At 39.8% G+C, this 122,898-nt stretch overlaps 2 protein-coding genes across 3 annotated transcripts in view; both read right to left on the bottom strand.

Annotated features, from left to right (window-relative positions):
- Positions 1–21,845, bottom strand: part of epas1b (endothelial PAS domain protein 1b) — a 48,611-nt gene extending 26,766 nt beyond the window's left edge. Inside the window, exons 1-2 of one of the 2 annotated variants that reach the window (XM_082557494.1) lie at positions 21,587–21,845; positions 21,421–21,490 (exon numbers count right to left, since the gene is read on the bottom strand). In XM_082557494.1, coding sequence (XP_082413620.1) covers positions 21,421–21,446 — 26 coding nt within the window. In that variant the 5' untranslated portion in view covers positions 21,447–21,490; positions 21,587–21,845. Of the gene's footprint in view, positions 1–21,420 lie in introns of both variants that reach the window. The other variant, XM_082557493.1, reaches the window with a different exon arrangement.
- A 2,230-nt stretch (positions 21,846–24,075) lies between these two features.
- LOC309720497 (protein kinase C epsilon type-like) lies at positions 24,076–120,639 on the bottom strand. The gene is made up of 15 exons (XM_082557496.1): positions 119,506–120,639; positions 78,038–78,101; positions 69,368–69,536; positions 67,640–67,674; positions 67,461–67,549; positions 67,217–67,346; positions 66,938–67,080; positions 66,521–66,617; positions 66,164–66,432; positions 65,889–66,062; positions 46,398–46,552; positions 31,453–31,591; positions 31,019–31,207; positions 29,091–29,237; positions 24,076–28,808 (listed from the first exon to the last, which is right to left on the bottom strand). The coding sequence occupies exons 1-15, from the start codon at positions 119,851–119,853 to the stop codon at positions 28,662–28,664; spliced, it is 2,295 nt and encodes a 764-aa protein (XP_082413622.1). The 5' UTR covers positions 119,854–120,639; the 3' UTR covers positions 24,076–28,661.
- Positions 120,640–122,898: the final 2,259 nt, after the last annotated feature.

Genomic DNA, 122,898 nt, shown 5'->3' on the forward strand with positions numbered 1-122,898 from the left:
AATAATTATATTTCAGGTTCTTCTGTATCATTCAGCAGTTAATCTTCCATGAATGCACTCACTGTCTGGGGTCTTTAAAATTTCCTACTCGACCTTGCTGCGGGCACACCACAGCATAAAGAAACCAATCTCATAAATCCCCATGTGATTCGACAAGCACCAAATGTGCCCGTTTCAAAGGGGGTTCGCTCACAAGTTCGAATACAATGCATCATTCAGTATAAATACAAAGAAGTGGTTGGTTTATAAAGCTTTTCTGCAGCCCTGAGGTACAATAATTGCTCTTTTGTTTTTTTCCCCCTGAAAAACTAGGACTTACATATTTCCACATCAGAAACAAACTGGGCCATGTTGAAATATCAGCAATATCAGAAATTCACATCAATGATACAACAAATAGAGCTGCAGAAATGTTATTGCGCTGCCTTTGTTTTTGCAACCCAACACACATGAATTCACTTTTTTGATAAAGTTACGCAAACATATTCAGTATTCAAAAATTGCTTGACTTGCTTCTTAAAGGACTACGATTGAACCTGAATTTCACTTTGTGTGAGCTTGACACCAGTTATTGATCATCATACACAGAAACATACACCTCAGCAGCTCCTGCTTTTGGTATCGCTTCAAAGCCTATCAGTGTCTGTCAGTACAGAAGGGGACGTCCCTGTTTGAGATGCAGAAAGCCAGTTCAGTTCAGCAGTTGGCAGTCAGGCTGGTTTAAGTTGCAGAAACAGTTTCCGTGTAATGGAAAGAAATAACTTGTATAACGAGTAAAGACACTGCAAGGCAGAACTACAGAAGGAACACAAAAAAGATGTATTTAGAGATAAGAAAACAATAACTTCTTATGACGCGACACCATTTCCTTCACTTCCTGCATGAAGAGATCAGTCACCAGGTCACTAACACAAACACTGTATATCTATGAAAAACACACATATGTACTCGCTGAAACAGCACACTTCAAAAATGATCAAAAGATCCTTTTATGAGAAAAGTGAAATGTGGAAAAAAATGCATTAAACTTGTTATAAAAGATGTTCATCCTGGCTTCTGATTTGAATACTCACTAAAATTCAGTCCCTAACCAACTAAAGACTGGCTTTTCTCAACCTTTTCCTCTTGATGTTAAAAGAACAATTACAATATCTTAAAAATAACCATCCCACTGGTAACTCATTCACCTCCTGTGTCCACTTTCATGCATATTTTTGTTCAACTTTCTCATTCGTATTTGGATTTAGTGAAACCTATTGAGCAAAATTCAATTTGAACTTTGCCAACAGGAGGATTATACAGCGTGTTTGGAGTCTGTGTTCCATGCGAGGAAAATGGGTTTTAATAGATGTAAATTGGTCTTTAAAAATAAAATTTAAATTGGAAACCTGGTTAAAGACGTGTAGGCAGGTGATTATTTTAATTTCCTCTGGTTAATGCATTTGTTGTTTGAGGGAGAGAGCTTTTGCTCACAGCACCGAGGTTCCAAGATAAAAGCGTTTACTTCAACAATCAAATTGCAATCTGAAAATCTTTTCATGGCGGTCAAGCTATAGCAAAAATGCCGCCAACAAAGCCTACACAAGAGCGGGCCAAATTATGTCAGCAAGCAGAACTCTGGGTAATTTTCCATGGATATGGTTTCTTTTTTTTGGCTCCAGGCTCTGAAAAAGAAATGCATCAGATTTGGACGTGAAAGCTCAAATAGGCAAACAGTCCTAGTTTAATCGCTGATCCAAGACATCAGCACAACAATCCATATTAGGACATCACACGTGGAGTTTGGCTTTATCTGGGCTCCCTCGTATGCTCAAATTCAACTCTTAGTCACTGGATACCGTCTGCACAACATGGGACTGGTAAGGTTGCGCAACAGGGTTCAGATTTATATGAAAAAGCTGCAAAGCAACAGCAGCAGGGGAAGAAACTGACAGAAGAATGCTGCCGGATGGAATAAGAAAACTGTGGTAACATCATAATAGCAGACTCATCATGCTCCATTTAAATCCACTGAATCACCTCTGCTGAAATACCTGGACAGGAACAGCATGATTATGCAACAGGTGTGACTATAAATAAGACAGTGACCAAATATGTGTTTTTTTTGCAGTTACTGCAGTTTCTCACTCAACCACCTGGGGATTACTCCAAAAGAGACAATTGTCATAGACTTTCATATTATTTAGAGTCTGTTACAAAAATCAGTTTTCATCTGTATAGCTGTTCAGAATTACTTGGAGGACTTTTTTGTTTTTCTAATTTATTCGTTAAAACATTTTTAAGGCTTAAAAGTTATACTCTCTTTTGCTAGTTTATTGTAGTTTATTGTATAAATACCCATCTATAAAGTCTTGGCTCCAGTTCTGGTGGTGTAGTACTTTATTTGGGCATTAAAAAGCAGGTATCTGCACCTTAAGTTCATAAAAGTGTATTAGCTTGGCTCTGGGATATCAATTCTCAGGTAAAACAGCATTTAATTCATTTTTTTAAGTAACAAAATTCACTTTAAAATTTCTTGAGTAACAAGACAAACATTTTTACAATCTCCATCCTAAAATGCAGAAAAGAAAAAACTAAAATAAAAGTTCCGATACAATTAAGTGGGACCTTTCTCATACAGATTTAAATTGAGCATTTTGTTCTTTAACAAGAGCCAAAAACAGGTTAAGTTAAAAAAAAAAAAAAAAAAAAAAAAGTGCTGTGAACAAAAAGCTTTTTTACCCTCAGATCTGTGAGCAGCCTCTACGGAAAAGATAACTTTACAAACCACAACAGGCGAGGTGAAGCTCTGCTGAACTTCACATGCCCTCTGTCAGTGGTGACACGATGTGGTTTATCAGACTTGATCACATCTGTGGCAGAACTGCAACATGCAGGGCCAGAAAGAAAATGTAACAGTGCAGAAGAAACAAATATTTTGGCACCAAGGTTAAAAGGTAAAGAAGCCAGATGCCTTCACACCGTAAAAGATCTCTTCTGAAGCGGAGACTTACAACCCACTGAGATAAGAGAATAAAGTGCCAAATTAAACACCTGATGAAATACTGAACCAAGTGAGACGACTATAGAAGTGTTTTCTTGCTATGACAAGGTCGAACAACAGAAAACGTCCTGCATGCCCATATAGAAAGTGTACATTGAACCATTCAACCGTTGTGCATACCGATGCTTTATACAACACAGCAGCTAAATGCCAGGAAAAATGGCAGTCGTGTGTGTTCTGGACGCGTTTACATTATTCCATACAGCGGAAAGTACATATAAGAGGACATTTTATCACCACTTGGATCAGATTTACAGTCTCGGTGAAGGAACTCTGATGGGGGTGGGATCACTGCTGTTTTAGGACACTGTGGGGCTTAAAGTGTTTTTACTGACTCTTGTAGATTTCAATATATTACTGGTTTCCAATATTCAGCTTACACTTTATTTAAGATACTTTAGATGACTCTTGGTGAAAAACACTTGCTACCTTTGCATGTGTATTGAGTGGTTTTCACATTTCCATGAGCCCTGGCTCGATGACACATATCCCTTTACCTCAGGAAGGGCATCCAGGGTAAAAAAAATTATTTAAAAAAAAAAAAAAAAAAATCTGCCAAATCAAAGATGTGGAGTTGCTCACCGTCATGACCCTTTGTGATTAAGTGTACTGCCAAAAGTGGCTTTTGTTGTGCTGCAATGAAGGGATACTTCAGAAAAACTCAGTTATGATAATACTCAACAGGTGCTGAATGTGTTCATGACCTTCCCACTGGAGACTACAAGACATAAATGCTTGTGCATTAACATAAGATCGCTATGATGTACATTTATCAATTTATGTAAATAAATGTTCTGAAAATATATATCCAAAATCAAAGTAGAAATAAAAAGGGTAAATTGGCATTTTATTTTCTATTATCAGAATTATTTTGTCACAACATCGTTGCTATGGAGAGCAAAAACTGCCAAAAGTAAATAATCATAAATTATTTTATTTTTTGTAACTTAACTAAAACAAATTCTAGAAAGTTTATAACATAAATTTATAGTATTTCTGATTTGATGTGCACTTCTGTTAAATGACCATAATGTTAATTCCTTATATCTGTTTATGCTCCAGAGACAAATCCCCTCCTTTTAACAGACAAGATTTTTAAAAACATTTTTTTTTTTTTTTAAACAAAAACAGGACCAAATCATCTCTTTTACTTAAACATAAAGCAAGAGCGTTTTCAGTGGTTCGCATTACAAAATTAAACTTTTCCCTGCAGCCAAAATCTGGAGTCCACAAAACGCACAAACTAGAAAATCCAACATGCAAACACACATTAAGGACAAGATAGCATACAATTAACAGGAAAGGCAGAGCACAGAAGCACCATTATCTTATCTCATCGAGTGTTATGTCCCATCAGTGCGTCTCCCTGCTCGTCTCTGAGGTTTAAACTCATTAACCCCGACTGTCAGTCACTCAAAGTCTCATTACTGATGAGCCAGCAGACAGCTTCCACTCAATCAAGCCAACTGAGAGAGCAAACTTCAACTAGCTCCTTGATGTGTGAATGTGTGTTCTTTTGTCTTTGTGTGTGTGTGTGTGTGTGTGTGTGTGTGTGTGTGTGTGTGTGTATAGTGTGCCACTCTTTGATTGTCCAGGGCCATTGTTGCTGAAGATCCCAGCAGACTATTTCAGTACAGAAAACAATGGGAGTCACAGCGCTTCACCAGGGCATTGCAGCCTTCCGATGTACTCACTGACCCCTCGCTCATATTCACAAACGTGCACGCAAACACACGCACCCACCTGCGCGTGCATGTGCATACCAGAGGTTAGAGGTCAGGTGCATCTACTCAAGTAAAACTTTAAAAAATTTCCAGTATTTTTCTTCTTCCTACCTTCTCTTTCCTTCATTCCTCAAATCGTTCCCACAACGATTTACTGCAGAAAATGTGTTCACTTTGACCTGCAGTAAAAGATAAATCTGGTCTGACAGATTTATTTCATCTTGTGCTTCAGTGACTCAAATCAAACAAAACCAATGCTGGTAATCAAGTAATGCCGTTTCTAGAAGAAAAGAGTCTTGTCAGATACCTCATATTCAATTATTTTCCACTTACGTTTATTATATATGTATATGTTTTTTTTTTTTTTTACCTTCCCTTATGTCATTCTTTGAATATATTTAGGCAGTAAAACTACGTGACTACGTTTGCAATCATGGCTCGGGTTAAAGCACAATGCATTTATGACAGTATTGACACAAATGCATCACATCCATTTCAGACCATAAAGCACTCCTACTGAACTCTATAAATGCTTACAAAGTGTTTTACAATGTGGCGTCTGAGTCCTGAGCGAATTGTTGTTCCAGTAGTAAAAATACATCAAGTGGAATGTCTCGTCTTAAGAGAGAGGGCCATATTGGACAATTTGCCAACCAAATTTACTCAATACTATCTCAAGTTCTTGTGTGGAATTGCCTCACTTGAGTGAGACAGGAAGTTTCCTCTTCTGAAGCCTGATTTCTGGACATTGAAAGTTACTGCGCAAACTTGAAGTGGCTTAGATATTGACCCAGATTGGTAAATGGAGGTAAATGGAGTCTTTCCTGTTTGCTCCATCTCTTTTTAGGGTTAACCCCAGCTCTTAGACTTTGCACCCTACTCATGCAGGACTCCTGATCTGATACATTTATTTAAAAAGAAAGTCTTCGGCCTACAGTACCTGCTCAGACTTGCCTTTGCATTGCTGCATTTTGTATGTTTTGTCTTGTTTTGATACAGTTTGAGATGCTGCATAAAAAAGGAAAAAAGATAGTTGGTAGTTGCTGCTCGATACAGACGCATATTTGAGAAGACAGTCTGGCTGCAGAGGGTACCGAGTTCATGCAATCAAGCCATGTGGAAAATTCTGTACGATCAGCCAGTCGCTGCCCTCCTCAGACTCTCAGCTCATCCCGAAAAGTTGGATCAAACATGAAAAACACATTAAAAGGGCTACTAAAGGACATTATACCGTTTGCGCCACCCTCTCAGCTCCTACTGGCAGGGCCTCATCTTTTAACCTTGGGCTACGCACACTAAAGCAAACAAGCCAAAGGTTAAACATACCACAAACCAACATACCACAAGTTTCTGCCACTTCAGAATGACACACTAAACTCGCAACCACAATATATAGGTACACATACATGTACAGCAAGGTGACCTCCAGCAAGCTGACAATGATGATCCGTCAGTGCTGCAGTCATAAATACTATTTTGAAAGCTGAAACACACCTAAAAGAAAAACCCAAAACAGCACACTCACTCACCTCAGGCCAAAACATGAATCTGTTTGTTAAAGCTTCTGAAATGAAAACATCCCACAAGTTTCAGCTCCAACTTCTATTCTTGCCATAAAATGATGTAAAACGCGGAGATAACATTCTTTGTTCTGCTCCGATTCATTGGCACATCCAAAAGCTGCTTTTAAAAAGGCCTACGAGAGTTGCAACCAAAGCTGAGAGGGGGGAGATGCGGGTCACCAGCTATTTTAATCATCAAGAACTCACGCAAACGTGGTATGAGTAGCTCCAAAAGGATTTCTGTTTGTGTTGCGTTTGTGATGGAACAGATGATTTGGTTTCGTCTGTTTCTCCTCTCTAAGAGGGCGACGTGGTGTGAGATCTGGGTATTAAAACAAGTAGAAAACACATATCTGGCATTCTGAAACCTCTGCGAGAGAAGTGAGACTGTCACTCTAAACCACAGCCAGTCACATGCTCAGGTACATGCAAAAGGTACACGAACACGAGAGGCAGAGAGCAACATCAGCCTGACTCACACTGAATGTAGAGCCCTGAATGTGACAATACTAATTGTGGTTGAAAGGCTGAAGATGGAAATAGTACTTTAGCAGCAGATACCACTCAGAGATACTCAGTCCCTGGAAAAGCCAACCTTCATACTGAAGTATTTTCATACCTGCAAGGCCATCAACTTTCCTTTGTTTGCTTGCAGTAGTTGTGACTTAACTGGAAGTTGTGGTCAAGTCGGCGCCACTGAAGCAGACGTCATTTTATGCAACTCGTCAGCCTCGCACACTCACCAGTACTCTGTGTTGTGTTCAGATGCAACACTTGCTGGGAAGCTTTCGGCGCCAATTATCTTTGTCACATTGTCATTCCGAATACCAGTTGAGCCAATTCTTTTAAATCCGTCTCAGCATATTTTCTGTTTCACTCACATTGCAAAATAATGACGTCAAACTCGTTGCAGAGCAGGGGAGCGTTTTCACATGCAGGCCGCTTATCCTACTCTGTTTGCACATTGTTCATACACAGATAAGAAAGCAGCTTCTTCAATTTACCCTCCTCCCCTCGACACACAAAACAGCAGAAGAAGTCATTACTTTAACTGACAGCAGCGTAACACTAATCAAAACAGTGGAGGAAATAAAATTAATCACAGTGAAATAAGAATAGTAGAATACAAATCACGTCTATTTTGATTTGTGAAATTAACTTGTGTATTTTTAAAATGACTTTTAATGGTTTTTAAAAAAAAAAAAAAAAAAATCTATAAATCATTTGGCTCTGGCAGTAATTTGTCATCCAACAGATCCACACTTGCTTTTATTGAATAGACTTCAAATGACCAAATTTGCTGCTCTAATTATGTGTAAGTCATGTTTATAACTTTCACTTGGCTCTCAAATCGTTTTACAAGCATCAATCAGAATTATGAGCCGACAGGCAGCTTCGGAATCGAACAATGCAGCAGAGCCAGATGTTTTTCAACCTGAAGCGTTGCTACTTGGAAAGCAAACCTGAAATCTGAATGTGGTACAACAGTCCACACCCTCGGTCCTCATTCATTATTTTTCTCCCCCTTACCCGCAAGCTTTTTTCAATCACTTTTGGTACTCTCGCTGCGATAAACTTGCCATTGGACGCCTGCAGCCTGGAGCGTAAGGAGGAACATGTGCACGCACACTCACATGTTGCCCAGTCGCGAGATTATTTTCAGGCCTAATCGGAACAAAAACAAAGAGGGCAGAGCTGCTGTCGCTGCTGCTCTCGGACATATTGTGTCTGTTCCCCTCTCTGCTGGCAGTAATGAGGCCGTTAATACAGTTTTCCCCTGCAGCCCTCTCTGTCTGCACAGCACAAAGCTTCATCTGTTCAGATCTGCATTCAAACATGAACAGATAGAGAGCGTGGTGTTCAGGGTGATCTGACACTGCATCATATCTCATGCACTAACGTATGACAATCTTATGTAGATTCATGTACAGTAATAAGCATAACAATCTCTCTCTCACACACACACACACACACACACACGTTAACATTTAATTGAATCTGTCCAATTCTTATTTTTAGGTGCTTAAAGATTTATTTTTGTATCTTTGGAAGGAGGTTTTAAGGTTTCCTGCGACAGAGATTTGATTTAAAGGATCATTTCAGCAAATGTGAAGCGCCAAGTGAAATTAAGCTTTAAAAAAAAAAAAAAAAACTCCTTTTTTTAATTAAAAAAAAATTTAAGGCAAATCTTCCATTTAAGAATGGAAAACTTTCATCTCGTTACACATTTATTTCTTAATTTTTACTTACACAGAACATCAATGCCCATTCTTTGGACATAATGTAATGGTGTGTTATTACAACAAGGCCGAGGTTTCCATCACTTAAAAGATGCAAACAGATACAGCTGGAATTAAACGCATCAACAGCAGGCGAAAAGAATTCCACAAAAGCCTTTAATCTGAGTAAGCCGAGTTTAAAAGACACGAGCTCATTGCAGGTTTATGATTCATGACTTATGTAAAGACACAACAACAAAAATAAAAAAGGTGGATAAGGGAAAGGGGAGGCAAGAGGAGGAGAGACCCGAGGCGGCCGCCGGTCATAGTGGCAGAGGAACTGAACTTCAGGTAAGAAGTTATGATCTGCTGTCTGTGTCAGATATAAACCAAGTTTAGTTGTAGTTTGTTTAAGTTGTGCTGACTTTTTACAGGCGCTTAGAATAACTGGTACTGCGTACTAGCTAGCATGACGGAGTTTATATACTGCTGGGCGGGTGCTATGAAGTTACTGATAGTAAATTTTATTTTATGCTTAAGGTTAGTTTCTCAAACTCCTCAAAATCTTAACAAATTGTGCCAATCCTTACATGTTGCACCAGGCTGATTTATCATCAAAAGTGGAGAAGTCTGTGACAGAGGAGACAGAAGAGCAAGAGAGAGATGGAGCAAGAGAGAGAAATAAAAGAGCAGGAGAGAGAGATGGAGATGGAGAGATGACTTTATGTCATCCATGAGGGATGCATTTGGCATATGTTTCACATATTATAGCCCAACAAGTTACTTATAGCAATTTAAATACGAGCAATCAGTTTTTGGCAAATACCGGCTATTTTTGTGTTTCTTTTTATCGCTGTGTAACTGAGTTCAATTGAAAGCCTGCATGCGCTAGTACCTCTTGCCACGAGTTCCCAGAATCCTTTGCGGTTTTACCCCTAATGACGTCACATTTTTGGTGGGCCGGTCTCTGGTCAAAATGCCCGGGCCGATTTTTTGTCCCAGTCCAGCCCTGCATATTGGTACCATTTAACCTCCCAAATCTTTACTTAAACTGAAATATACATACATATAAATATATTCCTGCTGTCTGGGAGATGTGTCTTTCTGTTGACACCAGAAACTACAACATGCAGGTGCTGTTAACTGAAGAGACACTAATCTACGAGTTTGTTATTCAAGTTCTGGATTGAATCTTCAGGTTGTTCAACAAGCAGCCCCATAAACACACGAACACAAATGCCCAGAAAACAGGTCCTGACTCCTGCTGTGATAACAAGCCAAAAGGTGCTTATAGGAAACAGATCCTGTAACCAGAGCAGGTGTCAGGCTGTGTTAGTGCGAGCAAGAGTGTGCACGTGAGTTTGTGTGCGCATGTGAGTGTGCTTCATGGACCATTTGCTCTTTTGCCCAGTAACTAAAACTGTTCTAATCAGTTTGTTGTCATTTCCATCACTCTCGCCGAGTACAGATCGACAGATTTCGTTGACTCTGAGGCTTGAACTTTTGTACCATTCCTTCACCTCTTCTTTAAAGATCAGTACAGCTGTATGAAGATCGCTATCAATTCCACTAAAACTAGATGAAGTGTGAACTAGATGAAGTCTTGTTGTGCGCAGCTTTGCTGAAAAGTACGCCGTTTACATGTCTGTCTTTGGTCTGAATTTAAAATAAAAAAAGAAAAAGAAAAAAAAATTTATATAATTAATATACACACACACACACACACACACACACACACACACACACACACACACAGTAAGCAAGGAAAGGTGTGTGTCTTCCTGTAGTTGTGGCGCCTCGCCGAACAAACACAGAGCAACAATACAGTACTGGCTAATCTGTGATCCTAAGGAACATCAAGTTCTGGAAACACAGCCAAACAGGCATTTGTCTGTGTGTGCATGCGCACACACACAGACACACACACAGGCGAACAAACAGCTATCCCAGACAGGGGCCCCGACTTCGCCTCAATCAAGGGAAGAACGATGCAGGAGATTGCTGATGATTCCGATAGTCCATGAAAGAGAGCAGCGCGCACACACACACACACACACACACACACACTCACTCTGGCACAAACAAACCCGCCCACAGCACGCTGATGGTTGGGATAGACTGGCTGATTGAAAGAAGCACAGAGGGGATGGAGAAAGGGAAAAGGCGAAAGAGAGGGAGGCCACAGGTGGTGTGAGGGAGGTCAGCTGACCAGACTAGAAACCCCGCTGAGAATACCAAATGAGCTGAATGGCACAAATCTAAACATTTAGATAGAGAAGGCAAACTAAAAGTAAAAAGATTTACATGGTGAGTTCAAAATCATTTATTTCAGCTCATCAGAGAAAGTTAAAAAAAAAAAGTTTTAAATTTTAAAATGAATGGGTTATTTTGTTGCTGTCTTTTTTATTATCATTGTCATTGTTACTGTATCCAGATTCTCCAAGACCTAATTTATGTTTTAATTAGTGTTCTATATAATCACAATAACTATGTCAACAATGTCATTTTACACAGTGAATTGTACTATTTTACAGTAAGAAACTGCTGTTGTACATGAGAGTAAGTGCACTGTTAAAGTTTCCTGTACTTTATTGGAATTTAAGTGTTATTATATAAATAAATATTAAAAAAAAATCAGTACTGTTGGGGGGAAAAAACAGCACCCTTAGTCATGATGAACAAAGTTTTTCCCCATGTGATCTGAATTATTGCCCCCTGATGAGATAACAGCCGACCTGAAGTGATTAACTGCTACAGGAGTCTTGTTCATGGCTCTGTAGAACCAACACATTTACAACAACAGCAATCAATAACCTAAACACTTAAATCAGTAGAGCACTAAAAAGTTTGGGACGCGGTCCATTTTCTTATTATAACTACAGATGAAAAGGGATGAGCTGACTGCTGACTCAGTTAATGTGGTGGGGCAGATACAGATGGCACCTGAGAGAAGCTTTGGTGGGTAAATCTGTAGTATTTGTGGTTTAAGGGTCTCGCATGGAAAAACTGAAGAAAATCCAGTTCCTAGCAATGATAAAACTGTTTCATTACTCAAAGTTTCTGAAGAAAGATAAAGAGATGATTAAAAAGAGAACGTAAGGAGAAAACAGACTGTCTTTACTTTGCATGTTTTTAAACGCAAACCCAATGAACAGAGGACTGACTACAGCGGGATTACAGCGACAGGATTACAGGAGGAATGTGAGTGTGTTACTGGTTTTCACTTTATTATTGCTTTCACTCAAGTTTCTGACATAGTTGTCAAGTCAAGGTTACTCGACTTCAAAAGCTGCGAAACTCATTTTGGGGCATTTTTAAGTGTTTGCAAATGTTTTTCTGGCAGAAAAAAAATGCACCAGGTGAAGGTCAAAAACAAGCCCTGATTTACTGTTCCGTCCTGGTTATCGGCTCTTGACCTCCGGTCCCGTTTTGCAAATTCACCTTGAACAGTAAAAGTGTCGAGAGAGCTGAAAAGGACATTCAAGGAAAAAGCTTTTAACACACAGGAGGGGGAAACAAAAGGGAACAGTAATCTCTTTCAACACAAAAACTTTTCAAATGACAAAAGTGAAATAATGACAACTGTTGTTCTGGAGAGATATACAAGTTTCCTGAATTTTTTATTTATTTATTTTTTTTAAAACAGCATAAACTCCACTGTGAAATTAAAAAAAAATATATACAATCTTACAGAGCACTACAAAGTGACTTTTGCTAAAGTGCATTGTATTCCAGACTAAGAGGACGGTGTCTGGACTTCTAAATTTGTGAATGCGCTCTAAAGCTCCAGAACAGTGAAGCACGAGGGAGCATGTGGAGGCTTTTTCTGTGTTTGCTTTTAATGAGTGCATGAGGTGTGATCAAAAAATCCCCATAAAAAGAAATAATCTAATCTGATTTCTATTAGGCCGATCTCCCTATGAGGCCATCTCTTTGTGCACATACGTTCTGTTCTGACATGCAAATCTGCACAATGGATGTGGGTGGTGACTGAAGACCGTTTTTCCACTGCACCTGCTCACATACAATGATACACCAAATCTTAGACACCTGTGGACATGGCAGTAGAACTCTATATTGATGTCCTGATCCTGGAAGATGATTGGTGCATAAACTGGTTAATGTGGAAATGTGGGATAAGAGTCTTAACTGGAGATATAGCTCTCATCAGCACTGATGACCCCCCCAACATGAAACTCGGGTCACTTTACAGGGTGAGGTTTTCCTCTAAGAGCAAGTTTGAGGTGAAATTGTAGATGCATACGTACAAGTCTTCAACATGAACACTTGAATACATATAAATGTAAAAGTTTATGCAGCTGCACTGTGTTTAAGGAGCATGAATCCAGTCTTTATGCAGTGCAGTTAAAATGACTCTTCTGTTGAAGTTAAGGGAACTTTATCATTGGTTACAATAACAGAAACAAGGCTGCGGATATGGAATGATTGCGGTCAAGCAGATGTTTCGGTGTGAAATAGAACAACAGCGGTCCCTTTTTAAAATTCCCTGTTTTGCTGACATTTCCTTCCACCCTGACTTCTTGCTACATGGACTTTTTACTTGTGTTTTTTGTGGGAAATGCAAATATGTTTACAATAAAACTCCACAGGGCATCTTTAAAGTTAAGGAAAATGTGGCTACAGTTAGTTACGATGAGTTTCAGAAATTGGTAAATAAAGCGAAATCCCTTCTGCACACAACTTTCTATGTCCAGCTTCTGACTTTGAAGAGCAAACATTTCACAGTCACTCTTGAGGTGAAACGGGAAGTCTACAGGGAGATGGAGCTCAGCCAGGTGACATACAGGGGATCGTGGATCTCAGCCAATTTGGTAGCAGAGGAAAAGGAAGAAGGGGAGCTGGCGGACGGGAAAAAGGAAATGGCAAGGAGACACAGTTCTGAAAAAGAGGAGAATGTGGCGAAGCAGAAGAGGCAAAGAACAGAGGTGTGGTGGGGAGGCCGTGGCAACAACAACAAAGTGAGCGGGGTAAACAGCGCTGTCGGGTGTCCAGAATAAATGTGAGACAATGTGATACGAGCGAAAAGCAAAAAAGAAAGAGGTTAAAGACAGGAGGAGGTAGCGTAGGCGGGTGAGAATGAATGAGATAAAAATAACAATGGAAAGATATAGAGAGGTTTCCCAGACCGACTTCTCGCCTCCCCTGCTGTTTCCCCCTCACTGCGCAAGGGTCTGATGGCCAAATGGGACGCTGGACTGTACGTACGGCTGACCAGGGCCCTCAGCAGTTAGCAGGGTCTCAGGTTTACCAGTTTGTTTATTGCACACACTCACTTTTGAGCTCTTTTTGCCATTGAAAACAGAAACATTCTTTCTTTATTTAATGCTTGATATTTACAGCTCGTTGGTGCACTCACTCACAGACTGCATCTCTAGCTGAAGAAACTTACAGTTTAATTACAGAAAGAAGTGCAATCTAATTTGTTTAAACACTCAGAGTGTTTGTGAAAAATTCCCCAACACTAAAAACCTGCAGATAAGATAGTTGATCGTTTTATGTCTAATTATGGTTGATGAGTTTTCTCATTTAACTAATGGTTATGATAGCCAAAAACAACCACCGTTCCAACAGTCTGAGTACTTATAAAGAAAAGAAACTCATTTTTAATCATTTAAAAAAATAAATAAAAAACAGCCAGTTCCCTTTTACCAAGGCTGTGTCATGCTGATTGTTCCAACGAGGGAACAACACCGTTTTTTTTTTTTTTAAAGCTGTCCAGTGAATTCACAGCAGGTGAGTGCTCATCATTGTCCTCCTTTACTCAGGCAGCTCCCTCTGCTAAACCAAACCAGCGCGCTTCCAGTAGTGAGAACACGTCTGACACAAACCATCCCCTGCGGCGTGATACATGTGAGAAAGAGAAACCTTCAGATAATTCAGAACTGATTCTCCCAGCATTTTCCATGGCTCATGTGTAAAAACAGCTTGTGTCAATAAGATCATGTTCAGTAAAAAGCAACAAAGTAAAACAAGCACTCTGTTCACAGGCATTCCCACTCAATTCACAGCACTGTATAGAAAAAATGAAATAAATCCACACCTGTTGCTGGAAAGTAACAATCACTGACATGCACTTTTATTAACTTGTAAATTCTGTCCTTCCTGCTCTGTAAGTGCTCTCAGCGCTGATGTGTTAAATAGCTGTTGGCCAGCCGCCTCTTTCTGAATCCACACATGCTTCTAAAGCTTCAAGTCCACCGCTGTCCGTAAGCAGCAGCAGGAGAAGCAGCGGGCTCGCTTAAAACCGTTCACCCAGAAAGAATCACTCACGGTAAACCACACGAGTCACACAGCTGGCAAATGTAGCGTAGCTGTGTCTGTATCACTTTGCTACTTAATAACCCCAAGCCTCTCTCTCTCCCCACTCAATCTTTCACTCGCTCTACCTCGCTTTAGTCTCTCTTTTTGTTTGGCCTCTATTGTTTCGGTCCTCATCTTCCTCTCAAATTGTTTACCCAGAGTAAAACACTGAACAAGAGCTTGACAAACACAAACAGTGGACTCTCAAAATAAATGGACACATTCCTAACCACAGAGACTCAAAAACTGACAAACAGACTGAAGTGTCTTCTAATGTTGCTGCTGGTACCAAGCTTTTGTTTGTTTATTGAGATTCTAACTGAAAATAACTCACAATGGCAGAGCCAGCGAGCAGCTCATACTGTAGCACCCCCCTCCCCTCCACCCCCTTAAGGGAAGCAATAAATTCTGCCCATACTTGATATTGAAGACAAAGTTCAGTCGAGGTCTGGGAATCATTGCGAGTTGTTAAGAGGCGCTTCTTGTAAGTCATCAAACCAAAATTGTAACATTAGTATTATTTAAGGTCACGTTTCCAGCTTTGTCACACTCCGGGAAAACCGTTTTGGGAAATCCCAACACAACTTAAAAAGAACCAAAAAAAAGAAAAAAACCCAAAAAACAAAACAAAACCGATTAACTGTTCAGCAACTGTTAGTAATCTTTTATGCAATGCGTTCTTGTTTGGCCTCACATTTTGGTTACGTTGCTCATAACGCACATCCAAGGTGTCAGCTGGACAAAAGAAAAGTCGACAGCCTCTGGAGCTCAAAGTAAAGGCAAAAACTGCAGTTTGCCTAGCTGCCACTTGAGGCCCTTAAACCTAGTGCTGAAACTATAAATCCAAATGTCTTCATAAACTTTGCATTTACACGAGTTCCAAACTTTTTCTTAGGAAAGGTAAAGCTTTCCTTCTTTAGACTGGGCAGTAAGGAAGATAGATTTTAGACATATTGTTCCCAATATGAATTCTTTTAAAGAACTGTGAGGATTTAGAGTTTCAAACCTCACTAAAGCACTCTACTTGAGTTAATGTACTTAATCACTTCCCATCTCTGAATACAACAAACAAGCTCCAATTTTAAGCATTTGGGCTTCACCCTCTCCGTCTTTCCTTTCACTCCTCTGTCTTGCAGCGGGCAGGTTGCACGCCTTCTGTAAGTGGCGTGATGTTTGGGTCGGGAGGCCGGGTTTGCCCGAGGTTAGCACACAAAAGAGGCACGAAGGCTCTGTGCCAACCAAGCCCTCGGCCCACTGTGGAGCACTGCGAGGATGGGAGGCACTGAGTTGACGGGCTTCTGTAATCTGACGCAACGCCACAGCTGCTCCTTCTGCACTTTACTCATTGGTCTTTAAATGCCTCATTGATTTACGCTCATCTATAATCACCTTTGCATCCACTTGATTATTCTTGATTATTTCTGTCCTCCCTTTTGTGTGCTCTCTGTCTTATCTTTGGCAACTTGCTCACCTCCCTCACCCTCCCCTCTCCTTCCCGTGGATGAGCATAAGAAAGCAGGACACAAAGATGTAACAACAGCAAGAATATGTTGCCAAACTGGTGTGTTTAGGAGATCATTAAAACCACAAATCAGGCTTTTAAACTACTCGCTCCACAGCACCAACACCACTCAGGATAAGGTTCAACATGACCAATATGATGAATGTGAGCAGTTCTAGCTTAAAAGCACTGCAGCACTGACAGCTCAAACAAGCTGCCAGAATTATTCAGCAAGCATTAACACTGCCTGATGTCAGATCACCAAAAGGTGAGTCCAGCCCACTGCATCAAAACTGCATTTTACACTTTTCATTATATATTACTCTAATAATCAAGTTGCAGGTTATACTTGGAGCAAATCATAAAACTGTTGCTTGTTAATTTCGTCCAAACCAGAAGTTTTTCAGCCTCCTGACAGGAAAAAACAAACACGACCTGTGGCTGCTGTGACGATCTGCTTCTTTGATTTACGATAAGTTGTTTAAATGACACTTGTTTTTACAAAGTCATTTGAGCCGGCCCATATATTTTATAAATGGATGGTTCATTAAATGTCAATGTTTTCCATATGTACCTCTTAAAACAAACAAAGGGAAAATTTGGAGGCATTTCTTTTTAAGTTATTACAGTTCAACTGGTCTGAGGTTTAAACTGGGCTACATGCGGTCCATAAAATAAAGTGATTCTAGCTCAGCATATATTCCCTCAAAAAGAAAAACTTTTCAGACATTTTCCCGTTGAGTCTTTGGAGTGAGTGAAAGGTTACAGACAGACAGCTTAGTATGTACCATCTCCTATAAAATAGTCATTAAGAGAAACTAAACTCAAAGTCATTAAAGGTCTTAAATTCATTCAGCTATGTTTTGGTGTGGAGATTAGAAGAAAAAGAACCCCACAGCTGTCATATAAACACCTCAAAGACACCATAAAATGTGGTTCTTGTTAAGATGACTTAACATGCACATGGCTACTAGTTATTTTTCCTCCTAGAATTAAAACCAAATCATCTCATCAATAAATGCAAAAGTTTTATACCTAGAAACTGCTATGATAAGGTTCTTAATATATTTTTTTAACATCCACAATTTAAATTGGCCCATTTTGTTATTGCTAGAATATACAGCTACACCCCCAACAACTATGATAACGGTAAAATGTCCTCCAAAGAGACAGAAAATACACCCGAATGGCTCAATCTCTCAGCAGTCATGTAATGTATATCTGCCTGGCAGCTGCCCTGGACTCTGACCTTTGAGCATTGTTTCCAATGGGATCACATGCTGAAAGAAGCGAGAGGAGTTCCTCACAAGCCCACAACTTATTTCTGGTATCAGTAGACCAACATGTAAAAAAAAAAAAAAAAGGAGAAAAGAAAAGAAGCTATTCAATGTATTCAGTAGCGTGACAAACACTGCTGGTGTGTTACGGAGTCAGGTTGTGGTAACGGCTTTCTGAAGTTGTTACAAACCAAAGTAAACATACAAGTGTACACTATGTCAACCACTGTTATACATAACAAGAAAAATACTAGTAATGTAACATTACTTGTGAATCCAGTTGAGCAATGTAAACACTCGGGTCTAAGAAATGAATAAAAGAAAGCTACAAAGCAATACAGTGAAGATTTTTTTGGCTTAAATGATGGAGAACATTTTGAACTTATTGCCGATTATAGTAGTCACACTAACATAACAGGAAAAGTTCACGATGTGAACGTGGCGCAGACATAAGAATATAACAGATCAGGTGACTTGGACTTACAGCGTTGTAATAATCGTCATCGCAACTCAACAAGTAACAAAATCCAAATTATTGTCGCAAGAAAATTATGTTTATATTATTGATAACACAAAATATGAGATGCAATTCAAAAATAAGAGAGAGCTTTACTTTCCCACTGATGTACGGCCGACACCCTTGCAGTCATTGTTATTTTGGGAATTTCAGCTTGCCTGGAGGACATTTTGGGGTTTTGGGAGCACTGCTGGCTGCTTATACAAACTCAGGAAGTGTTTCTTTGCTCCAAATCAGAAAGGTGTGGTAACTCTACCAGCAACTAATATCATCAAGACTCAGAAAAGATTGCAGTGACAGTTCAAATCAGCGTTGACTCAGTGGATGACAAGACACAAAGCTGGCCTTACGCACACAGACTTTATCAGATGTTTTTCACCCAGTTCAAGGCTCTTGTAACATTTTCGGGCTCCTCTTTTCGGGCTCTTGTGAAAAGGTACTCCTGAGAGGCTATCCTGAATTTATTTGTGCCTTTAGTTTGAACTTTTTTTTTTTTCTTATTAACCGATTTATCTGATTACGTTTTTTCTGTTTTTCTAAGAACTTGTGCGACTGCTTTAACTTGCCGAAACTCGTAATGGCAATGTAGAAAAACCTAAAAAGTACCCCGTTTCCTCCAATTTTGCTTTACTGCATTCTCAGTTTTGCTTCAAGGGGGAATGCATTTTCTCTCTGACAAAACATCTTCCAAGCAAAAAAAAAAAAAAGGCAAAGCCCGCATAAGGTGGAAGCTTGATCCAAAAGATCCAAGATAGTACATGTAGGAGACAAGAGGGTTCAACTACAGTGTGAAATCACTACTTTTCCCCCTCATCAAGTCTGTTTGCTGATTTGTGCATTTTCTTTTTTAACTTTCAGTTACCCATCAAATTTTTGAATATTTGCCTTTAAAGTTCCAACTGCAGAAACATAAATGATTAATCAGTTATTAAAAAACACTTATTATTTTCTCCATTTGCAGATATCTGACAGTTCATTTTTCCTTCTTCCATGAACATGTTGGGCTTTTACAAAACAATAAGCAAAAAAAACAATCAAATACGTTCCAGCTGTAGCTTTAAAATAGACACGCACACCAACATATAAAGAAAAATCAGTGACTCTGTGATGAAAATCTTCTGAAATCTTTTTGTGTATCAGGATACAGAAAATATGTACCTGCCGGACAAGAAGTCAGTTCATCACATCCACATGATTATTATTAATAAAACCAGTGAGAGACACCGGATCTCAAATAAACACTGGCAGCTGTCATGAATCAAAACTTATCAAACCAATTATGACTTCCAGGCAGCAGCAGTGACAACATACTACTGTGTGACACAAAGACAAACACACACAGAGCACACCAGCGAGAGGACAAACACCAGTGAACTCTCACACACTTACACACACACACACACGCTTTTCATGTGCAGCCTGACAGAGACACACTTGCAGAGATCCTTTTCCCTAAAATGGCCGATAGGTCTTCAGTGGGAGCACAGAGGCGTTGACCAGTCAGAGGAAATGCCCTATACTCATCTCACTTTCCATCTCCCCAAGTCATTTTCTCCCTCTTTCTCTGAATGTTTTCACCCCTGGCACAGTTATCCTGCCTTAGTCCCCTGCTTTGTTCACCTTTACGCTTGATCTGACAGACAAGAGTCAGAGAAAAGAGTCCGAGGTGCACAGGACATACAAGCAGGTGTCAAGCGAAAACAGCTGCACTGGTTGAAATCAGTTTTCTTCTCCAGGTAGTGTGAAAGATTAATTTGCAGAAAATCTCTGGGAATCTCTTAATTAAATATTAAGTTGAGCATCGTTTCACGCTCTCACCAGGAATCAACCAGGAAACCTAATTTAGAATTTCCCACAGGTAAGATGTTAAAGCTAACTGGCCTGTTGTGACCACACAAACCAAGACAGGCTGAGACGAGTAAAGCATTATTACTAAGCCTGAGGCTTCATGGCTACTGATGAACAATTAACAACCAGAAAAAAGGGAATAAAGCCAGGAAAACTGAAGAAACCTGAAATATTACAATACATAATTAGAGCCAAATTATAAACAACTTCACTGGTCAGATCAATGCTGGGATACACTGACCTAGATAAAACATGCACAATTATCTCCTGTTTGACTAGTTACAGGACAAGATTATCATGCTGTGTGATATGACTAAGTTAAGAAAAAAAAAGATGTCACAGCTCTATGAATGCTGCCAGTCATGCCGCCAAATATCAGTTTTTGAGATTTTGGCTAAACATCAGGTGGTTAGAGCAAGAGCAAGGTACTGCAATATATCTGCAGGTCTAGAACTTTCCTGATCAGGCAGTCTGATATCTGCTGTAATGACTGATTATCCTTTACTGATCTCCAGAAAGTGCTGCCTTACTTAAAAAAGAAAAAAAAGAAAAAAAAAAAGTGTGGCGTCTTTTTTTCTTCTTCTTGTTACCACTTGTTCAAAAGTCCATGTAGATCTTGTTAATATTTATACATTCATAATGACATGCACCTTTCTATAGTAAGCTGCTACTTCGCATGCAAGTTGAGCCTTCTCTGTGTCTGCTCTGCATCCTGTGTGCAGGATCAAAGTGTTTTATGTGGGTTTAATTATGCAAGAAAAATTTTCTTCATATGAAACTTCATAACTTCCATTTAAAAAGATTACAAGTGTTGTGCATAGAGGTATTTACACACATCCTTTTTTTTAAAGTTAATGGTTTGTTTACAGGACCACTTAATGTGGAAATTAGTCAGTAGTGGGGTTTAACCTTAGAATGAGCGAGAAGCAGATCAGAAATTGTATTAAATTTCAAATTTGAATATATTTAGAAAGTATTTTAAAGTCCTTTAAAGTTCATTCGGGGTTTTAAAATATGCACAATTCAATGTGACTGCGGCTTCTCGCAGTGAAACCCAAATCAGCTCATTTCCAAAACAAACGCTCGGTTCAGTTACAGGCTAAACCGGCCACTTGCCTTCCAGCCCCGGTGCATCAGAATTAATGCAATGCTAAGATTAAAGCTGTGTGAAACCACCGCCTGTCGCTGCCTTCCAAACAAGCAGAGAGCGCAAAGCTAGGCCAAGTCACATGCAGCACTGCAGCAACAGGTCCCTCTCTGTGCCACAGCAGCCAACTGTCAGGCAATTTCTGCACTAAATAAACAGCCTCTGTTATTAAATCCGCGAATTAATAAAGTCACATCCAAGCGGAAGGCAATTAAAACCGCAGAGAGGCTGAAGGAGAGGAGTGAATCCAGTATCTCTTACCTCTTTTTCTCCTTTTCGGCTGTCATATTTTCGCAATGCTGTTTCCACGACAGTCTTGAGTAAAGTCCAACTTTAGAGTTAAAACAAAATTATATTTAAAAAAAGCAGGTTTAAGACCGAAGTGCGCAGGTCACAAGGAGCCCGCTGACAGATGAAGTCATTAAACCTGTGAAGCGTTCAGTTAGTCCCGGCTGGCGGTGATTGAGCTGGGGGATTGGGGCCGTACAGTCTCAGAACACTGCCGAGGATTGTACAACCTCTCACCCGCTGAGAAAAGACTCCACACAGGCTGAACGCTGAGCTGCTGCTGCTGACAGAAGCCGCCCGCAGGTCCGCTTGTCAAAACTTTTCTTCGCTTGCTGATATGCAAACTCCCAGAGCTGCTCTGCCTCTGACCTGAGGCTCAGCTGAAGCTCAGTCCCGAACAGCTGATTGGCTGGAAATGCCACCGGGAGACCACCCCGCCCCTTTATTCAGCCCCGCCCCTCCCACTGTGGCCGCTGAGCTCCTTACCTGTTTTGTGCAGGTTGATCTTGTTCCTACAGGTGAGGACGTTATAAAGCTCCAGTGCGGACAATCTGTAGATAAAGTCGCTTTTTGGCCTAAAAACTAGCCTACAGTAACCAGACTAGAAGTATAATGTAGTCACCTCTCACTTTAATGTAAGCTTATGAAGCTTTACATGAAACCATGATTACGACTGTTCTGAGAATTTATCTTTATGCCATAAACACACAGGATCAGATTGTCTCAAAAGTGAGTTTTAACTCTTTAACAGTGTATCCTAGTTCTGCTCCTTTAAAGGCACAGTTTAACTACTCGTGCGACCTTTCTAGGAGAAACTAAACTTTTACTGGAGGAAATGCTGTGTCAACTTAGACTAAGAAGTTTAAAAAACAGTCTTAAGTTTGCCAGAGTTTGCCCATCATTTATAGTTCATGTATTAAACTTAGGAAATCCTAATCAGGTAACGCTCAACCTCCAAGTTCAGTAAAATTATGTCTTACTTGAAAGTGAATTGACATTTTGAGACCCTTGGTCAGTAAATTCAGATTTTGAGTCAGGTAACTCATTTTTTTTGACCATTTCTGCTTTTCTAGTGGTGAAAAGCCTCCACAGAGTGGGATGATTTTCTTTATTTAACAACTGGATGCATCTGGATACTGGAATCAGGGCGACGGCCGCGGTGATTATTCCACCGTCTCCACGCTCGCTCAAAAAACACGACGACACTCAAAATGCTATTGTTGAAACTTTAAAATGTGGAATTCAAAACCAGTGAGTGATGTCATGGTCATAGTCTGCATGTCATAGGTGTGTCATGACTATGATACATCTACAATCTGTTGTTTGAAACACACTAATGTCACCATTGCACAATACAACCAAAATCTATAGTGTTGTAGTTTGTAGTACTGTAAGTACTGTTACACAACCTGTTAAATTACTTTTGAGTTACTTTGGCGGTTAGTTTTAATACAGACGCCAACGACAATTTCCAGTTTCCAAATTTATATACGTTTATTTACACACACACACACACACACACACACACACACACACATATATATATATACACATTCCATGGTTCCAACTTCCAACCATGGAATTCTTGACATTTTCAGTGTCTTGCGTCAGATTAAAATGCCGCGGCATGAAACGTCAGCCTAACGTCATTGAATGACCTGTGGTCTTAGTTAACTTGAAAAGTATAAAATGTACTAAATGTTTTTACTAGAGTTTTAAGTTGGATTAAGTAGGACAGGAGTCAGTCCCGAGGCCCGTGCACGAGAAGCAGCCTCGCGTGTCGTCTTCTCTTTGCCTTTCTTATCACTGATCTGCTGTCAGTCTTCACAGCAGTGTTTCCATCGGCGACGCTCCAGAACGTTCAAAAAATGTCAAAAACATGGAAAGTATATTCATCCAAACTCATTTCTTCCACTCATTCTTTAATAGAATAATGAAAACAGCCTGCTGCCCTGCTTTTAGCCTCAGTTAAAATGGAAATCTTGTTCTGGGTTTTACGTAAAACTTAGATTTTCTATATTGAATCTCTTATCATGAAAATTTTTACCATTAAAGTCCATACAAGTTCACCATTTGCACTTTTCTGGCGGTTGCCGTTTGGGAGTCATTTACTGGCATTGTCCGCTGAACTAGAAAACAGATTTCTATCTATGCTGCAGGTTGTCAGGTGTAGATGTAACACAACTGTATCAATTTGTGTTTATGTGTAAGCACCTGCAGAACAGACCAAGAGTTGGCTTTAAATATTCACTTTTTCTAATTATGATATGTAAGGTGTACAACTAAAAACCAAAGTAGACAGCAATAAACAGCCTGCGTCACAGCTATTGTTGCTATTCTCAGCGAAACATCAAAGATGAGCTGTCGTTTTAAGAGCAGGTTGCACCGCATTGTTCAGAAACACATGCTTTGTGTGTTTAACATTGTCCTCCTGAGTCAACATCTCAAATATTTCAGATGGAAAAGATACACATACAGTAGCTTCTGCTTTTTGCTCACTGTGATGTAATATGGGGAGCAAATTATAAAACATATTTTCATCTGTTTTTTTTGACACATCTGAAATCAGTGCAAAGTGAGCATTAAAAATCATAGGAGCTGAAATGATACACCAAACAAACAGCCGTCTCTCTTTGACATCATGATATTTAATTCATTTCAAAAAAATTAAAATACACCTTCACATCCTTTTAAAATACAGTACATTTGGCACGTAGCGCAAAAGGGCGAAAAGAAAAAATCAACATAAACACACATGAAGGGCATGGAAATAATTCATCAATGAACAAAATGTACAGACAGAGCTTCACAAATACAGGGACTGTGAACAAACCGCATAAACATACAGTAACACTCTGCGGGAAGATGAACGTTTGACACTGTATGCATCATAATACTGTATCCACTGTTTGAAATCAACATCGTGCCTCCTTGTTTTACATTTATCTCCAACCGCCTCCATCGCTGATGTGACAACGAGTGAAGATGAGCTTCCTACATGAAGGATGTTTTTGTTGGAAATGGCATTTGGCATTTAACATGGAGGACTAGGCATCCCTTTCTAGTTGTAGTGGGACAAATAGTTTGACTTTTTTTTTTTTCAAATGAAAGACTAAAGCAACAGGAGACACGAGAGAAGAAGAAAAGTTGGACAACGTTAATCGATAGATCCGCTGTATTTACAGTAACGCATCTTCAGCTCTTTAAACTGCTGCTACAGCATGGGTTTTACTGCTACATGAACGGTGCTGCTTGTTGTGCTATTCTTGGACTTTAATGAAAGCTCATTTAAATGTTATCTGCATGTGAATAAAATTAGATCACAACTCCCACAAATTACCACATATGTAACTGTTTTAGCACGATTTGAAACCAGTTTCGCAGTAACGGTCTTATGTTGTCATCTTTTGGCTGATATTAGCCAATCACAGCTGTATGTTGTCAGATTTCTTTCTTTTACACAATAAAAAGAAAAAGCATAAAAGATGCTTGATGACATTTATAAATGCTGTCATCACACAGTTTGTTCAGCTTTAACTGACTGGCGCTGGTACCGGTCCAAAAAATGCAGTATCACCCTTGAAATGTTTGAGCACTTCGTAAGCAGAGGCTTTATGGGAATGGATGGGGAATCATTTTGGAAATTGAACATTTATTCTATGCCGTTAACATCCCTGACACCCTGCCTTCTTCCTCTACTCTGTGCTACCTTAAAGGGACCAAAAGTAGCTTCTGAGATACTTCTGAAATGTGCTGCTACATGTCTGGTGGAAGTATTGTGCTCAGTGGACACAAGCAGCTCTGGTGTATTACCGGGACCAGTCTTGCTCCAATCATAATGCTTTTTTACACACAGCACTCAAAATCTTCAGATCTGAGAATGGCGTGTCTGAAAAACACTCATCGTGTATCCCTGTAATTTCAGGGTGATATCTTGAGGTTAGGCAGCTAAAACGTGGAGATGAATCGGATTTTAATTGTAACTGCATTTTCTTTCTGTTTGTTTCAACAAATACAAAAACATGATAATCAGCTGTTATTGATTTTAAGTTGTTATTTTGTGAGTTGTAAATTAAATGCAACCCATCAGTGCCAGTGCAGTAGTTTTGTCCTTGTCTAATTCAAAATCAAAGTCTTTGGCCAGCATCATCCATCCAATTCAGGGTCAAGGCGAGCTGGAGCCTATCCCAGCTGCCATAGGATGAAATTGGCATTTTGGACAGGGCTAACACGTAGACATCCACACCTACGGCCAATTTAGAATCACCAGTTCACCTAACATCTACTATCTGCATGTCTTTGGACGGTTGGAAGAAGTACCTGGAGCGAACCCATGCAGATGCAGGAAGAACATGCAAACTCCACCCAGAAAAGCCATAGCCAGATGGTGGATTTGAACCTGGGACCTTCCTGCTCTGAGGCTGTCTGCCCCATGATCTGTCAAGAAGATCTAACATGTTCCAGATATTTTAACAGATTACCTGCAACTGCTTCTGCCCCCAGATAACCAAGGATTTCTCAGCACAGAACCGGGATGTTGTCTCCCTTGTGGCTACCGTGTTGGTCTATGTCCTCTCCTACTGGAGCTGTTGTTGCCTCTTCGTGATGGGGTGTCACACATATGGGTGGAGGCTGCCCCTGTCAGACAGGCTTTAAGGTAACAGCCCAGCATCCCTCACACCGTTCGATTAATTTTGTCATTTATTTGTTTTGTAAGAATCATTCTAAGTAAGAATTAAAACTACAAATGACCAAACTAAATGGTCACCATGACGAGTTAAGAAAGGTGTTGATGTCCACAACCTGCATGGGACAGGTTAAGAATACCAACTCCTGTGACCTCCAAGCACTCCAGTGTTGCACATTTCCTTAAAATTGAATTTGAAGTTTGCACATTTACTCACATAGCAGCTCAACATGAAACGTGCACTTGTGTTTGAGCATCAAGGAGAGTTTAGATTTGCTCCAACTAGTGGTGCATGAGCCCATCGCGGTACAGAGACTACTTCCTGTTTAGCTATTTGGGAACTGTGACCATTATTTACACAGTTCTTTCTGAAAAAGTACAAGGAAATTAAAGAGCACATACGCTTTAGGTATTAGTCTATTAAATAGGCTCCCAGTAAACTTACGGTCATGTTTGTGTTTATTAGTGCCCTTATCATCATAATTTCTGTTAAATATGCCCTCAGGGGCACTTATTGATATGTTTACATAAATGATTATTTTTTATAGGATCTGAAGGCAGATTTCAAAGCTTCAATCTACTTTAAAGTGTAGCCATTGTTTTTCTTATAATAGCACGCTACTTTCTGCGCTGGCTGCTCTTGACAATATTAATTTTTGGCAAATATCTTTCATCAGTGTGTGGCAATTACATATGAATGTGAGAGAAATGGTGCTGAAATGCTTATTTGATGGTTTCTGAGAGAACGTGGTGAATACTTGTCACTTCTCTCTGTGAGCTGAACCTACTGTACTTCTCTTCAAATGCAGGAACAACGGAAGAAAAAAGAGCAAAAAAGATAGAAAACCCCCCAAAACTCCTATTTCAGAGTATTGCACATGGAGTTTTCTTTAACATTTCTGGATTCTTTTCAGCTCCCTATAAAGGTATCAACCTGCAACATGGAGCAAAATCGGTCCAATTTCTTCCTTATTTGAAGCTTATTTTACTTCCATGTTTAGGCCGTACAAGAGAGGGGAGGAAGAGGAGGGTCTGATCACGTGAGTTTCACTGAAATCTACAACATGAAATTTAAAGATTTCTAAAAACACAAAAAGAACAAGACAATCCAGTAAAAACTACTCAACAAAAACCAAAAGAAATGTATCAAATTAAAAAAAAAAAGTACAACTTGATGGGAAAACGGGCTCTCCTCGTATGTACACACACACACACACACACACACACACACACACACACACACACACACTGCAGAGCAAATACATTCAGTTGAACACATTCTCCTCTGTGTACGATCCTCGACTTTCCTGTGGAATCACGGGGGTTTGGTTTGTCATGTTAGAGACAGTAGGTCCAGTACATTCACTGGTAACACAGTTACTGTACACACACGCGCGCACACAAGGCATTTCAAGGATAAACTGGTCAAAAAGGTGTTTAAGGAGCTGACCCAGGAAGATTTCGCTCCACAAGGTGCATCGAGAGAGTCAGTAACAAGCACTTCAGCTAAAATGAATCGTGTTTTTAAAGGGCACCTCGGACGTTTCCGATTCAGCTTGTTCCAGCTTGTTATTTGGCTTTACTAGACTAGTGTCTCCGTGTCAAGTATCGTGTTATATGCAAAACAGCTTGTTAACACTGTAAGCAAACCTCATCCCCATAATGGACACTCCCAGTAGTAAGCTACAGTAGTACCATTTGTTTTTGTTTGTATTTTTTAACGAGGAACTGGAATGTCGATGTTGAGAAGCTAAAAGAAAGTTAGTAACGGAGCACAGCAGAACTACTGACATAATGCTAAACTCAAATTTAAAATGCCAAAGTGTCACTCCAGTGATGCCTCTTCTCGAGTTATTATTTAAGGTAATGACGCACTGACGAATACTGAGACTAAACTTTTAACGTCAGAAAAATCTCTGATTTCTCACACCTCCTTTCCACACTTCTTTCCATAACGAATAAAACAGTTTTCAAGATATTTCTTGTTTAAATACAATCATTGGTTCAATGATTTTTTTTTTCATTTACATACACGTAGGAAGGAAAAACACTGTTTAAACACTGAGACACAGGACGCAGCACATCATGTAAAGAAACGACTCTCTCTCTAGAAGAGGTGTGCAACAACACATGCATGCACACTTGTACACACATGATCTTATTTCTCTCTCACTCTCACACACAGAGAACATGACCTTGCCTTTGTATCTACTTCAGTTTGGTTTTGTCCGCCGCGCTGCCTGCTTTTACAACACATCCGAACCAGCCGAAGGAGCATCGGGTCATTTCTTACAGTAACTGACCTGAACTTGCATGCTGCTTGAGGTCCATGGGATATGCACAAATGGACAAACGACAAGAGCACAGAAACCATAATGAGTAATATAAATGGTCTAGTATATTTCCTGGAGTGGTCAGAACCTGGAACAGCTCAGGAGGCCGTGTTTCTTTAAATACGGTGTCTTTGAAAGTTTTTCAGGTGTGGTGTGGTGTTTGTGGTTAATGTTACACATCGGCATGTACGTGTCTAGGCTTTGGTCTCATCGCCAAAATAGGAGAATCCTTTGAACTCGTCTTGGTTGATCTGCTTGATGATGCTCTCTTCAACAGGCGTCAGAACGGGTTCCTCACGGGTGAAGTCCTGGTCAAAGTTATTGACGTCCCTTTTGGTTTTCTGGAAGGAAAGGAAGAAGAGATAAGGTCTTCTTTTGGTGGATTTAGCCTTTGGACATGAAGTAACTGGGTGTGCAGCAGTGTCAGCAGTCTTCAACAAGTAAGATCAGTGTTTGGTCATTCAAAGAAATTGCATTTTTGCAACAAAGGCTTAACTTTAACTTCTTCTCTCTACCTTTGAACAGAATAGTAATAATCTTCACATTTTTGCATCATCCTCTGCAAACAGTCTACAGATGCTTTCCCCCACAGTTGCTTAGTTACTTAGCGTGTGTGTACTCACGATGCGAGGTTTGAACGGTGGTCTGATCTTCCTCTGCTCCAGCAGCGTCCAGTCAATCTCTCTAAAGAACGGGTGGAGTTTAATGGCCTCCTCCAGACCCTGAGCCATCACGCAGCCCAGACGCTTGTTAGGGCTCTTAGTCATAAACTGACAAGTGCCAGAGAGAAAGAGGAGAAACAAAGACGAAAAGAAAAAGAGTGAGAACATTTTAAAGGATATGATTTAAAGAGGGAGATTCACTGCTGAACAAGAATGTCTTTGTGAAGGAAAGAAAAAACTAAGACAGGGTTTTAAGTCTGTTTCACTATTCATTTCTATTTCATTTCCTGATTCTAGTCTTGTAAGAAGCAATTAACAGGTATCATTTTCAGAGATCTCAGACTGAGTCAGAGGAAGATTCGCACAATAAGGCCAAAAACACCAAACATCTAAAAAAGACAAAGTTTTGTTTCAGAACAGAAAGTAAAATTAAAAATCTTTCATTTTTTTCTGACTCTTCAGGGTCTTGCTGCTGCTCCCCAGAACACACTACCAAATATAAATTACCACTGATGGAAATAATCTTCTTCTAATATTGTGTTCCTACCTGAAATTAATTTTTGGCATTAAAGTTTGCTCTTTTTCTAATGCAATCTTTTACGTATAAAGGCAAAAAAAGGGCTCAGGATGGGTTCAGATCCAAAGGTTTCTAAAACAGCATGTGAAGAATCACCATATTTTCAAGCAGAAAAGGGGAAATTCTGGGACTATTAGTTGCTTATTCGTATAAACGATACATAAGAGCCATTGCTTTTTATTAAAATGCCTTCAGGATATTTCGCATGTATGTTAATTAAAAACTAGTGGGGCAGTAGCGCACAAGCTGTTCATGTGACTTGAAGTCCTTCAGCTGGATGACATGTCCAATCAGAGCCCATAGCACCGGTCAAGTGACCGGTCAGAGTCCAAGACACTGTCCAACATAAACACACACTTTCCCACAAGGCTTTGCAGTCAAACTGTACCCACAGCCAAGGTAAACGCAAAGCTTGTGATGGAAAAACTGGATGAACAAATACACAAATGGACAAGTGGTGCTGCACACACAACCAGTAACACACAGAGACAAAAGTAATAGAGAGGGAATTATCTTATGTTGCTTTAGTGGAGGAACAGGAAACATGGATCAACAAATGACACTGAGAAAAAAGCAGCATCCTCACTCACATGTGAAAAAGAGACAAAAGCAGGGAAACACGAGGACAATTGTGATACACTCTACTTGAATCCTTTATAAAGTGAAAGTTTTAGTGCTAAAACAAACAAACAAAAAGTAAGAATTATATAAGATATACACAAGATCTAATTATATATCTTATGTAGCATAAGGAAAAACACAAGAAAAATCATGAAAGACTCAGAAGACAGTAGTAAAAAGGGTGATTTGATTATGTTCATTTGTGTTCTTACTAAATATCCAAAAATGTCACCACTGGAATTATCATGATATGTGGAAACCATTTCTTTCTGTCTTTGTGGAATCTAAAATTGGTTCAGAATCTTCAGAATAATCCCCAAAGTCTGGACGCCGCATTATCCACATAGCAGACTGCGTAAGTCAGGAGTGTCCAACTCCAGGCCTCGAGGGCCGGTGTCCTGCAGGTTTTAGATCTCACCCTGGGTCAACATACCTGAATCAAATGATCAGTTCATTACCAGGCTTCTGGAGAACTTCAAGACATGTTGAAGAGGTAATTTAGTCATTTAAATCAGCTGTGTTGGATCAAGGACACATCTAAAACCTGCAGCACACCGACTCTCGAAGCCTGGAGTTGGACACCCTTGGTGTAGGTGAACTGTTTCTATTTAATCTGTACGAAACTACTTAAATAACTCATTTGCTGGATGTCGACAACAGCGCAAACAACACAGTGCCACAACTAACTGACCGCTCTTAGAATGGACACGGCCTCCTTGCTGAGCCAGACCGGATAGAGCACGTCATCGTGGAGGATGGACTCAAACAGGTCGTCTTCGTTATCGGCCTCAAACGGTGGCTGTCCTGCCATCATCTCGTACATCAGCACCCCTAGCGCCCACCAGTCCACTGAAGGACCATAATCCAGCTCCTGGAGGATCTAAAAAAAACAAACAGAAATACTCCTCTCAAGCCCAAATTGCTTTTATATACAGTTTATGAAGACGAGCATTGGTCCCCCTATTTAGTCTATCTTAATAAACTGTCAGGGATGGCGTGCTTGGTTATAAAAATACCTGTCTAATCACAGCTTAGTGTTTAATACTCAAGTGACAAACTCAAGTGTTAAGAAGATGTTATGTCTGTTGCTCTGTTTATGCATTGTTTGAGTGTTTCTGGGGTTACCTCAGGTGCTATGTAGTCCGGTGTCCCACAGAAGGTGGTGGTGGTGACTCCATTGAGAATTCCTTCCTTGCACATCCCAAAGTCTGCCAGCTTACAGTGACCCTCAGCATCCAACAGTATATTGTCCAGCTTCAAGTCTCTGCAGAGCGGAGAGGTTGTACGGATAAATAATGACAGACATCTGTGTTGTATAGCTACAGCGTGTTTCCATATTCAGAAAGATGAGTCAAATATAGGCATAGTAAAAGCTTTTCAGGAACAGGGGAAGAAAATATTTGTTTGCAATGACTCGGAAAGCAAACATGTTAGTTAAAGCTACAGTTATATCATGCACTTTATTTCACACAAGAGTATATATTTGAGAAATCAAAGATATAGCCACAGTTTTATAGTCACAAGAAAAAATAATACAGGGAACGGCAGGAGGACGGGGGGCAAAGAGAGAAAGTTAAGGGTTGAACAGGAGAAGCACGTAAAGGCAAAAGAGAGAAAATGAGAGTCACAGAGATAAGAGCAGCAGTGTTGAAAGATGACAAGGTTGGTCATGAATGCAGCCGCTCTGGGCTTGATGGTTGATCGCTACAAAAATGTCAACATGTCCTCGATGCAGCCACTGCAGCCATTCAGCCCGAGGTGTTTTCATAAATACAGTCGCCCTGACAAGCCAAAAAGGAGACGGAGCGTGCGTGCTTCAGGTCGAGAGCTTATGCAAGTGTTCTGTTTTTGTAAGCTCCAAAAATAAAAAAGGGAGTTGCACAATCCCGTGCTGTTGAAAAGTTTGTTCTTTTCTGTCACACCGTGTTTTTGTCTGACGGAGCGTTAAAAAAAAAACCCTACGAAAAATTCAGATATGCTAAAAATGTCTATCTGTCCATTATATTTCATAACTACACTTATATAATTTTTTGTCATGTGATGTATTTCGCAGTCATCTAACAGGTCCGAGCAGTTAGGAGATGCATCTGGATCTCGTGCAAAGTTAAGCCGCGAATGCTATGCTAATGGGAAAACTAGCGTGACATGTTAGATGCAGCAAAGCCTGACAGCTGGGTTTGACCACGTTTTTGCATAACAGTTACACTTGGAGTCAGGCTCAGGTCACAAAAAATACTGAACGTTTTCGTGCTTTTTTCAAGTTGGAGTGATTTTCAATTGAGGAGGGGAATGTAGTGCACGAGAAGATGATGTTTAATGTTGCGCTGTTTTCACATTCATTCGGTGATTAAAGAACATTCAGCTTCGCCTGCCAAGAAATCAATTTTTTTGTGCTTTTTGTTGTTGATGAATGTTTGCTTTCATTTCTCTGAAATCCACTGGAAACCCTAAACTCTCATCAATCCGAGCTGAGCTGCCCAGAACAACCATGGTTTTGTCCCGCTGAAGAGCTGGACGCTGTGCCTTGCCAAAAGGCACACTGGCACAGCAAAGAGCAGCACTTGTTCTGTACTTTCCCAGATGAAAAATTACAACTGCGACCCCCCCGGCTGCCTGTTTGCATATCTCACCCCAAGGCGACTCCCTGCACATTAATTCTGCGCTGCCTGTGGAAAGGTACAAAAATCACATATGAATTTAATGCATTTTTGATTGAATTTAAAGGCACGCTGACGTTAATCTTTGTATTACACATCACCTCGGTGCAGGAAATTCAATATTAAGTGGCTGCAGGTGTTCAGCAGCACTAATGGAATGATATTTATTAATGTGAAAATGCTTTGTGGGCTCAGAAGTGGGTGTAAACAAGAGCTAATAATCTATGTTGCAAACCAGAAAACAGACAAAATTTATATAATCTTTGTGAGTATAGTTATGTCTTTAATTAATATACTGTAGATTAAGAATCCGTTTTCATCATCAAACTTAGATTCTCTGCACAAATCTTCACTGCTATTATCACAAGTGATGAAGTCTTTCTGTTAATAATTGGTAGGATTATGGTGTTATGACAGTCAATGGATGCACGGCAGCCTGGATCGGAATGAAAAAATAAAAAAGGTCTCTGGGCTTTGAACCAACTTCTTTATTAAGATTAACGATCAGTACAGCCTATAAATGTATTAGTTTTTTATTTGCAGGAACAACTTTCAATAGAGATTTCACATTAACATGTCTTTATTACTTTACTAATAAATGCTATGGTTTGCTCGTTTCATTCGTACAGTGTGCTCCTTAATATCAAGTCTGAAAAACATGTTCGTTGTGTTCAAACAACACAATAATCAAAACCATAAAGCATTATTAACTTATGTCATAAAGATTCAGGATCAAAGGTTGCAGTATCAGAGTCTAACATTCAGTTAATGCTTAAGTACGATGGCTTGTATTTCAGTCTTTTATTAAGTCCAATGAAAGCAAATGATAAAATGTATCATCAGTAGATGGTCAGGGTGTACGAGATATACAAATCTAATTGTTTGAGTTTCGCAGCTTCAAAGTCGATTGAATCAAACGGTGCGGAAGGTGGGGAGGGGGTCAGTGCATGCAAGGTAGTAAAAAAAAGAATAAAGCCAAGACAGAAGTGCAAAACACTACAGCTACTCAAACGGACACTTCAGGGTAGCTTGCAGAGATTGTGTTTAATGTCTCCAATCTCCAAAGCTCCGTATTGAAGCAAATATAAACGTGTTTGCAGACATTTAAGTTGCATTGCGACTTAAAGGTATACATCTTTAGAAATAAGGTTGCTCCATATCACACTGCCCAATGACAGAAATACAAAGCAGGACCAACATGTAAGCCGCCAATGATGATTCAATAAAAAGGGAAGATAAAAAGGGATCTACATGAAGGTTCAATATTAACGTTTTTGTATTCAGGTACCTCCGTCTGTTTGATAATATGCATTCAGTGCACTGGATCCAAAAATCAACATCTATGATATTATCCCTTTGCAAACTCTGAGGTCAATAAACAAAATTCTTACTTTAGGCAGCAGGTGAGCTTTTACTCAAATGTTCAAATACAAACTATTATTTATTATATTTATTTATTTATTCATTTCTAATGAATAAAGCATTACGAAAAACTGAAATTTTACTTCATAGAATCTCCTGGGATGGAATTTTGTAGAAGATTGTATCTTATTGTATCCAAATCAGTATCAAGTCATTTTCTTTCTGCAGGGAATTCACAGCTGTAGTTTCTTTTAGAGGAGCTGCAATAATGCTCAAAAAGTTGTGCCAATAAACAGGAGCTGCTCTGCTCACACTGTCAGGGGCTCTATTTGGAGTTCACACACACACACACTCACGCATGCACGCACACACACACACACACACACACACACACACACACACACACACACACACACACACACGGCAATCAGGCCCAATTGAGAGCATTTCCTGTGTTTCATGGTAATCTTGAGTGATTTTTCCATTACGTCCCCAGCGGCAGGGCCTATGCTCTATGACAGCTAACCCTTCTCTCCCAACTCTCTTACCCCCATCCTTCCATCCCTCCATCTCCTCATCTGTGTGACTATATGTTCCAAACACACATCTGGTCAAACATACAAACACACACAGACTGTTGCCACTGTATATTTTCTCTTTGTGGAATCACTGCATGAGAGGCACATCAGGCTGGGAGGATATTAAAGGCCATAAACTTGAGGATTAATTTGAAAAACTATAATATTGATGTCAGTGAGTGTGAATATTAGGTTTTGCAACTATACTTTAAATAAGCAACCATGCCATATGTGACAGAGTAGCACTCAAATACTTAAGTTAGATATTAAGGATGGAGTTTTATTACTTTTAAGCAGAATTTAAAACTTGCAAATTCTTCATAAGAAAAAAAAACCCCTTATCTAATTACCTATTATAAAAGAAAACAACTTACCTAATTTCAGTTACTACTACTGCTTATTTTTTTGGATTCCTCTCAGATTGTCATATCTTTACTACTTGTTTTTGTGCATGTGCAATAATCGCTACTAGTAAAAGATCTGGGTCTTGAGGTTTGACCCAGACACCCAACAGCAGAGTTCAAAACAAGATTTTGTGATGACCAAGTGTTGCATCAGGACAGGAATGTGATCAATTGGGAGACAACAATATAATCGTCACTCAAATTGAAGACAAGCTGTTTTGACACAGATAAAAAGGCACATGTGCAGGAGAGCATGTGCAAATGTAAGAGGGTGCACCGAACAAGTGGAATGAGTGGTCCGAGTAGGAATTTGACTGTGGTGTGGAAAGAGTCTAGAACTATAGAAAAAGATGATCCAGAAAGAGCAATGTTATTACATCTTGTGGATGGTGTTCCTTTTTAGCATCAGGGCAAGCAATTTCGATCAAATGCTACACTGTAAACGACTGAGTAGCATTAGTTGTTTTGACGTATTCATATTCACGTTCCTAAGTTAATAGCATATTAATTATTAATTAACTTAATAAACTTCATTTATTGCATTTAATAATTAATAGATTTATTATCCCATTGTCTTTTATTTGGATGTAATGTTTCCCAGATTTCCTCTAACTTCCCTACTGTGATACTGTCCAAAAGAGGCACATTTGTTTGTCAATTTCATTTAAGCAAGGGGTCTAGAACTCCAGGCCTCGAGGGCCAGTGTCCTGCAGATTTTAGATCTCACCCTGGGTCAACACACCTGAATCAAATTATTAGTTCGTTACCAGGCCTCTGGAAAACTTCAAGACACGTTGAGGAGCTAATTTAGCCATTTAAATCAGCTGTGTTGGATCAAGGACACATCTAAAACCTGCAGGACACCGGCCCTTGAGGTTTGGAGTTCGAGACCGCTGATTTAAGCTATCCAGATAGAAGATAGCAATAGCTATCTGCTATTCTACAGGACAGATTTAACAAGTGTTGGATACATTCCTGAGAAATTTTGGTCCATACTGGCGTGATAGCATCACACAGAGGTTGCTGCAGATTTGTCGGCTGCACATCCACAATGTGAATCTCTCATTCCACCACATTCCAAACATGCTATTGGATGGAGATCTGGTGACTATGGAGGCCATTTGACTACAGTGAACTCATTGTTATGTTCAAGAAATGATTTGTGAGATTATTGAGCTTTGAAACATGTGATCTACTGGAAACAACCATAAGAAGATGGGTACACTGTGGTCATGAAGGGATGGAAACTGTCCGCAACAATACTCAAGTATGCTCAGTTGGTGCTAAAGGGCCAAGAAGATATCCCTCACCCCATTACACTACACAAGGCACAGTTCATCCGCGCTTTCATGTTCTTCACACCAAATTCTGACCCCACCGCCCCAATGTGGCAACACAACATAAGAGACACATCAGACTAAAATTTTATTTTCTACAATTTCGGCGTGAACTGTAGCCTCAGCTTCCTGTTATTAAATGACAGGCGAGGCATCTGGTGTGGTCTTCTGCTGCAGCAGCTCATCTGCTTCAAGAATCAATGTGTTGTGCTTACAGAAATGTTTTTCTGCACACCTTAGTTGTAACTAACGCTCATTTGAGCTACTGTTGCCTTCCTGTCATCTTGAAACAGTCTGGCCTCTTTCCTCTGACCTCTGGCATAAACAAGACATTTTTGCCAGAGAAGTGCCGCTCACTGTCGCTATTTTCGCTTATTTGGAACATTCTCTGTAAACTCCAGAGATGGTTGCGTGGGAAAATCCCAGTAGATCAGCAGTTTCTGAAATAGCCAGAACAGCCCGTCTGGTACCAAAACTACGGCACGTTCGCTTAAGTCATCTTTCTTCCTCATTGTGATGCTCGGTTTAAACTTCAGCAGTTTATCGTGATCATGTCTACATGCTTAAATGCACTGAGTTGCTGCCATGTGATTGTCCACTCAGATACTGGCATTAATTCAATTCAATTAATTTTTTGCAAATGGTGCAAAAGTTACTTTATATTGTAAGTTAAAGACCCTAACTAAACTATTAAAAAGGAACCTCAACTACATCTGACTCGTATAAGCAAGCACTTTGGCGACAGCGGGAAGGAAAACTCCCTTTTAACAGGAAGAAACCTCCAGAAGAACCAGGCACGGGGAGGGCAGGCATCTGCCATGACTAGTTGGGAGATTAGAAGGAGACAGGAAAAAAGGCTACACCTCTTCAACTGCATTAACAAGCAGCTGAAGAGGTGTCTCTAACAAAATGTACAATACTAAAATAGGATATAACTAATATTACTAACCATATAACTAGCAGCAATCACAGAACTGATTCAACTATAATACAGGTTAAAATGAACAAAATGGCTGAACTCGAAAGACAGACTATCTCATTGAATAGTGGTATTGTAAAGCGCTTTGGGTGCCTTGAAAAGCGCTATATAAATCCAATCCATTATTATCATTATTATTATTATTATCATTATTATCATTATTATTATTATTATTATTATTATCATTATTATCATTATTATTATTATTATTATTATTATTATTATTATTATTATTATTATTATCATTAGGTCAGGCATTCAATCCTAATAACATTATGCTGACTGTGACTCAAAAGACTGTGAGGTGCGACATCTAGGTCTTTGTTCCCACTATTGTATGATGCCGTGTGATGGTGTTTTACTAAAGACTGCGGTGTATATTCATAGGTTTACTTTACACAGATACATATCTACTCTTAAACCAGTCTCAACCTGCTCTGACAACAGTATCACCTCTAAACATTACCTTTCATTTGGTCACATAACAAAGTTGAAAAGAAGGGAGCTTGAGCTGCAGTCTAAAAATATTTCTTTACGAGGAGTGCGGGTTGTTGGTGGTGGTGATGGGAGCATAGATGAGAGGCTTATGGGAGAAAAGACGAGATGGTGAGGAGAGGGAGGGAGCAGAGGAAGAGAGCCGGGACGTAATGTTCCCAAAACACTTGTTGTTCATCTTCCTCTGTTCAATAAAGTGGGTCAGGGACAAGAGAGAGTGAGAGGAATAGGTGGCGAGAAAGACACAGTGGTAGCTTAGTCAACTCAGCCATCATGAATTAACACGCATGTGTGCGCATCCTTGCCAACCTCTGACAGAGTAATATTCACTATCAAAACAGCATGACTGAGAAAACACTGTTGAAAGACTGAACCATTAATCTCAATGTTCGCGAACGCCAAGTGGAGTCAGTTTGACCTGGGAATGGGAATGAATTCTTTCTGGAGGTGAGCCAGGAACTTAAAAAAATTTTCTCCATTATGGTGCATTTCAATATGCTCATGCTCTAAACTCAGTGGAAAATTACCTTCTATGATACATGAAACTGAGCTGGAGCAGTCAACAAAGCCTTGGAAGCCCTTTCTCCCCAAAAATGCAGAATTCAGATACAGAGCAACAATCCTGCTAACTAAAGCAAGTATTATTCTGACAACCTACTTAAAAATGTCCAAACATGGACATAAATCTTATTGTCAAGTGATGCTCTACAGCGATTAGTATACTAGAAAAAAAAAAAGGTGCATCTTTTAGAAGTATTTCTGTTTTTACAAGATTATACCCCATTCATGAGGTGGACTTCGGGTGGAGTTTCACTTTAATGCGTGATTATGAGGCCAAAAGCAACAAAAACTAAACGCGGGACAATAAAGCTTAGAGCTCTTGGTTAGGACTTTGATGACTGATTTGGATACCATTGTGCCAACCAAAAGAAACACAGACATGTTCACACAGTTGAAATTGTATGATTAGACCCTCCCCCTTCATTAATAAAACCATTGTAACACAAGCTGTGTGAAACAATGAGTCCTGTTCGAGCAGGCACCAACAGGACGGGACATTTGTTTGTCTGAGATCATGTATCCAAAACAACCACGTAACAAAACAGAATTATGAAAAACTGTAGATCTGTATTTGACATCCTCTGTTTGTAAATTATGTAAATATGTTACACAAGTGTTTTTTATAAAAGTTTTTTATCCTTCTTCTTTTTTATGTAATAGCTTGTTGCTCTTTCTTCATATTTAGTTTTCCACTATGTTTAACAGTTCTGCTCTTTGCCCTTGTTCTGACGGTATTTCTACATATTCTGAATTTGATGTTCAACCAACCATAACGTACTATTTCAGGCATTCACTCTGTAGCTGCTACTCAATTTAACAGCTATATGTTTCATAAGTAACTAGTTTAGTTTGTTTACCCATTATAGTCAGCTTTACATTTTGAATACTGTTAGTAATAAAAACTGTAACTTAGATATCTTTTTAACAATACCAAGTCGTTGGCATAGTTTTGGCAAAACACTTTAATTAACATTCATATTAATTAATATTGATATTTTAATATTTTAGCTTACTGAGAAAAACATATATCAACTGTTGTATCTATTATATGTAGCTAGCAATGTAACTTTCCAAAGCATGAAGTACTGGTAACTATTTAAAAACTTTTAGACCATTATTGTGTGCTTTAATTATTTAACCATTGTCAGCATTTTTTCTTTACAATGTTTGCAACCTAAGGTTGCTTCACACACGAGCACGTGCGCGCGCGCGCACACGCGCACACACACACACACACACACACACACACACACACACACACACACACAGAGCAAAAGGTCAAAGGCTTCAGTGAATAGGTGACATAATCCATTTAATCCATTACTGGTTAAACTTGTTCAAATATACACAATTATTCTCCGTGTACCCCTGGTTGGGAAACACAGCTGTAACTGGCTTATCTTTAGCACCCAGCAGGTACTGTTATATTTTTTGTTGTATTTCAATGTAAAAAAAGACTGCATAAGAGATGGATGTAGCTTCCAGGTTTTAAAAAGGGATGTTAGTGTTCAAGTGCCTTACATTAGCTTTTTTTTTTTAATGGCTATAAAAAGACTTTCAGTCCTGAGTCGAACACACACTTTCCTGGTGAGTTGAGGTTCTCAGTCACTGGGTTACAATCAATTTTTTTAAGTTTTCTTCATATCATGTCTTAGAGATGCTTATTTGTGGTATGCTTATTGCTTATTGGCTAATGATTTATTTCTTGTTCTTTTTTATCCTATTCTTTCATTTGAAATGAATATTTTTCCTTCAAAGCACATCTGATTTTACATTTTCAACTAAAATCTTCTATATTTAGTTTTATTAATGCTTTACTGACACATAAAATACTGTAAATATAAACTAAATAACACGTCAGACACTAAGATTTGTTAGGATTTCAAGGGAAAAAAGTTTTATTTCAGTAGATGCACTAAAAGTGACAAAAAAGTTTTCTGTTCTATTGCTCCTTTGACTCAGTCATATTTCATCCTGTCTGTCTGAAGAGCAAAACAAAGAAAACATACCTGGCAATATTGTGATCAGCTAAAACAAAATGAGACTTTATTAAACCCTCTGGCAGAAATGAGCTGTTGGAGCAACAAAAAAACAGGATTCATACAAAGTAAGCATGTTTAAAGCAGTTTCCTGCAACCATTATTATCCTGCACATATTCATCTGATAGTTATGACTTTTTGAGTAATTTTTAGAGGGGTGTTGAAGAAGAACTTCCCCAAAAAACACATGCTTGGTAGGTTTCTGGAAATGAAACCAAAAGACTGAAAGGGCAGATAACAAGAATTTTAGGTGGGTGATTGCAGGAAGAATGTGCATTGTGCAAATGGAGTTTACCATCATCTCTGGCGTGAACTGACCTTTAATTTCTGGGCAAACGAGCAAATTCCCAGCCGTGTTCTGCTCACACTGTGTTTTTGTGTGTTTGTGCATGAGGATTTCATCCCATCACTTTGTATTCATGGCTTTGAAGGGCAGACACATGGACAATAAAAAGTCACAACAGTAAACGTGCACATACACACAACCAGCAGCCCCGGGATAAGCTGCAACCAAAACAGCCACATCTCATGTTAATGCAGTATTTGTTATTGTAATAACTGATATATCATTTTAACAGAGGCATTTTTTTATTTTAGGGACATGTTTTGGAACAACTCAGAGACATTTCCAAAACAGTGGTGGTTCTTTTTGCTCTTAAAAATAGGCCCAATGTTTAATGCCAAGACTGGAACCAGTTAATTAGACTATTAAAGGCTTAGAGTTTTTGGAGGTTCTCACATCATAACCAGCCAGGGTACCTGCTTATTTGTGAACAACTGCTGTATTTATCAGGTATCATTAACAATATCAAAAAGTTTGGGTTCAATGAGAAGTTTTTTTAGAGTAAGCTGAAAGTGCATCACCAGGCTGCTATTTTAGTTTAGACTGGCATTAGCTCATGTTCATCCCTTTGATAGGCTTAGAAGTTACGGTAACTTTGTAGAGCTGCACCGATTACTGGATAGTCACTGGTCTCATTGACTGTTAATTTACATAAAACTGTTGTGTCTGCTCTGACATGATGCTTACAGGTTTAAATACTTTCACGTCGTGAGAAAGAAGGTTTTCACAGGACTCTATGCAGTCCTTTGAAAAGTCGTCGTGGAGGACTTTTGGCCCACTCTTCTTTGCAACAGTTAACCAACATTTGCAGCCATTCATTTATATACAGCTCACTTAAGGTCGACCCACAATATTTCAGTCGGGTTGAGGTCTGGACTTTGACTGGGCCACAGGGACAACTTTTCTTTTTTGGCCATTCTGTTATAAATTTGCTGCTGTGCTTGGGACCATTGTTGTGTTGCTTGAGCCAATTTGAGCCAAGCATTTAGCTATCAGCCAGATAATCTCACATTTGACTCTAGAACACTCTGGAGTTTGGAGTGCATGGTCAACTTAATTGCAAGGTCCCCAGGTCCTGTGGCTAGAAAGCGAGCCCAAATCATCACCCGAGGTGTCGACACGAGGTGTTTATCCTGATATGCTGTGTTGAGTTTTCGGCTGAAGTAGTGCTAAGGCTTATGGCCAACCATCTCCGCTTGAAGAGAGATATTTGGCACCCCTTTCAAACAAGCCATAGTTGTTCAGTCTTTTTCTAATTGTGTGGTCAGCTTTAGTATTCAGTATGCTGACTGAGGCCTGTAGAGTCTGATATGTGGCTTTTAGGTTCAGAATGAGGATTAAATGGTCTGATCTTCTGGTGAATCTGCTTGTACATCAATCCCTGTAAAGACTGTGGCCTCCTACAGCAGCCTACAGTTATCTATCCTCTTCTATGGAAGCAGTAAGGCTTTACTCAGTTTTTCACAGACCTACATGGAAAACTATAATTTTTACACAACTTCCTTAACCCGTAGGTATTGGTTCAGAATAACAAGGTAAAATGCAATTATTTGGTAAATTTTACAAATTATCCTGATTGCTAATGTCACCGTATTGTCCTAAGTTTGATAAGCAAACAACTACCAAGACTGAAAGTATAGTTTTCCTCGCAAATCTCACATCTGTCCTTTTTCCTGTCAACTACCAAGCATTTTTTTTTTGTTAGTTGGCAAACAGCTTTTTTTTTACATTTCGTCCAATCTTCTCGCCCACTCCAAAAATAGCACACTCTTAACAGTGCCGTTGCACTGTGTGATCTAAATGTGTCGAGGGGTCAAAAATAGTAGCATTCAGTTCTGAAATGTTTGTGCTGGCAGAATTCATACAAACTCTTTTATCAGTAAATGGGTGTTTAAGATTTTTAAGAACCCGCAGCCAGCCTGTAAACAAGACAAGTAAAAGTAGCCAGTGTACTTATCTTTTCTTGAGACTTTTTTTGAGAATAGACAAAACAATGAAACAGTTTTCATTGTTCTGCTCAGTTTGTAGAGTTCATCACATAGCAAAACAGGGTGAATCTGAAACTGAATAGAAACTTACTACTATCCCAGTACTCTTTGGCCGACCTTGGCAGGGTGGAATAATCAGGGCTATGTAATTCTTTTCAGATAGGTCAAAGCTGTTGTGGTATTCTTTCTCTATCATTGACAGGAACAACCTAAGACCTTGACAGTCTCCACACTGTGAAGGTTTTGACAGTCTGCCTGATTTCACATAGCCTTCTAGGGTTCAATTTTGACCACTTTTGCATACATCTTCCATGTATGCAAAACCTTCCACTCAACTCTGACCCGTCAGAATTTAACATTTTTAAATATTATTTGTTTTTCTCTTGCTGCACTGATCTTTTCTGCTGTGGAACAATCAACTTTTAAGATAACAGTGAGAAAAAAAAACTCGTTTGGCTTATAGATGAAATATGAATATCAGAGATGTGCCTCAATCTTTAAATTAAATTAACTGACAAGAAACTGGCCTGAGATGTTTGAAGCAAACATGTCAGAATTTTGTCATCATCAAGTTAGAGACATTTTATTTCTAATGATAAAAGTATTTATGAATTCTTAATGAAAAGTACATGTAAATATGTTTAGAAAGTGGGAGTATTGAAAGTTGCAGGACATTTTCTTAAAAAAGATCAAGTATATGGACATGATATTTTCAAATATGGGCTTAGACAAGGATGACATGTGGAAATGTTTAAAAAAGGAAGGGGCACATGGAGGCTGCTGTGCTTCAGGAGGTAAAATTATGGGTCGTGTAAGACTGGAAGGTCAATAGTGAATGACGCTTGTAGTATACAGATATATATATTTATTCTTTCTGGATTCTTACAGTGAGTGTATTTTCTAACATACAACAGAACATTTCAACAGTTTTTTTTTTCACGGCACCATTCAAAGAGACCTGGTTGTTAGTCTAGATTCAGGCTGGACAGACTGCTGTGAGGAAACATCAGGTTTCAACTAAGGAAAATGTTTTATATCAACAAGCCTGTAGGTATAGATGTGTGCTTGTTTATGTGTTTTAAATATTTTGCTGTTGGGAGGATCATACAGGTGTCAGGGAATTGGAAACTTAAAGCCATAAACAAAAATTCTCTCTGCTAACATGCCACAGATGGTACGACATAAACACATGCAAACTCATGCACAGGTTGCATGATGAGAGACTCTAAACAGCAAATTAAAGTTCACATTCATCCGGGAAAACAGCAGAGAGAACAACATGCTTTTCTTCCATCAGTGATATTTTTGGATCAAACAACCAAAATCGTCTCTGAGTCTCCATCCATCACAATGGTGTTATGATTCAAGTTGTGTGGATTTTTTAGGACCAATTGTGTGTTTCTTATTGGTTGACAATGATATTATGACTGAATGGATCCATGCAGACAGAAAATACCTGGAGCAAAAGGACAGTGAGGTAATCTCAGCACACGTATGAACGCAGAGCACTTCCAGGGTCATGACCAAACACAAGAACACTCTGTGAGTACTCGACAACAAGCAACACTGTGTTAAAATGAGCTGTTCCTCTCTCAGTCGGTGTTCTGAAGGATCCAAACCAACCTGACATCAGTGCTACTCAACATGCCTGGATGAAGTTTAACTACACTCACATATTTGGCTTAATTGTTCTACACCTACTGTAAATCAGCTGATGAAGCTTGAGGATGTTTTTTCTTAAAGGGTGTCCATCCTCCACAGAACCAACTAGCAGTGGTATAGAAACCCAAACATTCACTTGCCATCACCGGGTAAAGTATTCGTTAGCAACACGAAGTGAGGCAAATGACTGAAGCAGCTATCAGTAGGAAAACCACTGATTTACATGTGACTGAGAAATAAATCCATTAGAGAGTTATCTACCTAAATGATTGTGCACTAGTTACCAACTGTCAGCTACAAAGCAACCCCCACTGAGTGAATCACTTTCTATCTTAATAGGTCTTTGTGTTGGAAAATTAAGATTTTCTGTGGTTGTTTGCAAAGCTAACAATGTGCAGCCCAAGACTGATGATGCCTGAACTAAACTTGAGTTTAGCTTGAACGGAAAGAAGTTAGAAAAAAACAATCAAACACTGGTCAAACATAGCTGGTGAATATAACTGAGACTACCAAAAATCAGTTATTTAAATTTTTCCCTGTCCTAGAGTTTCCATATTTTTATATTTTTTTAGGTTTTTGCAATGCAAACATCTTGGTATTTAACAAATAGTTACCAAGATTTTGAGTTTGAAGAGAATCACGGCTTTACTATTATTCTCAAAGACACCAAAGTGTTTTTTTTTTCATCCACCCAGTATTTACTCAGAAAATACATTCAGAACAGATAATATATTAGATAGACTTACTGGAACACACTTCTACATACAGGGGTGGATGCAGCTACCAGCATCGCCATCACTGGCTGATAAATCATGCAATAAATGACTCTACAATAAATAAATTGTCGTTGCTAAAGTGTTTAGAAAATGTTCAGGACAAACTGTATAAAGTTTGCAGTTGTTGATTCTCCATTCATTCTCTGACTTTAAGCATTACAAACTGCTGCACTGCAGTGCTGATGTACCAACTTTGGACAAATGCTAGTGCCTTAGCCAAGGGCAATGACAAAATAATAATAGAAAGGTAAACCAGATTAAGCATGGCGACAGCATGCAAACTGCACAGAAGAGATGTTATGCAGCATTTTTGTCAAAATTAAATGGTTACCTAGCACCGTATAGCAAAATTTGAAAAGGACTGGTTCTTGCCCCAAAGCCACTATCAATAAACAGATAAAACTACATTTGGAACAGAGGAAAAATATTACTTTAACAAGATTTTATGTTTTTTAATTACTGTGCTGCATATGTATCAAAGCAAAGCAATAGTTGTAAAGTATTTGGTCATTTGTGTTTTCCACCTTGGAAACTCAAAAGTACATATTTAAAGGTTCTTAAATATATTTTCAAACCTACCACTCCACCTTTTATGGTTCGTGCATTCAGAAACTTTCAAACCAGCAGAATGATGTGCAGCCACTGAGCAGTTTGACAACAAAGTTCACAAATTACGTGCTCAGTGATTCTGTGAATCACCCACCCCTGAATGACTGTCCAAACAATGGAAACATGTTATGTGTTGTTAGAACATGGGCGCTCTGACACCTACTCAGACCAATGTACATTTCAGGAAAGGAAGGCTTTGCTGCAGTTTTCTTCATTCTTTGATTTTTTTCAGAAATTCTCTTACGTCTCCTGTTAATCGAACAAGCACATCACGGTTACCTGTAAATGACTCCGTGTCGGTGCAGGAACATCAGGGCAGATGTGACCTCGGCGGCGTAAAAACGAGATCGTGCCTCATCGAACTTCCTCGATCGCTGGATCTGAAACATCAGGTCTCCTCCATTAACATATTCCATCACAAAGAACAAGCGGTCCTGCGGGAAGACAGTGAAAAAGAACTTTATTCAGTAAGTGTGTAAATATTTCAATTCGAAAATGGCAAAAATATCAACATAACTCACTGATGTTGGTAATTTTGTGAATGAAACATGGCAATAACAGAGCAGCACTTCCTCTTTTAAGATTCTTGATTTTAAGCTAGTGCTCTTACATTTATCCATTAACAATAAATAATTTAAACTCATAAATCATATACAGTCACTAAAACAAAATACATTGTATACACTTGCTTTTGAATATTTTCAAAACTTTAGATTAATTGAGTTTTGGAAACTACGCAGAAATCGTTTACAGTTAACTGTTAAATCTTCTGTTACATATTTTTTGGAAACTTAAAAGGAACCTATTATTCTTTTCTTTATATTCTGTCTAATGAAAATCATTACACTGGCGGATGTTCATTTTAAATATGTTTCAAACGTTTCAAATAATGAGGTCGCTGTATGTACGAAGAACCGCTGTAAGCCAAAAGTTCCATTTTCAAACCGTTTTTCTGCTCTTGATTCTATATGATATCCTGGAGCCTCTCATATGATCATCACAGGTACACAGCTCTGGCTGAGCACAGCAGCCCCGCCCACCAGCTGTTCAAACATTCTGTTTTTCACAATTTTTTCACATCACATCTGCCTAAATCAAGACATTAGAAGAAAACAATAAATGGAACACGAACTGTTTATTAATCAGAGAGAAAATCTTAGTTGTAAATTTAACCCATTTTTAAAAACACAAGACACTTTGGATTTTGTCTCAAATTTCCCTGAGTAGAGAAAGAAAAACAATACAGATTGCTATGTGACAACCACTAATTGTCCCTACTTCCATAGAACCCCTTCCTGTGATACACACACATACAGAGGCGAAAAACAACACACACACTGCTGTAGACCACGCCCTCTGAGCCCTATTCTCTTGGTAATGAAAATGGGCTCCGTGGGGAAACAAACGGCCTCCTTCCTGAATTCCAGCTCGCTTTCTTCATATAGGAAATAAGAGAGAGAGAGAGTATGTGCAGTGAGGGTGCTGTGATATAAACAGCTGGGTATATAAGAAACAAGGAGGAGCCCGTCAGAGCCATTGTGTGAGGCCTCAGGGTTCACATCGTTAGCTGTTAAGGTGACACAGAGCTACAGATCTGAAGCTTCTGTGTTTCCACCACATTAAAGGAGACCCCCGGCTGTGAGGCGTATATAGGATTTGTAAAGAGCGACAAAGACTGAATCTGAGACACAGGAAGTATGTAAACAGAATATGTGCACGTGGAAAGGTAAAAAAAAAACCAAAACCAATTTATCCTGTAAACTCTGTAGAACAAAGACAAAAGCATTTCTATGTGTGTGTTTCATTATATTGAGAGCAAACAAAGTTCTGTTTCTTGCATGTACCTAAAATTGTGGAGCTAGCTGCACAAACAACCGCAGTTTCCTCTCCAATGCAATTAGCTGTGAATGGGTTTAAGCATGACAATGATTGTGCATGTTCTACCCTTTGTTATTTAAAAAAGACAACAGCAAAGAAGAAGTAGAAATTTTATGATTGTCTCACACCCACTGAGTTCTCCTTATTAGCATTGGAACAGTGATTAAGCACGAACATTGAACATCTTTGGCTTTATACAGCACCTGCTCCATTAACTCATCAGATGCACGTCAAACCTGTCGCCATCTGGATATTTGGGGCATGTTTACCTAAAAAACTGTCTGTATGTTTGGCCATAATGAGTGTTCACAACTGGCCACAGGATACATTAATTCTTAGTCATTGTCTATGTTGCCTGCCTTGCAACACATCTTGAGAGCTTTGGACTGCACTTTAAGAGACAGAGTGTTGAGTTGCTGATCCTGAACTAGTGAAAAATTTTGAAGGTAGTCATCACACTAAAAGAAAGACACATCTTGATTTGTTGTTTCGAACATTTCAAAAAGCTGGAACATTTTTCTAATACCTTAAAAAAGCAGTTGGTCTTGGTTTATAGTCTCGGAATAGACAGCGAATGTGACACAATCGACCTGTCAGGTGCAACTCAGTCTTTGCAGGTTTGTAAGCGACTGTAAATGTCTAATGGGCTAAAGTAAACAAATACATAAGGACAACAGACATTTATGAGAGCATCATTAAGCCAGAGAATTGAAAAAGTTTATGGCATAAAAAAGCCTCTTGTTTCTTAAATCTAAAATTAGAGACTAAACAAGTTTTCTGTTTTTTTGACCACTTTGCCCCAGTTTTCCCAACCCACTTTACAGATGAGGACATAATTATTAGCCTCCAAATATGATTTTTTTTAAGTATTTCCCAAGCGATGTTAAATAGAGCACAGCTTTTCCAAACATCCTGGTTTTATTTTGGATGCTTACATTTGCACAGAAGCAAAATGAATCTGAGAAAAATCGAAAACTACCAGCGTCAAAATGATTAGGCCCTGTGATACTAATAGACAGTTATGTTGTAGTGCAATCATTTGTTGTAGTCTCACATCCTTCTCTCCCGAGTACTCCCAGACTATTTTGCTCTGGCGAATCTTTCAAACTTCTCTAGATTTGCTGGTCTTCCTGCATAGACCTTGATCTTCAGTTCACCTCAAAAATTTCACTGGGATTCAAGTCGGGGCGTCATGCAGGCCAGTCAGTAACCTTCCTATTGGTCTTTTGGAGGCAGATCTTCACCATAATCTTTCTCCAGGTTGTGCTTCACCTTCAGCCTGGTTTGAGGGTGTTTCTTCTGCAGAAGTGAAATTTCTTAGTAAGTGAAAAATTTTGAAGGTAGGCTGTTCTGGGGTCTTTAGATACTTTCTCACTTTGACTTCTTACCTCTGCCAGGCTTGTTCTGTACTGTGTGGCTCTCTTTGAATTTCTCAATGATTCTTCCCACTTGAATTTTAGACACTTGGAAACACTGTGGTAACTTCAATTCAATTCAAAATGTTGGAAATTTATAAAACAGTGCACAGATTTATTTCTCTTCTGATAGCAATATTAACCAGATATGGCAATTCCATTTTAACCATTGCAGCTCAAACAAAACAACAGTCACCAACTGTATGCTTCCTTTCTACCGATATGCATTAACCTTCCTCTGGTTCCCCTTTTTTAAAATAAAAAATACAAATAATTTATATTTCAAGTGCTAAGCTTCCCAAGGGTGAGGGTCGTTGCTAGATGGAGAAACTACAGAGCTTGAAAGACTTGATTGTTCTTTAATGAGAGTCGCTGAATCTAGACGATGAGGAAGTCCAATTTTGTTCGGATGCAAAAATTGTACATTAGCAGGTATTTTGCAGATGACTGCGAACTTTTCTTCTTCTCATATACAGATACTTCATAAGACCATTTTAACCCTTTCATGCATGAATTATGACAACCTCAATCAGGATTTTTTTTCTTAAGTATTTTTATTCATCTTCAGGCATGAAAAAAAGATTTTTGAACTTCATTTTTTTAAACATGAGTTTTTTTTACATATCTGAATTATGAATTTGGTATGGAGGGACACATCACTGTCCAATGTACTGGTTGATGTGCAAGTATACCATCAACACTGGCACAAATGCAAGAAAACAGCCTTTGAATAGCCACTGTAGTGACCACTATGCGTGAAAGAGTTAATGTGCTATCATTATTTCCAGTAGGCAGGTTAGTATAACAGATACGATGGAACTCCTTTGACTTCAAAACAGTTTGCAGTTGTGTAGCAACTATATGAAGGCTACAAGAGCTAAAATGTTACACTCTATATGAAATATGTCAACGCTGACCATATCTAAGGGTATGATAAGGGTACCAGATGTTGGTAAATATTATGGTCTGCTGACCTGCTGAGATTGCGGTTTAAATGATTAAATTGGATATAGACTTAATTAAACAGCATTTGAAAATCATGTCTTCTTAGCTTACCAACCTCTGTCCCTATGTAGATGTTATACCTTATTTTGTGTTGTGTTGTGTAGCACTGCCTAACAAGTCTAAAACTGATTGTAAGCAGGTACAAAGTCCATTAAAATGTGATGCAAAAGGGTCCTGACTAGCAGTGGGTGTATGTTACTATACTAATACACTTTTAAATCCTTTTTAACTGCCATGAAATCAGGATTGCTACTGAGCTTTAGGGACCTTCCACAATGAAGTGTTATACTGTCTGTAGAGTATTGTTGCTTTTCTTTAGTTGGATCGGAACTGATTAAAAAAATTAATTTGGCCATTCACCAAAACATGTCACATTCATGCCATGTATATTTAACCCTTGTGTGGTGTTCGTATTTTTGTTACTCAGCCAGTGTTCATGGGTCTGGTGGACCCGCTAGAGTTTTGGCTTTCCAAATTAACACTATCAAACAATTTTATGTTAAATTACTCAACAGATGTTTACTTCATCCCAATTACAAGACATATGAACAGCAAACATGGTTAATTTTTTCCCTTTACCTTTGTTAGATCACATTTATGAATTAATGTGCTTCTCGTTTTTCTTTTATATAAAATGTTATAAATAAATCAGTTATAATCAAGTGGAGTGAGTGGAAAGACACAACACATTTACACGTGAAAAAATAATTAATTGTTTAATTTTTCTTTTGAAAAAAACTGAACACGGGTCTCACAGACCCGAACACCATACAAGGGTTAAAGCCAACCTTGGGCTCTTTTCTCCCCTCTGTTATCAGTTTAAAGAGGCCTCAAAATTTCGTGTTACATAAGTGGCCGATAGTCCACCTCAGAGAGAATTTCTTCCCTCCCTCCACTCCTCCTGAAAGCGACTTTAAACAGGATGTTGAAATAGTTTGTTTAAATGTACCCAAAGTCCCAGCTGGTCCCACCCAATCAAACATGAATAAACATTTCCTGACTGTAATTACAAATGTACAGATACTGGCTTCCCATTTCTGACACACGGGCGCGCACACATAGACACACACACACACACACACACAGAGAGACAAAGTCAGGGCATATTTTAGAGGCACACGGCCAGACGATTCACTACATTCTACATAATGCTGACAATAACGTCTTGATGGTTATCCGACTATTTTGTGTGTGTGTTTCTAAAGTTTGTGTGTATGAGCCCTCTTGGTGCCAGCCTGCTGTTAAACAAATCTTAACTTGAATCTCATTGCATCTTATACAAGCCCAAACCATTACCTCATACTGTCTGTACTGTGACCACACAGTCAATCACACACACACACACACACACACACACACACACATATATATTAGTGCTGTCAGCGTTAATCTCGTTAAAATGACGTTACACCATAACCGCATTAACGCAACAAATCTCCGATAACGAGTTACCGCGGATCGCCCCGTGCGTGGGGCTGCATGGCGTCAACGCGTTAATGAGCTAACCGCGCTTATACGGCTTTAAAAAGGATAATGAACACCACTGAGATTTATTTTATCAACTTTTCTTCTGACGATGTTGTCTGTGTTGAGCGCTCAGTGGATATGCGTTCAACTACTCTGCCTAGGCTGCACTGTCGAGCGCAGATCCACTGAGCACAGCGCAAGCTAGTGAGAAAGAAGCTAAGCTCTTTGCAACATGGCAGCTGCCTCAACGCTACCCGAAATTGAACCTCCCCCACCCTCATTCAGATCTGGCCTTTGGAACTATTTTGGTTTTCATGTGAAGCATGACCCTGATGGACAAAAGTAAAACAGTATGTCAGCTGTGCCACGCAATGCTCAATTACATGGGTGGGAGCTAGTGTGTTAGCGCAGTTAGCTCGTTAACGTGCTGGCCGTCCAGCCCCATGCACGGGGCGATCCGCGGTAGCTCGTTAACGGAGATTTGCCGTGTTGTGGCGTTAACGTCATTTCAACAAGATTTACGCTGACAGCACTAGTGGGAATATATATATATATATATACACGCCGGTTCGAGCCCCGGCTTGGACAGTCTCGGTCGTTGTGTCCTTGGGCAAGACACTTCACCCGTTGCCTACTGGTGGTGGTCAGAGGGCCCGGTGGCGCCAGTGTCCGGCAGCCTCGCCTCTGTCAGTGCGCCCCAGGGTGGCTGTGGCTACAATGTAGCTTGCCATCACCAGTGTGTGAATGTGTGTGTGAATGGGTGGATGACTGGATATGTAAAGCGCTTTGGGGTCCTTAGGGACTAGTAAAGCGCTATATAAATACAGGCCATTTACCATATATATACACACACACATACATACATATATTTGTTTATTAACTTGCAATAATTTTGATGTGCTCACATTGCCCTTAAAACTGAGATCTAATTATAGAAATGTTAGATAAGATGAGTTCATCTGCTGAATTACTTTCCACCACTCCAGTTGTTGAAATGTTAGCTGTAACGCACTGCTTCTCCTCTCCTGAAAATATGAACGGCTGACATGAAGCTAAAATAAACACTTTCATCAAAGTCAGTCAAAAACGGGGAACAAAAAAACAACAAGTGGGGTTTGAACTTTTGTCCATGCACGAACAAAAAAACTCAATTGCTGCCCTATTTTCCTCGGAACATTATGAGCCATTACCGTTTGGCTGCTGGTCATTACCACACAGAGGCAACCAGTAAAGATTCACTTGGTGATTTCTTTCAACAGAATCTGGGTCCTGAGTTTGTTTTGTGGTAATCAGAGTTTTCGTAATGCTATATGGTAACTTTGAGAAGTGACTTTCACTGCAGATGTGACAATTAGTCTTCAGAAAAACTTTGATTCATCCTTTTATTTTTATTTTTATTTTATTTATGTGTTTTTCGCAGATGTTGACTTGAAGAGAAGAGCTGGACTTTTCCTTTTTTTTCTCCTTGCAAAAGGAAATAATTGTAATTGGAGGACAGAGCGTACTCTGTGTGTGTGGCCACTGAACCTGTTTTTGCTTTCAAAAATTCTGCATTCTAATCAGTTAAACATATTAAACCCTAATGTGTTTAGTAGAAAAATCATTCCTGCATTCTTGGCTTTGCCTTGAGTCTGTATAATCTTCAATTTAATTTGTTCCTCATATTTATCAATCACTGCATGTATAAACACACAACAGCAGTAATACAGGGCAATGCAAAATGCAGTAAGGGTTTCATACATATTTGTTTTACGCAAATGGAAGTTAAAGTTGAGAAATGTTGATCATTTTAGATGTCTGTTGTATTCCAAATGTCCTTCTACTATCCAATGTTATTAAAAGCTACCAATAGCAGAAATTAAATATAGTGAGATGTACATTTAATAAGCTGCGGCTTAAGGTGGATATATTAATACAATTTTCTGGCTCTGGCACAAAAATACAACATCCAGAAATCAGTAATTGACTCAATCATACGAACAAATGTTGGCAGCAATTTAGAGTTTTGGAAGCAGCCTATAGATGATGTGTCTCTATGGACAGACCGTAGACTGTATATAAAAGATGGTCATAGTCATCCACTAGTTTGGCATTTCAGCCACAACTATGTCAGTGTTTCCAACACATGCTATATATATATATAAAACAGAGCCATAAAATACATACTTTGCTCATTTTAAAAGTGTGGACATTGCATAGTTTGTATGGTACTGTGTGATGTATGGTATTGCTCTTAAAAAAAGCTTATATATTCCAGGCTCAAACTGAGAAACAGAGAGACATGCACTAAAGCATAGCTCGATTTATTTTCTATTTTCCACTAATTGGACCATAATTTTTTAATTTTTATTTTTTTTTTTTAGAAAAACCTGAGATACTATATCAAAAAAGTAATTTTCTTACAGAATTTCTTAGAATCTGACTTTTTCTCCACCTGCTGGCCATTAGAAAGAATGCAAGTTTAAGCCACTTTAGTTTTTGGCACAGATATGTAAAAAATTATGTCAATAACTATATTAAAAAAAACATGTCATCATAAACTAAAGACAAACTTTATAACAAAAAAAATCTTTTATAAGATTTAACATCAAAATTGATTTATATTAATCCTTTCTGACCTGCCACCTCTACCACTGTTGGGTTTAGGTAAGTAAACATCAAGTCTGAGGTCTAAGGAATGCATTATGTAAGGGTTTCAAGTATAAAATTACATGTTTGTCTATGCCTGAACTGCAACCCAAGAACAGCAAACATACCTCTACTAATGACTGTAGTTTTGTAAAGAACAACTCTGCACTGCTCAAGGCTGACACATATTTGGCCGGGCAACCTCAATGTTGTGCCTGTGTGTGTTTATTGTTCTCACACACTAAATTCACCCTCACTGTAGTTCTCTGACAGAAGTTAAATACTTGGTGTGGGCTGCTGGTTCTCCCACAGAATATCGTCTTACTCCTTGTTCCCATAATAAATAAATAAATGAATGAATGACAAGTGTAGAAATGTTTAGCTTATTTTAGAGTTTAGAAATGTGTTAACATAGAATGTAGAATTATTGTAGAGACACTGACACTGCCCTCAATGTAATAAAGGCCTGACTGTGTCATGAAGTTAGGAGTAGATTGTAGAAGACCCCTCCCCCAGTTGAACTGTGAAAGGTCTCAACATTTGTAACTGGATAACTGTGGTCTGGAAGGGAGATGGGTTTTTATGACCTCTAGGGAGTCACCTACACCCACAGTCTTTTAACTGTCACGGACACTCACTCACGAGCACTCACATAGACACAGACACAGAGTTTGCAGCACACCGTGGGGGGGTTTTATGATGGGGACGCCTCTATAAAGCTGGCTGTAACTAACAAAGGGGTGAAGATTTTGCAGAGGGGCACCAGCCTGGCAAGTCTTCCCTTCTAGAAGATGCATGCTTAAATGAGGATAAATGAAGATGAGTAAAGATGAGTAAAGATGAATAAAGTTTTGTGAAAATGACTACTGAGTCCGGTGCCGTCTCTGGTCGAGGAATAAAAAGAACAGGGGTAAAACTGATTTGTTTTTCATTGGTCAAAAGGGAAAAAAAGGAGGTAAGTAGTTGACTGTGATTCATTTAATGAGAAACAGACTTCCAGGAATGTCAGGTGACTATAAAAGGTCGATCAGGTGAACTGTGTACCGTGTGTGTTTTGTGTGATTTTGAACTGGACAAAGAGGTAGATGATTCTGTGAGTGAAGGTTTTTTCTGTCTCTAAGCAACAAAAAAGTGCTGTGAGGACAATGTTCATCCATACATGTGTGAGCACTCCCTGCACATCTTCAATGTGTGGACAGAGTGAGAACGTGTCAGCAGCACATCAGGAGGAAGAGAGGAGGATGGAGGGAACAAGTGGCATAATAAGGATGTTAGGATAACTGGAAAACAGAAGAGAGTGGGACAGATGAAGCCAAATATGTACTTTGATGGGTCGGCACAATAGTGCAAAAGTTCGCCTCACGGCGAGAAGGTTCACCTGTTGGTTCTCCTGTTTCCTCCTGTTTTTTCTTGGTTTTCTTGAACGCTCAAAGATATTAAACTGTATTTATGGCTCCCTCTGCCTTCTCTAGGAGTAGGATTATGGGAATTTAACCAACGCAAAAGCTGAGGACACAAACCTGTGTGCAGGCCTGTACAAGCAAAAAGTGTGTTGCCCAACAACCATGGGGATGGATGCTACATTAAGGCCAAATTCTGACTGGCTGCAAAGTGAAATTAACCCAAGTACACATCAAAAATCATCTCAAGTTACTTTATGTACTAAAGTAATCATCGTACAACATCAGAGCGTCCCAGTGATGCGAAGACTCCCAATCAGGAAGAACAGCTACAACAGAGGAAGGGATTACCAGCAACATGACGAGAAGAAAACACAAAAAGTCAATCACATTAGGTGACGGTCTGGTGCAGAGGTCCTGAGATAAGGTTTTCTCAACTTCAAAGCGAGCAACTAAAGCAACTACCAATGAGAGTTAAGAACACTGTTGACAGACATATGGCAGGGTAGTATATACATTGGAGGGTTACCTAGGAAACCGGAGCCTGGACTGTGCTTTAGTGACCAACCAACAACTACATCTCTGTGTGAACGGCCCTTTAGGAGAGGCAGCCATCTGTTGCAACCAGTCAGAGAGTGAGGGGCAAAAAAATACAGAAAACAGTAGTACCAAGAAACCAAAAAGGGCAAACAGTATGAAACATAAACTGAGGAAGAGACAGAACATGATATTTAATGAAAAAAAATCTACTTTAACTACATTAGTCCACTACGACAAAAAACCCTATGATGGGCTGGTGAGGCTGAACCCTTCTGCCCAGCTAGGCTAGGCCGCAGCTGCCTTCCACCCTAGTCAGATAAGTAGTTAAAAAATGGATGGGTGAAGATGTGATTGTAATAACAGCACTGTCAATGTTACCAGTGCTTTCCTCTTTTCATTTGAAAATGTGCAAAAATTGTGCCAGTAAAATCTGTTGTGCGAAGAAAGGAGCAGCATGACACTGCTGACATCGGGTTAATGGTTGTGTCAGAGATGCTTTTTTAACCCCACTGCAACTCTCAAAAAGCCCACTGCAGTCTTCAAAAAGCTCTTTGGGGAAAAGAGGACAGGACAAAATGCTCTCATTTTAAAGGTTGCACAAGAAGTGCAAGAACACACACACGCACGCACACACACACACATCCAAATAATTTGTACTGATGAGGTGATAAACACAGAGCTGGCATCAGGTTGCTGGTTGTTACTACTGATCCGTCTATTGAAAAGCTAATTTGCCCAGAAGAAACGCTCAGAAGACATCTTCTATTCACATAATAGTGTCACAGTGACTTGTAAAGGGTCTAACTATCACCCAGCTCTCTTGAACACCACTGAAGATTTGTCATAATGATAAGAAGTAGACTATTCCTGGAAGGGAAGGCTGTCTGGGTGGATATGTTTGAAGTTTTTTTTGTGAGTGTGTGAGTGTTTACATTCAGTCTAAGGTGAAGAGATGGGGTCAGTTCAAGGGTGTCAAAACAGGCCTTGCAACTTACATTTGTATTGTGTAACATCAGGTGCTGGTCTTAGTTTATATTTAATATCTAAATCTAAATGCAAATTATGGTCTAGTTCACCATCTACATCTCACATGAGATTAAAGACTGCAAACACATCTTTAGCTTAGCTTAGTTGCAAGAAAGGTTCAAATTTCACAATAAAATAAGTTTGCTATTACCACAAATAGCTACTAGGTTTGTATTTAGATATTATGACTGTTTACTGTCCACATAAAAGCACATGTAGATGTAGATATTGCACCCCCAACCTCATGCACACAAAGTTATTTGCAGGTCAGGTCACTGCTAAACCACAGGTAGGTTTAGGGTTAGGCTGCATTTTAGCAAAACAAGCATAACTTTCAAAAGCAAAAAGATCTTATCTTTCAATCAAAGTCTCTGAGGTACAGTTTGGCCTTGCAATTCTTCAATTACTAAATTATGTATAAATTCCATATAAAGGGGAAGATATGACCCCAGCCATAACCCTGACACAAAGCCTGTGATGAAGTTAATGTGAATAATGTCCTGTGTTACCTGAGCCACAGGGGGCAGTGTTCATGTGAACTGTGCACAACACTGCTGCTGAAGAGTTTAAGAAAAGTGTCGGCAGTGACAAAAAGGGCATCCGCTGTGTCGTGACAGGTTAAAGTCCTCAAAAGCAGAGCTTATAAGCATGAATTAGTAAGTCTAGTACATCCTAAGTAGTGGTAGTAGGAGTGCTAATGAGCTCGATGCTCAGCTGAGACATAGTGTCACACATAAATGACCAAAACAAGGTTGCAAGATTGATATCTATCAAACTGATTTATCCATTATTACTGCTAAAACAAAGGTGGTCACTTTACATACAATAGGACAAAAAATTGATAAATACAAATAATTTTTATGTCGCCACATGTGAATGTCAATAGTTGCAGATATAACAGATGTTAAAAACTAAGACACATGGGTTGAGTTTGACTGATTTTCATCTCTGCTCTCAGTCTTCTAAACCTCAGTCTGTGTCTGCTATTCTCTGGCTGTCTTCATCTCTATCCGTCCTTCCATCGTTCTGTGTCAGTCCATCTGTCGCTCTCTGTCCTAAGCACCGAACAACAAAGGTTCATTAATGTACCTGCCTGGTTTCTGGCCATCCCTGCTTCCTCTGATCTTTCCCTCTTAGAGTTCATTAAAAAACACTCACTCTCCACTGCAATCTAACCGGGTCTTTGCATCACAGCTACTTTTTTTCCCCTTTAAACCAATCTGTTTCAACGTCTGCTTCTCTTTATGTAATCTTTCCTTCACTTTGGCAAAAAGAAAACAACAACACAAATACCACCAGCCATCTTGTTATCACAAATACTGAAAAAAGACTTTTTCACGTCTTCCCCTCATCATCTCTAGTTTGCTCTCCTCGCCATCTGCATTTCCTCGTCCTCTCCTTCTCTGACTTCACTTTTCAGCCTCACAGTGTATCGAGCAGAACGAGGCCTTGGCGCTACTGTTGTATAATGTTATTTACATTTCTCAGCGGTAATTAGGCCGATAGGGGAACGGTTGTGATCCCACAGTCGATTAAGAAGAACGAGGAGGGCGGGGCGGTTGTAGGTAGAACATAGGTCACACAAAGTACAAAGACTTTTTTAGGCATAGTGATGTCACCATGAACTCAGTGCCTCCATCAGGTTTTGGGATATCTTATAATGTAGTCAGAAGTTTAAAATTAAATTGAATAAAAATGCATAATATAAAAATCGACCGCAATAATTATCAAAATCGATTTATACAAATAATATAATAAAATAACTTAAACAATTAGTAAAATAACAAAAATAAATAATCCAAATGATAGTTTTCTCAAATTTTTGAATTACTCACATTTATATAAAATGAATCAATACAAGCACTAAATAAAAAAAATCCTATAAATATTATAAATCAAAGAAAATGGATGGACGGAGGTTTTTACAGTTATCACTTTAGAAAAAAAATAATATTTCAAATTAGCACAATCTCTCTTAGACAGACAGACACACAAACACTTGCATAACCACGTTCCATGTATTCACCACCAAAGATTTGTGCACGGCACAACATGTCTGGACAGGCTTGTGTACCGGAGGCCTGCAGGTAGGGGCCACTGAAGCGTCCCGTCCTTAGACCTCACCGAGTTAAAGGGACAGACCTGGTTACTGAGGTGAGATAAGAGTTTTTTTGGGGTTCTTTAAAAAAAATCATAATTATTATTTTAAAGTGGAGTAATGTTTCTAGCTTTGTATAACCTACAAGTAATTAGTAGGTTATATTAAAAGTAGCATCTGCAAAACCAAGGGATGGTTGTCATTTGGACAAGGGTGGACTGGAGATGAGTCAGGGCCTCAAGTTGAGGACTTCAAATATCTCAGGAACTTGTTAGAAGTCGGGAAGAGAGAAGATGGACTGAAGGCAGCGTCTTCAGTGCAAACAGTGTATCAGTGCGCTGTGGTGAAGAGAGAACTGACCATAAAGGGGAAGCTGTTGATTTACTGGTAGATCAATGTTCCTTCCCTCGCCTATGGCCATGAGTTTTGGGTACTGATCAAAAAAAATAAGATTGTGGATACAGGTGGTGAAGCTTTCTCCAAGAAAAAGGTTGAGAAGCTTGTGATTGGGGAAGGTTCAGAGGGAAGCTGCTATGTCTTTGCATAGTAAGAAGCCAGTTGACGTGGCTCAGGCCTTTGATTAACACACCTCCTGAACACATCCTTAGTGAGGCTGGAGGAGGTGGCTGAGTAGAGCGAGGTCTAGGCGCCTCGCCTTAAACTCCATAGTGGAAAACAGACGGATGGTGAAAACACCACAAGGAACAGAAATCCTTCTGCAGACACTTAAAAAGAATGGCAGAATAAATCTCTTGGATTAAATTCTTCAGTTTAAATCAGTGCCACATTGTATCGTCACGGTCAGACTAGCAAACTGAGTCGATACAGATCAGCCCAGTGAAAGGCTGAGTGGAACTGGCGTTTTGCAAGAGGCGAAGAGTGACACCGCTGCTGTGTCTGTGTCATTGTAGATGCAGGATGTAAATGTGGGTTTGTTTACAGAGCATTCAGTGCGTGTTCTAAGAAGAGTGAGGTGGGAGGGTGAGGGGAAGTAGATGGGGTCAGTTGGGTGAGGCAGGTGATGAAGGTGGGGGTTCCACAACATATGGAATACACATCACTGATAAGGATCAAAGCTGTTACATAAGAATCGCAGTCCCTTTGTCTCAATCAAGAACACAGTTTCAATAACCGCTGGTGGGTGTGTGTGTGTGCGTGTGTGTGTGCGTGCATCCGAGGATGAATCTGATAAGAAAAAAATAGGAAGAACAAAATAAAGACGAAATAATGCAAGACACAAATACGCAATGCAGTCTCGTCTCTATGACGTTTTCTATCGTTCTCTCCGTCTCTGTCGACTCCACACACGTTTGTGTTCGCTTTGGAGGAAAATAACAGGAATAAATAAATTGAACAGGAAACACCATCAATTAGTGTAAGACTTTCCAGAGCATTCAGAGAAAATAAATACAGATGCAGCTTGCAAAATATCTTCTATGCCTCCTCCCTGACATATCTGGCTCCCACTGGTCCCCTGTAGAATTCCAAATTTTTCACTGCATATCTTGCAATGTATGTTCAAACATGAGAAGTAGAAGCAGAAGCAGGTGAAATAATCTCTTTACCGGTGTGTCATAATTCTCTTCCTTTCAAACATTTTTTTAATTGTCTACTTCTTCTAGATTTTTAAATATAAAGAAGGTGATTATGGTGACACTCCCCCTTTCAAAACATTAAAAAAAGGTCATGCAGCCCCCTGAAATGTCTTAAAAATAGTATTATATGGATCACTGGCAGCAGCAAACACACCTTGAGAAGCTACTCAATTGATGGTCTGTTGACACAGAAAAGGAAAAGAACAAAGAAGCGCTGTTTTATCAAAGAAAGTTATTCCCAAAAGTGAGGTCATGTTGCTTTAAATGAGAAGGTTAAGGATTCTTTCACACTTCTGACTTTTTACTTTGATGTTAACCTAACTTTGAGGCACGAAACCTCCCCTGAACTTCGGTCCAGTGACGACAGCTGGACCAGATCACAAAACTTAAAGATGGTTGGTTTCAATTCTAGAGTGGAAACTTAACTGAAACTCTGAAAAATGTTGATTCTTTCCAGATCTCTTCAGAGATGATGACAGAAAGAATGGAAGAAAAACGATACCACGTGAAGATAAGGAAACTATTTCAGCAAACCAATCCCTAAAACAATGTAGAGCAAGAGAATAAATCCATGCATTTATTATTTATACATCCACTTTTGCAGATAGGAAGCTACCTGCTGAACTGACAACAGTCTATGTCAGAGGCACAACCTTCTATAAACTGAGGATTCCACATAAGTAAAGTTCAGTGGTGTGGTATGATTGAAATATGAAATATAACAAACTGAGAAAAACTCACATGCAGTAGAATCTGACCATTAGTGTGAATTATGTGTATAATGTATATAATGTATATCATTTTGACCCTGTGTGGATTAGAGAAAATTCTAAATATTATCAAAGTTGTGCACCCGATTGTTTTATAAAACCATAAAAGTTAAATGCTATAGAATCATTCCACCCTGCAAAAATTACATACCCCCAAAAAAATCATAGAAAGCCTAAAATTACCATGACATCTATGGCCGTGACAAGTGTCTGTGAACTTGTGACCAGAGCTATACAGACAACACACATATGCAGTATGTGTATATTCCATTTCCTGTCAAAACATCATTTCCTGGAACATAAGCTGAATTCTCAGAAGTAGGCTTTGTTAGTACCTGTAAGAACTGCACAGCAAGTCTTCTAAAATAAATGCCTCATTTACAGCAGACCTATAGTGTACAGTGCATGTAGTGAATATATAGTGTAACTTTTTTAAAGACTGTTTTAACGACTGAAGTGTTATCTCATACAACCGATTCCTGTCTATCTACATGAACACGAAATGGCTATTTTTCACTTTTAAGACACAAAGGTCAGTAATGGATCAAATTATTTTGCCGATCACACCAGACACCAAAGTGTGAGAGATATGCATCATAGGCTTTTACGCTTTTACGGCTCCTGTGTGACCAGGCTGAACTCTGGATGCTGGTGGAAGAACTGGGATGGGACAGAGTCAGCAGGCTGTCTTTTCTCACATGTTGGACATGATGGGAAATTCTCTGCATCAGATGCATCCTCACTACTCAAAAGACTCTGTTTGTTTCAAACAAGGGTCTGAACCAGCAACGTCAAACATGCGGACCTAAGAACAAAAGTGCACTGGATGGCTTTTTGAAAAGTGTGAATAAAAGCAGAAAAGTCATTAATAACTCCAATTTTATAACTAAGTGCGCTGGTAGTATTGATGTGGGGTCACTAGTGTTGCTAAATAGCAGTGAAAATACATGCACATTAAAAAAAAACAACTTCCAAATGTGAAGTTGCATGGGTCATAAATAAGCAGCACAGCAACTTTTGTAGATGTACTGTGATCCATAAATTTTAATGTGCATGTATTGGCACTTTTTCAGAGTAGAAAAATAGAGATTTTTAAAGTAGTGTTTATCTTTCATCTGTTTGGTAAAACGATGGTTCATTAAAGGTGAACAATGGTTGGTCTAGACCATTTGAGGTCAAATTGAGCCAACTACAATGACTTTGACACCCTTGGTGTTAACTTTAAATGGTCTGGTAGAGCGTGCAGGAGGCAGAACACATGGCGTTCACTCACTCAGTGTAAATTCACTGGACAGCTGCCTCGGCTTTTCACACATGGGCATGATTAGATATTAAATTGTAATTCGCAGTAAAGAGGGATGGCAAAGAATTTATAAATCCAGCAGAACATTTGCATTCTCGTACTCAGCTCCACCAGGTTGTGAAAGTGCACACATGAAGGCACATTGACACTGATGAGTGGTTTTAGCTATTTCAGGAAAGAGCTGAAGAGATGCTGTATTTGTAATAAAAAAATAAAGGTTTCAGCTTTTTTTCTTTTAAATAACAAAACCTCTCCAACTTTCATGCTTACCTCGCTGACTGTGTGTGCAGCTTGTGTAAAGCACCTGAACCTCTTCAGGTTCAAGCTGATCAGAAAGAAGTTTGCACCTCAGCGGATTATGTGTCCTGCTCTCTTCTGCATTTTAGAAAGGACACACCTGGAAGTAGCTTTATCATAAATACACACGCTCTCACACATGTGCATGTACAAAGCCACTATATGGTTCCCGACAGGAACATTTATGTAACGCACAATAGACAAAACATACAGAGGTCTGAAAGGACTGCCCATGTAGGGGCGTCCCACCCACAGCTGCCCTTTGTGTGTCTGTCTGTCACAGCCAACTTAAAGTATTGATGGATAAAGATGCTAAAAGTGGAGATGATGAAAGCAGAGTAACCTGTGAATGACAGAGCAAGAAGACTGAAGACTGGTGCTTCGCTGCTTTAGTGTTAAAGCTGCTTGAAATATTTTCTTAAAAGTCTTTCTTAGCTGCCTGTTTAACAGCACAGTTCATAAAATGTTGCATTCAGCAGATATAAAATATGACAGCTGAAGACGATTTGATCCAAAACATAACGAGAAGTTGTGATGTGTTCTGAGAAGTGAATACAGAGCAGTTCTCTTATTATAGTTCTTGTATAGGTTGACTGTAGTTCTCTCAGTCTATTACTGCTCTGGATGTGTTTACAAACCTACACGGCATGCTTAGCTGTTAACACGTCCTCCTTTAGGGCCTATTTAACCCTAAATAATGAACCTAAAATACAACTAGGTCAAGGGGTGGACAGGTAATGGCCTTAGGCCGTTTTCACACATGAACTTCGAAGTCTGAGAGGATCAAGTTGGGATATTTTCTCCACAAAGTCACTTAAATCCTAAATTTGAGCCACCTCTCATTCAAAATCATCTTCTCAGAGATGTTCAGGCAGCTTCCAACAATGAAGCGATTTTTGGATCACGCTCCGGAGGTCCTGGTCTGGCACCTGTGATATCTCTGTGGACCTTAAACTTGCTAGCATCGATGTCGTTTTCAAACAGACAAGACTTTCATGTGGAAAATCGCTGCTGGTTATGAGAACTGTGCGTCCCACTACAACTGAAAATTTTTCATCATTTTGCTAGACCTACCACACTGTAAGGGAGGATTGAGGATTTTTTTTTTTTTACCTTTACAGGATTGTGCACTAAGAATGTGTACCCCAGGTTAAGTTGTTGGGGTGTTACTGCAGCATCCTGAGGGAGAACATTTGACAGCATGTCACAGTGCCATCTTGTGTCAGCACAGGGCACAATGATTATGCAACCCACATTCGCCTTTGACCTCTCACCCAGATATGCATCCCTGTGACTTTGTCCACTTTCTGAAAATCAAATTTAAGGTTTGCTCATTTGACACTGAAGTGAATCCAGCAGACGTCACAGCGTAACAAGTCCAAGGGCCAAGGTGGCGTGCTTGAATGGAACTTCAGCTACCTACTGTCTTTACAGCAGGTAAGGGTTTTGACGTTTGGAGAACCATCATTGAAACGTTTTGATCACACCTCACTTCATTTGCACTGGTGGAAACACTCCACGTGGTTTAGCCAGGAGGCCTAAGGCGAGGAGCCTGAGTGTGAAGGAGGCACGTACCTCCCAGTGGTAAATGCACCAGACTATTAGCAGCACCATTTTTACCTCTGAGCAAGCCAACATCACTCAGGCTTTGTTCTAGGAATAAGGCAGGTTAAATATCAGCTAATGTTCTATCCAACATAATCCCCTGCCAAGCACAAAGGTTCACTGCTGCAGTGCACGTGTGAACACAAGATGTACGCAGTTTAACCCAACAATCGTTTTTCTATTAAGGAGAGGGGAAGAAAACAAAAGGAAATTACAAAAGAATTAACAGAAGACTGCCTAACGGTTTTTCTCAGGTTTTAAATGATCTTTTATCCCCTTTACTAATAATCTAATAAGACTAAATAATCAAACTTAGAAGAGCAGTAAAATCTTTTATCCTGAACATGTAAGTTATTTTTATCTTATTTCTTCAAATTCAAGATGCAGCAGAAACAAATGATCAAAGATTTGGATTAAAGATGTTCAAAAGAAAAACAGCAGAGAAAAAGCTCGAGAACAGCCTGCAGTTTGATTCAGTTTTTCCTGTGATGTTAAAACTTGTCGGGTGAGAGTTTCCCTCTTTTTTTAAATTTTTCTATTTTCATTCTTTTTAATCTGTTGTACTTTTGAAGTTTTCATCAAGAAACAAACTGCAAATGTTTTCTCCAAGAGAGCTTGTCAGCTTCGATGTACGACGGTACAGATTCTAATTCCAATGCTGCCCCCTGGAGGTGCAAATAATGTCTGCATGTTTGTGTGCGTATGTGTGTGTGTGTTTGTGTGTGTGTGTGGGGGGTCCCTACTTTAGTCTGGAAGCAGCAGAAGAGCTGTGTCAGATAGGGGTGTCTCCTGGCCAATGCTAAGATCCGTTTCTCAGTCATGGTGCAGTCCACGTCGTCATCCTGCAGGATCACGTCTTTCTTCAGCACCTTGACGGCATAAACCTCGTCTGTGCCCTTCATCTCCGCCAGCATCACCTGGTCACATGACACAAACTCGTTTGTGTTTTCTGGTCCATCCTTTTCACTGCACATCTTACTGAATTTCACAAACAGAGCTGCAGAGGAAGTGAGCCCACCTTTCCAAAGCTTCCTTTCCCCAGAACTTTGATAAACACAAAGTCATGCAGGTTCATCCTCTTGGCCTCTGGAGCGCTGTGACCTTTGACCTCGCCATTCGCCTGACTTTCTTCGCTTTCCTCTCCGACGCTGTTCCCATCACCTCCTGTGTGCGTGTCACACGTTACCGTGTCCACAGACGAGGAGGAAGACAGTGGGTGTGTTTTGTGCTCCTCTCCGCGGTGGTCAAATGACAGAGCCTTCCGGATGTTCTCCAGCTCCTTCACGTCTGCAAGAAACCAAGAAAAATAAGAGCTGTGCTGTGTGTCTCCATTCTGTTTGCTCTTCAGAGTTTAATAGTCAGAAAATGTGCCTACCCTGATCACACGGGGAGGTGGGGGCAGACTTTGAGCGATCGTCTTCTATCTGAGGGATCCCTGATAACGGCTGCTGAGGATCCTGAGCCTGAGTAAGCTGTTCACAGAAAACATGTCCCCATCAACATTTTCATCAAGAACTTATGATTCACGGTCGGTATGTTAACACCACATGCAGGCGACAGCAAAAACGCTCATCTCAAGGCTTCATAACAGGACTTCACACAGCAGCGGTTGACACCATAGTGCGTAGATCCATCTTTATAGTACATGGTTTTTGAAGGACACATCCCCAGTGGGTACGCCCCTCAATTAGTTTCCACTGTTTATTCAGAAACACCTTCTTTAAATACCATTAAATATAAAATTTAGAATAACTCTAAAGCCTCTTGAGAACACTCTGGCATATTTCCAAACCTTTTTCCGTCTCTGGGCGCTGTTAGAGATCTTGTCTGGAGTGACTCCGAGGTCAGACAGGACTTTAGCGATCCCTCTGGCATCAACGCCACAGTTTGGAGCTACGTTGCTCTCACAGCGTCTGTGTACGTTCACCTTACAAACTGGGAAACAAAGCAAGAAGAGTAAGAACAGTTTCAGAACAGATTCTAGAAAGAGTTTATCCGAACGATAATATACAGACATCTTTAATTTGCTTACAGTTGTATTAACTAAAGAATGTCACGTGCTCACTTGTACCTTTACACTGGAGTCCCTGTCGCATCAGACCCCACAGCAGAGACCCACAGTGGTCACAGAAGGTGAGAACTTTAAAGTTGTGGATGCTGAACTTGTGCGGGACATTAACGCTGAATCTCTGAGACCCCACCTGTAGGATGCACCAAAGGACAGTAAGACAAACCTGCAAGGATCTAATGTTAGAGTGGTCCCTGAACTTTCTAAGAATCCGTGCGTAGGTTGTCAAAGTGTTTCACATCCATACCTCCCCGACCATGTCATCCTGCTTCTTCATGCCGGCACATTTGGTAATGATCAGCTCATGGCAGCGCTTGTGGACAACACAGGTGCACACTGCAGCAGGTACACACATACAACGCACGCATTAACAGGTTTTACGTGTGATTAAAGTGCAGCCACTTGTAAAGGTAAATATTGTCTTACCTTGACACTGATAGCCCTGCTTTCCTAAAACCCCCCTACAATCAGACAGAGATAAGAGAAATGTTTAAAAAAAAGTGTTGTGGACTGCTGTCTTCATATTTTTTACATAATTTAGAAACTTTGATTCCCTTTTTCAAAGTTTATGTCACAATTTTAGAAGATTATTTAAGCTGTATTTAATAGAAAATAGAATATCTGATTGTTGCAGTACTTTGATTTTGAAGGTCAAGCTTTATTGCAAGCCCCACAAAGGTTATGAGTGAACATCAAGGTCTGAATGATTATAAACTAGTCCATTAATTTGTTACATCAGCTTCTACCAGGGTCTAGAAAAACGGCTTATCTTTCACCTGTATTAACTTCTCTTTACTTTGAATTTATAATCAGTCTTTCACAGATAAAGTCCTGAATGATGAGGACTTATTGTATTTGCTCAATGCAAATACTTTTTTTTGATTTGTCTACTCTGTTCCAAAGTTTGGGTTTTGTCCTGTTTGTTGCCACTTATCTTTTTCCTGCTTAACTAACTACAGCAGGAGCTTAAACCTGAGGCTGGTTCGACTGGAAGTGTCTCCCATTTAAAAGGGAGTTCTTTCTCAGTTACGTCATTAACCAGTTGTTGTGGTTGTTTTTCTAAAACCGTGTGTCCTTACTTCCAATTTAAAGCAAATGTGTTTCACTTAATAAAAGAGAAAGAAGCGCAGCTGTAAGCCAGTTTGTGGAAAAAGCCTTTTTGTGTTTAACATCATGCAAATTCTGCAGCATCTTCTCTTTCTCCTTTGGCTTTTTGTTGCACACATAAGGGAAGGTAGAGGTTGGAAGTTTTCCTCCTTCTAAAATTCTACCAGGAGGATGATGGGAGTCTAGTATTATTCTTCGGCAATATTCAGTGGATTCTTCAGCCTCTGCAAAATGATGCAGTCTATGCTGGTTTCCGACACATTTATACACGGCCAAGAAACGAAAAGTGGCGCTGTTCTCAAACCCACTGAAAGGGTGTATTTTTCAGAGATTATTTCAGGATATAACAGTGAGCTTACACAAAAATTAAACAGACTCCTTGCAGTTTTTTTGCTGATTCACCACATCACAGACCCTGACCACTCGGAGACTGAAACACAGCTCCCTTGTGATTCTGATTACACATCAAACGTTCTTTCAGAGCCGGCTGAAAGCGAGCGGAGCACCGAGGCCACATGGTTTCCATGTGAGTGAAGCTAACAGCCGTTTGTTGGGATGGAAACAAACACAGCTGGCTTTGTTTGTTACTCCCCACTTCACAGCATCCACTGTGCTTACATGTAAACAAGAGAGCAGGTTATTACTGGGAGAAAATTGGGTTAAGGAAGTGAAGCAGTGAACACACATCAGTGAAAGGCAGCTATTGTAAAACTGATGTTTACATACAGCTGGTCAGTTAAGAAACTTTTTCTTTATTAACCTATCAACACTTCATATGTTCACTCTGAACCACCCTTGGCATTTTCAGTGAGAGACTCTGGATTCATTAATCTTTGATAGAAGGACTCGCAAATCACACAAGTGAGCCTTGCTTTCATCTCTCTGCACTGCTGCCACATTCCCGTCCTGTCTTCAATGCAGACACACTCTCATCTACAGTTTGTTGATTATTTTTCTTTCTTTATTTACAGGTTTCTTTCTGCCGACCTGTAACGACTGTGTGCATATTAATCACTCTATAGACATGAGCGTGCATGTGCTTCTAACCAGATAAAGTCCCTGCAGTGTGAGCAGTACGTGGGCTGTCTCAGGTAGGTGGCCATGAACTTGTGTCCGTTGACTTGGTGGACTCTCCGACGGACGGCACCTTGACGCTTCCTGGGACGCATCCGCTGTCGAAACACACGCTCCTCATTTTCGGTAGAGCCTGCCGCTGCTGTACGAAAACACAACAAAAATACAAGAAGGATGTTATGTTGTGTTACAGTTATGGTTTTATTTCCAGTCTCTTCAGTAAGCCAAACTAATGTGAATAAGCTCCATTCATTCCGCTTTTTGATAGTCAGTGCTTTATAATCTTGGTTACTCATGCTGGCATCTCCTATAAATGAGCAACACCTGCACGATTGATGATAAATAAAAACTGCATTTCCAACAAGTAGCCAGTAGATGGCAATGACACTACAGGGCTGGCAGTGTGTCCCTTTGGTGACAATCAACGCATTAGTCCTTTTTCCTTAAACCAAGTCCCAGTGTTTGTGACCTCTGCTTTTCTTCTGGTTTAATTACTCAGGGGTTTCCCAATGGCAGTGCAGAGGTTTCAGTTACTGCCTGATCTTGTTAATTACACACACATTTCATAGGATGAGTAAGTGAGAGCGGAAGACAGAGAGGTAAAGGAGAGGTCAGTTAAAGTCAAGTAAAGAGGAGTAAGGGAAAAGAGCAAAGACTTAGGTTGAAACTTTGTAGAAATAGAGGTGGTGAGAAATTAAAAAAAAATAGAAATGAGGTTATTTGTATTTATTAAATAGACCAAATTGTTCAATTTGATGTGTTAATACACCCAGATCTATCAGATTGTGCCATTTGGATAGAAGAACTCCATGTGGACTTCCCCCCCCCCCCCCCCCCCGACTACAAGCATTATCACTCACAACTAAACTCCGAGTACTGTGTGTTACATTCCACCTGACAGTGTGTATATTTTGGAGACGACTCAAACTCTCCGCTCACTGAGAATGTTTAAAAAAAGAACAATTGAATAATTCAGTCCTGTGATATAACTGATTTGCATTTTTGATATGACCGACGCTGCGCGAACATCTGCATCCCAACCCCACCACATCTCCCTCTTTCCATTTAATGCTCTGACTACATCAGCGTCATATCTGCTGTCACTGATGCTTGTTCTGTTCTGCGCTTTGTTCTCAACTTTTTTTTCCACTGGCAACACCTGCAGCACTTTATCTCCCTCCCTCTGGAGGAATATGAGTTCCCAATGCTCCCGCAAATACATGAACTTGAATGCATGAAAACTTGGTTTGCTATCTAAAAAAAGACACGTCTACATCAACTTACATGGAACCTGCTGAATGCTATTACGCTTAATGATTCTTGTTCATGTATATCGCATGTTTGCTCATGTATTTGGAGGTTTGAGAGATTGGCAGTGAAGCATTTTGCCTCTCTCTCCAAATACTAGAGCCAAACATGTGACAGATCGTTACACTTATTTCTATTTCTTCAAATTAGGGGAGTTCCTGGACTAATCTGATAGTTCTTTAGGTGACAGAGAAAACACTAAGAATATTCGAGTGGTCTAAAAGACAGAAGACACTTAAAACTGAGCAGATTGTAAATGCACAGTTTCCTGCGTAACCATATGTAACCATTCTGACCAGTATAATGCTGGTTAGTGCGGTCATAATCGGTTTACTTTCCACCTGTGCTCGATTATGACTTCCATTCAGATAGAGTGGGAGAGAAGGTAGTAGGAAGTGGGATGATGACATCTTCAAACGGGTAACTGTTGTTGTAGATTAATACTATAAGAATAATATGTTTAACCGACCAGTATTTCTGGATATGACTGGACATGCGCATGCCTGTTTTAACACAGTGTTAGCTTATAATGTGCGATTAATCACCATTTAAACTACTACAATCACAGTTAAGGTCAAATACAACAGTTGTCATGTCTTTTAGAGCTTTTTTCTTGGAGGTCAGAGGGTCGAAAAGTCTGGACAAGTGAAATACATCAATTTCAAAGTCATGATGTTAAAAAAAAGGAGACAATTAGTATCCACAAACATGAAGAGATGGATTTTTTTGGGTGAGTATTTCACATTTTGCTGCTATGCGGTGGTAGCTGACGGAAGACACTAAAAGAACAGAGAAAGTGAGAAAGAAAGCTACTGAAATAAAGACATAGACAACAATGCTTTAGCTGGGGGAGAATTGCAAATCACAATCTGAAGTAAGTACAGAACAATTTAGGACCTGTGGTTAAACTCACGTGCAGTATTTCCCATTCAAATTTGGCTGGTTTGTGTAACTTAGCTTGAGTTCTGCTGTGTTTTCTCAGAGTGAACCCTAGTGATTGTGGTGATGTACTAACTGAACTTTCCTCTGGTATCACCACCTTGTCAAACTTTACATCTCCAGCAGCACTACTCTCTAAGCCTCAAAGACTTAGTCTACATTCCTTCCTGCCTGTCATGTTCTGCTTGTCATCAGTCTTACTCCTTCAGCCCCTTTGCCATCAGCATCGCCTAGCAACTGATGACTGCTGCCTGGCAACAGTGTTAGACTTGGTGTCTTACACTAGGGAAGGAGTCAGGGTTGGAGGTTGGCAGCGGTAGAAAGGTTGCTCCTCTGTCATGTCCTTATGACCCCAAAAGTTAGACTTAAGTAGGCCAATGCTTGCATCGTACTCTTTTACCTCTTTTGGCTTTCAAAGTCAGGAACATATTGACAGATAGTCTCTGATATTTGTTGAGATGCAGCACACTAGTATCAAATGTTACCTTGAAGATTAAATGCCTGAAGAATTTTGTGAATAAATCTGAACATCATCTCCCTGCCATGAATGAATTAAATCTCTGAATCCTGAAGGATATCTGGATGCAGATTCATTTGTAACATTGTCTGAAGAACACTGGCCTGGTGTTCTTCAGCTCAGTGTTGATGTTCAACACTTTTATGCTCGGCAGCGCCAAGCTTGCTTGCATTTTCATGCAAATGCATCCACAGTGTTTCAAGTAATTTGGCAAATGAATAGTCAGACAAACCAAGTAATCACATTACATCCTGGGTGAGTGAAGGAGGTAAACATAACTGCAAAGCTAAGTTATGTTTATCTAAAATGTAGATATTTATTGTTGCAAGGATTTTAGTCCAGAGGGCCCGGTGGCGCCAGTGTCCGGCAGCCTCGCCTCTGTCAGTGCGCCCCAGGGTGGCTGTGGCTACAATGTAGCTGCCATCACCAGTGTGTGAATGGGTGGATGACTGGATGTGTAAAGCGCTTTGGGGTCCTTAGGGACTAGTAAAGCGCTATACAAATACAGGCCATTTACCATTTACCATACTGGCATGATATACTGGAAATGTTTTGGCTCCACATCCATGATGTGAAGCTCAGACTCCTCAGGCCAGGCAATCTAATCTTCCTTTTTTGGTTTTGGTGAGCATGTGCAAATTGCAGCCTCGCTTTCCTGTTCCTAGCTGACAGGATTGGTACCCGGTGTGGTCTTCTGCTGCTGTTGTTGCCCATCTGTTTCAAGGTTTGATGAGTTTTACCTTCAGAGGTGCATGCTCACCTGCATACCTTGACTGTAATGAGTGGTTATTTGAGTTACTATTAGCTTCCATCAACTCAAAGAAGTCTGCCAGTTCTCGTCTGGCGTCTGCCATCAGAAAGGTATTTTCACTCGGAGAACAGCTGCTCACTGGGCATTTTCCTCTATTTTTGGACTATTTTCTATAAACCCTACTGAAAGTTGTGCAAGAAAATCAGAGTAAATTAGCTTTCTCTGAAATACTGAGACCAGCCCATCTGGCACCAATGATTATGCCACGTTCAAAGTCACTATATCACCTTTCTTTTTTTATTGTGTGCTTTTTTTGTGTGTGGCTTTATTTTGAGCCCCTACTCTATTAACCTATTTCTATTCTGATGCTCAGTTTGAACTGTTTGACCATATTCCCATGCATAAATGTGCTGGTTTCTGCCATATAAGCAGCTGAACAGGTATACCGAACAAAGTATTTGGTTGGTTAGTTTATGTTGCATGTATTTGGTTAATACGATTTTTTATCAATAAATTATCAATAAAGAACTCACTAAATTGTTGTGTGTCCTGGAGGAGGCCATAGTCAGTGTTTACTTGTAATTTTATTTTATTTTTTTGCTGTTGTTATTGTTTCTTGTTCTGTTTCATATTAATGTTAATATTTAGTCAACACAAAAGTGAGGTGACCCACTACTATCAGTATACGGTATCCCGTGTGCCGACAAGTCTGTGTTGAGCATGTGCATCTTAAGCATCATGACTGCAATTGCAGTAGATCACAAACACACAGGCACATAAACTTACTGTATGCCACTGCAGAGAAACAACAAGGAGCAGAGTCCCAGCAGGCAATATAGCTTTAGAGTCCATTTACGAAACACAGAGGGAAAAGGAAAATTAATATTTCCTGCAGAAAAACCTAATGAGACCTCTTTGTCACTCTCTACTGATCTCCCTCTCAATCACTTTCAATGATGTAACTGGTCCATTAGCGAACACTCCACTTTACTAATCAATTTATCACCCCACAACCACTCCCCTTCTCCTCTCGCGACCTCTGGATAACTCCCTTTCTGCCTTCTCTCTCACAGTCTCTCCAACATACCGTAAAAATGCAATTAGTTACAGATTAGATGTACCAATGTTAACTTTTCACCTCTGGTTCAACATTCTGTTAATAGGAGGCCCAATTGAAAAGCTCCACAAGTATGAAGAGAAATTTCAAAATAAAATTTTCTACAAAAAAAATGATTTGCAATATCACTGTATTTTGCTAATTTGCGTGCGCATATCACTCAGTAGTTACATCTCCACAACAATAGAATAGAATAGAATAGCTCTTTATCGTCACTGTTGCAAGAACAATGAAAGGCAGTTTGGCATCTCTCCATGTGTGTGAAATACACGGTTAGTGTCCAGGGTGCGAGGGGTCTTTGATGATGATATTGACTTTCTGCTGAAGTCTGCCAGTTTAAATGTCTCCGAGGGGGATTAGTGAGGTGCCAATTGCCCACTCTGCTGCCCTCACCACCCGCTGCACTTTCCTCTTGTTGTCCACAGTACAGCAGTTGAACCTGAGTGTGCAGCAGTAAGTCAGAAGGGTCTCGATGGTGGAACGGTAGAAGTTCACTAGCAGTCTCTGGGGTAACTGGGCATGACGCAGTTTCCTGAGTAAGTACAGCGTTTGTTGTGCTTTCCCTACCTGGTGGGAAATGTTTGTGGACCAGGTAAGGTCGGCCGAGATGTGGACTTCGAGGAACTTAATTCCTTTCTACCCTTTCTACCTCCTCCCCATCAATGTAGAGGGTAGAGTGCTCAGATCGCCTTGTTCTCCTGAAGTCGGTTACCATCTCCTTGGTCTTGGCTGTGTTCAGATGCAGGTTGTTGTTTTCACACCATTGCTTCAGATGCTGAACCTCCTCTCTGTAGCTGAAACATTGTTGTTCTCGATCAGTCCTAGGATGGTGGTGTCATCAGCAAATTTGCTGATGGGTTAGGGTCTAAAGTCCGAGACTGAAGAAGTCACTTGGATGAGTGATGAAACGTTTCTCCCACAAAACGCTACGTCCAGATGAACAGAATCAACTTTTGGAGATTTACTTTCCTGGATGATTGAGAATGCAGCAAGATATTCAGGTATTGCTACAAATCACCCAAACTGGCAGAACTGGCATTTCGAAACAAATTAATGCACAAAGCTGTAAAGGATGTCACCGTGGCTACATCCATCCGGTGGTGTAATAATTTCAGATTTTCATTGCATGATAGCAAATATAATTCAAAAAAACAATAATATTGCAAAATTGATTGAAAATCTGAAAAATGGATGCGATCGGTCAAAATCATCCTCAGCTTCATTTTATTTACTTAGCTGAAGCAAACATCAGATATGCAATGCTCAGTTTTTATACTGCAGTAACTCAGTCAGGCCGTGCACAAACTGAAGTCACACCTGTAAATCAAAGCTCAGTGTAGAGCCACACAGTTGCAGTGCTATGGTTAGCTTACACTACTCAAAATGGAGAAGAAAAATCACTGCAAGAGAAGACAATAAATCAATAATTAAACTAAGTATTAATTCATCAACAGCTTGCCCGTCTCCAATGCTTCACTCAACACTGTAACAACAGCCTAACTATACTTTTGTATATGACTAAGGAAGCAGGTTTGCTGCGGGAAGTACCTCGCTCCACAAGTGAGAAGTTGCTGCAGCAACAGAAAAGTGAACCGGTTAGTGGTTGTCAGCTTACTTTAGTCAGGCATAGTGTGGTTGCAGAGTAATGGTTACTGAAAGGGAAGAGAACCACGATAAATTGGAAAGTGATTCTGCTGCCCTAACTGGGCTGGGCTGATTATTTTGTCATGTGCGAATATTTGACATATCAGTTCTTCATTTTTATATATCTTGAACCTTATGTCCATCTTTTACATGCAGTCTATGGGGCCTCAGCATTTAGTCAAAGCATCAACGATTATAGTCTTGTTGCAAGTGTAAGTACTAGTTCTGTATATCACATCAGCATCTGCACTCCTCAACTACACTGTTACATCTTTGTTTTGCAGTGAAACATACAGCAACACGTAGGAGTACAAGATTACAGCTCGAGGCTCTCTCGAAGCACTGTGTCTCATATCTTAAATGATGAGGTGATCTCTGAGTTTACAGTCAAACTCTGATTGCATCATTTAACTTATATCGAAGAAGAGCGCTGGCTGCACAATATCATTGTCATAGAAACACATAGGGAATCTGACACATCTATTTCCTAATGTAATGCTGCAAATTCTGTGCAGTGACAGGGTGACTCACTCCTGACTTCACGTTCTCACTGAGTAACAAAAACAAAAAAGAGAAGTAACTTAGAACTAAACACACATATCTGTTGGTTCATCTAACACCAACATTGTTTTTACATTCTCTTTGTTCCTCTATTCCTAATTCCAAATAATTGTCATTTTTAAAGTGTATGCTGCATTATAGAGCAAAAACCTACGTTCTCTTAATACAAATGGAGCACTATACTTACATTATTGCTTTCACTTTCCTTTCACTTAATACCCACTAAAAGCTCAAAAACTGCACATTAAGATGATTGGAGAAAGGATGTGAAACTATAATGACGATCAGTATGAGTGCAGTCATTTAACAAAGGCTGTGCAGACTGTTCTGGGTTTTTTTATATTAGATATTTTTTTCCTTAATCTGATGGACTTTTATAAATCAAGAGGTTCAAACTTTTTTGTTTAACGACCATTTTAAAAAATGAAATAAAAAATAGCAGCTTTTTGCTGATGTTTTTACAATTTTGCCATCATTCTGTGTTTCTGGGAGACTTTACACATCATTATTTTACCTATTTTACCTCTATCAGAAAAACTATATGGACTGTAATTTCTTTTTTTATGACAGTTTAAATTTTAGGAAGGCTTTGAGTTGTGCATACTTAGGGCATCTCTTTAAGTGACAAAGCCAAAGCTGTCTTCTACACTTTACATGCACTCATTCCCTTCTTCTGACTGTGCCTTTGCTAGCACTTAAAATAATATTGTTAGGTTGTTTTTAACTATATTCACTGCATGTTACAATTCGAGTATTTTATTTTAAAACTACATAACATGTGTTTGTCTCTATGCAATACAACCAGAAAGTCCAAAGGATGTACCCTAACAACACAACAAGGAGGGCCAAAGTGGTATACTTGAGCTCCTGCAGTTAGAAACTTTAACTTTTTAACTGTTTCTAGCTGCATGATAAGAGACCGTGGCTCAAGAGTTGGGAGTTGGGAGTTCGTAATCGGAAGGTTGCCGGTTCGAGCCCCGGCTCGGACAGTCTCGGTCGTTGTGTCCTTGGGCAAGACACTTCACCTGCCGCCTACTGGTGTTGGCCAGAAGGGCCGATGGCGCTTCTGTCAGTCTGCCCCAGGGCAGCTGTGGCTACAACTGTAGCTTGCCTCCACCAGTGTGTGAATGTGTGTGTAAATGGGTGGATGACTGGGTGTGTAAAGCACTTTGGGGTCCCTAGGCGGGACTAGTAAAAGCGCTATACAAATACAGGCCATTTACCATTTAATGGTGTAGTCTATGCTTTTATTTTAGCTCTGGCATACCTTTGAATTGTACTTACATATTTAACTTCACAAATATATCACTACTAGCGTTGTTATTACAAAATGCAAAATAACAAATGATTGAACTGTCATTGCATATTTATGTATCCTATTACTCTGTCCCATCTTAAAGATAGTGTTATTAATATCCTATTTATCTTCAATATTTGTTATATGAGCTTATTTGAATTTTTTGATATAATTTATTAAAGTTTATAAAACATGCTGCAAATATGTAGAAGGACTTTGCACACATGCAAGGTGTTTTAATACATCTGAATGTGGCAACACTGGTTTTCTGCAATACAAGGAGGAGAAGGTGTGAATGTAGCAGCAGCTGTGAGAGTCAGAGTGACTTGACAAACACAGGCTTTTGCCTCAAAATACATCATCATCATCATCACTTTACACTGAAAGCTCCTGCGATAGTTACACAGCAGCTCTTAACAAGAGATAAGTGAGACCGAGAGCAGTCGCTCTGTGTTACATACATGACAGACCCCGCTGAGCTTCATAAAACAGTTTCACTGAGTTCTTACCTTCACTGGAAGATCCTGATAGGTCAATAACAACATACACCTTCCCCTCTGGTTCCAGGTCAATCTGCAGAGAGAAAGGTAATGAGGAATAAAATAAGAAAAAGACAAAAAGAAGGCAAATACAAAAAAAAATTAGACAAACTCTTACTAAATGATGCCAAATTAGCAGCTCATGCTGCAGTGTACTCATAAGAGTCAACTTAATTCCTTTTATACTAAATGAAACTGAATTATTTCCTGAAAATAAGAAAATGATTCTTTAATAAATAATAATTTATTAACAATGCTTCTCTACTTTTTTACGTGTCAGGACCATTCACTCATCCTACACAGTTTTCCAGGGGTCCATAAAGGACAACACGCATAAAAAAATCACAATCCCCCAGAATAAAAACATTTAGAGATAAGATAAGATAGATAGAGATACAAAGCATTGCAGTTATGAAAAGCATTAAACAAAAGACATGCAAATATGTAAAACATGTCATTTTTCTCAAAGTATCATTGCACGTTTAAGGAAATTGGTGTTTGCAAGGATGTTACGAGGCAGCTAAGGCAGCTAGTTAGCAGAGTCAATAAGAGTAGCTTATGTAATGTTTTGGTTGTTTATTGTATTGTATTTATGCTTTGTTTTTTTTTAATGATAGTATTAAATGGGGTTTTTTATATACTCCTGATAGAACAATGAGTCATTGCAAACCTGATGCAAAAATAATATCTGTCAAAATATGAAGCTGCTAGACTCGCAGAGAGAAAACAACTGCGATAGATATTTCTGATTATACCGCCCAGCGCTATCTATGTTGGTTAGATATCCTGAGTAAGCGGAAAATCACACTGAATGAGGCCCGTAGATTCATGTGGTAAATGGTAAATGGCCTGTATTTATATAGCGCCTTTACTAGTCCCTAAGGACCCCAAAGCGCTTTACTTATCCAGTCATCCACCCATTCACACACACATTCACACACTGGCGATGGCAAGCTACATTGTGCTCAGATAACTCTTAAGTGGTGTGACTCAGCAATTTATAACAATCAGGCGCTATCAGTTTTAAAATGCATGAACTTCATGCAGCAGTAAGACCATTTAAATATATATGATATAATTCCAATGAAAAATTATTTAAATGAAGAAGTGAGAAGATGGGGGACACAGGTTAGTCTGGTAGGGATTTAAGCCCCGATTAGGGTGCGTCTTTGACCAAACGGTACATCTTACAAGACCATCCTCCAGACAATGCCTGCAAGTGAAGCCAGAAGCAGAAGGTTGCCCAGGCTGCAGCGGACTTGCGTGCCTCAGGAGACCAACATGGAAACCACAGGGCGAGTGAGCTAAAACCAGCTGCAAAGTTGTTACTCTGACAAGCGAACAGGGCAAGAGATGCAAAGTGAGATGTAGACAAAGGAAACCATTAAAAATCCTTGCACAGCTTCACCTGAAGGCACCTTGTGAGTGTTGCATCCTCTAAACACATCTTGTTGGCTGAGGACTCTCTTTTAGGCTGGAACTGAGCTAAACATCAAGTGAATTCTAACTTTCGGCAGGGTCAAAAGTGCAATCAAGTAAAAGAAAGAGGTGCACTGACTCACAACACAAGGGGAAAAAAACACGAGTTTCCTAGAATTACTAGTTTTATTCCAATACCGCTGGAAACCAAAACTGCAAATTAAATTTAAATACAATTTTCCAGCCACCCAGCCCTACCAACAACTTCCCAGATTTGATACCATCTGAATTTGAAAACGCATAAAAAATCTAGACTTTTAGACAAGGGGCACGTGGTCTGATGGAAAACTGCTTCTTATTCTGCTATCACTATGCACCATCACTGCAAGCTAATTAGCAGAGATCAGTGGAGCAAGAACAGGGGGTGCATTACCCTGCTCTGCCTTCCCTTCTTCAAAGTTTCAGTCACCTTGTCCCAGTTACAGTTAGAGTGGCAGGTATGTAAATGTGAGGTCTGTTTTGTCAAATGTTTTTGCATGCTATGTTGCTCTCTTGCATGCACAATTATGCAATGAAAAAACACAAACCCTACCAAAAGAAGTTTTAAATAGGGGATCATTCAAAGGACAGCCCTATGATGTGATTGTTTCACATGTGGTTTTCACAGTATTTTCCGTTATGTGCTTATGGTATTGGAAAAAAAAAAAGCAACGCAACCAAAAATTTTTTACCAACCTGTGAGAAACCGTACAACTGTGGCATCCTGTTGGGCCAAAATATCACAGTGCCACTTGCAAGACACACTGGCAATGTGGCAAGAAAGTTCAAGGAAAAAACTGCTGTGGCGTGCAGTTGAGATTGACACATATCCTGTCAGACACCCACACGTCAAATATATACCTCACAAACACTCACAGCCACACTCTCACACGCATAAGACCCATATGCAAATATCGAGGAGTCTGAATGGTTTTAGGGAGAAGTTGAGGGAAGTGGAGATTATTGAGTGCCTGCACGTGTGTGTGCATACAGTATAAATCAAAGCATGTATGTCTGCGCCTTAGCACACTTGAGCAATATGATGAAAGTGGGTACTGGCTGAAGGGTTCACTGAGTTTCTACCAGCAGATTGTACCACCCACGGTGGTGATAATCCCAATGTGAACACACACATTCACACATTCACACGCACACCGTGAACAGCAGTAAGCGAAGACTCGTGCAGTGAAGGCGAACAGGCGTGGGTTCAGTAATGTATACAGTAAGAGATGGAAAGCAAAGAGAGGGAGACGGATGAGGGGGAGGACAGAGAAAGTTTGTTGGCTCGTTCCAGTACGACAGTGAAGGAGAAAGAGGAGGGGGAAGAGGGTAGCACTCTTCCTGATCTTTTTTTTTTTTTTTGCAGTTGTAGTTGTTAAAACACATTTTATATCCAGTACTTGTTCCTGGAATGGCACTTCTTTTTCTTTCCCCGCTTAATGGATCTTCATCATTAGGCAGGACAGTACACTGTGAACATTTTGAGGTTTAACAAGATAATTATTCTCATCCATCTGCATTTTCTAGAAGAACAAACGGAAGGAAGGAAGTCATTGTGGCAGATGGACAGATGAGAGAGGCAAAAAATTACCATGAAACTGACAGAGGAGGGACAGTTGCATTCTGGTGACAAGACTGAACGATCTATAAACAACAAAATTACTCAGATTTGGGCTGTTTTTGTTGCCTCTGTCTATCAAGCAAAGAAAGTGTGTTGTCTTTGTGACAGATATGGAAAGAACATGTAGGTGTACTGACAAGTGTATTGGGGATGTGTTGTTTTTCTAAACCCATACACACTAAAATTATCCAGGGGAAAAATGTTTTATAGAGAGGGATTGACATTAAGTGTAGTTATAAGTCAGGCAGATTGTTTGGAAGCAGTAAAGCAGGCCAATGATAGCTGTTTTTGATGAATAAAATGGGCTGTTTCCCATAACTGCTACAGCACCAGAAGTCTTTTTGCAACCAGAAGTATAACAATCTGGCTGTTCATCCACCCATCCACCTTTGCTTATTCAAGCCTGGGTCATGGAGGTAACAGTTCCTTTAGTAACCTTCCTTTTCCCGGCAAACAAGTTGTTCTCAACCCACCTGAGAGATCAATGCAAAAAGCAGAAACCAGATCCTGAGAAAGTGCAAACCTTCCATCACTTGGTTACTCTGTTAAAATGGCGTTCATTCCCCTTTTCATACATTTTTTGAACAGAACTGGTGACAAAAGGCAGCCTTGGTGGAAACCAACGCAACTGGGAATGGCCTGTAGCAATATACCCCTACTATATACCCCACCACAAGATACCCCATACTCTCAAAACACCCCAACACACCCACATACATTCTCAAGGGGATAAACAGTTTATCCAGCATTCTGGATAGGACAATAACCAGATTGCTCCTCCTGAGTCCGAGGTTTAACTAATGGATAGACTCTCTTCTACGGGACTCCGGTACAGATCTTCCTAGGGAGGCTGTGGATTGTGATCCCCCTTTAAAACTCTCTGTTCCACCTTCTTAAAAAGGCAAACCATCCAATGGTCTGCCAATCCAGAGGAATCGTGCCAGATCTCTGTGCAAGGATGGGTCAACCAAGACAACCCCACAACATCAAGAGGGTTAAGGAACTCAGGCCGAATCTCATTGACCCCAGGGCCCCTTCTACTTGGGTGGATGAGAGTTGTTTAACTATCTCAGTGACATCACCCCTAGTGATGGATAAGGTACCCCCCACATTCCTAGAGTGCTTCCTCCATGGAAGCAGTTGAGGAGATCATCCAAGTATTCCTTCCAACACCCAACTATATCCACAGTGGAAGTCAGCAGTGCTCCATCCCCGCTGCACATAGTGTGACCAGATGATTTTCTCCTCCCTAATCATCTGATGGCTTGCCAGAATTTCTTTGAGGGCAGCCAAAAGTCCTGCTCCAGGGCCTTAACAAACTCCTCACACACCCAAGTTTTTTTTATGAAGGTCCATGCTGGTTATTTGGGATGTGCCTGACGAGGCCCAGCAGGCAAAGGCCAGGTAACCAGGCACTCTCTCTAAACCCCTTAAAGACCAATCACCTGCAAAGTTAAAATTACCAATTACTGTTTGGCATGTAGTTGGCAAATGTTTGCAGACATTTTCCAGCCCATTCTCACTCCTGAGGCGTAATATATTGACGATTTGTCAAGTCCCGAGGCATTCCCGGGGAACGCGAAAGGTGACCTTCCACATTCTTATGCTATGCACCGGGTTAGGGATGAAATCCGGTAGAATAACGCTCCCGTGCTAATACACATTCCAGCCATGTATTCCCTAACCCTAACCATAACCTTATCCCTAACTTTAACCAGCACTTTAATGATGTTAGATAGTGTTTTCCAAAGCAATTTAAGTAAAAAAAACATTACATGCGTAGAACGGTTCTCATTTTTCCTAATTTTTCCGATCTCGTAACATAGGGACGTGTTGTCACCTGGCGCAAAATGTTGCGCTTTGGGAGTGAAAACGTGTTGCATATTCCATGCAAACTACAGGAAACTGTAGCAATATGCTAACGACTAATCGCATCACTTGCCAACAAATTTTCCCTAGCAATCTGAGATTGTCCATAATTTTTGCCTGGAAAAGGAAGGTGTGGGTAATTTTAGTTCTACATTTACAATAAAAGAATATGTGAAGCCCCAAACTTAAAATCAGAGACCTACACAACAAACATTCAAAAGTATAAACACTGGTGTAGAACCTTAGAATGGAAACAACATCAGAAAAGAAAAAAGCGCTGTGTCCATCAGGACCTCAAAGATCACAGCATACATGCACACAGTGCCTTTGAGGTCACAGCTCTCCATTCATCTACTGCTACTGAGCGTGCTCAAACTCAGGTGCAGATGTCACTAAATATAGATGCTGAAGAGGAAGGAAAAGGCCCTTCAGTGTGCATGTGTGTATGTCCGCTGGTTTTGTTATTATGAATTCACACCCATACACATGGCACATGCTCTAGATTTACTTGTCATCGCGTTCGACTGGTAAAAGGAACATTTTAAGATTAATCAGGGAATAACTTCATCATATGACTTCATATAAAACAAATCCATTTTTCAGTTTTCATAAAAATCAAACATGTTAATGTGAGATGTATGTTAATTCAATCTAGATTTGATTGGTTATAAACAAACAGAACAATACTGTATATCTGCTACTTGATTTCACTGGCAGATCAAACGTCACATGGTTTTCATCAGTTAGTACTTCACTGTGCATATTGTGTTGTATATCAAACAAGTAGTCAAATTTAATATATATTTTTTCTTTCGAAAAGCCTTAAACTGTACACTTATTTATAGCGGAAAAGGCACACATACAGACACACACAGACAAACAAATGCGCACATAGGGAAATTAAATTGTAGCCTTTAACTCAATTGAGCAGGTTTTCCTCCATCCTGCCTCATCTGCCCTAATGCATCAAAAGCATGTGTGTGTGTGTGTGTGTGTGTGTGTGTGTGGTTTATGTTAATAACTGTAAAGTGGAGGTGCTAATTCTCAACTCTGCCACTTCACACTCGGCTGCAAACCGCCCTAGTATGAGCTCGAGGCTGTCACTCGATGAGGCCAACAGGACTTAATAATCGACTACTAGCATAGGTGAGATCCTATACCTGTAAATTCTTTCCATAAAAATCATTAACAATCTGGAACAAAGGGAAGCCTTAGTGGAGTCCAACAGCCAGCTAGTCTACAACTACCATGACCAAAACATATGTAGGGACTTTTTGTTACTTCACTGCTACTGTATAAAATGAATTAGAGATGCAATTAAGGACTTTTTGAACAGCTTAATTTTTGTTTATTACCCTTTTTGCAATTTACTAAGCAGGAGTATATTTTGATAATAAATTGAGCAAAATGTATCTTATCCACAAAGCCCAAGATTGGTTATTTTATGCAGCTGTTGACTAAATTTGGGTCTTTTCTTTTTCTTTTTTCCCCAGGTAGAAACTTCAAACAATAGCCCTGGGTGTAAGGGGCAAAAGTGTGACTCAGCTGTATATTGCTGTGCAGCTTCTACTGTGTATGAGCATGTGTGAGAAAGTGTGAACTCCTAGTGATCCAGACTGGCCCAAAAATAAAGGTCCTTCAACAAGTCATGACTCCTTTCCACACCTGCCAGCTCTCTAAACACACAGAGACACACACACACAAACACACAGCCCCACTGGCTGTCAAGGTTGAAGTGAAATCACATGACTTTGGTGAACTCTTGGCTCTAAGCCGCTCCAGACACGCTGTACGCTGACACGCTGACATTCTCTCCTCCAACATGAAAACAACAATGGTAATGTAATAATATATGTCACTCTGATTTTAGGGTCTACATTTATGCAATTAACATGAATGAAATACTATGGGGCGACTGTGGCGCAGGAGTTTGGGAAGCGCATCTGTAACCGGAAGGTCGCCGGTTCGATCCCTGGACTCTCTGTCCTGGTCGTTGTGTCCTTGGGCAAGACACTTTACCCTACCGCCTACTGGTGTTGGCCAGAGGGGCCGATGGCGCGATATGGCAGCCTCGCCTCTATCAGTCTGCCCCAGGGCAGTTGTGGCTACAACTGTAGCTACCTCCACCAGTGTATGAATGTGAGAGTGAATGAATAGTGACATTGTAAAGCGCTTTGGGTGCCTTGAAAAGCGCTATATAAATCCAATCCATTATTATTATAATCCAGGGAGAAAACTGACAATAAAATCATCGTGTTGTACAATCATGCTGTATTTTAGTAAGTCAGGAGTGACTGGGGAGTGCCCAAGACTAAGACCAAGTATCCAAGTCTTTCAATGCCAAACTATCTGTGCAGCCAACTTGTTTACCAAACTAGAAACACCGAGCGAAGCATCATGCACTCCCATGGTAAAATGCCCTCTTTAACAGGAGGAAAAAACATTTACAGATTGCTACAGAAAATCTTTTCAGTTCATTTGAACTCAGCTGAGTAAAACCGTATTAGGCCTTTCTTATTGATCGGGCAAATATGGTCACTTCTGGTGTAAAAAGCAACATGTGATCAAAGCATAAAAATGGAATTCCTCAAACCAATCTCTAATATCGTGGGAGCTGTGTACAGCTTTTATGGAGTGTATAATTTTCAGTGTGGACAAAACTATTATAAAACATATTCAGCGATCAGGATTAAGCGCGGATGTGGTCTCAAAAAAGAAGAGAATCACAACTGCGAGAGAAAAACTCTGAGTGATAATGAGTGAGAGACAAAGCGAGAGCGAGAACAGGGAGCACATTGTGTTTTATCTATTCTCCGTGACAGAGAGCACACGGCCCCTGTGGACTGACACACTGCAGAACCTTCAGACACACACACACAAACACAGACACACTGCTAAACTTGTAAGAGCGCCTGTTGAACACACGCCTAACATAAACCCATGCAAGCTTGGTATAAGCTTGCTCTTCTGCTCTAAGAGCTCCAAAGGACTGTCTCAGATTTCAGTTTCATCCCGTTTCAGCTTGTTGGCCTGATGTGCCCCTTTCTCAAGGAAGTGATGATCATGCTTCAGTTCACCTCAGTGTAGCCACTTTGTCACTAGGTTAATTTATTTAATTTTTCATGTCTTTTTTTAAATTATGGCATTAATTCATTTTCGTGACCGAAAAAGGGACATTGTAACATTAGATATAATAATGCAAAAAGGGTTATGAAACTACCAGAATCATAAAAGCTGGTGAAAACAAATTTGGTCATAAAAACAGAAAGACAATAAATAAATATAAATATAAATAAATATAAACAAATAAAACAGTTTTTTTTAAGTAATGAAAAAATGTCAACAATGAAGTGATGCATGCGTATCACTGTTGTGCATGGGATGGCTGGAGGTAGACAAGCTGAGATTGCAAACATTGCCACATTTACAAGAAACATGCAGAAAACGAAATCCTTATCCAACAAATATCTGAAAATCTCTAATATGTTACAAAATTTACAAAACCTATAACCTTTCAAAAGGGTTTCATAACTTCATTCTCACTCAACCAGCAAATTAGGTCACATTGCAAAGATGCCCAGTGGTCTAATGGATAAGCTATCAGCTACTGAAGCTGGGTCCAAGTCCAATCTGGGTCATATATATAGAGTCATATATAGACAATCCCTATGGTTGCAAACACATCTCTGGGCCTATAGAAGTTGATAAGAAAGCATCCTTCTGGTCTGAACTCTTTCATTATAAGTATAAACTCATCACTTCAGTTATTCATTTGTTTTAATATTTTATTTATTTAAAGTGAGAGAAAGAAGCATTATCTGAGACACGCTCACTGGCTACCAACACATAAATCATGAGTTGGTAGCCAGCGAGTACGGCGACAGTCAGGTCCATCACTCACTCATCACATCTGATTTCTCAGACTTGACAAACCAGTTGGTGGTGTATTCAGCACAGACTTTTTGCACCATACGCTGAGCAGTGTGCATGATGTATAAATGCAATGAAAAAAAAAGTGTTTCTGTTTAGATCTGAAGGTCTATAGAGACTCTGTAACCCAGAGTAAAGGACGAAATGAAAATAATGTCTTTTGCTGTTGCAGTCAATTAATGACAAACAAATGGAGGCATTAAACCCAAGAAGTAAGATGAGCGCACATATGTTCTGGCTCCAGAGAATGACTTTAAACAGCTGGATTGTTTCTACTAATGCACTGGATTTACTTCAAACAAGCCAGAAATACGGCAAACATACAAATATACACACTTAAACACACAGGCCCTCTGTCGGTTCCCATTCATAACTGTCCTTGTCTTTAGCCACGTCTGTCTTTGCCTAATTTGTCCCTGTTGAATAAGTGATGCCGCAGCATTGTGAACTAAGCAGCTATGGTGACACACACAGACAGACACAGTTTCTCTGCCTCATATAAACTATTTCCACCAGAGTTATGCATTTAAAAGTGTTTACTTTATTAGTTGTCAGAGATTTATTTTTCAAATAAGACTTTTGTACTTCAGTTACTTAATAAGTAACTCAATAAGAGAAGATAAGAGAGTGTCGCTTTTTCCCAAAGTAACACTATGTTCACCAGAACATTAAATTCAGTGTCAGATTGTGGGTATTTTACATGATTTAATCTACTGCTGCAAACTGACACTAACAATACAGAGGATTCTCACACACAGCTACAGTCGTCTGATAATGTTTGATCCATTGCATATTGATCAGCCAGAAGCACCACAGAGGGGGACCTTGACCTTTCCTCGTTTTCCAAGCTGCATATCCTTAAATCCTTCACTCACTCCCCTCACACAAAGATTAGAGGAGAGGAGACAAGGCAACTTCCCTGGGCGCCTGCTTAGTGGCTGCCCACTGCTTCACTGAGCGAATGGGTCAAATGCAGAGAAAAAACAAGTAATTTCCCCACGGGGATCAATAAAGTATACATTATTATTATTATCTCCCTAAATGGGACTTCTAACCTCACTGTGACATTAGGCACAAATGCACCATACAATTTTTGCTGTAAATGGTAAACGGCCTGTATTTATATAGCACTTTACTAGTCCCTAAGGACCCCAAAGCGCTTTACATATCCAGTCATCCACCCATTCACACACACTGGTGATGGCAAGCTACATTGTAGCCACAGCCACCCTGGGGCACACTGACAGAGGCAAGGCTGCCGGACACTGTCGCCACCGGGCCCTCTGACCACCACCAGTAGGCTACGGGTGAAGTGTCTTGCCCAAGGACACAACGACCGAGACTGTCCGAGCCGGGGCTCAAACCGGCAACCTTCCGATTACAAGGCGAACTCCCAACTCTTGAGCCACGATCACCCCGCAATTAATGCTCATGATATGTTTTGCGGAATACTTTTAATTAATTTACAATATGGTAAAATATGACAAGATAACTATTATATAGCTACGAGTTCTCCTCTGGTTGTGGTTTGCATATTCCACAACTGTGTCATCCCTCTTTAACATGTTGAAGACAAAAACAGCACCTCTGCCCCTCCACCAAGCCTCCTTTCCTCTGTCCTCTCCACTCCAGATGTATTTTAGGAGTTAAGACCTCTTTCAATATGGCGTGCTGACACTGATTTCCAAGTCAGAGGCAGGGGTACAAAGCACAGAGGACACAGTTAGGAACAAATTAGAGAAATGAGAAAACCCTTTTTCTCCTACTTCATGCAAAACTACAAGCCTGCTTCAGTGTTTCGGGAATTTAGAAGCTGTTCGGGAAAAGAAAGGAGACCAACCAAAACAAAGACATTGATGCAGCTCATCAGGTTTGTAAGATGAACACAACGGGGGAAAGATAAGACAGAGATGTTGTAGTTCGAGGAGTTTTAAGAGCTGTAGTTAAGCTCACAAGGGATTTCTCCCCAAAACTGTAAAAACCTTCACTATGGGAAGCTTTTAAGAGGAGAGTTGCCCCATTTATTGTCATTAATGATCCAGCATTAGCTGTATGTAACAAGAAACCGGAATAACTGCAGAATAACTAAATTATCCTGGTTAGTCCAATCAATATTTGTGGACATGGATGTACTTGTCTCAGTAATGCAGAACAGCCAATTAGTCGATCCACATACTCACTGGCAAAGAGAGAGTCGGAGCAAGCGCCATACTTTAGAACATCCTCTCACATCCTCACAACAACCTGCCACCGTCTGAAGTACGTTTCCTTCCCCAATACAAAAACTTTGCCTAATTGCACCATAAATGAGCTTTTCTATTCTTATCGATCACTAAAGCATTTTACTTGATAAGTTACGCTTACACAGGCATGGGTACAGGGCTCGGTCTAAATGATGCGTGGTGACTTTTGAGGGACTTTAGTGACCTACTTCTATTTCCTAAATAAAACACAACCACATGATGTGCAGGACTGTGTCACAGCTTATGATGACCCATTGTCAAGGCGTTTCCTTGCTGAAAATAGGTCTTTGGTATAAATGAATAAATGAACCTGGACTTTAAAATATTCTAATCAGTGTGCTGGTGACTTTCATTTGGAGTAAGTCCAAAAGTGTCGAGTCTTGACTGAAAATAAGGGGAAAATAGTGATGGGGAATGGCAAAGCTTGAACCATGGATGACATGGTCAGCATAACCTGTGCTCAAACCTTTATCTTGACATTAAATGTTCTTTTTGATCTCATTTCATTTTTTTAAACCACAAAGAAAAACGTAAACATATGCAAAATAGCAGATGAACGAATGAGATGGCATTGAGGCAAAATTATAAATGTACACACTGTGATAACCAAAGTAGGTCAAAAATGTCTATCATCTAAAAATATAGCACATTTGGCACACTGGATAAATATATAGCAAAGCATATCTGCAGTTTTTGTATTGAATTCTCCTTTTCCATGCTAGCTAAATTACTCACATGTTGCTCAAATTTACAACAAAATCTTGAATAATCATGCCTCATAGTGCTGTATCACCCCAACAGAGCACTTTGCTGTCAGACTGCTGGCTTGCATGTGGCTCCTGGAGTATTTAAAAGTAAAACGGGAGGCAGAGCCTCCAGCTTTCAGGCCTCTCTGTCACGATCCTGGGTCTTAGGACCCAGTGTTTTGAGTTTTAGTTCATTTTGATGTTTATAGTATGTTAAGCTCATCAGGTCTCCTATGTTCATTTGCTTATTAGTTCCCTCTTGTGTTTTCAACCCCTGTGAAGTCTCCCTTGCCCTTCGTGTGTTTCATGTCTGTTGTCTTATGTTGTCATGTCTGCCTCTCATGTTTCCTGTTTCATTTTGGAGAGATCTCGTGTTTTTATATTATGGATTATGTTTTGAGTCCTTTGTGGTACTGTTTCGTGTTTCCCTAGATCTGTTATGGTTATCTTAGGTTTTGCTCTTTGGCTTTGTCATATGGCTTCCCTGTGTTCCATGTTATGTCTCCCCTGTTGCTGTTAAGTTTGCATGTTTAGAATTCAGTCAGTGTGTTTCCTGTTTTACTTTGTAGGTCCATGCCTCATGTGAGTGTTTCTAGTTTTGCGTCTCTGTCTCGTCCAGCCTGATTGCTCCCCTTCTGTGTCTCATTCCCTCGTTATCCCTCTGTGTATTTAAGCCTTGTGTTTCTCTTTGTCAGTGTCGTAGTCTCCATCATAGCTGTGTGATTTTTCCCTGTGGCTCCCTGTGCTTTAGTTTTCCCAGTTTAGTTTATTTTGTATTGTTTTTCGTGTCCCACTCCACGCCAGCAATAAAGCTGTGTTTTTTGAGTTTACCTTTTGTCTCTGTGAGTTTGCGTTTGGGTCCTCTCCTGCCTGCCACACAGCCGAAACATGACACTCTCATCTGCAGAGCCAGGTCCCACTTTGGATTCATAACACAGAGACACTCTCTACTTTTAAGATTAGGGTTAAAACTTTCCTTTTCATAAAGCATATAGGTGTAATGTTTATTTAACCCTTGTGTGGTGTTCGTATTTTTGTTACTCAGCCAGTGTTCATGGGTCTGGTGGACCCGCTAGAGTTTTGGCTTTCCAAATTAACACTATCAAACAATTTTATGTTAAATTACTCAACAGGAGGTCCGGTAATGGCGGCTGGCTGAAAGGACGTGCCCACTTCTGCTCCGCTATCTTTCTGTAAAATCCTGAATAATACTCGTTTGTTAGACATTGAACGACACCTAGGACAGCTGTGATGCCTCTCTCGCAAAGGAAACCCGGGAAAAACATTGGTAGACCGACTCAATCGAAATTATCTGACTTCACTTCTAAGTTGAACTCTGAGGCTAGCTGTGAAGCTAGCGTTAGCCGTGAAGATAGCGAGACTAATATTAACGCTAGCCAGGCGGTGGAGGAGGGAAATGATGAGCCGACTGAGAGAGAAAAGACGGCCGAAGGCTCAGACGTAATACTGGCGGCTATTGCAAGCTTGAAATCCGATTTTTCCTCCAAACTTGATGGTATTTTTTCAGCAATAGAGACCGTGAGGAAGGATGTTAATGAGTGTGCCAAGCGGGTCAACGAGGCGGAGGCCCGGATATCTGCAGCAGAAGATAGCATTACCACCTTGGAAGCAAAGGTACGGACTCTTGAAAATAACAACAAAAACCTCGAGGACAAAGTGCTGGATCTGGAGACCAGATCGCGACAATCTAACTTGAGACTTGTTAACCTGCCCGAGGACGCAGAAGGAGAAGACGCGTGCGCTTTCTTGGAAAACTGGCTACCGGAGGCTCTGAACTTGGCGCCGCTATGAACCACTCTGACGCTGGAGAGAGCGCATCGGGTCGGCCAGAAGAATATGTCAAATACCGCTGCACCAAGGACTATGATCATGAAGTTTCTAAATTACAAGGATAAAATGACCGTGATAAGAGCTGCCAGGGCAAAGGGACAGATTCTTTTCAAGAATCGCCCGGTGAGATTTTATGAGGACCTAGCGACCGGAGTGCACAAAAAACAGAAAGAGTTTGACGCGGTGAGACAACAGCTTCGCTCCATGGGTATCCGGTACGGCATGATTCCTCCTGCGCGACTGATAGTGACACACAACGGACAGTCCCGCATCTTTAACCTGCCAGGTGAAGCGGAGAACTTTGTGAAGGCTCTGAGGTCAGAAGGTGGACCGGGGTGAGATGATGTAATCATGGTCATACTACAGTGTGTTGGCATGGAGGGGTGATTACTGAGCTTTAAGTTTAAAAAGAAGTGAGAGGGAGAGAGAGAAAGGCCAGTTTGTTATATTTATTTGTTTATTGGTCCAGAGGCTCACAGCCACTATTAGTACCCTGATTTTCTTATCGTATTCAATAACGAGTTTTTTGTTTGCATAGCGGGGTGGGGTAAGGGAAAAGTGTTCAGGCACAGTCGGTTGATCCTCACTTTTGGGTGGAACAACCTTTAGCTGTTAGACAGGTGCCAATATGTATAGGGGGAGGGAAATGGGTGCCCAAGTTCAAGTTAAAGGGGCATATTCAGTATTCATTGTTATGGATGTAGTTTTTGACATTCAGGTATTATTTGTTTCTCTGTCCTTTAATATTTCAAATGTGTTGGGAAGCTCATTCAGTGTTATATGTTATGTCTGGTGGGATAAGAATTAAAATTTCTTCTTGGAACTGCAGAGGACTACAAAAACTGGAGAAGGTAAAACAAGTAATGTCTAGGCTGAACTCTATGCACTCTGATATCATGCTGCTACAGGAAACGCACCTGTTGTCTAGTCAAGAGGCGAAGATTAGGAGGAGGTGGCAAGGCAGTATATATTCTGCGCCCTTCACTTCTCAGGCAAGAGGTGTTATGATCTTGATCCACAAATCTATACCATTTCAGGTGACAAGGGTTATTAAAGACAAGGCTGGGAGATATGTTATTTTACAGGGCACACTTATTACGGAAAAAATAATCCTGATAAATATCTATGCTCCAAACACTGACGACCCAAAGTTTTTTCATAATCTTTTTCTTACAGTATCGTGTCTGTCTGGTAGCCTTATTATAGCAGGGGATTTTAATTGTACGTTGAACCCAGAATTGGATAGGAGCTCAGGTATTGATCTCTCTCATCCTAAAAGTAGGCAAACTATTCAACATTTTATGAAAGAACTTGATCTGAGGGATATTTGGAGGGATATGAACCCTAAGGTCTTAAAATACTCCTGCTATTCACATACACATAAATCATACTCGCGTATTGATTACTTTTTAGTTTCTGCCAATTTGAGTTATAAAATAAAGGACTGTCACTATGATAATATTTTAATATCTGACCATTCGCCAAACTCGTTAATATATGAAGATTTGAGACTGAAGAGAGATCCCCCTAGGTGGAGATTTAAACAAAAGTGGCTCCTAGACTCAGAATTTATATCTTTCATAGATAACCAAATAAACATTTTTTTGATACTAATAGGGATGAAACATCACCCTGCTCAAGATGGGAAGCTTTTAAGGCCTACATAAGGGGTCAGATTATTAGCTTCACAAGTTATAGAGCAAAGCAAACTTATCAGAAAACAAAAAAGTTGGAGGCAGAGATTGAGATACTTGAGGGAGAATATTTTCAAAGTTTTTGTCCAAGAGTCCATCAAAAGCTTCTGTTACTAAGAACACAGTATAATGAACTTTCTGCTTCTAAGGCAGCCTCACATCTTTTGCGTCTTAAACAGACATTCTATGATCAAGGGGAAAAGCCCGGGAAATTATTAGCCTGGCGCCTCCGTCAATTACAGAATGAGAAAAACATTGCCTCAGTTGAAAACAGTGATGGACAGGTTATTGTTGACCCTCTAGGAATTAATGAAACTTTTAAGGTTTTTTTTGAAAAATTATATAACTCAGACATAACACACATGGGACAAGAGCAAGATCTCTTCTTAGATACCCTTCAGTTGCCCAGCATTTCAGGACTAATGAGCGCAGATCTTGATACACCTATAACAAAGGAGGAGATATCTATAGCAATAGACCATTTGAAAACAGGTAAAGCCCCAGGCCCAGATGGGCTGCCGACAGAAATTTATAGGGTATTTAAAACTAAACTGCTGTCCCCTCTTTTTGACATGTTTTCGGATTCATTTGAAAAGGGAATCCTTCCGGTCTCATTAAGAGGAGCCCTGATAACTTTATTGCCCAAACCTGGTAAACCGTGCAATAAATGTGGTAACCTAAGACCAATAAGTCTTCTTAATGTGGATCTAAAGATACTTTGCAAAATTATGGCTCGAAGACTGGAGAGATTTTTACCTGATCTAATTACCTGTGATCAGAATGGGTTTATTGCGGGTAGACAGGGATTTCATAATGTGAGAAGAGTGTTGGATATTCTTCATAGTCAGGAGGGAAAACCGGACACTGCTCTACTATCATTAGATGCCGAAAAGGCCTTTGATAGAGTTGAGTGGCCCTATTTATTTGAAATATTAAAAAGATTTGGCTGTGGGGATAATTTCTGTCGGTGGATTAGACTTTTATATAATGAGCCATATGCTGAAATACTGACAAATGGAATTATATCTAAACCGTTTGAAATTAAACGGGGCTGTAGGCAAGGGTGCCCTTTGTCCCCTTTATTGTTTATTTTAGCAATCGAACCGTTTGCCATTGCGGTGCGGTCCCATAAGAGCATAACTGGTCTATCAGTAAACCAACAGGAACACAGAATTGCTTTATTTGCAGATGATGTTATTCTTTTCTTGGAAAAGCTGAAGGAGTCTATCCCAGCCTTGTTGGATCTACTACACATATTTGGACGGATATCAGGATATAAAGTGAACAAAGAAAAATCTTCATTAATGATACTTAACTCAGAAGAGAGAGAGGGTGCTGGAAATTCTTTCCAATTCAAAATGGTAGACTGTTTTACCTATCTGGGGATTAAGATAGTGCCATGTTTGAGAGACATTGTTGGAGCTAACTACACCCCTATGGTAGACTCAATCACCTCATCCCTAGATAGATGGAAGCCCTTGCCCTTGGCACTTATAGCGAGAATTAATGTTCTTAAATTAAACATAATGCCCAAACTTTTGTACCTGTTCCAGAACATCCCATTGTCACCCCCTGCTAACTTATTTTCACACCTGAAGACAATTTTTGTACGTTTTTTGTGGAATGATAGACGACCAAGGCTCCGTTTATCACTCTTGTACTTACCGTATGAAAGAGGAGGCCTCAAATGTCCCAATCCACTTTGGTACTATTGGGCAGCCCAATTGAGGACTATGATGTATTATTTTACAGATAAATCCCCCCCGCCTTGGACAAATATGGAAAACAGTTCAGTACCTCTTCCCCTTCCCCAGTACCTATACTCAGCAAAAGTCAAAATGTTGAAAAAAAAGACAAAAAATCCTATAGTCAGAAATATGATTATGATCTGGTATCAGGTTAAAAAATACCTGGGTGAACCCACCTCTTTCGCACGCTTTAGCCCAATATGGGGTAATCAATTTTTCCCTCCAGGCAGAGCAGACCCTGGTTTTAGGAAGTGGGCTGACAAAGGCTTAAAGACAATAGGGGATCTCGTGGGATCAGAGGGTGAGATTTTGATGTCATTTGAGGAGTTGATTTCCAAGTATGATATCCCATGCAAACATCGATTTAAATATCTACAAGTGAGAAACTTTATTAGATCATCTCAAAATCAGTGTTTGTCAATCCCTCCGTTTTCCACTTTGGAAACAGAAATGAAAAGAGATTGCTTTGGAAAGGGAATAATCTCCAAATTATATAATATGTTAGTAGAGGGTTCCCCTGAATCTTCTTTAGGAAAACTTAATGCCTGGAGGGAAGATTTACAGGAGGACTTATCCTCCGAAGACTGGGAGGAGGCATGTGCTGAAGCACAAACACAAACTACCAATACTCGTCTCAAAGTATTGCAATATAATTGGCTAATGAGGACGTATGTGACTCCAGAAAAGCTTAATAAGTATAATGGTGATATCCCAGACTTGTGTTTCAGGTGTGGAGAGGAGAAAGGGACGTTTTTCCACTGTGTCTGGGAATGCAATAAAGTACAACGGTTTTGGAAAGAGATTAAACAAGCTCTGGATATTATATTGGGTACACAACTAGCTCTTGACCCTAAACTTTTTATTTTAGGGTTATATCCTGATGGACATCTTATGTCTAGAAAGGTAATTACCGCCCTGGACTTATGTCTACTGCTGGCAAAAAGAGTCATAGCACTCTCATGGAGGAAGACCAGTAAACCAAAATACATTAACTGGATTAAGGAATTGTCCACAACTTTACCTATGGAAAAAATTACTTACATTATCAAGGGGAAACTACCACTTTTTCAAAACATCTGGGGTCCCTTTATGCAATATATGGGAAATATGGATCTTGGCAGTATGGTGGATGGGGCAGATGGGGTGTAAATGTTGGTGGTCCTCTGCAGTTTCCTAAATTAATCTCTTTTATACTTGATCTTTAATGCTGTGTGAATTGTACATTTGAGTTTGTAACTTTGAACCATGCACAATAGTGTAACCGAGTTGATGTTGAGCAACCCTTGGAAATAGAGAAGCTTATTATTATTATTATTATATATATGTGTATATATATGTATATATATATATATATATATGTGTGTATATATATATATATATATATTATTATTATTATTTTTTTTTTTTTTTTTTTTTTTGGGGGGGGGGGTTGTGTTTTCCTTTTCCTTTGTTTGACTAAGTTATTATTTACAGGTGATATAGTTTGTACTTCCACTTAACTGTTGCTCTCTAACATCTTATAAGTGTCTGATTTGCAAGGGAGGGCGATTGACTGTTATACAATAATTTAGCTGCCCTGGATGTTTCCTTTGCTGTGGAAGTACTCCAATTTCTGTATGTAATTTTGAAACGCAATAAAGATATTGTTGGAAAAAAAATTACTCAACAGATGTTTACTTCATCCCAATTACAAGACATATGAACAGCAAACATGGTTAATTTTTTCCCTTTACCTTTGTTAGATCACATTTATGAATTAATGTGCTTCTCGTTTTTCTTTTATATAAAATGTTATAAATAAATCAGTTATAATCAAGTGGAGTGAGTGGAAAGACACAACACATTTACACGTGAAAAAATAATTAATTGTTTAATTTTTCTTTTGAAAAAAACTGAACACGGGTCTCACAGACCCGAACACCATACAAGGGTTAAGTCATCTATACTTATACATCAATACTTGTTATTAATCTCTGGCTTTCCTTCACTTTGTGTCCTTTGTCCTGTCTAACTCCCCTCACCTACCGCTGTTTACGGCAGATGCCGCAGCCCCTCCCTAAACCTAGTTCTGCTGGAGATTTCTTCCTGATAAAACTGAACTTAATTAAATAGAATTTTCACCTCAGCCACCACATTGTGCACATTACATGCTGTGGACTGATTTATAGCGTAAATTACTTGATTGTGCAAATATAGTCTGTAAGGCATACTTCCTCTGATTGGTTAACTGAGGTCCTTTAGTTTGTCACTTTTATCTGGCTTTAAACAAACACTGTACCAACCAGGTAAATTTAGTGAGCGCGCGCGCGCGCGCGCACACACACACACACACAAAAACACACACACACCTCCACAAATATATCAGCAACTGCTGGACTGACAGTGCAGAATTTTAATATACTGCATGTTAGTTTGTATGTTTCACAGCCATAAACTAGTCTTTGCAGCATAAGACTTTAAAGCATTAAGTTAGAAAAAATGGCACACTGAACCTCAACTTCCACAACCAAATCACTCTCAGTGTGCCTATGCAGATCCCTTAGAGGCCCTCTCTGACAATATCTGTATGTACCATTTGAACGCAAGTGCATCTGTGCAAAAAGCAGCAGTTGTGGTTTCTCACAGATGGAGATAGAAATCATTGCCTGGAATAACGGAAGAGAGAAAAACAGAGATTGAGGAGAAACATGTGCATTAACCTCCAACTGACTCGAGGCAGGGTGGATGACGCTCTAAGGGAGCAGGAAGAGAAGTGGGGAAAGAGACAGACAATACTGGAAGGAGATTCAGAGACAACTATACTCACAGTTACCACTGACTGCCACACAGCGCCTCAGTGTCCAAACCAAATGTTAACACATGTATCTGAAGACATTTACTTAACAGAGATAATAAATGCCGGTGCAGACATCAAAGGAAAATAAAATACTGTACATAAAATCTAATACTCATAACTAGAGCTGGGCAGCATCTCCAAACATTTGTATCACGATATCTTCTGAATTTTTGAGTTTGCATTGACTTCTTCTTTTCTTTGGAGTTTATAAAAACTCTTGTGTCCTCATAAAACAACAAAGAAGACATGAAAACAATAAAACACAGCTAAAACAATACACGCTCCACTCTCAGGCTCTGTCAACAACAATTAAATATTTGGCACAGGGCTTCAGAGCCAGTCTTTAAAAGACTTGTTATGATTTTGACTTAGCAGTAATGTCTGCTGCCACTGTTTTTAAAACAAGTCAACATCTGGCTCATTACCTTTAGTATTTCCAACACACAGCTGTTACATGTAGACTTGAAACAAACTCCATTTGGGATAATTCTTCCAAACTCGGGGGCACCAGTTACTCTGTCGTTGGGTTAAAACATTATCTTTGCCTCACCTGGTTCCTGAGTTGCCTCAGTGAAGTCCATCACACAAGAAGCACAATGACAAACAGGCGCAGTGAAGCAAACTAAGCAAAATGATTCTCATATTCAAAAAATAACAATATTTTCTAAAAAAAAAGGAAGACACAACTGGTTACATCGTTAAAAAACAGTCTGCAGGATTCCTTCTCTCCTATTTTAACATCCGGTAGCTAGCATTACTAGCATTTCCTTCACCTTTGTAAGTTTATAAATGTGACATTAATAATGTTAAAAATAATTTTCTTGGTTTTAAAGTAGTGAGCCAAGAAAATTAGTTCTTAGTTGTAGTAATACAGGCCTCTTCTCTAATGGCTGCTAATATATCATTTTTAGGCAACTACAAAGTCCACAATAAATTAATAGTGTGAATGAAATTCAGATCAGTACGCCACATGTAGAACTATACAACCCGGCAATATTGGTCACTTCTACTTAAACACCAGGGTTTTTATAGTTAACCAAAACGAATCTAAAAACTAAAACTAGATGTGAAAGGACCTTATTGTAGCTGGAATTTTCGCCTCATTCACGCAGCTCCTGAAGCAGTTTAATATTCCTCGGCGGCATTTTTTCTGCTATTTAAAATTTCGTTCATTTCTGGAATTACCTGAGGAAACTTCTTTGGATAAAATTATTAATAAAAACATTCATAAGAGAGGGGCGATTAAAGAAATCTATACTATATTATTAGATCTACAGTCTCCTTCTCTCTCCATCCTTGAGGCACAGGGGAAGAAAGACCTTGGGATGGATATAACAGATGAACTCTGGCAATCTTTTCTCCACAGGGTACACTCCTCTTCTATATGTGCCAGGCATGGGCTCCTCCGATTCAAGGTCCTACACCGATTACCTATCTCCAAGGAAAACATAGCCAAGTTCTATCTGGGAGCTGACCCCCTGTGTAACAGATGTAAAGCAGAAACAGGGTCACTCCTTCATACTTTTTGGACGTGCCCCAATCTTCATAACTATTGGGTGTCTATATCTAATACCCTTTCAGAGATATATAACATTACAGTTTTTACCGAATGCCTAAACACTAACTGTGATTCCTGTAGCACAATTTCTAAAACTAGTCAGACGTATAGCAAAACCACTCACTGAGTGTGCAAAACTAAAAGCACAAAAACTGCTTTGCACTCAGTTTGCAATTTTGTAACACACACTTTGCAAGACTGTAGGCACAATTCACTGCACAACACTCAATTTCCAAATTTCCAACACACTCCTAGCAAAAGTATACACATGTATGGCTATCATTAACACTAATTTGCCAACTGTCTGGCACACTTTCACATGTGAAAACTTTCTTAGATAATTCGTTCACTTTGCAATCAGCCTAAGCACTATAATACATGTAAGCTGTGTGTGCGGAGTACAATGGAGGGAGCAAAAAGAGTGAGAAGTAGAGGAGGCCGAGGAAGAGGACGTGGAGGTGAAGAAGTAGGATGAAGAGGACGACAAGGACAAGGAGGAGCAAGAGGAAGACGAGGAGGGGGCAGAGGAAGTATGTTCACTGCAGACCACGTAACCCATATAGTCATTATGGCGATTGCAAATAATCCTATACTTGGAAATAAACACTTGTGTTTGTTTTGATGTGTTTGACTAAACACCAGTACTTGAAGTTTGGATCCCTCCATGCTTATGGATCTATGACAGAAGTATGAGCTCAAACTGACATAGCCTACCTTGTGCACAGGGAAGGCAAACGCCAGATGTGTTTTGTATTCATACCATCGGTGTGCAGTTGGCGCATTGTGTGCTTAGTAGATGATGGCTTGTGTGTACTGTTTGATACGGAAACACCATTTTTACAAAGGTGTGAAGAGTTAATCTAGCTGTGTTTGCTTTTGCAAGAGAACTAAAATGTTTGGATAATTGGGTGACAGGTTGTTTTATTTGTGTGTAGAGTTTTGCTAAATTAGCCAATAGTTACATAACATGTGCTTAAGCAATCAGAAAAAACTGTAAATTTGATCCTTCTGCTCTTAGGCTGTCTTTGGAGTGATACCTCAAAGTCACTCTCTCAAAATACTTTTCGAATTCTATTGTCTTTGCTTCACTTTTAAGATGGAAGCAGGAAGCTCCTCCCACACATGAACAGTGGCTTGCAGACCTCATGAGGTTTTTTCAACCACCAAATTTCTTAAGGCATGGCAGCCATTTCTATTTAAAACATTTAAAATGATCACCTTATCATGACCTGATACCAAATCTCTACATCACTATCGTAGTTAACTGTACACTGAATGTCCCTTATACATTTTATTTTTATATTTGAGTTTTGTTTGGGGGTTTGTTTGTTTGTATTTCTTCTCGCTTTCTGTTATCTTTTGGGGTATTGTACATATTGAACAACAAAGTACTGTATATTCAAAGTTCTCCCAGTAACATGCGGTTGTAACTGAAAATTTAATTATTAAAAAGAAAACTAGATGTGAAAGAAAAATGTTTCAATTAATTAAAATCAAAATAGAAACTAGACTTTAAAAAAGCCAAAATAACTGAAATGGTTTTGGGAACCTGGAAATCTGAGTAAAATAAAATAATAAGAGAGAGGTAATATCCTTAATTTTAGTGCTTCTTAAGCTGGTAAAATTTGTTATCATAACTTACCTGATGATGCTCTGTTGGACATGTTTATTGAGACTTTAGATGTCTATAAGACTGTACCTATAAGTCAACAAAAATATAAATATGATATAACTCAGACAAACACTGAACATAATTTAGTAAAAAATGTCCCTTGAAAGAGATCCTTCACACTTAATGTACATTGTGCATTAATACTAGTTTAGCATACCATTGTGTTTAGCAGCAACAACCTAAAAAAAAGATTTTGAACGAAACTCTTTCAATGCAGTTTAATTAATTAAATTCAGACACTTTCTCTTGAAGAAAAAAAAACTCATCCACTGCCCGAAGCCCTTACTGTGCGTTCTGTGTTAACAGACACGTTATCTGCAGAATATGTTGCATGTATCCTTATGACTTTGTGCCTTGAGGGGAAACTGACTGTGGGAGGAGCAACAAGAAAATTAATATTACAGAGCTGAAAAACACAACTACACTGCACAAGTTCATCTTCTCGATAATACTCGTGTTTATTGCTCTCTCACTCTCAGCATGAGTGGAGGAGAGAGGAAGAGACCGCCCACACACCCATCTGCTTCTACTACTACTGCACACACACACCCACACACGCAAAAACACATACATACATCTACATTCAAAAAATCACGCGAAAAAGACACAAATTATGCATTAGTATTAGCAATTACACCACAGCTTTCCAACTTAGATCCATTGTGCCACAAATGTCTGCAAGAAAGTGTTTTGTATGCACCAGCCTATATTACGGTCTTGGTGTTCTTCCAGGTCTCTTGTACTGTGTGATCTATTTGAACATGTTGTCATGTTGCTAAAAAAAAAGGTTGTCTCTGGGTTATCTTGCACACACTTCACACAAACACACACACACACATATTCACAGTACACACATAGTATATCATACTGTCCTCGCCCGCCAACGCTAATTCAAAACATACCTGAAGCATTAGTCGACCATTAGCTCCACTTAAAGATTTATATTAGAGCTGTTTGGCCTTTATAAACAGCAGGCTGCAGAACACAGCCCTGTACTGAAGGCCTCGAACACACCACATGACAAACATCTTAACTTGTAAATTTACAAGTTGAAAAAAAACCCCGAATTACTCAAGATGTCTGCATCTGCTCTGGATGAAGAAACTACTATGAGAAATACCCAGAAACATGTGACTTAAGATTTATCTCTGTTTGATCAACAGAAGATGAATGTTAGACATTTTCAACCACATAAAACAGCAGTTTGTCAAAAGTCTAGACCCATGCTGACACCATATGAAAATAGGTAACAGGGTATCTATTCTATGTCAGAGTGAACACTGTGGTTATTTTAAAATTAATAGTTTATTTAGTGGGCAGCACGGTGGCACGGTGGTTAGCATTGTTGCTGCACAGCAAGAAGGTTCAATTCCACCATCAGGCCGGGGTCTTTCTGTGTGGAGTTTGCATGTTCTCCCCGTGTCTGCGTGGGCTCCCTCCGGGTACTCCGGCTTCCCCCCACCGTCCAAAGACATGCAGCTTGTGGGGATAGGTTAATTGGATAATCCAAATTGCCACTAGGTGTGAATGTGAGTATGAATGGTTGTCTGTCCCTGTGTGTTAGCCCTGCGACAGACTGGCGACCTGTCCAGGGTGTACCCCGCCTCTCGCCCCATGACAGCTGGGATTGGCTCCTGCGACCCTGAAAAGGATAAGCGGTAGCGAATGGATGGATGGATAGTTTATTTAGATGCCTCTCCTGTTGCACAGAAACAAAAAAGAAGCTAAAATTCAGTTCAGTTCTATTCTATTTATGTAGTGCCATTTCACAAAACCAGTCACTTCAAGGTGATTTATATTGTAAGGTCAACACCCTACTAGACAAAAAACTCCAAGAATCAGATGAGCCACTATAAACAAGCACTCCATCACAGTGGGGGAGGGGGGGGGGGGGGGGCTTTGCTTTTAACACAAAGGGAGTACACACTAGCTTTGGTGGAATCGTAACTGGAAATGGGATACTGGCATACCTTTTATCTGCATCTAATGTAAATCAAACCACAGTTTACACAATAAACATGATGTACTGAAGAAGTCTCGCAAGTAATGACCGAGACCATAATTTCACCACAAATGAGTTTACCAAAGTCATAACTGTAGTAAGCACTAGGGGAGTTTTGTCATGTATATATATCATCTATATATATACAATATATAGGTTGTATATATACAATACAGTCTATGCTGGCCGTCAGAGAGATGGTTTAAGAAGCTTCACTAGTGGCTCCACTTTTCATTTTCACAGGCAATGTCCATCTTTTATGTACTTATATACTGTAATATCAAGTAACAGGTTGATATTATCTGTCGATACTAACTACTTGCCGATCTGACAGTATGGCCATTTGTGATGGCCTACAAATGAAAAATTAAAGACAGGAGAAAGATATTGATATTGTATAGTTAGTCCACCAGACAACATTGAGCAACTTCCCAGCTGATCCGAGCAGAGTCGGGCAGAGCATAAATAAGTAAATAAATAACTATACATAACACACGTTAGGAAAATCTGTTTAAGACTCAAAAAATATTGGTCGATATATCAGATTTTTAAATGACCAAACATTGGTTTCGGTATCATTCTAATGGCGCCTATGCTTTCAGGTAGAGGGATTCATTTTGCTGGATTCAAAAAATGTTGTTGCAAGTTTATAATATATAAGTTAATAAGTTGCTAAACCTTAGGTTTGGCGAAACATCAAGACAAAGGTGTAGTAAATATACTCTTTTTATTTTTCATTTTGCTTTATTTTGTTTTTACAATATCCGCAAATGACTAAGGGGGCAACTGACGAAGAAGTTTGGATACCTCCAAGAATTTGTGGTCTATCTCTGACTACGAGGTTGATTCAAAGATTCAATTATTAATGTCACATGTTGTCAACTGAAGCTTAATGAGCTTCATCTTAACCTAATCACACTGAGATGCATTCCTCTGGCGTAGGGGAGAGAGAAAACTGTCCCAAAGCCTTTACGGTATCACATGAGCTTTAGTCAAGCTGAAGTCATGTGGCTTCATGTATCCTCAAAGAGACCTACAGCTACAAACTCACTGACACTTGTACAGGAACACAGCACAGATAAACACAGAGATACAATCATCTAGGGGAAGTTTCATGAAGGCAAAAACTAATGAGAAGAATCATCTTGCACTTTTACTAAGAATGTCACCTAGATGAAAATTTGCAGTAATTTTCCAGTTATATACTGCATTGTGCATATGTAGGTACATTCCTGTATGGCTGCTTGTGCTTCGAAAGCATGTTAACATTTCCGAAGCTTTTATTGAATCTAGCAAGACACATGATTTATTATTCCCCAGGACATCACGTTGCCTTACTTAAGAAGTCGACCGCTTTGGAAGCCAACTATTTTTAATTTAGGAGACTCAGCTCTAGCCATGATTCACAGCTCAACAACTGTTGTCATATTTTGATTAAACTGATAGTTATATCTAGTTGGTACACCACACTGTAAAAAAAAAAAAAGTAATATATAAGTATTTTACTGTGTATTTTACAGTTTTGTACAGTTTTTCTAGAATATCATTAAATTTACATAAATAGGCTGTGATTTTACATTTCAAATGTAAAACAACATAAAATCACTGTAAATGTAATAAAACAGAATTTTCTTGTTTTTTAAATATATTTGTCTGTACATATGCATATTTAGATTGTTAAAATACATTCACAAATGTATCATAATTTCACAAATATTTGTCCGTTATTTGACAGATTGAACTGTTAAATTCAAATGTAATGCTATGGAAAAATATATAAAATGATTCTTATAAACTTTTTTTTTACATCAAATAATGTTATTTAGGGCGATCGTGGCTCAAGCGTTGGCAGTTCGTCTTGTAATCGGAAGGTTGCCAGTTCGAGCCCCGGCTCGGACAGTTTCAGTTCCTTGGGCAAGACGCTTCACCTACCGCCTACTGGTGATGGCCAGGGGGGCCCATGGCGCGATATGGCATCCTCGCTTCTGTCAGTCTGGCTCAGGGCAGCTGTGGCTACAACTGTAGCTTGCCTCCACCAACAAGTGAATGAATAGTGGATTTGTAAAGCGCTTTGAGGGTCTCGAAAAGCGCTATATAAATGCAATCCATTATTATTATCATTTAAACCAACTGTTAACTGCATATTTCTGTACATTTAAGTATTATTATTCATATTGCCGGATTCATTGACCTTGTTTATAGGTAATTTCATTGTTTAATCACATTAAAATGAAAATAACCGTATTTTTATGAGAAAGTTATTTTCTGTTATTTTACGGTATTATTTTGGCGCCCCAGCTGCCGGAACATTACTGTTTTTTTAGGATTTTTCTTTTTTACAGTGCATCTCTACCTGACTGATCTGCTCTGCTTTTTCTGGGGTGGGGCCACTATCCAGAATACTGAGTTTACACCTAATTATGTGCATTAATAGTTGGATGGCTAGACGTTTACAGACATCTTTGCCCAACTGTTACATAAGAAGCTAAGTGGAAGACCACGAAAAGCAAAAGAAACCGATTACATGTATTTGTGTAATATAGAAGTAGCTGATCACAGCATCATAAGCCACTCAAATCCTTGAGTTTGGCTGAAAGCTTGATAAATGTCCACTCTGTGTTTGTGTGAATGGAACAACAGGGTGTTTTCTCTTCTCTCATCCTGTTTATGAGGAAATGTAGATGGTGCCTTACTAAGTTTAATTCTGTTGTGTGGAGCTCACCGGTGATTTACGTTGCAGACATTCCACAGATGCTTGACCTCTACACTGCAAATTATGATTTACAGACTTCATCAGGCTGTTACATAAGCTCTGCAGTACCTCTGTGTGGTATATATCAAATCTCCAGTTGATTTTCTTCCTTTCCTGTTCTGAGAGCCCATGTTTACATTTCTGTGTTCTGCTAATGTAATGTTAACAATTCAGCAGGTTAGCCACACATAGGTAGCACCATGTTTTAATCCTCCCAGTGCCATCCACAATCCTTTTACTAGTGAACAATCCCCTCGCACTTACTTTTCAGGATCAGATACAGCTGAGCAGCTAACTAGTAATGCTTGCTTTTGTTATGCTTTGGAGATCTACTGCTACTTTAACTAGAAGATGGTTGGGCAGAGAACCGTGCAGAAGCATTCTCTCAGGCTAATGCTGATATCAGTACTTGTGTCCAGACTTGTGAGATGCCTCTTTTCCGCCCCCAAGCTCAGGTGTCACTACAGGTTCTGGCACGTCCTCAGACTTTTGTTCTGTATTTAGCTGTTAGCATTTAGATATGAAAACCCACATTTTAAATGTGGTTTATCATAGCTACACATCCAACTTTTGCAACAAACCAAATTGCTTGAAAGTCACTTAATAGTTTAGCATGACATATATTTAGCACAAATCCTACAACAAATAGACTGTTTTTGTCTTTTGGGGTTGTTTTTTTTTTTATTATTACTTGGTTATTTTGATTATATGGAAAGATTATGAATGTGTCTGTTTTAGCCTAAAACCATTCTGCAAATAATAGAGCACCGGAAACACACTGGAAAGAGACCAGGAAACGTCATCAGTCGATAGAGAAGAATATGTTATAAATGCTAATAATCCCACGTGTGGCAAGCACAACGATATGGAGAAATTTCACAGTAATTCTTGCTTCAGTTCTTTTCTTGTGAAAAGTGTTTTTATGAAGTGGTGCTGACAGGAACTGCAGGAGAAACAGTAAAGCTTTCATCACAAGTGGCTTATTTCTTCATCATGCATTCCTTACATATCTGTGCCACTGTAATTTACTGTGTTGTAGCGAACACGGACAGCACAGCAGAAAAATGAATGATAACAGAAGCTACGGCGGGGCACCTGGAGAGCCATATTTCTCATCTCCCTCTTCCTTTCTTTCTCTGGGAAGTAAACTTGGACAGTGAAAACAGGAAGTAGGGCCTACCGTGTGACTCCAACACACTGCCCCTATTTTTAGACGCACACACATATATAAACATGCACAGCCCAGCCCCCGTTTCCTTCAGCCCATACAGAGGACACCCCTCTACTACAGCCCAAAGGCAAACAGGGTCAAGAAGAGAGCAAGCCTGAGCTCTTCCTCTATTCCCTCTGCATGAGAGTTTACAAAGCCTACGGAAGCCAAACTGCACTGCACTGAAAATGCTGAAGAGGCTTTCAGCAAGACACTTCCAGGTCCAGAACCCATGTAAAACACAGATATGCATGTCATTTCACAGTGTTTACTGAAACTTCTCCAACAGACTGTATTGCATTTTATTGTATAATGGTGTAACTCTGCATTAACATGCAGACAGCCTTATATTTTTGTAGCTGCCTGAGATGGTGCAAGTAAAGGACCATTAACTTTTAAGTGGCTTCATCTTCAGGGATTATCGTTTGATTTAATTTTCTACTGTTGCACCACTGTAGAAAGGCTCACTGTAAAAACTTTAGGTGAATGATTTAATAATAAGATTAGTAAAATTTCTAGATTCTACCAAATAGTCCAGATGTGATTACATGTAGGTCAATGGTTTAACGTGGTCAGAGTACTAACACTGCTCAGTAACAGCAACAGCGGTAAGTAATGCCAGTTTCTGGCAAATACATTGGTATAATTATTAATTTGATCACTATCCTCTGCTAGTTATATCCTTATGCAGATTTGGGTCATTTCCTGCACTTCTGCTATTTTTTAGGTGACACCCTGAAAGTCTGTTCTGACCAATTACACTTTTGAATGTGCAGTTTTCACCACAGACGTGCAAATAAAAACTGCTGAGTGAGCGAGACCCAATGGGCATATCAGAGCACAGGCATACTGGTATGCAGGTATTTTTTTCTCTCTCTCTCACCTTTCATTGTGAATTGTATCCTAGACTGAAAGGGAACTTTAAAAATGAACATCTTTACATTGTGTTCTTCTGTCAGAATTAAGTTGTCATTTCTTTTCTGAAAAAGCGAAAATGAAACACTGCATAAAACAATCAGCCGTTTGTACGCCCATTTGCATTAGCACACTAGGGCAACGCCTTTCTTTAAAATTATACAACATGAAGTAAATTTTACTTTCCACACAGACCTTCCAGTGCACAATTGTTTTTGCATGAAACATTCCTCAGATGACTGAACATAAAGTATATAACTGTTTACAGAAATCACAGGCTGGGGCCTTCATCAACATGAGCCTTGAAGTGTGGCGCACTCGTTAACTCGTCAGTCGGAGCTGAACTTGTTTTCGCCTCGGCAGACTTTTCCTGTGTGTCTCCTCTGTCAGCTCCAGCAGCTGAACCACAGTCGTTTCAACCGCAGACAACCACACAGCAATCTGGCTTTGTCACAGTTGCAATACCACAAAAACAGTGTTAGCGCCACAGCTGGGAACAAGAGAGCTGGGAGACACACCAATGATAGTTACTGGTTGAATAAAAAAATATTTTCCCATTTTAAAAACTTTATCAGTCTGCTTTCATTATCTCCATCCATCCATCGATTCTCTTCCGCTTTTGCTTTTCAGGGTGGGTTGGGTTGGGGGGGTGCCCGAATCAGCAGATCCCCTAAACCGATGCATCAGTATCAGATTGCAAATGGCAAAAGTTGGATCAGTGCATCCCTGGAAAGTGCAGTCTTAATGAAAATGAACTTGATCTAACCCACATTTTCACAGATAATTTCACAGGTTTCATTTAATTCACCTAGGTAGTTTTTGTACAATCTTACCTCTACCTTAGAAGAAGATGAAGAATATTTGCACATGTTTATTTTCTCTATGTACAACGGTTCTATGGTTAATTCTGTGCTAATCACAAAGAAGCTATCTCAGCATGTTTGAATGATTTATAGTGTTTTTGAACCTGTATTGTTTGCAATGCACGCATCCCACGTGAATATACTACAATCACTGTATTCCTGCCTCCTACCCCTCTTAGAGTGATGTGTTCAGCTACACACAGATTACCATAGTCTACCACTGGCATTGGTACTTCATAGACTTTTTTTCATATGTATTCCATGTCCAATAGAATTAGACTCTGCACAGAGTCCATGGATGATAATTGCTAATCAAAAGTGATGCAGGAAAGTATAGAAAATGAGAATAAATTGTAATGCCTTTCATTGCAGTTCTGGCAGCTGCTGGCTAAATCCATATGGCACAGAACCAATGTTAAGAAGATATAGCTCCTGCCAACACTACTCACATCACACCCTTTACACTGCTAACAAATGAGGGAAGGTGGGAGTCTTAGCAGGAGAGAGTGAACAACAGAGAGAGGCCAAATGTTCATGTTTTTTTAACAATTATGTGAAGCATTTTCATTCGAGTGTATCAATGTGAGATGGGCTTTTACAGCAAGTGCGCAGACCACTTAATCTGATGAACCTAACAATGAGAAGAGTTGTGACTAAAACATGACTGGACAAAGCAAATGATATCTGTTCGTGCTCATCAGTTAGCCACTTCCTCCTCTTTCATTACATCAGGTGCCCCCAAAATACATGTGAAACATTACAATTTAAACACAAGGCACAGAAAGAGAGAAAGATCTTTACATGTTCCTGTGCAATCTTAATCTGCAATACCAATGCTCACTGTCTCATATCTCATTTTCCTCCTTCTGTTTTGCAGTACACTACAGTACACCCCCGCCAAGTCGCAGTTCAGAGTTTGTGGCCTCAGCCATTTGCAGATTTTTTCTTAGAACCTAACTAATAAATGTTCATGGAAATATCCTCCACAAATAAATACCCCTGTACTTGGAGGGGGGAGGTTTGAAAGACGGCATCGGCATTTCCGCATCATAAGAGTTTACCATGTGCAGCTATCTCGAGTGTTCTTTGTTCTTCTTAAAACCCTTAAGATGCCGCCCAAATGCATATTTAGGATTTTAACTACTTTTTCTACCACATCTGAAATACACGGTTTAAGGATCTTGCTTTGGCACGTACCACCAACCTAAACACTGTTTTCAACCAAGCCATGGCAAAGATGTCCCCCCGGCAGGACAATAGGAACAAAAACCATGACACAAGCCCAAAGTGTTGAGCCAGCCTTAAAACAGTGCATATCCCAATCCAAGTGAGAGTCTGTGGGATGTTCTAGAATAAAGCTGATCCACAAAGCCTCCATCACGCAATCCACAGTACCCTGAGGTCCTCTGCCAGACACCACAGGTATTTGAAAACAGGAAAAAAGTTAATTGAGTGGGCTGCTGTTCAAACACCATTAGACCCTAACCTCCCATTTCCCAATGTATGGAGAGGTCTGCACAGCTCTACCTCCAACTTTGACCATATCCCTGACTTTCACAAGAAACACTTGCAACTATACTTCTATAACTAGGACTGATATATGTAAGAATATGTTTAGCTGAAAAAGAGAAGTTATGGTTCTAGCATTTCTATCACCAGTGCTATGGTATAGAAAAATGTCTATTCAACCATGGAATCCATAAGAACTTTTATTTTGATGTGCATTTCTAAAATCCTCAACATGAGTTTGACAGCTGCTGCAGTCCTCCCCCTCCATCCCTCAGTCATTTAACCATTCAAAAGCAGACAGCTTCCTTCAACACCCTCTTTGTCTTGCTCTTGACTGCCTCTCTACCTCCCCTCAATCGCTGCCTGTTTGGCAGAAACACCAAACCCTGAATGTCCTTCTCCACACTTCTCTCTTTAATGACAAGTTCCGACAAGGCAGCTGCCTACACACGATTCAGAGGAGAACAGAAATTCCTGACAGATTTAGGAATGCGATCTCCTTTTCATGTCAAACGAACATCAGTTCTTGCACCTTTTTTCTGTTCTCCAGCGTTTTTTTCTCCAGCTTAGCCAAAGCCACATATCAAACTGATATTTGCTGGACTGAAGTAGCGTTAATTCATAAATCATGTTCACCACAGACCAACCAGTGACCGGCCCTGCTAAATCACATCCCACATGTGCTGGATATGCAAGGCAAAGCACAGTTCTCTCATTAATTCTGAAATTATTGAGTTTATTTACAATTTGCCACATACTTTATTACGTCTTGGCAGTTTGGAAACTGGTCAGTACCCAAATGCTGTTACTTCAGCAAGTCAACTGTGAGCTACTGGAGCACTTTGCACAATCCATTACACAACAATTTTCATATCGTTGATTACTGTTCTTCATGCATGCTTGAATAATGAGCTCAAATTTCTGGGACGTGAACTCACTGTTATGACAGAGTGTGTGTGTGTGTGCGCGCACTATGTGACCTGCTCGGCAGGTATGACTTTCTCCTGAAGGTGATTATTCACAGAGCTTGTAAAGGCTTGCGGGAATACAGTGACACATTTGGATTTATGCCCAGGTTTTTTTTGTTGTTGTATTAATATTGTTACTTGTCACAACACGGGTATTAGGTTTCAGTTCACATGCTTTTGTCAAATGAAATATCTGCAGATTTTTTGATTTCCAGGCACAGTGGATACTGTATCACCACCATTAGACAAAGACAACACACCAGTGTCTCCAAAACCTCTTTCGTTTACTGCAGAACTATTTTGCGTCATGGGATAAGATCTTGCCAAAGGATAAAACTGTCCAAAAACCTTAACTCTCTGACGTTCCTTTGCCATGAATGAAAAGGCTATTGTATGTGCTGCAAGTGGGGAACTGTGTGGATTATTTAATGGAGTTCATAAAATTCATAAAAGATTAAAGGAGAAAGCATTATCAGATATGAAGAGACAACAAAAGTGTGTGAAAGCAGAAGCCACAGACATAGACAGGGGAGGACAGTAAAGCATTCAGGTGGGACATTGTGGGACAGTTCAATGTGTTCTCGTCCCAGGGTTTCAAATACATCCATTCTGTCACATACTGCTGGCATTACAGAAATACACGCAGGATTACCTTTGGTGTTGGTGCTGTGATGCACCGACTGCGGCAATACTGGTCTAATGTTTTAAAGAACAGTGGACCCTGGATTGAGTCCCAGGTGGGGGCTTTGTTTTCTGCACTTTTTTCCAATTTCTTTTCACTCATGTGTTTGTGTTTGTTGGTAAAGTTTAATAAGGTTTGTTTTAGCATGCAACACTCCACGATATTAACCCTACACACTGCAAAATGATGCTTATGGCCACTGACTGCATCTAAATCAGGGGTCTTGAACGCCAGGCCTCGAGGGCCGGTGTCCTGCACGTTTTAGATCTCACCATGGGTCAACACACCCAAATCAAATGATTAGTTCATTACCAGGCCTCTGAAGAACTTCAAGACATGTTGAGGAGGTAATTTAGCCATTTAAATCAGATGTGTTGGATCAAGGACACATCTAAAACCTGCAGGACACTGGCCCTCGATGCCTGGAGTTTGAGACAACTGATCTAAATGAAAAGCTGTGGTAAGTCTACTGACTCTGAATGCGCCTGAGTGACTTTTATGTGGCAAAGAAATAATTTTAACTCAATATCTTGATGAATTACTGGATAACACAATAACTGCTGAGTTTAGATAGAAAGCAGCCTGGGTTTTGTTTTGTTTTCTCTGTGCCTGTGGTTACTGGCTACTGACAAGTGGCAAGGCACCATCTGATATGTGTATCAGTCTGATCCTGACCCAAAAGATTTCCCTCAGCAACAATCAATGGGGCGGTCTATTCAGTTCTTTTAATTTATAAAGCGTGGATAGCCATGTTTAAGTTGAGCCGTTTGTCACCTTACACACAAAACAGACACTCACAGTCTCTTTATCATGCTGACGGATTCAGTTTCCTAATTTAACACTGATATTCATTCATTATTCTCATCATTTCTTTTAAATTAAAGATGTGTTTGAGTCCTATGGCCTATTTTTCATTGTCCCAAAATTTTTATATTAATTTCCATCCTCTATACAGCTACCACTGTTAGGCTTTTGCTCACTCTGAAATCACATATTTATTTTCTTGTCTGGTATTTAAGCAATCCACACAACATTTTATTTCATCTCCTGTTTTCAAACCTACACTCCCTGAATCAGCAGCAAATTTCAAAAAAATGTAAGATGAATTAGTCTTGTATTCATTAGTATAAAGAGTAATTAAACTTGGAGAGATACCATCAGTCTCCCACCCCCATGGGGCCCCGGTGTTGGTAATACTAGCAGATGACACTGCAGCACTTACTCTAACACACTTTGGTCATCTAAACATAAAATGATGAGAACCATGTAGCTCCAGAAACAAAGCACAGACTGCATTTGTATGACACTCGGGGGAAAAGTAAGAAGTTGTGTTTCATGATTGATGACGTATGATACAAAAACAATCTGCTGACTAACAGTAAGTACTCTGCCTGAGTTCCTGGAAGACATGTTTGGGTGTCACAGACAGGTGGCACGGCTCTCCTGAAAAATACTGTGTATAATAAAACATCACTGTGAGGCAAACAATGTGCACATTGTGATTTGTGGTAATGTTCTTCTGACTTTCTAAGCAGTCTGAGTATCATTCTCCTAAAAAGATCTCATACTTCTTCAAGTCTGTCATATGCCGAAGAATAAAATAATAAGGTTCTTTTTTGTGTGGGAACTTACACAAATCTGTAACCGAGCCTGAGCCCAGAAATAACAAATAAATCACTCTTTGGTATAAGAGGGACTGTTTTAGTCTGGAGCAAAGTTAGTCTCCATCAACCTAACGATGAAATTTAGTTAAGGTTCCACTACTGATTTCACAGTCTAATATTATTATGGATGCATGTTATGCCATATTCTTGATATTTAAATAGATTTATTGTTTCCCTGTATGCATGATTGAAGAAATATTTGGAAAGATGTTACGGCCCTAGCGTAACGTAACAAAAGAACAAGTGGAAAAAATTTTATTCATTGACTTCGCACCAGATGCAGTCACACTGAACAAATCTCGTAGTTCATAATATAATACAACATGACACAAAAAGATGTGGTACCATGTAATGCGATACGATACAATCCAATGGAATAAGATTGGATCAACAGACATGCAGGGTTGCTAGTTGGTACATGATACAGGACATGTTGGTTTACACAAGAGTTTTCTTTACAAGTTTCCTCTTTCTCACCACAATAAGAAACAACACATGGCCTCAGCTAATCAACTCACTGATTGGTGATTACTTCAGACTTGTATTGATTTCAGCCATAAGGGCAGCGCTAAGTGTTGGGAGTGAGAAAGAAATCCAGTCCAAGAAAATCATGTTTTGTTATTCTGGAATTATTTGATGTGAAGAATTGGTTTGAAGCTACTATAGTAAACATCAACTTTCTGAGCCTTTGCAATTCCTCTGCTTAAAGGATAAAAACACTCCACAACAGACTTATAGCTTACGTTAGCATTACTCATGAGGAAATTACACAGTCTTAGTTCCCACACGCTGTTATCTAGTTCTTCTTTGTCTAAGCTGACATAACTCTTGATGTAGCTTAAGTTGAGACATGTTCGCCCGTGGGAGTGCCTTAAAACAAGTGCAAACACAAGGTGCAAGACTCAGAGGACCAAGATGAAAAATTCCTGTCATGCTGATGAATGAAAATGGATCAGGCTGACAGCCGTATAGCACCTTTTGACTTAAAAAGCACCACTGCAGTTCAAGAAGATTACTATTTTCATGTGTAGTAATTTATATTTAGAGGTATACCTCTGCGATCTTTCTTGCCCTTTACTTGCATACATGGAGCTGGAGGCTGGAAAAAAGCAGCAAGACTAGCACAAATCACAAGTGACCGTACTGGAACGAGAAGGCATAGCGCTAGGTTACCAGCTAATGCTAGCAAACACTTTTAGTAAGTACCATTCATAAACTGTACAATGCACAGACACTAATAAAATATCACTCATCAAAAAACTGAAGGACAAACTTCTTGGATTAGCTGTGCCTCACATGTTTTTTGCAAGATAATTCATTATAAGGCTACAACGGAACGAAAGCACAAACGGTTCTAGTTTAGCAGCTAAAGTTATCAACAGTGGCCATACTGTTGGTTAACATGCGTTTTGATGCTGAAAAGTTGGGCATTTTCACATGAAAGGTCTGATTTGCCTTCAGGAGTCAGCCTTGAGTGGCTACAAGAGGAAACACACTTTTTTGGCTTCATTTTTGAGCTCTGGAGGTTGCCACTTGCAGGCTAGAGTAGCTTCAATAGTGTACCTTAAATGAGATTTGTCAATATGATGCTTTACTTTTTGCTTGATATAACAACTTAAGAAGGTTTAACAAAGACCTGAACTCGATAAAGTACTCTGTGTTTCATAATAACTAGCAGAAAGTTTCAACAGGCACATTGTGTAATACTACTACTTAATTTAACTGAATTTTATCTAACTTGAGTTACTAGTGAGTAGTGAGGAGAAAAGTCATAACAGCATCCCTGTTTGATTATTCCCTACATTCTACAACATTAAGGGCAATTAAATGTTTTTAATATAGCACCAGATTACAACAACAGTCATCTCCAGCTGCTTTATATTTTAGGCAAGAGAACTCCAACAATCCGATAATTCCTATGAACAAGCACTTGGCCATGGTTAATAGGTAGAACTCAGTTTTAACAGAAAGAGACCTTCAGCAGAACAAGGCTGTGTGATGAGCAGCCATCTGCCACGACCGGCTGTGGGATGAGAGGAAAGTGAAGACAGAAACAGAGGAGCGCAGAGAGACTGAACAACAAACAAGCGAGCAGAAATAAATGTAATGATATGAAATAGTGTAAATGCACAGGAAGTCCACCAGCAGCACATGTGATACAGCTCAGAAATATTTAAACCCATCAGAAGATTCACTGAGAGTCTCGTATTCCGAGTCCTTCTGTCAAGAACTTAATCTTAACACATGAGACTTCACACTCCCCCACAGAACAACCTTCTCTGTCCTACAGTGCAACATTCTGTAAAGGTTTCCATCCACTGCTTTCTCTCTTCCTGTCCTTCTCCCAGCTCTCTCTCACTGTGTCTAATGGACCTGATGGCCTCATCAATAATACAATCAACCAACTATTTGCTTCAGCGGCTTCAGACAACAATGGACGGCTCCCCAATGCTTCTGTGAATGTGTGCATGAGTGTCATGCATTTGGCCTAACTGCATCCACTCTTTGTAGCTCTGTTGTGGGTCACTGGTTCATCTAACAAGAGCACAACAAAGGCAACAGGATCTATATTGTGTGTGTAGCGAACCCTGTTGTGCATCTGCTAAACTTAGCTGCAGGACAGCAGAGTTTGGGTTGCAGAGATCCTGTAGTGTACAACAAAAGTGTGATCATCTTTGCACAGTTTATAAAGATGCGATCTGTGGTCTTTCCAGTAGATGTATCAATATACTGTATATCTGTATGTGAGAGTTGGATGAAACACCAACAGTGACCATGTTTGGAGTCGCTTCTGCTCACAAGTCCCTGCATCCCAGCATTTTGTCTTTAACCACCTTTCAGCTGCTCTTAGTGTTATGTGGCTAGCTGCTGAAGACAGTCAAGTTAGCTAGAGGAGCATGTAACAGAAGCAGAGCCAGACATTTCCCTTGGTTTGGTTCTCTGCACAGAAAACATGACTTCATATGAATCAGCATATTGTTCCATGTCTGCTGGATGTGTAAATAAGCAACTGTTCGCTAACACAGCATAACAATTTAATAACACACTATGTCACTTTCCCACTTGTTCATTTTAGAGGAACAAATAAACTAAGAGTCAAGGAAACTGATGTACCAGCTCATGGTAAGAACATGAGCTTCTACAATATAAATGCTGTTATAAATAGAAATATTTGTTTGTACTTTTGAATGTTTGAATGAGCTAGTGTCATGCTAAACTCTTATGCCCCATGTCATCTGCTCTGTTCAGTTGACTTGCAGGTTGAGATCTGCTCAATCCAACTTTGTTTACCTAGTTCACAGCAACAGTCATTTCAAGATCTCAAAGATACGCACAAGGTGTCCCATCGCTGCATTAGGAAATAGTGAAAAGGGTTTCATATTCCCAACTCGTCCTATACGGAGGCTTGCAAAGGACCATCTGGAATCACATTATAAGTCATTTAATGTACATCATCAGTGGTGAGAAGGTGAGTTTAAAATTTTAACCCAAGCACTGCTCTTCTTCTTTCACCATGTCTTTCTTCAACACGCTAAAATGCAAACCACAGTCTCTGCAGCAAAAACCTCCGAGGCTAAAAAAGAAAGTTTCTTTTAATGGCCACTTGAAGCTAGCTACAGAAGTCCTCACATGTTAAAATGTCCTAAATTAAAGCAGAACTAAATATTTTACATTCTGTTATGATAAATAGTTATGGGTTTCTTTGGGTGATGAGAATTTTGTATAATTCATCCACCTGGATACTGGTGCAGCCTAGACCTAGGAACATGGCTGCTTTGATTGACAGGTGTGCCCACACAAGGCTCTGTGGCCAGCAGCCGTCTGCTGAGCCTAACCTCCACTAACTGAAGTCACTGAAACTGACTTACTGGTACTGATGCCTTTGGAGTGAAATTATCTTAAAAATAATACTACCCAAAATAAAAAACTGTGTTTAGGTTTTTGTGAGTCAAACTTTTGTACTTTATTTTTAGGTTACTTAGCATTAATTACCCTGTCTGTACGTTGCACTTGTACAGTTTATAGATGCAGCTCGCAGACCTGGGCTAATAATTTAGCGCTCCACCAGCTCATCATTTCCGGATCCAAAAAAGCAGCATGTGGGTTTAGGAAACACTAACGCTGAGAGTTCAAAAGAGAGAGTCTGAAATCAATCTTTGACCATCTTTTATATACAGTCTATGGTCTTAATCTACTGCCACCTCTCCATTTTCCAAACGCAGCCTTTGTAGCTTTTTAAGACATCAGTTCTCTCTCTTCATCCACTAATGCTGCAGCACGTGCGCCAAGCACCATACAATAGGACACCGTGATGCATCTTGTGATGCCAGCTCCATGTGGCAGTATTTAACACACTGGGGTGGGGATCTTTCCCATAACTTTTCCATCTGAAAAAGCCAGTTGGAAAAGTTACTTTTTTTTCTTGGCATCCACACTTTACAGCTATCATTCGCTGCAAGTAGATGTTTACTTTCAATTGTGAACATGTCTAAAAGGGCAGGGCTTGATGTCTAAAAGGGCAGGGCTTGAACTTGAAATCGAGATGATGAGCAAATGATCTTCACTTAATCTATTAGTTGACTCCCACTTGTTCTGAATATGAATCATTTATCAAGTTAAAAGCAATTAATCATTTATCAAGATAACACACTAAATACTGAGCGGTCAAAGCTTCTCAGGCATCAGGATGTCAAACCCTAAAACGATGCACGTTTATGGTGGGTCATTTTGGTTAACTGCACTTTGCTTTTGAAAAATGCACTCACTAGTTATTCATCTCTGCCTCTCTTCCACACTGCATCTTTTATTTTACTTATTTATTTATCTATTTATTTGTCCTGTCTCAAAGGGGGGTGTTGGGGTTTTCTCTCATTTATTGTGGAGCAGCCACATAAAAAACATTTTTCATCGCGGGCACATACAGCTCACGTTGATATCATGTTCCAGACAAAGAACTGATAAAAATCAAATTTCTGTTAGTGTAAAGAAGTTTAACTAAAAATGTAATCAATTAGGTATCTTAATATAAGACAAAAAGTGCAATTTTAACAGTATGTCTCAGTTTTTCTACATGATAAAAAAAAATGCTGCTGTAGTAAATGAAAGGAATCTGTGAGTGTGACTCTTTGGGATTCAATTTGGTGTATTGTAAATGGCCCGAGGGGAAGTCTTTAACAGTAGGAAAAGCTGTAAAACTTGTTAAAATGTATCCTCTCCTTCACATTTTCCAAAGTAATCCAGAACTGCTTTGTTTGACACCCCTGTTGTTGGGTCTTTAGATTATATATACAGCGCCTGGAGGTGACTGCTGTTGTGATTTGGCGCTATATAAATAAAATTAAATTAAAAACAACATTAGCTAAGCCTTCTGTATTATTAAGTGTTGGTCCTGTCTTATTATATAGAGTCTGTAGATTATGTAATATGATGGAACACACAGCTTGTATTTTTAGGTGTAAATCCCTGCAACTATATGACTACTTATAGTCTGCTTCCTGCCAGACTCCCGGGAGAATTGTGATTGGAAAAAGAGTGATTAACTGATTCATTGGAAAACTTTCCACTGAGGTCCGTTTGCCTACGACAGAGAAGGTCTGAGCACCTTGTTCGACTATCACTCCCACTGTGTGTGCTTCAGGTGTCTTACCCAGTCCTCAAAGTGCTTGCTGCTGTTCTGCAGGATGTCCTCGAATTGGATGATGCAGTTGGCCACGAAGTCGTCGTAGCCAATGGGCGCGTCGTGGAAAACTGATAGCTCTATCTTGCGGCCGTCGTGGACCTCCGTGATGAACTCGTAATTCCACGTGGGGCTGTTGGTCTTCTGCTTGGTGGAGGTCTGGCCCACGCGAGAGTCGTCCACGTTGAGGGCGATGTACGTGTCCAGGAGGAAGGTCTGAGTCTTGGGACCGACGGCGTGACGCAGGGACCAAGCTGTGGGTTTGAGGTCCAGAGCCTCGCGGATCCTGATCTTCAGCTGCCCGTTGAAGACCACCATGGCGATGAAACGCGCTTCCAGTAAAACCACAGGACACCTTTCACCTCAAACACCCCCAAATCAACCGTGCTTTAGCGCTTTGAATAACAGCTCCGTTCAACCGGTGGTCCTCCGGGCAGAGCGTGTTCCTTCCACTCCGATATGAAGGAGAGAGTGCAGTCACCAAGCACACCAAGCTGCTGTCGTGTCTCGAAACGTCTGCACTTGTCGATTATGCTACAAAATTTCCCCCCAGAAACTGAACTTCAGTGGCGGAAAAGCGACCGTTAGCCCGGGAAGCCTTCAGAAGTGCACGGAAGAAACATGAATAGCTACGGCGCACATACGAGCAGAGGCCCCAGATGTGATTCGCTCTGTCATGGTGTTTACCTTCGAGGTATTAAAAAGCTCTGTTAGCTGCAGCGGGGCTCCCTGGAAGCACTGGCCTGCGTTGCATTGCACCGTGCGGAGGGTGGGAGGCTCCAAATACCTGCTGCCAGCCGCCGCGGCGCACTGGAGATGTTCGAGCTGCGAACCAGACAGCGGCCGGTAACGACCGCAGCAGGGGCGGAGAGAAGGGGGGCGGTGGGTGGATGTGTCAAAACGGGCTCCTGCTGCTTGGTGCACGGCCTGGTGTCAGTCCAGTGCAGCTGTTTGAGCTCAACTTCCAGTGGACACAGCCTCCCGACACCGCTGTGTGTCTCCGTCTCTCTCTCGCGCGCTCTCTCTCTCTCTCTGGTGCAGGAAATGCGAAAAACACGTCAGATTTAGCGGAGCCTGATGTGACAGACGGGGGAGTGCGACGCAACCAAGACTGGGGCGGTGTTTAGGAGCAGCGGGGCTGGGGGGGAAGGTTGGATGAATATGAAGGCAGAGAAATAAAAGCCTGAACAATTCACCAAGGTGCCCTTGAGCAAGGCTAGGGCTGTATAAAGAAGCCAGTGCAGGTTTACACAGTAATAGGCGTGTGTGTAAAGCTGTTTTATTAATGCAGAAAAAAACAGGTGTGTGTGCAGAAAAACAACAAGAGTGTTTAATACTGAAATGTGGACGCCTAGCAGCATGTCTCCACTCATTTTGCTGCATGTCCAGGTGCAGAATTATGAACATTCATTCACTCAATAAAGGCCACTTGCCAAGGCCATAAAAAGATGGGACCTTAGGGGGATGAATGTAGGGATATGTGAGGCATGTGTGGAATTTAAAAGAGGTGACTGAAAGCCATGTTACTTATCAGCAGCATGATGTGTGCAGCACTGAAGAAAAATATAACCTAAAACATCTGCAGCCTCAAGTGGCTTTCACAGCATTAAGCAACATTTCAGTTTTCAGTTTTGGTTTACCAAGGATGCAATGCACAGATTGTGAGTAATTGCCTACTTTGCACCTGCAAGACTGCATTGCAAGATATGAATGTTTGCCAGGGCTCTAGCAGGACTCTAATTAGTTTTGCAAAATCGTGTCATGAGTCTTCATAGTTTCCATAGTCTTTAAAACTGTACCATCGTTGTTTGAATTCCTTCCAGGGTAAAAATGAAGCGGTGTGTTTGCAAGGAGCCAGACACAGCATGTGACACAGAGGAATGAGATTTTCTACCTTCTCATATATACAGACAAATGCTTTATATATTTGACACAGAACCTGCAGTCTGTTTCTCCCGAGGCACAGATGACAAATGTGATTTATGTGCAAGCTTAGTTTTATTTGGAATAATTGTAGAAGAAGAGTCAGGCGTCTGCTTCATTTAACAGCAGAAACTACAAGGTGACCGCATGCACGGGGTTCTGTCTTAGTGCAGGAGCACACATACCTGACAGGCTCAGTACAACACCAAGAGTGATTCACATTTTACACAAGGGAAGGATGCATTTATGTGCAGATAGCATTTAGTGTTTTTAGCACTGGAGCAGCTGAAAACACTGACAAAATATCAGACTGGTATCAGTTTTTAATAGAGAGTGAACATGTTCTGTTATCTATTAGCAAATATGTAGGACAAATATGTAGGCTTTCACTGGCTTTGTTTAATGTGTTAGACAAAAAAAACCCAATTTAACCTGTTTTGTTGACCTGTTTTCAAACAGCTGGTCTCTTTCTTTAAGTTCACTTTTGTTGAATACTTGTGCAACAACAGTTACAAAAACAGGGAACCTTTTTTTGTGATGTATCTTCATCTCTTTATCTCAAATATGAGGAAGTTTGAGAAGACTCCAAAATATCTTTACAATCTGCAGAACACAAGTGTGTTAGAGGCTAGTTTACTTGCCTCATTTAGGCCATGTTATGCAAAAGTGAACATTAATATACAGTGGGGGTGCAGATTGACTGAAAAAAGGTGGATATTGAGAAACACTCAGATGAGCAGGGTGAAAGTGATCTGTTATGCTTAAACCTTGAACATCACTGACCCCTGTTGTCGATTGTTTGTAATTTCAAGTTTCAGGCACCTCCCACCAGCTGCAAAAATGATAAACTGCACTGCTTCTGAGAGAGGACAGAGAAAGTAAATTACTCTACACTGTCTGTCCCAGTTTAATTCTCTTACAGCCTCTTACCATGGCCATTTCTGTGTCAGAAATACAAGAACTAGCGTATTACTATCATGATTTTTTTTCAATGTCCTAGAAAATTACAAGGTGACTGAGAAATAAGACTTTTTCATATACTCATAATATACTGACCTAATGATTTCAAGAAACACACAGAGGTGGAACCATACTTGCATACAGGCAGGGAAACATTTTTAAGCCATCTTAGGTTTTTAATCCTCTGGTTTGTCAAATCAAATCAAATCAAATCACTTTTATTGTCACATCACATGTGCAGGCACACTGGCACAGCACATGCGAGTGAAATTCTTGTGTGCGAGCCCCACAAGCAACAGAGATGTGCAAACACAACAACACAAACGAGCAAAATACAAGAATGGCCAACCTGAAACTAATAAATATATGCACAATATATAATAGTGTATGCATTTCTGGATGTGTATACTAAATATTTTCCTACGTGTGTGTGTGTGTGTGTGTGTGTGTGTGTGTGTGTATACACATTTTTACAAATTA

The sequence above is a fragment of the Aulonocara stuartgranti genome (assembly GCF_965226115.1).
Source record: "Aulonocara stuartgranti genome assembly, chromosome: 13".
NCBI lineage: Eukaryota > Metazoa > Chordata > Actinopteri > Cichliformes > Cichlidae > Aulonocara > Aulonocara stuartgranti.

What these genes read in the sequence shown, in the direction of transcription:
- LOC309720497 (XM_082557496.1), bottom strand. Translation starts at nt 119,853, where the DNA reads ATGGTGGTCTTCAACGGGCAGCTGAAGATCAGGATCCGCGAGGCTCTG. An exon ending in CACTGCAGGGACTTTATCTG is followed by an intron (nt 67,675 to 69,367) that starts GTTAGAAGCACA and finishes GTCTGATTGTAG; the next exon opens with GGGGGTTTTAGGAAAGCAGG. An exon ending in GCAGGGCTATCAGTGTCAAG is followed by an intron (nt 67,550 to 67,639) that starts GTAAGACAATAT and finishes TACCTGCTGCAG; the next exon opens with TGTGCACCTGTGTTGTCCAC.